Source organism: Bombus pyrosoma, linkage group LG1, assembly GCF_014825855.1.
Source record: "Bombus pyrosoma isolate SC7728 linkage group LG1, ASM1482585v1, whole genome shotgun sequence".
Classification (NCBI taxonomy): domain Eukaryota; kingdom Metazoa; phylum Arthropoda; class Insecta; order Hymenoptera; family Apidae; genus Bombus; species Bombus pyrosoma.
This window is the reverse complement of record NC_057770.1, coordinates 1,752,228-1,874,123: the sequence shown is the minus strand read 5'-3', so window position 1 is coordinate 1,874,123 and position 121,896 is coordinate 1,752,228. Positions and strand designations below refer to the sequence as shown.

Below are 121,896 nucleotides of genomic sequence, written 5' to 3'. Positions count from 1 at the left end.
TTGATTCGAATGGAATGTTTCGTACTTTCTGCCGCCGTGTGCCCGATGAATCGTTCCGTGCATTTCGCAAATTTCGATAGAAATTTCATTTTAATATAACGATTCTATCGTAAGTACACGTGACTGCGATGCATCCCAGGCAAATTAATTGGCAAAGGTGAAACGCGAAAATTTAGAAGAAGAAAATTTAAAAAACGAAACGTCGAATGCGTATAAGAGCAAAGAACGAGATCGGTGTAAGGGCGCAAAGTGGAATAGGTCTTTCGCCCGAAGGCAATTTGTCGCGAAAACCATGATGCGCAATCCGAAAGCAAAACATAAAACGTGTAGGGCAACGTCCAACAAACGGTGCACGTATACGCGCGGTCTTTTTTTGCCGGAACAAAGAATTGGTGTGCGTAGCTCGCTCGTCTGCACCGTGAAAATATTTCACATATTTTTGTTAGGAATTAATCCAACCCGTAATACTCGTTGGCCAGCGTGTTCACCGCTGAAAATTCTCTTGACAAACAACCCTCTCGGCTGCATTCGTAGCCCCGGCTCGCTAAAGGGCGCGTTGCTTTTGTGTTTGTGCGCTTCTCACGCGTGTGTACAGAGAGCATGCGACCGCGCGTACAGAAGCGGTGAAAACGCGGGGAGATCCGACGAAATGGTCAGCGGTAACGTCCACCTCCTCCTCGGCATCCCCGCGACGCGTTTGCAATCCCTTGCACTCGTAGCACCTCTACTCGTACCGTATGGAATTCCTCAAGTTTGCCCAGGGACAGAAATTAGTTGGAGCGACGTAATTGCTCGAATGTATGCGTTCGGCCGTTAACGTTATGGCACCTCTCATTACGGTTCTAACAGCAGCTGACACAAACAGCAGACGGGTTCATCCCACGTGTACGGTTTATGTATTGCGGGGACAAAAATTTAAGCGTTGTCTTGGGAAATCCTGGAAAAATTCAACGATAAATTCGCGACCCTTCGTGGCGACCCTTTTTTACACAAACGTTGTACGTTCCAAGTGGAAGAGAAAGGGTAGACATCGTTAAGAGGATATTCGGCTAATTTTACTGTTGCACGTTTAGGAGAATAATAAGCGAAAACACGGTAATTATTATTTTCTATTGATAATACATCATTTAACAATGGTCCTAATTTCGTTGGCGATCGTTATTCGAGATTGACGCGGCGAGTGAACGCTGACAAATTATTGTCATTCCATTGGGTCATCCCGTTAGTCATGATTAAGCAAATTTCATACCCGAGCTATTAATATTAGAGTGGTTGACCGCGCGATGTCCACAAAATTCCCCTGGCTAGTATAGAATGCATATACTGACCCGGCAACTACCGCCCACTAGCAAACTTCCTGAACTTGATTAAACCGGAAAAGGCTTCAGCTGCTACGCCCGCGTTGAATTGAGAGACGGCTTTGTTTCAGACAATTAAATAATCGTTATTTAATAGAATGTAAGATTCGTTTCCAAATAATTAAATAATTGGAATAATTAGAATGATATAAAAAACCGTGAAACCGTTGCTGTACAAATTTTAAACAACGAAATAACTTCATTTAAATGTTTAATAACTTAATTTTATTAAAAAAAAAAAAAAAGTGAAAAGGTACAATAATAATTTAATATTTCTTTGAATTAAAGTTTGAATTTGATATCACGTGATTACGTGAAAGCTTTTTCAAGCGCGTCATAATAACTCTAAGAGCTATTTGCTTACTTTCCCTCCCTCGCAATATTTAATATAATATATTAATAATGAAAATATACAGTTATAATTATCTGCAACATCGATACATTTTTAAAAATTGATGATCTTTAACCACAGACAAGTGTTTTTACTCTTTGTAAACTGCCTTAAGATATGTCGGATAGCTAGATTTCTAAAACATCGACTGTGTTTAACATATTAGAAAATACGAACACGAGCTCTTTGCATACATCTGCCAGAAAGCTCATGAGTTGTTTAAAGTAATGGCATTTGCGACAAAAGGTGTACGACATTTATACAAGATATACAATGCAAATACAACAATCGTATACTCAGCACTTCGTCTACCGATCGCTCGGATATCAGTTGTCCAAACGGCGCAAAGATATTATTATAACACTGAAGGTAAGTAAATATAAAACCTATAACCTTATAAAGCCGAAACACGCGCTACACGCATGCTGTTTCTTGTGAAATTCTTTAAACGATATATATATCAGCGACAAAAACTTTCATCGATTTTTTTTCCTAATAATACATTACTATTACATAAATAATAAATTTAATTTCATGGTTTTTGGATTTTATAAAATGTACAACAGTATAAATAAATAACTTTCAATTATTTATTTTTACAGCACATAGACCAAAAATAACTGGTAGTTTAACAAATATTCAATCATCCGGGGGAACTGTACAATCTCTAACGCCAGATGGATTAGACAATAAAAAGTTAGATGAAGAAGCAAAGGAGGAAGCAGAGGAAAAAGAAAAACGTGAACAATCGCAAAGAGTGCTTAAATATAGTTTTGCATTCTTAGGAGTATTCACCACTGTTGGACTGTCTTATGTAATATATAATTTAACAAAAACTAAATATGACGAACATGGAAATGTTATTGAAGATGAATTCTCAAATTTACCATTCTATGAAAGAATATATAAAATGCTCAAAAGAGAATTTAATTACTACACTAAGGTATCAAAAGCACAAATGTATAATTTCTGAAATGAATAATTTTTACTTGCTCCGCTTTTAACTCGATCGCGTGCTTTCCAGATGGTGCAAGAACCTAGCAGAAATAAACTTCTTCCAGATCCACTCAAATATCCTTATATTCAACCTCCTTATACTTTGGTACTAGAATTGACAGATGTTCTAGTACACCCTGATTGGACAGTAAGTAGCATATTGTCTTTTCTTCGTTAATTTTAAATTTAATTTATTTCTTATAAATATTTATTTTTATTAATCGATCATCTAGTATGAAACAGGTTGGAGGTTTAAAAAGAGGCCTGGAGTGGACCAATTTCTAGAGGCTATAGCTCCACCACAATTTGAAATTGTAGTGTATACAGCAGAACAAGGGATGGTAAGCAATATTAGTTAATCAAATTATCGTTGAATAATCTTATGTATCATTTTAATATAGTAATAATGATAATAATTGCCTGTCTCGATAGGTACAGAGATTTTTCTTATTTCATACCCTTGCATTCTAAGCATCCTTAAGTCTTTTTGTTTAAGCAGGAGGCTCTTAGTTTTAACATTGTTTGTATAAAATAATATATTGCTTCTATTTGTTCTTCTTTGGGGATTCGCAGTATCTCGGGGTATTCCATTGCAATATGGAGTATTGCAGACATTTGTACAGTATATGTTCTTTGGTTTCAAGTCCATACATATTGTATGTTGTACATTACACCATTTCCCTCATCCCTCATCATGGAATATGTTATTTTTACTACTTTTATTGACTTCTCTTCTGGCTAATCTGAGCTGTGCTATGTTCTCTATTATATGTATATTATTTTAATATATCATATACATAAAATGATGATAAAATATATCATTTATGTAATATATCACCTTTAGACTGTTTTTCCTATCTTGGATATCTTGGATCCTAATGGGTATATCATGTACAGACTAGTAAGAGATACAACACGTTTTGTAGATGGTCACCATGTTAAGGATTTAAATGCTCTTAACCGTGATCTTAGTAAAGTAAGTATTGAATCCACAATTTACATATTACAATTTACAATTACAATTTACAAGCAATTTTTGTCTATTATATTTTATTTTATTTGTTACTATTAGGTTATAGTAGTTGACTGGAACCCAAAGAGTACAAAATTTCATCCTGAAAACACGTTGCAGTTACTGCAATGGACTGGTAATGACGATGATACGACACTATATGATTTAGCTGCATTCCTCAAAGGTGCGTTTCTTTTTACAATCTTGATTAATATATTCTGTAAGTTTAGTTATTTATTTTGTTGGTTATTGCTTTTTAGTTATATTAGCGACAAATGTGGAAGATGTAAGAGAAGTTCTTACTTATTATAGACAGTTTGAAAATCCATTAAAAGTTTTTAGAGAGAATCAACGAAAATTCTTGGTAAGTATTACGTTATATCTGTGTATTAAATCTTGATACTTATAATCTATAAAATTTTTTTACAGATGCAAATGGAAGCAGAGGAAAATAAAGCACAGCAAGAAAGTAGTAAAGTACTCACGTCAAAATGGAAGCCGTCTTTTCACTGGGATCGCTAAATCACTAGAAAATTCAATGTAAAATACAAAACTCTGCAAATTGTCATTAATATATTCGTTCATTTTGTCAATGCATATTATGTAACTATTATTGTATAATTTTTGCTATAAATAAATAAGTAATTCATATGTCGAAATATTTTGATTTATTATAAAAAATAATTTTATATATATATATATTGCAATTACATAAACACATATTTTAAGATATTTTACACTCTTTGTCTTTTTCGTACACTTCCCCTTTTTGTAGTTTTAACTTTTGGTAAAAGATCTTGTAATGCATTACTGTCATCCAAATAACTTATATCTACTTCTTGAGATACACTTATTAATTCTTGTGTATTAATTGGGGTAGATACATTCTCTATTTCTTCTTGTGATAAAATTGGTGCCTTTGTATCTGCAGATTCTAACCAGTGTAGAACTTTTTGATGAGGTGCTGTCGTTAAAGGCAATGGGACTTCTTCACATATTTCCCACACAGCTAAAAGTTCAGGTGCTAATATATCCATATAGGTGTTTAATTTTTCAAGAGATTGCTTCCAACTTGGTTCAAAAGAGTCAACCGAGTCACGCTTATGCTTCAATCGTAACTTTTTATTCGTGAAACCTATCAAGTTAATGTACATATAACAATCAATTTAAATAATTTTATACAACCTTTAACTTTTTTTAAAAATGAATTATCAGTTTACTTACTTTTAAAAGGATAATGCATATTTGACTTGCTAGACATTGTAAGAGGTGCTATAGCATCTGTTTCTATGGATATTGCATTCTGCCAAGCATTCAATATACAGTATGATTTACCATTGATAGGTGAATATTTATCTAACGCAATATCATGTGTTAAGCACTGATAATATATGTCGCCTAAGAAATATATTTAGATTAAAGCTTGCTTTAATTGTCAATATACAATATAAAAAGCAGCAAACTACATACCAATAGAATTTTGAAGAAATAGAAATATATTCTGAGTGTCATTTTTTATCAGAAAAGAACCAGTACTGGATAGTTCAAACCTATCTCTCAAATATGGATTTAAGCACATCCCTTGCATTTGAGATTCATTTAATGTTTCTTTAATGTGAGGAGGAGTATATGGAAAATTATATGATTGTGGAATTTCACTCTCTGTCCAAGTATTTACAATGACTGTAGTTTCACCAGCAATTTGACTGGATAAAACAACAAATTCTTTATCGTCTCTAAAAATGATAAATTAATTAGTTTTATATATATATACATATACATACATACATACAAATCATCTATAGTTACATTTTTATTTCCTTTTACCTAGCTATGACAGAACTTGTAAGTGGTGGACTTTTAAATTGATGAGTCCATTTTTGTTGCACGCACTGCTGCGGAGAACGACTATCACACATTAACATACTATGATAAGTTCCTATATACCTGCAAAAATTATTTCTACTAGCAACATCTATTGAAAGATGTTCACATTTTTCCAAATAAAATTTTGGGCACATTGTTAATGCTGGTTGATCAAATGAAACCTATAATATGGAATGTATATTCATCCTTCTCTTATATAGACAAGAAATTATTCCCACAATATATTAGAAATAATAATATTAAAAACAATTAGTATCAATATTTTTATTCTTACCCGAACATCAAGATAATGAAGACAGCATCTATCTACAAATAAAAGAATATTAGGATCTGTGGATTGAAATTTTATACTGCTCCATGAATCATCTAACACAGTGGCTTGCATTATAGTATTACAATTTATTGGTTTCCTAGAAAATCAAAGGTAAATTTAAATTTCTTATTCATAAATATACTTATAGATATCTTATTCATAAAAATTATTTAAATTATACTCACATTTTAACTATATCCCATAATGTTACACATCTTTCAACATTTACTAAACAATATTGATTTGCATTAATTGGACTTAAATCTGCACCAATATATGGTGTCTTCGATGTTTGCGTATGTATTTCAGTAAGGTTACATTTATTATCATGTTCAGATAATGTATAAAAATTACAATGCCGTTTATATCTACCTAAAACCGTATCTATAAAATATTAAATCAAATATTAATTTTATAATTAATAAAGATTTTAAGTTATCAATACTATATTGTCTTTTATCTCAAATACTAATTTAAGAAAATAGATATGTATGTATACTTACATGCATCAACATTGACATTATGTTTTAATTCATACAATGTACCATTGAGTTCACATTTAGCTGCCTTTTCGAACAGTGGTTTCCATAAAAAATCTTCTATATTATCAACAGGAACACTTACTAAAAATACATTAAAACAATAGATACAATGATTGTAAACCATAATAAAAAAAATGAAAATCATTTTATGTTATGTACCAATACCTAATTCTCCCATAAATGGAAAAAGTAAAATATTTTTATTATATAATTGTACACAGTCTATTGATCCTCCAGTATAATACCAATTATAGACCTAAAAGAAATTTATCTGAATTTGAATTTCTGTTAAAAAACATCTAAAATTTTATGTAGATATCAGTTTATCTTACTCCTTCAAAACAAGGATCTGGATCTTTGTCAATAATTTTTGCTATATCTGCTACATATTTAGGTATCTTAGCAGTAATTGCACCTTTCATATGATTCCATTTTACGTCCTTCTTATGTATTAGTTCTAACTCTATAAAAATATTATCATTAAATATACACACATATATATATATAAATACAAATATAAACTTATTTTATAAAATTAGCACATTTATTATTAGATTTACCTTTCTCATGCTTTAAATAATAGTGCTTCATTCTTTCTATATCACTGTTCATATGATTCTTCAGAGTAACTAATTCTAATGCGGGATCTTCTTCGTTCAACACTGTATAATGTAGAAACATATATACTTATGTTCATTTATATATTGATATTTAATTAACTCGATAGACTTACTATTCCTAGGAACTTTTGCAGGTGGTAGTAAAGGCTTTGGTAAGTCACAATAATAAGGATATTCTTGGTACTGTTCTATAACATTTTCCAACTCAGAATCAGCTGCAGAGAAAATGCTATGTAAATTATATCCAGGTACTAAATAATGAGGGTAATGTTTCAAAAATGCTGGTTTTAATTTATCTTGCAAGTTTGTTTTAGCACGTTGATATGATTTCGATGTTAAAATACTCTGCTTCTCCATTTTAAATATCTTTTATATAGATAGTATGAGCATTTTTCTGATAAAATTTATTTTATTACTGTTCTTTTTCCCACTTTTCACTTTGATGGAAAACAACACAATCAATGGAAATTATTCCACGCAAACGTAAACGAAAAGTTAACCAGAATAAGTTCTACAGTCAACATGTTACGCTATGAAAATACATAATTAGTTTACATTACAATACGTATAGAAAATAAAGCAAGTTTTTAGTTTTTTTTAAATATTTTTTATATATTCTTAATGATTAATGTTTTTAATGTTTAATGATTATTAATTAACCAATATTCATAACGCCGGTAACATTTGTTTACAGGAAAATATAATACACATGCTCAAAACTGTCATAGAATACAAAATTAGATTGAAGCATGTCGTACATTTTAGAAAAATATATTTCAATGCACTCTACATCATAAGAGATGAATTATACACATGGTTTTACACTTCTGGATCAGTAATGATCTATCTAAAAGATATACCGCAAAATTAACTTTGATCTTGAAATTAATGATCTATAACTATGAGACTACTTGTTTTACCATTTGTTTCCATTTACACATTTTCCTTTACACCCGATATATTTTTTATTATAATATTACTATTAGAAAAGTAATGAGTTATTTCAAAGAAGACATTGTGAAAAGAAATATTAGAATGAAAATTGAAAGAATGTTACATAAAGTTACTTGAACGAAGATTAGGAAGAAATATAAAAGTTTCAATTTCGGTTGAATATTTACTAAATATATAATTCGTATAAAATTTTTATTGAGTGTACAATACAGATTATTGTAATAAGTATGAACTTACAAAGAAAATTGGTTTCTTAATGTATTGTCATCTTTCTTTATTTTTTATTCATGTAGAGAACATAGGGTATATTGGTATTCTATTAATACATTTGTCGATATAAATATTTAATTATATCATATCATAAAACCTAACATAATATTGAAAAAAATGAGTATCTGTTGATTTATAAATATATTGGATTAATTAAAAGAATATAAGATAATAAATATGTACTGAGTTGATGGCATTCAAACAGCTATCACAGCATGAACTTTGACGTCACTATATTTTTCCATGTACAAGAAATATCACTTTTATACTTATAGCATGAGTACATTTAAGGTTGTACTATACGGGATGTAAATAATGAGAACCGCTTCATTTAAAACAGAAAATACAATTATACACTAAATAAACTTTACATGTTCCAGTAAAATAGTATTAATTCTGACTTGCAGCATAAAAGATATTCATTCATTATATTCTATATTAATCATCTACTAATATTTAGTGTAAAAAATACTTATGTGAAGGTACATATATGCTGACATTTTAATATATATTTTAATCAGTCTGATTTTTACGTGCCTCGTGTACAAATGATCTGAAAAAAGAAATTATGAGATGTCTCGATGAATTTTGTGATATATTACTCTTATGATCAATACTTACTTAATTATATTAGGTAAGTTTTTATAACGACATATATATTTATGTCCAAAACCATGTGTTGCATCAATCCTTGTCATCTGAACGCGATCTGTGTTGTTTCCATGATAATTTATTGCCGCTTTAAATAACTAAAAAGGATAGTATTAATATTTTAGATATTTATATAAAAAGTTGTATCCATACCTTTTCACCTAAAGCAAATGGAACAATATTATCATCTTCTGCATGCAATATCATAATAGGACATTGGATTTTTTCTATGTGTTTATCAGATTCAAAACGGAGATAATTATTATAAAATGGTTCAACAATTACCCAATGGAACCATGGTAAATGTTTAAATATCTAAAAACAAGTTTTGAGTTTTGAATCTATTGGAAACAACTTTTATAAATAGATATAAAATATTTTTTATATAAGGTACCTGTGATAAAGGATGTTCACTTAATTCATCTGCTATATTATTAAATGGTGATTCCAAGAATAAACCTGCAGGCTGAACTTTTTCTGTTGCTAATAATGACAATACATGAACTGAAACTCTGTAATACAATAATGATCTATAAATTTCAATTTTATTATTAATTTTATCATTTCAGGTAACTGTAAAATTTGTACCCAGTTCCTAATGAATGTCCCCATACAAAAACAGGAGCTGTACCATTTACTATTTTTAATAACCATTCAAGTACATATTTACTATCACTAACTACACCTATTTCAGAAAGTTCTGCTTCTTCACTATCGCCATAACCTATATTACAGAAGATTGAAGTCATAAATATTTAAATAATCATTTATATTATTTTCTACTAAATTATTTTTAGGTTCCTACAACTAACGAAAATTTTTTCTTACCTCTATAATCAAAACATACAACATGATAATCTAAACTCTGGAAAAGCTTATATAATTCTAAACGATGATTGCTTGCTCTATTACCGCTATTACCATGCATATAAAGGAAAATTGGTCGTTTAGCATTTTTTAACATAGTTTCATAATCATCATCAGTTGTAATAATTGAATCATTTAGTAAAGACTGAGGTAATATTTGCCTGAAAGCATATTTCATTTAATTTGAATGAACTGTACGTATATTTACTTAAATATACCAACCATAGTCCTATTTTTACTTGTTGATCAGTTTGTAAATAAAAGTTTCTTGTTCCTTTCATTCCAACTAATTCTGGTTTCGAAAAATCTACATTAAGTGGCCATTGCACTAAAAGTACATGTTTAAACATAAAACTCAATAAATAGTCTATATAAACTTATTTATATTTATTTACTTACCAAAATTTAAAAAAAGAATCTTCTTTTGTATGGTATATGAGTAGTGAAATATAATAGGCAGAAGCCCAAATATAATAAGATATGTTATTATTGATACTTTCATGATCCAAAATAAATATCTGTAATATACAACATGTTTTTTATATCATTATGAATAAATAACCACATTGTGAATAAATATTAATACATCTATTTATTCATTATAATATCTTACTTTACAAGAATTTCTTTTTAATTTAATTTATAAAAATAATATAATAACATTGATAAAACTACATTATTATTACTATTTTCACATATTACTATCATTATACTCATCTACTTTTTATTTTTTATAAATTATGATTGAATAAGCATTTAAAAATAAATTAAGCTAACTACAAATAAAAGTATATGAATAAAAATACTATGACTCTTTTATAACAAATCATCAGTAAAACATAAGAATATAATGTATATATAATTATACCTTATTAATTGTATAGGAGATTGATGCATATATTTACAATTTAAATAATAATTATTGCACATTATTTAATGCTTGTAATTTGAAAATTGATCAAATCAAGTACAACACAGAAGAAATAGTTTATTTGTTTTATAAAACATGTAAAAAATTTATCTTTAAATGTTTATTACAGTTTCCAATATTTTAATTCTTTTATGACATATCTTGAATACTATAATAAAAAAGTTAAGGTAAAAAATATTTATTTATACATTTGAACATTATATAAATTTATACATTCTGTATAAAAACCATAGCCAAAGGGAATATACACAATCATGCATTATGAACTTTAATAATAAAAGAAACAACATAACAATGTTTGAATATTTATTTAATATATTCTAAAGTAGTTTTTAAAATGTATTAGAATAAGTCTACCTATATTCTAATATACAAAACTTTAAGAATATTATTCATACTAAAGAAAACATTATTTTACAGGAGTTTTAAAAAAAAGATTACGTTGTTATTTTACATTTTATAAAAATATATTTAATGAAAATATAATTAAATATCTTCTTCATCTCAGAAATTACACTTTAATTACAGCTTAATAAGAATTTAAAAAAAAGAACAAAGATATATTATGATTATAACAGAGTGACTTACATTCTTGCATACCAAATATCATGAACGGCGAAAGGTAACAGTGCAGCTAATAGTAGATAAGTTGTCTGCATATTTGTTAGTAGCTATCAAACATAAGGTACCTTTTCAAATCCCTCGTTAATGTAATACATTTGTCTGTATATAAGTCATGACAAGCTACTACTACACATTAATAATACAATAATAATTCAATTAACTACCATATTTTATATCCATGAAAATGTCATATTTATAATTACATCAATATGAATTATAGTAAATTCCTCATATTGATTAAAAAGTTTCCCAATATTTCCTAATCTTAAATTTGCCAGAACAGATAAAAATTTCCATGTTATAAATAAGTGTCAGGGAAATTATGAAATATTAATTTATATAATACCATAAGAGATACGCTTTTAAAAATTGTATCATGTACTATATCAATTAATAAAGCTTTATCACTGTATTTAACAATTTTATTATTTGTTAAACTATTTGAAGTATAAAATAAAAATATTGTATTTATAAAATAAATAAATATATATAAATTAATTTAAGAATTACATGTTAAAATTTTTGGATTAAGGTAAAATAATATATATGTGCAAGTCTTTGCAATAATTTTTTAATATAATTATTCATAGATAAAACTAAAATGAAATAGAAAAAAATTCTATAATATTATACATATTATGAGTAAAGTAAAACATATTTATTAAACAAATTACGATTCTAAAAATTTAAATATTTTAAAAATAATGGAAATAATTACACTTACTTTTTAAATACTTCTTACATTAGCATTTCAAAAGGTTAGTACTTATAAATGTAATGCAATTATGCAACAAATCTAAGATTAAAAGATAAAGAATTAGAAACAGGAATGATACCTCTTTTTAAAACGTTTCTTTGGTAGCCAATATACCATTATAATTACAAATTAGTAAAATTTGTAGAGCAACTTGTATCTCTATCTGTAAAGTATAGAAACACCAGTATATATAATTACACTTCAATTATGATTCCTAGTCAAATACATAAACCATTACATTCTACACAAATATGTAAGGAAAGAACAAATTTTTAAAAATTGCCTGCTTCAAATTACATTTGAATAGAACAAATTTTTCAAATCTATTATTTAGTACACTGTCACATTTACTAATAAAGCAATCTCACATTCACAAGAATATATGGTCGTATATAAAACGAATCGAATATCACGTTGATTAGGCAAAATGTGGGCAATATCATAGGAAGAGCCGGAGAAAGCATATGAGCTATAAATCAATTAATATTTCAATCAATTATTTCTCCAAAATTTTTTAAAATATGTCGTTTAAAAATCAAACTATAACAAATGTTATTAAATTCTTACATTGCAAACTATATCCCATAGAATTTTTAGTTTTTGGTCTATAAACTAACAATAAAAAAACTAAACAAAATACTATAATATTACAAAACTATCGACAAATATCAAATTTGAACGTAATTATTGTTTCTATAAATATTGATAATTTCTACCATCCTATTAAAATTGCATATGTTACAAAGCGAAATTGCACAAATAGTAATGATGGTAAAATTTTCTATTGAATATTTTTATACTTATAACAATGTTTTATATTAAATACAATTTCATAAATAGAAAAGAAATTGTATAATTATTATATAATTATAAATTAAATAATATATATTTATGGTTATTATTTGAAACTTGAGTGATTGATTTATTTTCTAATAAATAGAATTATTATAATACATGCATATATGAAATGAATGTAAGATATCAATCTGACATCAAAAAAATGTACCATAATATTTTTACATTTCCTTTATATTTTATTTTTCTACTATGGATAGTGACACTCGAGTTTCATTAGTCGGTAACCAATAGTTGCAGACGCAGCAATCAAATTTTGTTTATGTTTACTGCCTCGTCTAGCTGGATCACATATATATAAACAGTTCTCGATACTTTCTATGGAAAACCGTCCGAAAATTGAGTTGTGTCTAATCGTGGAAAATTAATATGAAAGTTCAACAAAACCTATATTCTTACGAGATAGACAAAGATAAGTAGAGTATCTCTGTCTTTGTCTGAAACATTCTTAGCGTAACACGCATGCGCAAAACGAGAACATTCTAGTCTTCTATGTTGATTTTTTACAAATAGTCGCGACTCAATTTTCGGACGGTTTTCCCTAGTCTTCTGTATATAGGTGTCAACGCCTGTTTATACAAATGATCATGTGTAAAATATTCTAAAAATGCTTAGTTTGACATGGTCATAACATTTGAACCACTGCATATCGCAACTTTAAACTTGCAATTTCAGATTCTACGTATAGAGAGCTACAAAATTGCACATAAAAAAGTCAACAATTTTTGGACCCCTAAAGTAAAGTTTATCTAAATTCTCTTCTGAAAATTTGAAATTTTTAATATTGTAAATTTATAAAATTTCTGTAATAGTAGGAAAGAAATTTCCTTTATTTTCATGGACTAAGGTGACATTACTATGAGAATTTAACATGGAGTATAACAGTGAGGTAAAGTGCATAATATTTATGAAATTCTTTTAGGATTTTACTAAAGTTTGATAAAAATGAAACTACTATTGCATTATGTAGTAATTATAAGTAAGTCTTAAACACACAACAGATGGAATCCTTTATGCAAAATGATAGTGCAAGATGTCGTGAAGAAATCATTTCGCCAGAAGAACAGTCATTACTGCAACTCTTGCAAAAAGGAATGTTAGAAACAAGTGAAGAAAATATAGCTTTCAGGAAGGAGATATCATTATTATTGAATAAATTAAACTTGGAATCACAATCTTTGCCTAACGACATCAAAGAAGGATTACAAAAATTAGCCTTGCTTTTAAGATATGAAAAGCTAAGTGATTTTGATGCTATTACTCTGAATATAGTGAGTGAAAGGAAGAAAATAGAGGAAAAGAAAAGACAGTATGAAGAAAAACAGTTGGCGTTGTTATATGATGATCATTCTAGAAAATATACTATTTTTTCAAGGAAACTTAATTGTTTGCAAGAGGCTGTAAATTCACTTGAAAGCATTATTGAGAATTCTCAGGAAGAGCAAGCGGATATTCGCTGTAACCATGTTTCATTATTTACAAAGTTAAAAGAATACCAACAAACTGCAGAAAAGTTAGAAACTGACTTAGCAGATATGCAAGTAGAAGATCTTTATCCCAAAAAAATATTAAATAAATATCATAGGTATTTAGAAATGTCAGGTGAATTAGCAGAACTTAATCAGTACCTTAGTCAATATAGAGATTTACCACCAAATTTACTACAAGCTAAAGCTCTAGTTGAAGTTAAAAAAAAGGAATATGAAAGCTTAAAGAATGCACTTTTAGAGAAAACATAATGAATGATAGGTGTAACAGTATTGTTAATCAATATCTTACTTTATAACTTTTTCACTTTTATACAATAATAAAAAAAAACGTATGTACAAACATATCTTATACAAGTCTTCTATATTTAAAAATCATATTTTGATTGTGTTTGTTTCCTGGTTAACCTATTTTGTGCCCATTGATTCCTCAATTTCATTTCCATGCCCTTAGTTTGATTTGCTAAGTACGTTATTTGATGTTTTTTTTAAACAAAGAATTTATTCCACCACCTTGCATAGAGTAGGCTTTGTTCATGAATGATCACAACTAGCGACACTAAGAGCCTTACCCCCTCCATGGTAGTCTTCAGATCGTGTATACGACCGCGACAGTAACTTTCAGTTTACCTGCTATTTACATTTCAACGATAGCTCAATTATCTAGTATTGAACGATAAAACTGTAAAATAAAAGCCGTAGCAATAATAACGTGGTATTTCAAGTGTAATTAAAAAAAGAATTCAATAAACATTAAGAATTACATATAACAGTAATAATTTCAAAGTAACTAACTTATTTCCAAAAGATTGATTCTAACCTTAATCTTGCTTTCTTAAGAAAAACATAATTTGCAGATGAGTCGTAAGGAAGCATTATCGCAATTTATTCAACAAATACATGGACGTCCTGTTGTCGTAAAGCTGAATAGTGGTGTAGATTATAGAGGTAACATATATTGTGGTGCATTATAAAACAGTTCATTAATTACGAAATTATCTATTTCCTAGGTGTTTTAGCTTGTCTTGATGGTTACATGAATATAGCTCTTGAACAAACAGAAGAATATGTAAATGGTCAATTAAAAGACAAGTATGGTGATGCTTTTATTCGTGGTAATAATGTCTTATATATCAGTACACAAAAACGTAGAACTTAAGTAAAATAAATATATAATTTATATTAAGTTTTTGTTTATTCTACCTTATACAAATATCTAAATAATGTTTTTATGGAATTTTTAATAACAGATTATTTATTTGACATATTTTTTTTAACTGCTACATTAATATTTTAATATAAAATTTTTTATACTTTTATAAATCGTGTTATAATATTTTTATTCTAAATTTCATGACTTTTATCTGTTTTTTGTGAATTATTTTCAAGCTCATTATTCTCTGCATATGGAGTTTCATTGCTTTCTGGTTCTTCAAGTTTTTTTCTCTTGGCTTCTTCCTGTATTTCTTTAAATCTTGCAAGTCTTCTTTGAACAGCTTGTTGTCTGTTTCTTTCTATACGTGCTTTTACTTCATCACTTAAGTGCGAAGAAGTAGGAGCATTAGTTACAGATTGAGAACTCATGGTATTAGACTGTGATAATAATTTATCAAATACATCATTGTTAGTAGTAGGTACATTAATTGCTGTCTGTTGCATAACTTGTTTTTGTTTTTCTATTTGTTCTGCAATCAATAAGTCAAATTCATCAATGGGTTCATCTTGTATTATATTTTCTTCAGCATCTATGTTATCTTCATTAATAATATCATTATCTTCATTAATCATATCTTGTCTATATTTCCTTATAAACACCTGAAGATCCTTTTTAGTACCCAATTTTTCTAGTCTTTCAAGAAAATCATCAAAGTCCAATTTAGGAAACAGTCTGTGTCCCCAATGTTCTAGTCTTTTCATAACTCGATCCAAATCTAACTTTTCATATCCTTGTCCATGAAACTTAAACCCTTCAAAATATTTTTCAATAGTGTGAATTCCTTTAGGACCCTTTAAACGTTCTGTATTTAATTTAGGTAAAGGATTTCTTACTATATGTTTCTTAGATGATGATGAATCAATTCTTCTTACAGTATTCTCTTCTTTACTTTGATCATTTTCAGAATCTGAATTCTTCTGAACATTACCCTGATCTCCATCTGACTCTTGATTTTCATATTCAGCTATTATGTCGTGCTCATCTTCTTCATCGTAATCGGAAGTATTCGATAATGTCGTCATATTCAACAAGTTGTACCGCCACTTTGTATATGTATGTATGTATGTATGTATGTATGAAATACTAAATTTGCATTTAATGTTCTCAGGTTGTCCTTAAATACAATTAATATTTGAACACAGGAAATTTTTTACTTTGTTTTTTATCAAGTAATATTTATTTCTTAGTAATTGCACAATCGTAACAGTAATCTAACCGGTCAGTGGTATTTAGGTTATATTTCAAAACACACATTTACATTTTACTTAAAATTCATTATCATCTTGAGAATCGTAACTAGTATTTTCCTTGTCCATAAATTTATCGAATTCACCATTTGATTTATTCATTCTTTCTAAGAGAGATACTAATAATTTTTTGTTTAATCTATCGGTTTGTGTTATTTCTCGCACAACAGGCTCACAGTTTACAACCGGAGGGCGTTCCGTTATTTGTAGTTTCTGTAACGTATCGTTTTCTTCCTTCATCGGTGTTCCTGGCATTTTGTATTGTTCGATGAAAATATCACGTTCCACAATTACAAACTTGATTTTGTGAGAAATAAGATTATGTGATCAGTAATAATAACCTTACAGGCAACAAAATTCTTTAACCTATATGTAAGTACATACTACATAGCATCTTCTGCGCATGTAAATAACTTGAAGAATTTTGTGCGCGCCTACATATGTATATACTATCATTTCAAACAGTTTATTTCAATATAATTAACTATTAAATGTTCGTGTTTCTTTAAAATTTAATAAAATGGATATATAATAACAAATACATATGAATTTTAATTTCGTATTTTAATTTGTTCAACAAATCTAAAATCAAATGTATTGCATCTATAAGATAATTAATTGTAAAAATTATAAAATAGTCATACTTAAATATAAAATCTTAATATTTTAATGTATACATGTACAAATATATTTTAATTTTAAAAAAAATCATATAATTTGTTTAATTCAATAAAAGATGTGCCCAAAGAAATAAAATATTTTGTTTGTTACAAATAACCTTAGCACATAGCAAAAGAAAAATCTAAAATATTACCTTATTTTTCCATTGAAGATAGATTATTAAATGAATTTGTATCTTTTCAAAAAGAAAGATTTATCGAATTATTCGTTATTTAGAATATGTTTAAACGTTTCATTCAAACATGTACAAAGTACAAGTAATTATGATTCCATTTCCATATAAAGTTCAAATTCCTATCTCATGGTAAGAAGATTTTATGTAATTGTCGGTTCCAAGTGTAAAATTTTCATATGATACAGATCGTAAGTTGACTGTGGATTAGCGCGACAAACTCAGAGGTTCATCAGTATCGTAAGAACTTTCGTACCGTGCGGAGTTATCTAGTGGAAGTCTCGAGAGATACAAATATATTTTGTATATTCGTCAACTTATAAAATTATCACTCAGAAAGAAACCAGGAACTAAGGTAACCACATCTGCCGACGCGATTTATAGAAAAATTTATTATTCAATCGCAATATTATATTCGAACGGGAACTTAAATCTTCATTTTTATCTTGTAATTTTACAAAGTTTATTGTAAAAATTATTATAAATATTTATATCTTAATATTTGTGAATTTGAATAATTAATTGAATTTACTATATAATGTGTAATAAATAATCAATCAATTTAACGGTCATATTTTATTGAACAAGAGAAATAAGCATTCTGCAGTATAACGAATTCATAAACGATATGTATATGAATGTAATGTTTATTAACTTCGATACACTATATACATATACGTATGTAAATTTTTATATAGCATGATCGACAATTCCGGATTGTCACTTCCCAGTGATTCGTTATGTTCAATCGTTTTATAATTCTTTTTTAGTTGTTTGAACATTACAAGAGGTATTAGGAAGAGGTAAAAAAGTATGCTTTATTGATTCAAAAAGAAACATATCCTTTTGGAATAAACCGTTGATTGGTTAATTTTATGGGATCGTATGTTTATTTAATTGAGGAATCGACCAATCACGAATCTCAACGTTAATAGAAAAAACTTAATGACTGCGTTTATCAAATATTGTCATTTACTCTAAATCGTATACGTCATAGAATAAATAAAAACCGATGAAACATAAACCTCACTGAACATAGTGAAACGTTATACTATATATATGCGTTTATATTCCTTATTTAAATGACTATCTTTACGATTATTTTGTAATATTTTTTATAATAACGTATAATTACTCGTTAAAATAAGAAAGTAAAAGTTCATTATAATTACATTGAGTGAATACTAATTACTCTTAATAACCTTTTTCCATTTCTTTCGTAATTTCGAGCTCATAGACCCACTTTCTTGTTTCGAATGAATCGTATTGTACTAACGATTAACGGTACTATTGCCAGTGCAACACAGGGAAAGAGAGTTGGGATAGAAGGAAACTTCTATCACAAAGATATCAGTAACGTTAACATTATTTCTTTTTACGTTTAGTCATTTATAAATTTCAATAATAGCTTTACACAGTCTCATAAGAGCTTACTGGCGATATTTATGCAAATTGATGTTTAATAACGACGAGACTGTTCTAATAATCTAAATATACACAGTGCTCTCAGTGTAATCATTAAAAAGATTATAGTTTTCTGAAATGAATAAGCTGTTAAACGAAGAATCACTGTGTTAGATTGGCAGTTCAGTCCAAATGCCCCAGTCCCAAACCCAATGCATATCCCATTAATAATTTTTTTGGTCTATTATAAAGCACAAATTGAAAGCAAAACGTATTTTAAGGTTAAGAATTTATTAAAGTGGTCTATTAACCCTTTTTGCGCCGACCGAAAGAATTGTACCTAAATAAAGAATACCAAACCAATTTGATATAATTTGGTAAGGTTCGAGAAAAAAATCATAAAAAATAGTAAGAATGATATTTACAAAATTCAAAACAGAACATACGGAACATTACGAAATAAAGGGAAAATAAATTAATGCCAATTGTATTTCAATATTTGTTGAAAATTATACTAATAATACTTATCCAAAATCAATAGGAAAAATGGAAAAATCAGTTTTCTTTTATAAACAGTATTTGCAAATAAGAAGAATCATTGTTTGGTCATAGTTTCATGTAGAACACGTAGTGTAAAGCATAAATATTGCATTCTCGATTATTTGTAACAAAATTTCTAATATCAAAACACAAAACTAAATGATAATCCCATGATACACAGTAAGTGCCAGAAGGATTACTTGCTCGAAAACAAGTGAGCTGGTATAACATCACTGAAATAACATTCTAATATTATTGTAAACATCTATTGAAAATGTGTAATATTTACTTATTATTACTCACACAGATAATTTATAATTTTACACAGATTACAAATTGTGCATGACCTTCGCACAGGCCCACTAAAAATTTTATTCTTGTCCTATCGATGCAAGATTATTTTGTTAAACATAAGAGGATACTTTATTCTAAACAGTATTATGTACAACCTGTGACTACGGCTTCAAGCAAATCTCCCGTGTCGAATTTTTATCTTACGGCATTAGCATATACACAGTCTCGGTATCAATCATCGCAGAATATAACAAAAAGTTAAACGCATAAACAATTTTTTCGATTTGTTGAACATCTCACACAGGGCTTCTGCAGAAAAATTCAACCATTTATAACGTTTTATAAACTTATTTTGATATATCGTTGTTGACACTTTTCGCAACTGTTGCTAACAACGATATGACGTTGATCGGCACCAAAGGAGTTAAGACCACAGTCGAAAAATATGGGGGTCACTACCTGTATCTGTAATCGATAATTGTATCAAAAATTAATTTTTGTAAAGATATCGTGTGTCGCTAATACACTATTACGGTACACTATTATCGGACAGACTGTACTTGATGCCTATAATTAATGATCTTTTAATTACAACGAATAATTATAATGATTAATATGACGATTAATATGCGTACTTTTTCGTAAAACTCTATTAGAATATTTTATATAAACTTAGAATCAGATTGCAAGTAAAAACAGATTGAAAATTTTTTATTCTAAACTTTGAGTCAGAAATAAATGATATAGGTAAAAAGAATTCTTTAGATTCATAATTTAATTAATTATATATTTCGAAAGAACAACATATAATAAATATCATGTCGGTTTTGAGATATTTTTTAAGTTTCATACACACTAAAAAATTATATTCCGAATAAAATTGTTCATTTCCGAAGTTAATTAAATATTAAAGTTGCAATTTGACTTTAATTACATATTAACAGGGAAATATCATTTGTTGTTACATAATCTAAAATTATCAATGTCATGTCGTTTCTATTTTTCATCTAATAACAGGGATTTCTTCTCGTGTCTTACGTAGTAGTATGCGGTAAATGAAATTGAAATATTGATATGGATACATGTCGCATGAATATTTCATCTTTCAATCTTCTTTTTTACGGCATCTTGTTTTTGCTACTAGACATGAAATTATGCAATATGTTGTAAAGTCCAATTATTTTTTTTTATTCTCCGTTACCTTATTTACGATTTTTATTAATTTTTAGGTATGTATTTAGCGCAACAGTCAATGTAGTTTATAAAAACAGGAAAAAAGATTTAAAAACGATGATAAATCACTTAATTGTTGAATCCTTCGACGTTCTTTGAATTATTTTCTCCTCAATCGTGTTTCTTTCGCGTTGATAAATTCCCGAGGTTTTACGAATATATTAAGAAATAATTTTGTTAATATATAATCTTGTGCTGAAGATTTTTGGAACAGTAAAAATTATTTTGTTGCTTAAAAAATCGGGATTGAGATATAAAAATTCGAGAACAAGATTGAATGTACCGCCGAAAGGCAGTACGATATTCTGTTATTGATTTTCGCTAGTCGAACAATACCTTTGTAGTTTCAGCAGGCCAGTGAACTTCAAATTTCATCTAAAATGGTTATTCTACTTTTTAAAGGTATTTGTTAGAGTTTTACTAATTACAAATGAACTATTGGACACAGAATTTACACAAATTATATGAATATTGCGACTAATTCGATAAATTATCACTAAACTGATAATTTGATAACTTGATGAGAAATTACAGTGTCATGATGTTGTAGCATGATTTAAATTCAACCTACATATACATATACGTAACAAATAAACTTTGCTGGCGTTTAAAAATAATTTATCGCTTACTGTATGCGATATGAGTAACTGTTACTGTTATATTTATCAAGTGTACTTTGTTCACATCATCTCATGTCTAGAGTACACAAGACAGAGGAAAGTTAAAAGAAGTAGGTAGAAATATTACATTTAGTCTAATTAGAACATCGTTATTCTGATGATTGTTAATAAATATATTTTGAAGGCCTATGAGAAACTTCGCATTATTATACAAATGGCTATAAGTAAACAATTCTTAATAATGAAAATTTCATACAAAAATGTCGCGTTCAGGAAAGTTTTCTTTTCTTTTGTTTCTATTCGCACGATGCGGTTTAATTACATAAATTAAACTTCCTTCCGCGTCTACTTTGCTTCTTCTTGAATACTATATTGGTATTACATAAATTATTTATACTTGTTGAATTTAAACTATAAAAAATCTGGTTATTTATTTCTTATTTATGTTGACGATTTTTAATGCTTTGAGATCGTGAGGTCAAAGATTATGACACATCTATAGATTACTCTGTAATTACTTTTTGGTAAAAAGTTTAGTGCAGGTCACGTCGTATAATTTTAAAATAATTTTGCGTCATGTTAAAAATACATTAAGTTCATACCGCATTTCAATATCTTTAATGTATTTGGATAGTTTTGATTTCCGACAGTAACAAATTCGTGAAATGTACCTAGCGTTACAATTTATGATAATACGTAATGTATAGTAATATAGTAACGAGATTGAATCATTCTAATCGTTCGATCGTATATAATTATTATCTTCGATTTAAATTAGTCATTGCATTTGAAAAAATCATAATGCATTCATTCACACAATACATACTATAAAACAAACACATATACACTATTATAACACATACAATATGTCATTTTAGATAACATGAATACGGTACAGCCGCTCCAGACAAATGAAACAATAAAAGAATTTACGATGAACAACAAGGTACGACAGTAAGAAAATGATCAAATAGCAAACTGAAAATATTTAATTTAATTTTTCATTTTTAATACCATTTTTATACAGTGAAACAAGAAGAATGATATATTGATATGAATGGTATTTTCAATATTACAGGATATAGCCAGTGAAGATTCCTATTATCCGAGTAACGAAACTGGTCTAGATGGTGAGTATCTATGTGATTCCTGTATTAAAAAGTTTTAAATATACGAATATAATATATACAGAGTGTCCTAGGTGAAGGAAATTACTTAATTATTTCTGTGTCTTTGTTTTTAATGTCATGAAAAATGTTTGTAGATATAAATGATTTCTAACGGCGAACATCATGGAAGAGAAAGCTTTTGTTTTGTTCGTTTCTTTTTTTTTTCTTGTTTTTTCAAGATTACCATTATCTTTTAACTAAGAAGCAACAAGAAAAGCATTTAAATATATTTGAATTATGATCTTCAGATAACCTTGAACACTAAAAGGATGATGAATTTATAAAACGATATTTGGATGGTATGTAAATTTACGGCTTATGTTATTACATTTTCAAAGAGATATTCATATTCGATAACAATTATTAATTTATATTTATCGACGGATATGAGCAAGATCCGTTCTCTAGATAAATGGGTAGCGATCGTTGATGTATCGACAAAACTTTCAATCTGACCAGTTATTCAATGCATGAAAGAATTGAACAAATTTACATTTATAATGAGGCAAAATGACGCGTAAGAGAAGTTGTGTGATTGTACGTGTAAAGAACGAGTTTCCGATCGCAACAGTTCATTGCGTTTATCGTATGTGCAGATAATTAAAAACCTCAAACAAATCAATAACGTTGAAAATAAAAAGCTATCACTCGGAACATTTAATTTATTTTAACACGTTGACTGCCATGGGGATTACCGGTGACCGGCGACGCAGCAAATATTAAAAGCATATAGCACGATTGTTTGAAAAAAGGACAATCGTAATATGTGTTTACAACGCCCTGGGGGTCACCGGTGGCCCTCGCCACGAAAAATGCTTCAAGCATGATTTTATAACTCATTTTATCTGCTGCAAATAATATTTCAACATAATATGCATCGCGTAATGAAAAGTTCACGTCGGCGCCTTGGGCAAACGATGGAAAATTCGTCTGGCAGTCAACGTGTTAAATTTACTATTCTGACATTGTCTCAAGCTCATCTAAAGGTCATGATTCAGGCATATTCATATGTAATTTCTCGTCTGCTACAAGATATAATAGAAAAAGATATACGTTTTGTACATAAAAAAATGACATTAAGCGAAGAAAAATGTTTCTTCCATGATATTCTGCTTTGGAAATTATTTAATCAATCATCGAATTAAATCGTACTTACAGATGTTTTTTATGGTATTAAAAACAAAGGACATATTTAAGTGGCCTTCTTCAGCTGGTACAGCCTGTATGTTATCATTATTCATTATTTATGTCATTTATTCTATTTTTATAGGACCTGATCAAATTTTGCCCGCTGATAGTTTCACGACTACAAAAATAGACGGACGTGTACGAATACAATTAAATAACGAAGATTTGAATCCCATATCAGTTCCTGGATTACTGTCAAATACAGTTAGAAAATACCCTAATCATATCGCTCTAACAGCAATACCTGATGAAACTGGTCATAGAAAAACATATACTTTTACGTGAGTAATCTATAGGGAAAGTATCAAAACATGTTTCACATGAATTATTCATTTCGTCGCTTTATATGTTTAGCGAGTATGAGAATCAAATAAAAATCGTGGCCAAGGCTTTTCTAAAATTAGGTTTAGAACGATTCCACGGCGTTTGCATTCTAGGATTCAATAGCCCGGAATGGTTGTTCTCAAATCTCGGCGCTATATACGCAGGGTAAATATCTATATCTACGTTTCTGAGGAAGGTCTATAATATTTAATTTCAATATTTCATACATAATTTGCAATTCATTTAGAGGAATTGCTGTCGGAATATATACAACCAATACTCCAGATGCATGTCAACATTGCCTTCAAACTAGCCAGGCGAACATAGTAGTAGTCGAAGATTCAAAACAATTGGAAAAAATATTACAAATAAGACACAATCTTCCTCATTTAAAAACAATTATTCAATACACCGGCACACCGAACGAGAAGGACGTTTTAAGCGTAAATCATCTTATCTGTAATCTATGATATCGAATTCGTTATTATTAAGTGAATAATAATAATAATAATTTCTTTATAGTGGAATAATTTAATAAAAATCGGAGAAGCAGAATCTGATGACAAATTAAACGAGGTTCTGAAAAGAATTGCAACGAATGAATGCTGTACTTTGGTTTTCACGGTATAAAAAATCAATTTTTTATGAGAATATTTTTACGAAGTGCCATAAAAACAAATATGTCTTTTATTTCAGTCAGGTACAGTTGGATATCCGAAGGCTGTAATGTTAAGTCATGACAATCTTATATATGATGTTCGATCTATGAATAGAACTTTTAAATTTAAAACCGCTTATGAACATATAATCTCTTATTTACCTTTATCTCACGTTGCAGCACAGGTAAATTATCTAAATTTTTTCTTCGAAATTTTTTAAATTATATATTATATTGTACAGGCAATCCCGCATAACGTCAAGAGTAAATGATGATTTTACGTGCAAAAATCTACGTGTAAGACGAAAATGTAAAATGAAATTTTTTGTCCAAGACTCCCTTTTAGAGAAAATCGAGATTGAACATTTATCAAGTGTATTTGAACATGGTTAATTCTGGATTAGACAAGAGTAAATGATCGACAGGAAGTTATTCTACATGTGAAAATGAGTTGAAGAAGTGCAATAAAATTTTTTTACAAGATCTTTTGTTTTTAAGAAAAATAAATTTGAAAAATTTATCATACGCGTATGCTAGGCCAATTCTTAACTAAACATGTTCAAACTCTATCTTCTTTAAAACGAAAATTTTAACGGAAAAATTTTATTCTACATATATTTGACTCATGTTTGCATATAGAATAATTTCTTGCTAATTGATTACTTATACTTAATCAATAATTAGCCACGTTCAAGAATGGTTGACAAATTTCCAAACTTGATTTTCTCAACATATTGTTACATATGGAATTACCGCTTAGTTGGTTGACTAAATTATGTGGAACAGTTTGTATATGTTATAATTATATAATTTTTTTGATAATTCTAGGTAATCGATATATATTACTGCATATATACAGTTGCTACGTTACATTTCGCGGACAAGAATGCTCTTAAAGGCAGTTTAATTAATACTTTACTTGAGGTACGACCTACTATATTTGTAGGTGTACCAAGGGTATGGGAGAAAATATACTCTAAACTGCAAAGTGAAATTAATACTGGATTTATTAAAACATGTATTGTTTCTTGGGCAACATCTCAAGGATATCATTACAATGTAAATAGAATGAATGGTAACGATCACAAACATTGGGGCTATATCTTTGCCAAATGGCTAATTTTTAACAAAATAAAAACAGCACTTGGTTTGGATAGATGTCATCATTGCATTACTGCAGCTGCCCCCTTAAGTACACAAATCAAAGAATATCTTTTAAGTTTAGACATCCCTATACTTGAAGTGTATGGAATGTCTGAATGTAGCGGTGGACATATTTTAAGTGCACCTGATCAGTTCAAGTAAATATCTAATTACTTTTGTACACGATATCCTATTTAAATTGATTGCTGTGAATATTTTAGAAACTGAAAATATTGATGCTGAAAAATATTTCAAATAAAAGTCAGATGAGTCTGGGTGATATTTTTTAAATTAATTTCTTTTTAATTTAGATTGTTTGCGTATATAGCAATTTTTTTAAATTTAGGAAACAAGATTGAGCTTCTTCTACATATCTATCTACAAAAGACTAACATTGAGTTATATATCCTCTGAAACTATTCATTCATGTCTGAAATATTTTTTATCATCTTCTGGACACATTCACAATGACCGATTTAAAAAAATATATATCCAATTAAATTTCAATAATTTACTACATTGATTTTTTCTAATCTATTTGATATACAGATTAGGTTCTGTTGGTCGAACTATTCCTGGACTTAAGACAAAATTAGATAATCCAGACAGCAATGGTGAAGGAGAAATTTGTATGTATGGAAGACACATATTTATGGGATATCTAAATGAACCTGAAAAAACAGCGGAAGCATTAGATGGAGAGAAATGGTTACACAGTGGTGATCTAGGGAAAATTGATTCAAATGGATTTTTACATATTACAGGTAAACTTATTTTAAAGTACAAATTCTTTTTAATTTCTCAATGTTAGTCTTAATATATTTTTGTACCGAATGTAGGAAGAATAAAAGAATTAATTATTACTGCTGGTGGAGAAAATATACCACCAATTCATATAGAAGAGCTAATATTAGCTGAATTGCCTGCATTAAGCAATGCTTTATTGATTGGGGACAAACGAAAATATCTTACCATATTACTTACTTTAAAGGTAAGATAAGATTTCTAAGTATTATAATATTTACATTGCTGTTATTTATATAATTTGCATGTATTTCAGACTAAAGTTAATTCTGAAACTAGTGAACCAACAGATGACTTCACTGAAGAAACTTTAAAATGGTTACAATCTATTGGAAGTACATCAAAAACAATTTCTGATGTTTTAAAAACACATGATCCTCTTGTAAGTTTGTATATACCAAAAGTTTTAGTAAATTGAGAATAAATTTTGATATTTATTGAACATTATCTATAAACTTTACATTTTCTTAGGTATATGAGGAAATTGATAAAGCAATTAAAAGAGCCAATACGAAATCTATAAGTAATGCACAAAGAGTACAGAAGTTCCAAATTTTACCAAAGGATTTCTCACATGTCACTGGAGAATTGGGACCAACACTTAAACTTAAAAGGAATGTTGTTTATAAAAAATATGAAAATTTGATAGAAGATATGTATAAGTAAATATTTAAAAAGGTCCTATTTATTACTTAAGAGAAGGAAAAACGAAAAAACATTTCTAAAATAAATACAGAAGTTACAGAAGTTAAAATATGCCTACATAAAGTGCTTTAATACTTAAATTAATTATGAAATTACACAATTTAGAAAATTTTAATGTAATATTCTCACTACTAATTTACATGTTACTTGAATTAATCTTAATTGCTAAATATTTTAAACAAAATTTAATTTTAGAACTTCCATAAGATACTTATTCTCTTATAACAATTATAAAGAAAGTAAACACAAATTATTTTTTTGAAATTTGAATATAAGATACATGTATAATGTATTTAGAAATATTCAGTATATATATATTATAGTATAATTAAGATAAACTTTTATATAAAATGTTTTGATAGAAAAACTTTTGGTATAAAACATTTTGTAATTTATTAAAACTAAATTATTGCTTATCAATATATTTGTCTCTGTGACAATAAAATTTACTCTAATTGTTTTTTGATATTCCATTAAAAAATGGATAGATAAAAGTGCCTATTTCACATTACTGTAAATAATAATTTTTAGATCAAATTATATTCATATCTTTAAATACATATGAGTATAATGGTATATGGGTATTGAATATATCTAAAATAAGTTTAATACTACTACATTAAATATCTATATATATAAAATATAAAGATATAAAAAAAAACAAATTTTATTTGGCAGCTGTAGGATATAACACTTAAATAATATAGTGAAATAGATAAGTAATGTATGTATTAAAAGGTTTTTAAAATTACATAATTGATACTTTTGTTCAATTTATTATATTTAGCTGAAACATTAATGAATAAAAAGAATACAAATTTTTTCCAATGTGCTTATTAATATATGTATCATAAAAATATTTCTTAATATATACCTAAAAGCTATAATTAACTGATGATGTAATAATAAAATTATCTTATATAAGTGCACTTTTTTAAAGTTTTACTATATTAATTAGTTTTAAATATAGAAAAATGTATTACTAAATATATATTTTATTATTTATACAACAAAATAAAATCATTTAGATTTCTGTATGCTTCGACATAAATGTGAAAAATAATTAATGTTAGTCAATGTGTAAAAACCTATTATTTAAATCATTTTTTTACCAAAATAATGGATAGGTAACTAAATAAATATTAGAAAGTTTAAATTACAATATATTACTAATGTAGTTTACAATAACCAAAACAACTATTATATTTAAGTTTCTTTTATGCTACATACAGATTCTTATGATAACTTGACATCTTATAAGAATATAGTCTATTAAGCACATCACAGCAACTTTGGAAATGCAGGTCTGTATAATGTTTCATTCTGAAACTCTATTGCATATACAAGTGATTGCATTTACAGTATCATCTGTTATCATCAATCTCATATTTTGGATTAGTTTCATTGCTTATTTTAATAGCAAATTTTGAAACTCTACATTTATGTATTTGAATCTAAGATACAATGAACATTATTTTAGCCCTCAAAATCAACTTACAAACAACATAAAAATTGCTAAGTATTAACACCTTTAGTACATGAAAAAACAGAATTATAATATTTGATACATGATACATTGTTACAAATTGTTACAATTTTTATTCTTTTAAGTGCCCTATATCATCAAATATAACTTTTAAGAAAAGCTTTCATAGCACACATATATTGTATTAAAAAGCAATGTACTGATAATGAATAAACATTAAAAAAATATTATGAAAACTAATCTTTTAAGATAATACCATCTACAAAACATAAAGATACTGAACCATTTAAAATTTGGATTGTGTAGAATCGCATTATATATCACTGGAGTTACAATACTTTTAAAACATTACAAAAACTTATGATGTACTTGTTGTATTAAATTTTTGTTGGATAATAGATGTCTTTCGTTGTGGTACAGTTTCAGGTGTAGGTATAGCATCACCTGTTGGCAGAACACCAGCTGGCTTTGGCTTAGCTGTATATTTTTGTTTTGCCATTTGATAATCTCCAGAATCAAAATATTTTTGCTGAAATATTTTTCACATATAACTTAGAAAATTTTCTTTATGCCAATTTGCATTATAGATATATTTATTATAATACCACAGTTATTTAGCATTTTAATCAAAAAATTATCCTTTAACTCATAAAAGCTTAAATAATTAATTTATATATATATGTATGTATATATACCCCTTTAGCTAGCCTCTTCTGTAGAAATGCTGAATGTCCACTAATTGGACGACCAGTATTTGGAAATTTTGCTCTTAATTTTGCTTCTTCTATTTTTTCAATATCATTTGAAGATAACTGAAACAAAAATTATTTTATACTTTTTGATAGTTATTATGTATAGATATAACTGTAAAAATCAGTAAAATTACAATATTGATACAACATTAGCTTTAACAACAAGCATTATCTTCAAAATATTGTAACATTTAAATTTTCTGGAACAAACTTGAACATAATTTAAAATAATAAATATCGCATTATAATTTAAACGCAAGACGAATAGAAAACTATTATTTATTTTAATATTATACCTCAACTGTTTCAGACAGTTCATTTGCTTGATCGTCGCTCATCGTTGGTTGCTGTTTCTAACCACTTTTTTGATGATGACGGCTTTTAGGATTACACAAGTATCGGTCAAATATTTATTTCAACACTATCGCATAAAAGCATATGGCGCAGAGTCGCCGATTTTTTACATTAAAACTCGTTCTCGTTCAACAAAATTTGATTATTCACAATTTTAGAAATTTTATCATCTCCGAAAACAAATATCTGTCAATGAAAGTGGACTCAATACAGGCAGCAGCAATACTTCGCATACAGTCATATATTTCTAGATAGCCGTTACCAGAGTTTGATCTAGGTGTAAATTTTCATAACGTACAGACGATAAAAATCAATATTTAAATAAGAATTTATAAATACACACGTCAGCTTATATAAGCGAATTGTCATAAAATGTGGTAATAGTTTGATGCAGATGTGCATTTGCGAAGCGGAAAATGCGGTCGATAAAAATGGTTAACATAAATATTTCATCTCACTAAATCGCTTTTTTTGAAAATGTGTGTTAAATTTGTGAATAATCAATAAATAACAAAAGTGTAACAGCGAGGTAAAAATGCGTTATATTTATGAAATTCTTTTAGAGCCTTATTAAAGTTTGATAAAAATGAAACTACTATCACATCATATAGTAATCATAAATAACTCTTAAAAAACAATAGATGGAATCTTTTACACAAATGATAGCGCAAAATATCACGAAGAACTTATTTAACTAAAAGAACAGTCGTTACTACAACCTCTGTAAAAAGTAATGTTAGAAACACGCGAAGAAACTATAGAACTTTCAGGAAGGAGATATTATTATTATTAAATAAATTAAACTTGGAATCACAATCTTTGCCTAACGACATCAAAGAAGGATTAGAAAAAATAGCCTTGCCTTTAAGATATGAAAAGTTAAGTGATTTTGATGCTATTACTCTGAATATAGTGAGTGAAAGGAAGAAAATAGAGGAAAAGAAAAGACAGTACGAAAAAAAAACAACTGGCGTTATTATATGATGATCATTCTAGAAAATATACTATTTTTTCAAGGAAACTTAATTGTTTGCAAAAAGCTGTAAATTCACTTGAAAGCATTGTTGAGAATTCTCAGAAAGAGCAAACAGATATTCACTGTAACCATGTTTCATTATTTACAAAGTTAAAGAAATATTAGCAAACTGTAGAAAAGTTAGAAACTGTCTTAGCAGATATGCAAGTAGAAGATCCTTATCCCAAAAAAATATTAAATAAATATCATAGATATTTAGAAATGTCAGATGAATTAGCAGAACTTAATCAATAATTTAGTTGATATCGAGATTTACCACCAAATTTACTATAAGCTAAACCTCTAGTTGTAATTTAAAAAAAGGAATATGAAACTTTAAAGAACACATTTTTGGAGAAAACAAAACGAATGATAGGTGTAACAGTATTGTTAATCAATATCTTACTTTATAACTTTTTCACTTTTATACAATAATAAAGAAAAAATGTTGTATGTACAAATATATCTAATACAAGTCTTCTCTATTTAAAAACCATATTTTGATTGTGTTTGTTTTCTGGTTAACCTATTTTGTGCCCATTGATTCTTCAATTCCATTTCCATTGCCTTAGCTTGATGTGCTAAGTATGTTATTTGGTGTTTCTTTTTAGATTGAGAACTTACTCCTCCACCTTGCATAGATATTGGTCTTTGTACAGGCTCTTCTGTTAATGCTTTTACTAACCATTCCCTTTCATCAGGTTTAATATCTTCTCCATTTATTTCTATAATATTTATTTCTTCAATTTCTTTAGATTTTCGTTTCACTCCTCTTTTCCCACAGAGATACTCAATAGCCTTATCATCAAAGGCCACATTACCTTCTGAATCTACATTATATTCTTGTTCAGGCAGTGGTAATTTTGGACCTATTTCTGTTTTATTTTTTAATAATATTTCTTCTCTTGGTAAATTCATGACATTACTCACTAATGTTTTTTGAGATTTATTGATACTCATTTCTGTTACAACTATATCAGAATTACCCATGGAACAATTAGGTAAACTGTTATCTTCTTTGGGATTATTTTTAAATTCTAGATCAAGGTTATTTAATTCTACATTAGCATTCAAGGAATCTGGTAAAGTGAAAGATGAAACAGTATTAGCTGTTGTTAAAGCAAAGAAATCTGTAACACAATTACTATCACTGCCTATGGTTGTGTCATCTTCATCGTCAGAATTTGAGTCATAAGTTATACTTATGGAACTTTTTGTTGTAATAGGTTTTATGAGTTTTCTGCTATTTGAATCTTTTATATGTGTATCTTTGCTAGGTTGAACTGTAATTTGACTAGATTCTTTAACAACTTTATTAATAACACTAGGTACTAAATTATTGGTACTTCTGACTTCAGTTCCTTTAGGTGGTGGCAACAATACTAAAAGTTTACTACCCTTCTGAAATTATACATGAATTTTAATTTCATTCATTACAAATTATTTCTTATACATACATAATACTTACATTTGATGATTCAACTTTATTGGATTTGAATTCATTTTCCTTTGCAACATCTTTAAACTGCAATTAAGACAATGTATCGATTCACAAGAAATAAGAGAATTATATAGAGATAAAATTTTATCTTACTTCAGATAAAGACGGCACTGTTATTTTAACTGGAACTCGATTCCTTTTTATTGGTCTCTCGGATTTAAATTCAATTTCCTTTTTCGGTGGAATATCATCTTCTTCTGTGACATCCTTTGCTTCAGTAATCATACTTTTGGGTTTAGGTAACTTATCAAAGTGTATTTTTTCTAATGATGCGCTTGTCTTAGGTATTTCTATGTTAATACTATTTTCACCGTCTTTTTCTGCAAATATACTGTGTTCTGAAGTAGGTAAATATAACTTGTGATTTGTGTGTAAAACTGTAACCTCTGGAGTAACTCTACTTTCGATTTCGGTATTGCAATTACTTCTTTCATCGTCTGAACTTTCATCGCTACTTCCATATGCAACGAGACTCATTTTCACGTGAAAAGAATTATCGTTCATATAAATAAAACCACTGCTTGATGCAACATATATGTTAGAATTAGAACCTCAGAAAAATATTAATGACTGTATAATTATATACAGTACAAACATATACAATGTATGAGATGGTACGAGATAAATTTATTCAATGTCAGAGATGATCTCTGGTATAGCCTGAAAACTTCTCTATTATTTTTGTTGCTTTCAACGTTATCGATTCAGCTAAGAATAAACAATAAACTTATAACGTTATAACCACTAGTGAGATACAATTCACGATCATATAATTATATAATGTAATCGTTTATGTGATCGTAGTCATAATCTATCCGACAAGCCAAAGCAGTAAACATAAACAAAATGTGATTGCTGCGGCTGCAACTATTGGCTGCCGACTATACTCCATCCAATGAGAGAGTCAGTAAAGATAAACAAAACGTGATTGTTGCGGCTGCTGCTATTGTCTACTGCTAGTTAAACTTGCGTGTATATACATTCTATATACATACATATGATATAAATGGATGCAATCTTCTTTGTTTGTTTGTACCATCGTGTAATTCCGCAGCCACTTCTCGTCTCTGTATTCGCATATCTAAGCAAAAGTCACCTAGTGGTAGAATTCGTTACTGCTGAAAATTATACCATAAAGCAGGTTCGTCTCTGGTTATATACCACGGTTATACAAAAAAACGTTAAAAATTATCTAAAAATTTAGATTTTTAACCTAGTTGTTAAATTGATTCCTTTGTCACTTTAGCTTTACAAATAAATTACATGAATTATTATTGCACGCTGCATTATTATATTGAAAAATCATAAACATGATGTATTAAATTGAAACACGATCATGTGAACCGATTCGTATTTGCCTCTATAGCAAATGATCTTAGCACATATAACTTTCAGACACGAAGACAACGCTTTCTGGCAGGACTTGGGTGTACGAATAGTACCTAATTTGTGCTTATAATAAGTTAAAGTATAAAATTATTTTAAAAATTTTACAATATGATAGGCACTTTATTCTCCAGTGCATGTCAAACATTTCCGTATGATGTTATTCTGTATATTTTACCGAAATAATATGTAAGTAAATAGGTGTGCTTTTCTTAGTTACACTGTTTTACAGGCGGCTTGCATCGTTGAGTCCAATAATAACCACTCCATGGAGTCTTATATTGAGTAGAACTAGAATGAGATATCATTTTCCACGTCCTAATGAACGTCGTCGTATTAAACGACATGGATGGGATACAAGGATGTCAACTTTAAGTGGACGGAAAATTCTTATGAGAAGGATATTGAAAGGCAAATATGTACTTAGTCATTAAATATTGTACTTTGAGTCATTATTAAATAATTATATTGTTTTCTTAAATAAATATATTAAAATACTATATATAAGGTTATATATATATATAAGGTTAAGAAATATGACTTTACAAAATAAAAAAATTCATATTTAAATCATTGTATTTATAATGCTGATTGTGATTTATAAGATATTATTGGCATTAAATATTTAAAATCAAGCTGTTTACATGTCCAATCAAAATGTGGCATTAAAGGAGCTTCAATTGTTAAAGTTTCTCCAAAAAATTGTGGTAGAATTATTGACTTTAAATGAATGTGAGCAGGAATAATTTCTTGTTGATCTTCCCTTACATTTAACAATCGCAGAAGTCTCATATCCAATTTTGGTAGTCCAGGACAACTAAGAAATGGATCAGCTCTTACATAAGTATTCCCTATTTTTTGAATCCGAGATGCATAAATATTATCTCCTAGAACTGGAGAATACAGATATGTAGTAGCAAACAGTCTAATAGCACTTTTAGAATGAGTAGATGATTTTAATTCAATTAAAGAACACAAATTAAGTGTAGAGTTGGATAACACCTTGTATTCTGTTTTTAACAGTTTTATCTTGCGATACTTTTCTTCATTATGAGACCATGATGACAGAAGAATTTTCTGAAATTTTTTTTATGACAATATATAATTTCTTTTCAAACAGTATTTGATAAACTTACCTTTTTGTGTTTAAATTGAGGATTTGAAATTGTTTGCATTCCCAAACGGGCCTGACCTTGCAATTGTCTTGGTGTACCAACTGTAATTATCCAATAAGTATTTACTTGAAAGTGAGAACGAGCATATGCAAGTTCTATAGCATGATAAACACGCTCATCTGCTGCTAATAATGTAATACCACTCATATACCTAATTTCAAGAGTAATTGTGAATGTAAATAAGAAATACATTATTAACAATTATTAATAAACGATTTGTACTTACATTTCAGGACATCTAACTATAGTTAAATTTAAATAATTCAATTGTTTAGCTATATAAGGTAAAGCATCATTTAATGTATAATCTACACCATTGGGTACATAATTTTGTACATGTATTGTGCTTGTGTCAAGAGATCTACGTCTTATTCCGTATGGTTTATTCAATATTACTAATCCATCTATAAAATCAAAATTAAAACTTAAAACCTGAAGACATAAGTTTCTGTTAAGTGTATTACCTTTATTATAAACTATATTGTTTAAAAGATCATCCGAAAATTGTTTAAATGATTTCCATGGATGAATATGTTTATAAGGATGACTTTCCATATAATTTCTTTTCAATACTTTTGTACATGATATAGCTGTGGTATATGCACATTTAAGTGTATAAGATTTAGTTATTAAAGTTAGCATTCTAATTGCATTGATTCAAATACAATCTTTTTTCTGATTTCATACAAAAATATGGTTTTTAATTTAATTTACAATATATTTGAAAACTATCAAGATACAAGATATCTTAAAAAACATAGGTTAAGCCACAGCTGAGTCGGTGTAGTTAGATAATAACTCAGTAAATAAGTTGTGTATGTATACATTGTAACATTTGCAATAAAAGAGGATTCACAATATAAAAGCAGTGAATAATTAATTTAAATCCAGCTTTAATTAGTACTATTGGATATAAAAAAGATATTTCGGATAAAATATTTGTCTTATTAAATTCTGGAATTAATATTTCAAAATAACTATATACACATAGCACAGGCCTTACAGCTTACACAGTGTTCATAGAAACATTGCCTGAGACAGTTAGACAGCAAATTAAGTAAAGATGGCAACCACCGTGGATTCGGTTAGGGAAAAAGCCCTTCAAGATTATCGAAAAAAGCTTATAGAACATAAAGAAGTGGAGTCACGTTTAAAGGAAAGTAAGTTAAATCTATTAGATATATTGATTTTGCTTGTTGTGCTTCTATACAAAATTTGGAATACTTAACCTTAATCTTACATACATGGATTATTATTATTAAAAAACCTATTTGCATCTATGTACATGATTTAATAAAGTTTTACCATATTTTTATCTTTTTAGTGAGAGAGCATCTCAAAGATTTAACAAAACAGTATGATAAATCTGAAAGTGATTTAAAAGCATTACAAAGTGTTGGTCAGGTATGTTATAAATCTTATTTTTAATGATTCTCAGTATTTTCTATTACAAATATAATGTATTTACACCTTAGATCGTCGGAGAAGTATTGAAACAACTTACAGAAGAAAAGTGTAAGTTTAAGTAAAGGGTCTGAGTAAAATAAAAAGGTGTCCTTACATATAATATATATATATATAAACACATAGATTTTTATTTATAGTTATAGTAAAAGCAACAAATGGTCCACGTTATGTTGTTGGATGTAGGCGCCAACTTGATAAAAATAAATTGAAATCTGGAACAAGAGTAGCCCTTGACATGACTACTCTTACTATAATGCGTTATTTGCCCCGTGAGGTAAAATTTATTTTGTCTTAAATCAATGTTACATATTTCAGTAAACTTTAAATGTTTATTTATATATTTAGGTTGACCCATTAGTTTATAATATGTCACATGAAGATCCTGGAGATGTTACATATAGTGCAATTGGTGGTCTAAGTGAACAAATACGTGAACTGAGAGAAGTTATAGAATTACCATTACTAAATCCTGAGTTATTTCAAAGAGTTGGTATCACCCCTCCAAAAGGATGTCTCTTGTATGGCCCACCAGGAACTGGAAAAACATTATTGGCTAGAGCAGTTGCTAGTCAATTAGATGCAAATTTTTTGAAAGTTGTGTCAAGTGCTATTGTTGATAAATATATTGGTGAATCAGCAAGGTTAATTAGAGAAATGTTCAATTATGCACGAGATCATCAACCTTGTATTATATTTATGGATGAGATTGATGCAATTGGTATAAATATTATTATTCGTAAGAAAAAAAGGAAGGAGGAGAGTAAAAAAATAAAATGTCCTTAATTATCTATTCTTATGCAGGTGGACGGAGATTTTCGGAAGGTACAAGTGCCGACCGAGAGATTCAAAGAACTTTGATGGAATTGCTGAATCAAATGGATGGTTTTGATTCTTTAGGTCAAGTTAAAATGATAATGGCTACAAATAGACCAGACACTTTAGATCCAGCTTTGTTACGACCAGGTAGATTAGACAGAAAAATCGAAATTCCACTACCCAATGAACAAGCACGTTTAGAAATTTTAAAAATTCATGCTGGTCCTATATCTAAGCATGGAGAAATTGGTAATTTTTATCTTTACTTCAACAAAATTTCTTTTTTCGTTTTAAAGACACTCCTAATCATTTTAAATTTATTTCAGATTATGAAGCAGTAGTTAAGCTTTCAGATGGATTTAATGGTGCTGACTTAAGAAATGTTTGCACTGAAGCAGGATTATTTGCAATAAGATTAGAAAGGGAATATGTAATACAAGAAGATTTTATGAAAGCAGTAAGGAAAGTCTCAGATAATAAGAAGCTTGAATCCAAATTAGATTACAAGCCTGTTTAATTTATATACATATAATGATTATATGAAATTTCAAATTCAATTCATTTACTAAATACTGTGTGGATTAATAAACTTGTCTTACTTTATTGTAATACTATTTGTATTTTATAATGAAAGTATGTATGAAATTTCTATTAAACATTTTGTTTCAATCTAATGTTATTTTTTATAATTATATTTTTTTCTATATAAAAATCATTCATACCTTCTATAATGTTACATACAATTGATTATGCATCAGTTGAATTTGTAAGACGCGTTTTTTTCCGTTGTAAATATTCTTGGACATTATCATATTTTCTTTTATACAGGATTGAAAATAAATTTTGTTGAGTAAAATCTTTTTTTAGTGTTTTCCAATAATTATTTAAGTTATTTATTTTATAATCTGTTCCGTCAGTAAGTATAAAATTGTTATTTTTAAATTCATATATTTGAAATCCAAGTTCATTTAATATCCATAGATTATTTTTGTACAGATAACATTCTATTGGTTCGCTGTCTGCAATTATAGATTGCACATATTCTACTTCAAAGCTTGATTTTGATGTGCTATTAATCATGTACACTAATAATAACGTATTATTATAAAAGCTCATTATAGCTAAAGATGAAGTTGTATTAAGTGCCAAAAGCTTTAAATGTTTAACAGGCAAAACTTCAACAAACTCTTCTAAGTTACAATTATGAAGTTGTTCATTAAACTTTTCAATATCACTTTTAGATATTTTATTATGAAAATTAATACATAATAATTCTTTTCCAATCTTGTAGTCCCATAATATAAACATTCCATCTCCTCCACAAGATATTAAAACATTTTTGTCATGAGGTAATTCCAAAATGTTTGTCACAAATTTTGTATGTCCTAAACAATAGGATACAATATTATATGAATTTGGGAACATAGACACTCTAATTTTTTCATCTCTATCTGTCGTAACAATGTACTTTCCATCTTCCGTAATTAATACGTCAAGTAACATTGATAAATGTCCTAAAAGTAGGACCCCATTGTCAGACTGCTTATTAGAAAATAGATAAGCATCTCCTGTTTTATCAGCAACAACTATGTCGTTGTTTGGAGTAAATTGCACTTTGCTGGCAGCTCTAGGAAGTATTTTATTTAACACAAGATTCTGACTTTTTCTTTCATACAAACATAGTTGCTTACGATTTGTATAGACAAAGAAATATTTTCCATCGTATGAGAACATAACGTTGGTAATCGTGTGAGGAGTTTCTTTGTTTACGTTGTTATGCACATGAACTTTTTTATCACTTTGCAGTTTAGGTAAAGAAATAGTTGTTTCTGTACCATTTTCAATATTATACATTACAATTTGTTCATTATTACATATAATAATGTCTGACTCGTATATACAAAAACTCATTATTGAAAAATGAAATTTTTATGACCAAAAAATACAATAATTTTAATTAGAACACTATTTTTATGTTTATTATTATATGTTGTTCATATATTCGAAAAGAATAAACTTGTATATATTTTACTAAGTTATAATATAATTCTAATAAATCAAATCCATTTTTCAATTATATATCACATATATTAACTGTTAAAATTGTCAACATTCACTGCACATGAGTAGTTCCGTGTGGATTGCATGTTGAATATGTGATATAAACTATACATATAAACTATATTGTGTCCATCGAGACGTGAGACAAGGTAGTAGATTATACAATAGTAGAATAGTATCAACTGGTACCAACTTTTACAAAAGAAATTATAGATGTATGAAAACCCAGAAACAAAAATTCCTTGAAAAAATTATTTAATATTAAACATTTTTAATCGTTTCTAATATCGCGAAAAAGCTGTGAAGATCTCTTTCGTTAGATCAATATCTTTAAAAGATTTATCTATTAATGTGTATCATCAATTAAGTACATGTATGGATTTCTAACCGTTGCATTCTTAAGCAGCTTAAAGCGTAAGCGTAAATATCATTGTCTTCAACTTTTGACAAACATACAAACATGTATGTGACATAATGTTGATTAATCGCGCGAAAAATACATATATATATATTTGTTAATCATCTTTTGTTTGCAATTTGTCTGCAAATTGCAATAGATATGAGTCATGCTTTGCATATACAATAGAAATCCTCAATGCATATAAAAGTGATACGAAATGACAATATCTGTTATTAAAAGGTATGAGAGACATAGAAAATCCATAAACATTTCTCTTTGATTTTCATATTATTCATAAACTTTAAATAGTTTAGTGACTCATTTCTGTATTATTACAATGATACATTTTTTATACAGATTATAGATTACAAATGTTACATTTATACTTTTTTATATTGATAAAAATCAGGTAAAAATATATATTTCGATATGTGGAAACCGTTTGAAGCTGGTAGTTCACCAATTGATTGGTGTGAACGCAATTATAGTATTTCTTCTAGTATTGCAGAATTTATGAATACGGTTCGTATGTACAATGATATAGACAAAATTCTTTCCCTTTTCTTTTTAAAATTATAGAACTTATAAATTCCTAAAATATTAAACTGAAAATATTTTTATTCACAGCTAAGTAATGTAGTATTTTTGTTACTTCCACCTGTTCTAATGCATCTCTTTAGAGATTATGGTCGATTCGTAAATCCTGGAATTCATATAATTTGGTTCTTACTAATGATAGTAGGTCTTAGTAGTGCATATTTTCATGCTACATTATCCCTTATAGGTAAGTGATATATAAGATGGATAAGTGATATATCATAGATTTATAGAACATAAATAAAATCATAAAAATGACTTGTTATTTTGTCATAGGACAATTGCTAGATGAATTAGCAATTTTATGGGTATATATGGCTGGTTTTTGTATGTTTCTTCCACGAAGGTATTTTCCAAATATTTTACATAATGATAGAAAACTTCTTGCCATATGTGCAACTTTACCAACTCTAATTGCAACTGGCTTGTCATTTATACATCCCGCAATAAATGCATTTGCTTTAATGAGTCTTGGTATACCTGCATTTGGATTTATGATCATTGAATTAAAAAGGTAAAATTCTTAATTAACGTCTATATAAGATTTTATGTTGTAATCTCTAATTATATCATTATGCATGCTTTTCTTAAGGACAAAATCAATGAGGGTTTATAGATTGGGTTTACGATGTGGTGCTGTATGGTTATTAGCAGTTGCTTGTTGGCTGAATGATCGTTTATTTTGTGATACTTGGCTGAACCTGAATTTCCCTTATTTACATGCACTTTGGCATTTATTTATTTTTATTGCGAGTTACACGGCAGCTGTACTTTTTGCATATTTCTCTGTAAAAGAGGAAAAGCCACAGCAATCACCAGTACTAAAGTATTGGCCAAAGAATGATTTTGAACTTGGTATACCATATGTAACTATTAGAAGTTATGTTAAACTTGATATAAATACAAATATATAATTATCAACATCAATATTATGAAGGCTGTTTTGTATTTAAAAAATAATGATTAGTGATTTAAAACGTAATATACTATTTACTTTATTTATTTAAAGAATTTAACTTTGTACCAGTGTTTTTACAAAGAAGAAATATACACATTTTATATTTATCTATCTTAATTCAAAGATAGATTTATTCATTTTTTAAATTTGTGATATTATTCTAGTTATTACTTATTGTACAAATATATGTGATTAATAAATTAGTAAGATCTGTAAAAATGCAATATTAAGATAGTGTACGAGATATTTATTCTCTTGAAGTATGAATTAATATTGTAATATATTTGTGTAAGAAAAGAGAAATAAAGGTAACATCGAGTTAGTGTTCTTCTTTTTATAACCTTGTGTTATTTAAATTAACATATGTTTAGACCAATTTAACATTTTATTTTTGTTCTCCTCTGTAAATAACAATATTTTTGTCAGTTTCGTAGATCTTAACTTCATATAAAAGATCTGAGTTAGGCATAATCCTTTTTAGTTCATTAAATATATATATAGCTACATTTTCAGTAGTAGAAACAGTATTTTTAAAATAAGGTACATCTTTATCCAAATTCTTATGATCCAGTTGATCCATTAACACTTTTTTCATAAATAATTTTAAATCTGATATATTCATGACCATACCTGTTACAGGATCTACAGGTCCACATACAGTCACTTCCACTAAAATAAAATATAATGAGAAGTTGTAAACATTAATATAACAATAATAGTTACCTGTATAATTATGGCCATGTCCCCAATAGTTATTACATTTTCCATATATATTTTTGTTTTCTTCCTCAGTTAAGTTTTCACTGAAATATATTCTTGCTTATCAAATAGAAAAATTTTATGTACAAAAATAATCATATAATACTTGTGTAAACGGTGACAGCTGGATATCACTTCTTTTCTTGTTAAATACGCGATTGGACGTTCCATCATGTAAATGTTTCACTTAAAAGTATGGAATGCGATTTCATAAAGTATTAAATGCAGGAAAAGAATTATTGTGCAAGGAACAGCATGATTATAAAAAAGATTGTTCAAGGATAATGAGAGTTTTTTTGATTACGATAGCGTTTCGTATAAAACATATTATTTTTTGTAAATATTTTGCAATATTATATCATTTAGTTCTTTATTTTTATTTACTTATTATTTAACCAGAATTCAAATATACGAAGAATTTTTGAATAGAAACGTTTTATTTGTTAAAGTAAATGATAGAAATAGATAACAACTTGCTCGGGAATCGGGAAAGATACGATTGAGCCAATCCGAGTAGAATAATTGTATATTCATTAGACTTAAAGAACGACTGCCTTTGCGAGTTTATATCAAAGTGAGTGAGTTTACGATAGTAAAGTTCATGTAAGTTATAAATTTTGATTCTTTAAAACGAAGTAGCAAACATCTGTTGTTTTAATATGACTGTAATCTGATTATAAACTAGGTGATTGTATTGGTCGCTGTTGCTTCCAAATCGTCATGCCGGTAACGCCCTAGATCTTATAACAATTAGTCATCTCGCAGAATATGCAATGTTTAATAAGCTTTAACATAAGAAACATATAGTCCGTTTAAATAATAACATCATATTAAAAAATGGATAGCAAGGGTAGAAAAATTATTGTTTGCGATAACGGAACAGGGGTAAGGTTATAACTTTACTTTTATTTTTTTATTTCAATTTCGTTTATACCTCCTAAATTTGTATTTTGTAAAACTTTCTTTCTGAAAGTACCAAAGTAACATTATACTTTTATAGTTTGTAAAGTGTGGATATGCAGGAGCAAATTTCCCAGCACATATATTTCCATCCATAGTTGGACGTCCTATTATCAGAGCTGTCAATAAAATAGGAGACATTGATGTGAAGGTATATTTTTTGATTCTCCAATTGTAGCAAATCAAGTTTAGACTATTTATTGTATTTTCAATTATTTATTTAAAAAAGAGTTATTAATGTAATTTATGGATAATATTTGTTGTTCTGTATTTAATATATATTCATTGTTATAAAAATATACTACTTATTTTCCCTAAATAAAATAAATCATCTTTCTTTCATATTTTGTAAGGAACATTAGTAATTGAACTGATTATATGATTTTTTCAATTTGGAGTTTGAGATTCTTTTATTTAACCATAGAAACAAAATCATAATCCATCATTTCTATGCAGTTTATTAATAAATTTACTTAATTTTCAGCAAGAATATTGTATTCGTGTAAGTCACTTCATAATATTACACTGTGTGCCCCAGAGTTTAAGTCTGATTGAAAACGCATTTGTCATTTATTAACCTTGTTTACTAACCAAAATTAAAATGGATTGCATATTAAAAGTAAGACAGATATTTTTAAAAGTATTGGAATATATAACATCTTTGTTGAAAACTTAATTAATAACTATGACAATCATAACATTATATTTTTCATTTTGATAATTTATAATAAATGTATCCAATATATTGCTAATTGTTTTTCTATTTATTCGTATTGAATAAATATAAGAAATATAATATAAAATAGAATATTTACAGATGTTATATTTATACTTATATATGTGTGGATTTTTATATATTTTATATTTTTGAGATCTACTTAATGTAAATTTTTGCATTTGTTAACTGATTTGTATCCTTACACTTGCTCTCATAGGATGTGCTTAACATGCCTGTAAGTTCATTGCATTTTTTAATGTTAATATTTACATTTATCAATATTATATCAGTACTTGACAAATTGGACATTTTACAGTAATAGTTTCCATAATTTACCCAACATTGATCTCTGAGTAAGAATCTATTAGTATTCTACTATCTCCTACTTTTTTATATGTTATATTAATTTAAACAATTAGCGTTATAGAATTTTTAAAAACTTGTATTTAATTTTATTCTCGACTTTTTCATAAAAAGATAGAATGTATTAAGTTATTGAAATATTAACAATTTCTATTAACATGTTATATTTCATCTGATAATAATCTACATAGTTACATATTTTCATTATGTTTCACATTAATAGGATTTAATGGTTGGGGATGAAGCAAGCAAACTTCGGTCTATGCTAGAGATTAGTTATCCAATGCAAAATGGAATTGTTAGGTGTGTATATGACCATATATAATTTGTATGTATTATGAGATATTTAATTATTTAAATATCTAATAGAAATTGGGAAGATATGTGTCATGTATGGGACTATACTTTTGGAAAGGAAAAAATGAATATTAATCCTAGAGAATGCAAAATTTTATTAACAGAACCACCAATGAATCCTATCACAAATCGTGAAAAAATGATTGAGGTAATATCAAGTTATCGTTATATATTATATATTAATAATTAATTTAATTATGACACTCTTATTTTCTCAAATTATAATTGAAATATTGCAGGTAATGTTTGAAAAATATGGTTTTGCTGGAACATATATTGCAATTCAAGCAGTACTTACATTGTATGCTCAAGGATTGATTAGTGGTGTTGTAGTAGATTCTGGTGATGGAGTCACTCATATTTGTCCTGTATTTGAAGAGTATGCTTTACCTCATCTTACTCGACGACTGGATATAGCTGGTCGAGATATTACAATGTATTTAATAAAACTTCTTTTATTACGTGGCTATGCATTTAACCATTCAGCTGATTTTGAAACAGTTAGAATGTTAAAGGAAAAATTATGTTATATTGGCTATAATATAGAAACTGAAGAAAAATTAGCTCTTGAAACAACTGTTTTGGTTGAATCATATACTGTAAGTGAATTTTATAATGCAAAACAAAATTTATGACACTGAAATATGTTTTGTACCTATAATCTGTTTTAGCTGCCAGATGGGAGGGTAATAAAAGTAGGTGGAGAGAGATTTGCAGCACCAGAAGCTTTATTCCAGCCTCATCTAATAAATGTTGAGGCTCAAGGAATTGCTGAATTAGTATTTAGTACTATTCAAGCAGCTGATATTGATATAAGAAGTGAATTATATAAACATATTGTTTTAAGTGGTGGCAGTACAATGTATCCTGGGCTTCCATCTAGACTTGAAAGAGAAATTAAGCAACTTTACCTTCAAAGAGTATTAAAAAATGATACTTCGAAATTAAATGTAATTATAAAATATCTTATATTTTTTTCTCAATTTTTTAATGAATATACATTATTATTTCGTTACTCTTTAATATTTTTCAGAAATTTAAGATAAAAATTGAAGATTCCCCGAGACGTAAAGATATGGTTTTTATGGGTGGTGCTGTATTAGCAGAAATTACAAAAGATCGTGAATCAGTATGGATTACAAGAGAAGAATATGAAGAAAAAGGTCTTAGTGTATTAAAAAAATTAGGTTCTTATGAATCATAAGGAAAATAGTTATTGAAATATAGAAAAGAAATATACATTTTTTTATACATTTGAAATCGTTCCAAAGTGCAAAGTATATATATTTTATATTCACGATTGATTTATACCAAATTATTTCAAGTATATACAGGTAACAAGTATAATTAGAGAGGCATATAATGCGGTATCATAAGTTTTAAAAATATTAAGTTTTTAAATTAGAATTAATTTTATTTAAATACATTAACATATGATTGTATTGGAATTAAAATGTTATTAAATTTGATATAAATTGACTTAAATTTTGTAGACTATCCAACTATTTTTGGAGTATTGTATACTCCATATGTGTATATTTGCCATAATTCATATAGCATATTTGTGGATGATACATTGTAAATATATTGTTTATTAGTGCTTCAATCATATTCAATTAAATTGCAATCTTTTTCAATAGAGATACATCATGAATTACAAACAATTGTATGTCTATTCAGTTTACAATTATTTTATAATGTTCGAATTAAATATTGTACCTATAATCACTCAAACTAGCAATTTGTTAATATAATGGCTAAAATTAAATAATTAAACTTGTAAATACAATAGTGAAATTTAATTTCAGTATTTGTTCTGTTATCTCTTATGTATGGAAGTATGTTTTACTATTTTACTGAGCGATAAGAAATTTTTACAGAGTTGCATTTTTTGATATAGAATCTTTTAAATTCAAAATACTTTTTCACGTAATTGTTCGGAATTTTGGCCATTATTGTAAATCATAATAGTTTGTAAGAAACCAGAGAAGCATTTTTATACATCTCTCTATATCCTCTTCTAATATTTTTAAGCTACACTTATTGGAACAAAATTCAAATTTCAATGTTCTGATAGTAGAGCATATGAGGTATATATAAAGGAATTTTATATCTAATATGTATATATATATATGACTTTTTTTTATTTTAGTTGAATAATTTGTAGAAATAAATTTATTTCTTACGAAAATTCTATCACTAATTTTAAAACCTTGTATATATTTAATTGTTAAAACTGTACAGTAAATAAGCGTTTTCTAATTATAAGAATCAAATAAAAATATTTAATTAAAAATGTGATTCTCGTTGATGACATCTCAACAACGATAAGGAATTAAATTAAAGTAACAGATTCGAAGTAATTACGGCAAATCTACAACAGTCTTTATTATGTTTCCCCATTTGACCCTTATACTGTGTATCAATGTGTACACATTTTATGTATAAATAAAAATAACAATATAATTTGTATCATACAGTTTCATGTTTAATTGGATATATAATATAACAATAGATAAATGTGTATATATTCAATTTGTTAAGATTTGTACAAGTGACTTGCGATAGCATTCTGTATAACAATGAAGTAACAAGCTGTTATTTAAAGAAGTAAATATAATTTACAAACAGTGCTTTAGCGCATGCGTCCCAAGTTATAAAGTTATTTTGGAAGTGTATATAATACTTTTTTACGCTTTAATAAATCACTTTCAATGTAACAGTTTGTATCCTGTTTTACTAAGCTATGGATATATACATATATATTATAATATATATATATATATGTATATATGTATATACATCGATCACGTTAAGCAAATAAGAAAAATAGTATATAAAACACTTTCATTACTTGAGAGAATTTTTGCTTCCGAATCTTGTATTTTTCAACTTCTGATTTTTTTCTTTGATATATTAGTACATCAAGGGCATGAAAATGCTTTGATGTAATAAATGAAAAATTGGATGGAAAATATGGAAGTTCTATTAATTATTCTTAAAATATAATTGGTTTATCCTTACACTGGTCAATACAAAAGTTAGTGAAACGTTTAAGGAACTTTGGATACTCCCTTTTATAGACAGCACGTAGAACAGATGCTGGAGCCCATCCACCAGGATTAACTGTATTCAAAAAAAGATAATGTTACAGATATAATAGAATATTAATATATATTAATATACACAGATTAAACATATAAATGATATAGTGTACAAACCAACAGAACAATAAGTTATTTTACAAGTTATATTCTCTCTTTTTATTTCATCTTCATCTTTCGGAGGATCAATAAAAGTCTGACACACAAGGCAAACAGTTAGATAAACCCTTACACATTTTCCAGTGTTTGGCTGTAAATATTTCATGTATATATAAATATTTCATGTTATATATAAGTATATATAATTAAATTATATAAAATCTTACAGGATAATCAGGATGTTCTGTACTATGATTGCAAACTATCCATAAATCATGTGCATCTGGATCTTGATCATCGGAGACTCGGCGCATATGTGACCAAAATAATGCGTCTCTTTGACTTGCTGGCCAAATTCGCTTATGCGTTTGTAGAAATATTAAAGTATCTTTGGAAATATTTTCAACCACAGTCATATCTTCAAGGGTAGCTTCCCATCCTGTCCTATACTCAGGGCTGAAGAATATTTCACAAACCTCATGACCAGTAACTCCTTTCACAACATGACAAGCTTTCAAAGGATCTACCACTAAACCATCCGCTTCTTCTTCGCGTCTGTACATTCGCATATCACCATCTTCAGCAAATAATTGCCATCCACCGGCTCCTACTCCAAGACGCGCATAATGCAACTGTTCCATCGTTATTTTTTGTATCTAAAAATTATTATAATATTGTAATATAGATATGGTATACTTTAAAAATAACTAATTACCTCTGGCCAAAGTCTGTGTTTAACTGCTGACATTATTGGAGTAGTTAAAATTGAAACTGATTTTTGTTTCAAACGATCTCTTAGCTGATTTTCTTCATCAATTTTATCTAATCCAGTCTCTACTGCATCATAGAATTCTTCATCACAAAGAGCACTATGTGGACCTTCCTTAAACATTAAAATTTTTTTTTACTATGTTATGTTTTTTTAAAGATATTTTGTTAATTTATAAAATCGAACCTCATAATCTGGACCTCCATGAATAAGAACTCTAGGTCTAGGAAAGTCACTTTGTTGCATTGTAACTTGTTCTTTCAAAGCTTTGTAAAGTTCTTGCACTTTTCGTTTTCTCTCGATTTCTTTTTCCCATCTACGACGCCATGCATCTTCTCGTTGCACCATTAATTCAACACAATGTTGTAATGTTGCTAGCACACCTTCACTTGTTGCTTTAAATGTTATTGCTTCACCTTTAAAATCCACAGACTGTTCAGCTGGATTAAACATTGTCTCCACTTTATTTTCTGAAACAATTTTTCCATTCAATTAAAAGCAAAGAAAAAAAGGTACTTATTTAAAAAATAAAAGAGGACATAAAACAACTGAATACATAACAAATGAATTTACATAAATGGAAATTATTAATTTATATACCTTTCGTGGAAATATTTTTAGCATTTTCTGCACAATTATCAAAATATTTCTGCAAAGTATCAATTTGTTTGATCAGAATATCTCTGAAAGTTTCAAGTTCTGCTAATTTTTCCTTTAGTCCTCTAACTCCGCGTTTAGTGAAGCTACCTGCACTTGTAATAGATTGTGTATTTGATATAAGTGAAATGGCACTACCGTGTCGCTTCAAACTGTTTTCACTTCCATAACCTGATTCCGACTGTTTAAAGCAAACATGTATATTTTTTAATAGAACAAAGGAACATTTATTAGATTTATCCAATAACTTACTTAATTTATATAATAAAATTTTAGTACCTTATAAGATTTCAAAACATCCACCCAACGCTGCTTTTCTTCTGGATTACTTGCTCTCAAATACCATACTAAGCAATCATTTACAGACACATCGAATCTACATTCATCAAATTCGTGAGCCTAATAATGCAAATAGTATAGAGTAATATCATGAGTTTTTTACCAATTTTATCAGAGAATTAAATCTTATAGGAGACTGATTCCTTTATACCAATTCATACCTTAATATTAGCTTTATACAAGCTTATTGAACCTCGACATCCAAATCCACTGTCCTGCTCAGATTTGTAATAAGATAAAGTACCATCTTTGAGAACAATAAATCTAGTTTGCCAGCCATGTATATAATTTGTCCATTTGGATAATGTACCCTGAAGTTCTGGAACCACAACTCCATCTGAACCTTCTTCATCTACATCATCAGCATCTATCTCTCCTTCCATACATTCAATATCGTCGTTGGCAAGTCGAATCGTTTCTGTTTCATCGGCCATTCTTGCGAGTAAATCTCACTTTCAGAATCAATTACTTTTAAAATAAACTTAACATATCCAAATAATATTTTTAAAGTTACTCTAACGCGGGATAATCTATCGATAGTTATTCTACAGTTACAATAATTTTAAAATTGCAAAGTAATTAACCAGTAATTGTTCACAAAATAAGTTTCAGAACATATTGATCGTTAATAATCATACGTATTGTTATATAAAATGTCTTATCAAATAAATGAGACATCAACAGCTTGTATTTTTCGGCAAATAACAAGACTAAGTGCCAAATAAGAAAATCAACAGTTTTATTTAAGCAGTATTTTCATGAATGTTATATGTATGCTATAATCTTTCTTGATTGGTCATATTCTTGAGGATTAAATATTTTTAACATTCCTTAAACATTAATTATTATCTTTTTAAGCTACATAAACAATATTTTTCTTCAACTAATAATGGATAAGTAAGAAATATTTGAAATCCAATGTGATTCCGTTACTTTTTTAATAATAACAATTAAATTAACACAGTTCGATTAAAAGTAACGAATATCGATTTAGAGCATCGATAATTATCGAAGTATGTATATATTTGATTTAAAAGTTATTTTGTAAAGAATAGATTGCTGTAAATCCATGAATCCATACATGAATGATGTAAACAAATCATGATTAAATTTGTCTCCTTTAGCTATTTATACAAAAATTATGTTGTCAAAATTATATAAAAATATATAGATAATTTATTAGAAGACTAATTATTTGTCATCTTGTTTATGTTAATATTAAATGTGTGTAAATGTATATGTACATGAGAGAGTGCATTTTGTAATATATAATCTAAGTTACATAATTTTATACATAGCAGAATATTAAATGATGTAATGTAACTATAGTTCAAGAATAGGTTGATTATTTTACATATATGTACATGGTTCCTAGTTATGTAATTTACGTACATGTCATACATTTAGTTATTTGATATACATATGTACATAGTCTCAAGTAATAATGTAAAGAAATAGTAACAGGGGTTCGTCATATCCTATTCCATTATACAGTTGAACTGTTTTGCGATATAGATAGAGGGTTTTATGTAATTTTTACACTATTTATTCTCAAAAATAAATATTTACTAATTATAAGACTATATGAATGTAAGATGTAATCTATAAATAATTATTAACGAATAAGCATTTGTATACTTATAATCTAAACTAAGCATAATAATGAAGAACGCGCGAATGTAAATTATTTATAAATAATATTTATTATAAAATTAGATGTACAGAAAGGGGAGACAGTCGAATTTCTTATATTTGTATAGAAAAAAGTCTCTGTTGAATAACTTAGGATAAGTATATGATTAATGTTTTTTCGTAGTTTTAAGTAACTTTTCATATTTGCTTTTACTAGAATACCATAATGCAAAAGGAATAGCTAATGAAGGTAATGTCATCACAGCAAATGCAGCCCAGTCAACCTAAAATGTTACATAAGTATTTTATATTTTATTACAATCAGTACAATGCTTATATTGACTTACATAATATTCAATAGTTACTTACAACATGTGAAGAAAATTGTTTATCATAATCTCTAAATGATACAATTATTGCTTCACCAGGTTCACTACTTGCTGCAAATTGTAAGCTAGGAGCATCTTCTTTGCGTTTATATAAAACTTCAGCTGATGTAAAGTTAAAATATCCAAATTTACGTGGCCTTACAATAACTATATGACTGACATTTGTATAGGGTGGAACACGATCTATCCTTGCATTTAATTCTCCACTGACATGAGTGAAATGATCAGGATGGAAAGAATTATCTGTAATTTCAACTTCTAATGCAGCTGCGCTGCCAACGTTATACACTGTATACTATAAATGATAAATTCTCTATTAAGATAAAAACATTACATACACATAAACCATATTTATTTTTATACTTACTTTAATTACAATGTCCATATTTTCTACAAGGTATTTGTTAAGTAGTTGTTTAGATACCAATAATCTTGCAGCTTCTTCTTCTTCTTCTGCATATGTAGTAAGAAGAAAAGCAGCAAATGCTATGAATATGATATGCCACTTCATGCTGGGATATTAACATTGAAAAGAACATTATTATTACTAAAAATTACATTGTTTATATTGATATAAATTCAATGTGTGTGTATGTGTATGTGTATATGTGTGTCACACTTTTAATTTATATTCTATCAACAGAGATAAAATTTATATATAAAATTATACAAATATATAAATATATGACTTTAATGATAATAATTGATGATTCTTTTGTACAAAATTTATTGTAATTATTAAATTACTTATTATAATTTGTAAAAAGTAGAAAGTTTTATATATTTCATTCATAAAACACCAGTAATTTACATTATTTAAAAGAGTAAAATATTATAGTTATCAATTATTGAAATATTCTAAACAAAAATAGCGAAGTTTTCTATTACATTTACAAAAGTCTCGTGATTATAATGAATACTTCCATAAATTTTATGTATACAATAAAAATTATTACCTTTTTGTACAACAGAACGTCATGTCACTCAAGACAACGAAATAATTATTTCACTCGATCTGGAAGATACATTTGAGAGAAGTGCCAACAGTACACACTTTGATGCCACGTTTCGTCAAGGGAAAACACAGTCTGCTGGCAATTAACTTCCGGTACAGAGTGTTTAATAAAATGGCGGTGAAAATAAATTAATGTCTTGTTGTGTTGTGTTTATTGTATTTATACAAAGATTTTGTTGATGTAGAAAAAAGATTTTATTCATTTATAACATCATATGTAAAATATTAATGTGAATATAGAAATTGTATCAAATATCTGAGGCATATCGTAAAACAGCAAAATATTATTTTCAGATGATTAAATTGATTTAATTTGAGAATTTTGTACAATATTTGTATATACTTACACGTATATAGTATTTAAACTTATTATTAATAAAACAATTTAAATAATGACTGCAAAAGTGTATCAACTAGATCAAGAACTAGAGGCGAAAGTTAAGAAAGGTTATGTTCTGTACATACTACATGTGTATATCTTTGTCATGAATATATTTTGATTATTTCTGACACCTTACTTTTTTAATATTCTAGCAACTGAGCGTATATCTGAAAATATGCATATAGTTGCAAATGAACCATCTCTTGCGTTTTATAGACTTCAGGAACATGTAAGGAAAGTATTACCACCTATAATGGAGAAACGAGTAGAAGTACTTGGTCTTCAACAGCAACTTTTAGGTAGATGTTTTGATGTAGAGTATGCTGTAAGTGCTATTGATGCAATGAATGGTGCTGGAAAGAGTTTTGGAAATACTTTAGAATTCTTCAAGAATGCTATCTTTTTTAAACAACAATTGAACTATGAGGAACAACGAAGGCACAAAAAAGATGGAAATAGAGATTCTGTATACAAAAGATTATCTGCACATATTCCTACATTAGATCATTTACCAGACGAAATATCTGATGTTGTCAGAGAAACTGCTAACAAAGTAGAGTCTATGATGAATCATGCTAAATATTCTACAGAGATTCAAAAAACAAATTAAATTTGAAATGAAAATTAAATGCATTAAAATATAATATTGTTCAGAAATATAAATGTAAATATAAATGTAAATACCGTAAATAATTGATTAGACTACTAACAATTTGTATGCCATAAAATAGGTGGGTTATGTGAAATAAAATTATTGTTGTTATATTCTGAATAGTTGCATATGTTAACATTTTTGCATATTTATAATATTTTAATTTACTTTAATTTGTTAATATTTGACCAATATCGTTTAGAAAATAAATGTATAAACAAAAATTATCAATAGAGATCATTTTAAGTTGTAGACAAAGTCCTATAGATGTCGTTATAATTTGTGTAAGGGAGAATACTGTTCAAAGGTCCAGTATTGGTGTACAGAATGCTAATTAATTTGTGAAATTGTAACAAAAATATTGAATCACAGATACTGGATATGCCAATTATTAAACACTGATATCCACATGAAACATATTTTATCTTCTAACAAGTTTTACGGTATGTTGATCATTTAATGTCCTCTTTTTCTTTTTCTAGGTTATGTTCGTTTGATATACAATTTTATTTTATTTTTGAAAATAATTTTATTGCTTATTAATAGTTTTATTATATGGTTATAGTGATTTTCTCAGAAATTATCTAGAGTATCTTAACGTTTTCATACTAATATGTGATAAAATGTACGATTTCTTGATTAAAATATTTTACCAGATCGACATAAAGTAGGACACTAATGTTGTACGTCCTAATTATTAAATTATCTGTTCACATATCAATGTGAAACAATTTATTACAATAATTGATATGTATGTGCAAGTGATAATAGAATATTAACTATAAAATAAAACAATTTTATGTAATCTTTTAATTAATGTAAAATTATGACATTCTGGTCATATATATAATAGATACTTTTTTAATGAATAAAATTAAAATCTATACTTATGAGTAAATAGTGAAATTAACATATTTATATGATATATTTCTTGATATCAATAATAGTTAGGTAACATCAATCGTTTATATCAATAATTATGTAGTTTAATATTTGAAAATACCTATATCATGCATCTATCACCTAATTCATGCATTAAAATTTGGTATACGTGGTTGTCAATATTAATATTGAGACTTAATTAAGTTAAATATAAATGTTTAATTCTCTGTAGAACTCTTAGTCAATTCATACGGAATTTTCAGACAGATTCTACAGATACGACAAATGAATATGCTATACGCGTTTAGTAAGAGAAATCGTTTAAATACAAATGTACTTCGCGATTATAAGCCAGGTATACCGCATATCTTGTATAGGCTTCACATTATACTTACTAACTTCTGTATGGCCTTCAATTTTTTGCCTTAATAATAAATGTTTATGGATATTTTTCCATATGTTATACAATATGATAATGATTTGTATAATAATATCATTGAGATATTTGACGATTCTTCAATTTTCGAAAACGATAATGACTTCTAAATGAAAGTCAGTTGACTAAATGGAACTTTCGTAGATATTGTCTTTCTCTGCATGAAGTTACGTTTGCTTATTTGTATAAAAACAAATTATATATTTTTAGTATAAATATTCATTTAATTATTTTAAATAATATATACGATACGTACATAAGTACGTATTAATCGATTATAATTGTGATCACGTAATACGATCCGCTAAATTCGGGTAAGATGACGGAGTTCGATTCCGACGAGGACGGCGTCTTTCTTGAAACGGAGCTGGCTACTTTTGTTGTATTTAAAATAGTTCCGGGAAGGAAGGTTTATGTTTAAAACCGCTTATAGATCGGTTCCAACTAAAATGTTATTTACTTTTCATTCAAAGGCGACGTACGAAATTTGTAATCATCCTTCGCGTCGATACTTTCAATATGTACACATAAATGGATTTTCCATGGAAGCCAAGTGTTCTAGTTGTTCTTAATTTAGTGTTATTATAAAATTCTAATATTGGAATCTTAATGTAGACCATTAGATTCTTTATTTACGTTTTTGTATTCGAAAAAAAATATATATATATTTCATATATCTATCGTACGAAATAAACTAAAAAATCTTGCACGAAATATAATCGTATTTTCGCATTTTATGCTCGTACAAAGTTTTGTATATAATAGAATTTTCATAAAACATGAAACTCACATTTTCTAAGAATGGAGAACAACAAATCGCATTAAATTTGTAAATTGTTTCACAAAACCGTAAATTTATACAATGTTGTTAGAAAAGATTCACATTTTACATAAATCTTTGCACAGTTTTGTTTATCATTGTTACATCAATGTAAATTTGAATTTCACAGAATGTGTACTTAAAAATAATTTGACTACTAGTGTAGCAATAACCAAGTGACACATGGATACATCTGTCACATTCAACAAGAGTACGAGCAAGTATGAAAGAAATGAAATGCATGTTGTTGTCCGATTTTCGCAATGATATGTGTAAAAGATGATTAAACACGAAATTCCAGCGCGTTATCCCGATAATTCATTAAAGTTTGATTCGATTGTTACGACGAATGCTGCTTTCATATTACGGAAATACCTAATTTCAAATTACGTGTAAAGACTAGAGTCTTCTCTAAACTATTAAACTACTAAAGACTAGATAATTATTAATAACTAGACTACTAAAGATGCAGTATTATGTATTGAGGAAGAACACACGTGCTTATGAAGGAAAAAAGGAAGGGGTACGAAAATAGTCGAACGCGGTCGAAACTGATTCTGTAAGGTCGATCGGGCCGGTCGAATGGATTCGAGCGTTAGCGCAGGTTTGTTTGCTGGTGAATTTCGTTCCGTTAAGACTTGCTTGACTGTGAACTGCGACTGTGAACTGCGAACTATCGAATAGTCTACCTTTATTTGTGATTTTTAATCGTGATAAGTTCGGTGGAAGTCTTTTCCCGTTCAAGAGGTAGTACTTTCTAAAACAAATTGTTTAATATTTTAATTAACAAATACTTTTCAATTGCATTTTTATAAGTCGAAGGTACGCAGGAGTTTGACATAGTCAAATAGAAAGCCCTGCCGATTGCATGTCATATTTTTGACACTGTTTTATTTGACGTTAAAAGAAAATAGGAAAGAGTTGACAAGCACATACATGTATATATGCGATACTGAACCACGTGCGTAATACGTCGAGAGTTTCATCGAGTTGCTACGTGCACTTTAACAAGGTACGCACGTTCACATTTATTGCTATTGTTTCATTTGTGACAGAAATAATCGAGTTAACGATACACAGTGTCCTGTTAAAACTTCCTCTTCCACCTACACGTCATGTTAGTTGAACAATTACTGCGCAAAAGTTGTTTTGTTATTTAAAGTTTATTTAAAGTTTTACTTTACCTCTACATTATTTTCATAGTTAGTAATATATAACGTATGACTAAAGCTCCTAGTAAGTGGAACTTTAGCTGTTTGCCTTTCTTAACTATCAGATTAAGTAATACACCTCATCCGTATCACTCAATATTTAAAGTTTATATAGATAATTGGTATAGTCCAATTATAGAGTATTAAAAAAGTTTTTTATTATTTATTATCGTTTCAGCACCACGTATATTATGCTTACATGGTAGTCTATATTTAGCAACTCGGAAATATATCCATATTGTATGATATGATTCCATATTGTATTAAGGATTCAGTTCATACTGTAAAAAATAATATCTTTTGCTTTGTACAAGATGCACAGAGGAAACGAATTATTTAACGCAGCTGATAAAGATAGATCCGATGATAGGATAAATCATCGAGATACATAAAAAACATATATATTTAAGAAACTGAATGTCTTCAGCAAATTTCGAGAATACCGGTTTAATATCAAAGAGTTTACTTGAGCAATAATATTAGCAATGATTATAAAATTGAAGAGATTATGGCATACAAATTGACAAGAGTACAGCACTTAAATACTTTTACGAAAAATTATTATGTACCAAGTATACCAAGTCCCCTTGAAAGAAGGTAGTAGCATGGTGATATACTTTCATGTTCGTTATATTGTGCTCGATCATACTTTCTATTTATTTTACGAAGGAGTAATGCTTTCCATGGCTTTCACGTTTTTTCTTATTTTCACTTTTTTGTTTTATAAGATCGTTTGAGAAAATAGAATAATTGCAATTAAATAAAAACTATCGTAAAGTTATTGAAGGATAAATATTTTTGTTCAAGCTTGTTTCGTATTAAACGTTAAATAGAACGAAACCTTATACATCGTAGACTTAGGTTCATCAATATTTGGAAAGTCTAAGGAGTGTATTTTCGCAAATAATGATGATACTTCATTTTATTTATCGTAATCAAATTGATAGTCTGTTTTACTCTGTACAATATCAAGATATTGTTGAGAGATAAGTTGACTAGCGGGACGGTACAAGAGAGATATACAAGTAAATACGTATCTATATTATCGCTCAAAATACCGGGTACTTGCTCATCTTTAACAGAATGTAAACAATGCAATGATTTTATACAGCTACAAGGTGGTTTAAAAATCCTTACAATTTTTCAGGCACTTCTAATAATTGGAAATAAAATGGTTTAAACAAAAATTAATCGACTTTCAATTGACTACAAATTGCAATATTAAGAATTTCACAAAAGATTTTACTTCGATGAAAAATTGAAGTCATCTCCATTTTTCTTAAACGAAACAACACATTTTTTATACATTATTCGATACATTTTTTAATTCTCTAAAAAAAAGCAAAGTGTCAAAAGCAAAAAGTACAAAAGATCAAAAGAACCAAGGTAGTTGGGTCGAAAAATGATTAGTTTAAAAAATATTCTAACTTCAATGTTTTTGTCAAAACTGCTATCAAGGAGAAAGAGACATAAAAACAAAAGAGTACTACACTATCATTCCTTGTTATTAATTTGTGTTATTAACTTGAACGGTAGTATACTCCTCGCACCGTTTAACTACTTTTGATTCTTTCATAGTTACATCAATTTATGCTATGTTAATATGTAGTTAATATAGATATTATAGGCGGTTACCGACAGTGCGATGTGATTTCTAGAATGCTAAAATTATATACAAATATATGTTTTGATGTTGTAATACTTTTAGGACACTTGTCACAATGATAGCACAAATATCGAGGCTTACATAAGATTCATGTTTCATTCGTGACCTCTCATTTATCATTAGGAATACGTAATTGAAAGTATATTAAGATATCGATCAATGTCAAGCACATTCAATAGGATGTTTCCCTATGACGACTAGATACAGGAAATTTATATTAGATGATTATAATTACGTTGTAGAAAATCAGAAATAATAGAGTAAGTGCTTTCAACGATGGTTTAATAAGATCAACAGTCAGTCATGTATAAAGATTAACTGTCATTGTTTTGAACCTGTAGTGAAAATACATATGCATATTTAATTATATATAATGTGTTTAATTGTATAATAATATATATCTATATTTAATTGATATATTGATGTATTATTATTTTAATTTCTGTTTTTGTAATACATATTTATATGCGGGTACGTGGCTACACGCGTATACGTGTATTAAAATATTTATTACGCACACATATACTGCATGTTTTATTATGTACAAAATTTTTAATTCCATGCCAGAATTTCTTCTTATTCTGTTCCTATCCTATGTTCCTATGTTCCTATGTTCAGGATTTATGTTTTCATCCCTTTATTCATTTATAGGTTTATACTTCTTCTTTACGCATTTATATATCTGTACACATTTATGTACAGGTACATACCTAAGAAATTCTATCTTTTCTAGCACCTATTATTACTTGAAGCACTTATTCCATCGTTAGAAACTGCCTGCCATAGATAGGGACTCAGAGATTTTCTCTCCTTTTATCTTCTATATCTGCTTATGTCAATTTTTCATAAATGAATTCCCGTGCAGACCCTTAGGGTGACTCCGTACCCTCGACTTCCGGTGCTCACGGGGTGGCCACTTGCAGAAGAAGTTTTACCAATTATATTGAACTGAGCACTACCCTTGTAAGCTAAAATGTATAAACCATTAATCCGCATGTTTCTACCCTGCCAACAACTCTTGTATGAGGAACTATAGGAGCCTCATCTCGGGTAGTTTAGAGTTAGTGCATCAATAGTTTTTCGCTAGTTCTGCGAGACTTAATCCGTTGTCTTCAGAATTCTTCTCATTTCTCACAATTCTTTATACCTGCAAGTGATACTTGCTATTCTTTACCTTACGAGCTAATTATATCTAGCAGCCCTTATTTTACTGGTAAATTTAACTTGTCAGCTTATCATTCCGGCGGTAAATAATCTTTGCTGCTACATCTCTGGAGTCTAGTGTCTTAAACAATATTCATATTTTAATTCGTATAATTGTTCATAAATAAATGGCTCCTTTTGCACGTGACAATATTTCCAACAGCTGAGGAACATTGCTCAGGCACAGCGGACGTTGCTGGTATCATTCAATCCTTCTTTGTAATTGCGATTTTTTCTAATCTTGCGATTAGTGTATATTTCATCACACGTGTCTTTCACTATTCATAAAGGTCACTATCTCTTAATCCGTTGGCCTATAATCACGAGTCTGATACGTGGTTTGTGGTTTGACAAGAGATTTGTGCCATAAGCAAAAACTACGAGTTTTGCGCCAGTTCGGGCACACGGCTGAACAGATGAATGACACGGCGCGCGACTGAACTTCTTGCTTACTATGGCACGCGCGATCGGCAGATAGCGTGTAAGCCAAGAGATTAATGAGTGGCTTTCTTTATAAAAAAAGTATACTTATTTAATCACAATTTTCAGTGGTATCAAAACATTCAGAAGGGATTCTATCCTTCTTAATTTTGTTACAAGTTATAGCTCTTATGCTATAGTTGTATTTGTGTTAACTCGATTTATTATTATTATTATTATTTTATTTAGTCCGTGCCTCTCGACTTCGGACGAACTTTCAGCTTTCTTTACAGCTCTTTATTGCACTAATCGCCTTCTTATCTCTAATCTAACACTAATGCTTATAATCTATTTCCACTTATGCCTACGATTGTAGGCCAAGTCACTTCCAAGTACTTTGGCCTCTCCTCTTTGGTTATGTTCCTGTAGTACCTGTTGTACTTGGATTCCCCGATTTACTATTAAATTTGATGTACATATATGTATGTATAAGTGGCCCAACAAGTTTGAAAATGTCCAATAACATTGAAGTAAAGTGATTTGATACACGAGTTGCTCTTCTTCTTGTCCTAACGCCTGTTCACTTCTCTAAATGTTAGCGTTTTCTGACACTAATGAGATGGCATTCATTGTACTTTGTGTACCGATGACCACAATTTTTTCAGTAATTTCCTTAGGGAGTTTTTAGCTTGTCAACAAGACTTTGAACTATGCGACGTTTTCCTATCGTACGCAGTAGGTGACGTTTAACCTTTTGTGCCCCATTAAGAAATAATGATATGTGTACTACGTACAAGTGTATTTTTGTAGGATAATAACGTATAGTAATTAATCTTGTAATATTCAAATTTTACATAATCCTAGGTATACATCCAAAGGTGACTTTATAATTCCATCAGATTGTAACATTAAATGCCTCTGGCTTTGAATGCGATCAATGTCTTTTTTGTTTATCTATATCTGAACTGCTTTTTCCACTTTATTTCTTTTATAAGATAAAGTTGCATTAGTTTGTCCAATATTGATGCAAGTCGTCTCACCATTTAAATTATAATAGTTAACTATATACTGTACTTTGTGTTTGGTAATTCTTGAGCTCCAATATTTCATAGGAAGTTATTCCTCCCTTAGCATATATTACAAATGAACTTACCACTATTACGGTTTATATGTCTAAAATGGTCGGTAACAAATTATAGAAGTAACTGTAAGAACTGAAACAATTTATCGTATAATATTGTATAATATTGTAGAATGTTACCGTTCTTGATGCACATTCTTCCAGCTTTTGTTTTTGTGATTAAATTTCTTTTCTTATTTTACATTTATTTCTTTTGCATATATAGGTAATTGCACATAATTAGTTTAATAAACGCATAGCTGTAGAAGTTTATTCCTTACTTTGAAATCGCTTCCATCTCTGAAATACTGATTGTGTTCCTAAGATCGTGGGATGTAATCACACGTTGTAGCGCTATAGAGACAACCCATTTATTTATAATTCTAATTTGAAAAACATTGCCTCTTGGCGTTTTCGTTCCGTTTGCCATTGCTTCGTATTGTTTCATTTTTCTCCCGGCTGCAAGCATTCGAATATCAATGTCAAACCGATACAGACGGAATTTCGGTTTTGTAAAAAAAAATCGAGTTTCATTACACACACGTGGATTGCGTAACGTAATTGAAAGTGTTATGACTATACGGAAGGGATGTCACCGTGTGGTACTTCATTCGCTCAATCCTTCATTTATTTTCGCTGAAGTTGTTCCTTGTCTTTTTTTCGTGTTTGAGCGATCTGTTAGGTATCTTCTTCCTTCAGTTGGAAAGAATAAACGGCTCTATCTGTCGATTTTACCGAATATTTTCTGTAACAATGAATAAAGAACGCTCTCGATAAACAAACACTTTCTTCAAGTTCACCATACGCGCGGTATCGTCTTCTTTATGGTAACTGTATCTATTTTAGTTCCATTTTACAGAAAGAGAGACTTTATAAATTATTTTTACCAAGAGATATAGAAATATCTTAATGTGCTACCTTAAAATTGATCTTTATGGAGAACAAGTTGGAGAAATGTTGAATGTTTAAATAAATTATTCTACTATTTTTTATTTATTTTATTTAGTCCTTGCCTCTCGGCTTTGGACGAACTTTCAGCTTTCTTTACAGCTCTTTATTGCACTAATCGCCTTCTTATCTCTAATCTAACACTAATGCTTATAATCTATCTCCACTTATGTCTACGATTTATTGCAACTTAGCCTACACACTATTGCCACTTTGGTCTTTTTGCCTCCTTGCTGTGCTACCTTCCTGTCCTTCCACCCCTTCTTGTATTGCTTTTACCCTTCTTTTCTCTATTATCACTCTCAAGTCCATTAGTCCTTCCCCAGTCCCATTTAATATTTCTTCCATTTCCTTTGCTCCTCCTGTTATTTCACATTCTTTTAGCACATGTCTCAGGTCCTCTTCTTCCCCTCCGCATAATCTGCACCTTCTTTCTTCCTCCTCTTTCCAATGTTCTTTCGCTTTGGTTTCGTTTCCGCACCTGAATCTGGCTATGATTATTCTGTCCTTCCACTTCATCCTCCCTTCCAAGTACTTTGGCCTCTCCTCTTTGGTTATGTTCCTGTAGTACCTGTTGTACTTGGATTCCCTTATCCTTTTCCTCCTCTCTTCTGTTTCTCTCTTCCTTCTTTCTTCTACTATTTGGTCTGCAGTCCAACTTACTTGCTCCCCTCCTGCTTCCCTTTGTGTCTCTCCGTTTCTCACCTCTTCTAGTTCCTTCTTTCTCTTTCTTGCTCTTTTCCCTTCCTGTCCGTTTCCCCAGTTTCTCTCTCTCTCTCCTTTATACACTCTTTTACCAGCTCCTTTTCCGATTCTAGAGTTCTTTCCTCGTACCTTACTGCTCTTTTTAACGCTCTTACCTTCATTTCCTCTATCTTGCATTCTTCTGTCAGTATGTAGTTTGGTGTTGTCCTGTCTAAACCTAAGATCCATTTTACGTACCCTCGTTTTACCCTATCCAGCGATTCTTCCATGTTCCAACCCCATACCTCTGCTCCAAACAGCGCCACGCTCTCTGCTAGTGCTTAAATTATTCTACTAATACTTTATGTTCTTTTATTATAATCTTATTCGTAATAACATTTTATGTCACTTCAAGTTGTAGGTAGTTATCAAAAACAAAAAACATGCTGACACATCTGTTCGAAATTCACGGCCGATTTTGTGCTGGGCACCCCCTAGAAGTAATTGTGACGACCTTCACACTCACGGCATGCATTCTGAACATGGAGACCGGAAGTGCACATCCTCGAGATAGTGGAACCCTTCCTTTGGCTTTACATTGTCGGCCCGGTAGATGTAATTCGGATGTAAGCAGATTTTGAGTAAATTTTAATTGAATTTTCAAATTTGTGTCGAGAAATGTCTTAATGATGGAAATGATCTTTGTAAGCCTCAAAATTGCTTACACAATATATGTAATATATGATTACTTATTAGGACCTAAATGCAGCTGATATTATAGTCATGACTATAATACGATGTCTAGCTATATTGTTCACCTATCATCAGTTTCGCAATTTACAAAAATTGGGTTCAAAATATATTTTAGGTAAGCGAATATATGAGTTTAATTGATATTTTGAAAAATTGAAGACGCGAAACGCGTGTTTAAAGAAGAATGTATGATAATTATGTATTGGCCGATTATTCATATAACCGGATCTTTCCACGGTACGCGTGAAAGCTTTCAGCGTCAGAGAAAGTTTTATGGAAAGCAATATCGTTTCATTCCGTACGACATGCAATGACAATTAATTATTGAATTCGCATAACATTTAACCGGGAAAAATGCGCGAATTAATTTTAAGTAACGAAATAATAAATAGAATTTATTAGCAGATATTAATGATAATAGTAAGAATACTTGAATGTAATGTTTTGACAGGTATTGCCGGCCTATTTACAGTATTTTCTAGTGTTGTGTTCACGTCCAGCGTAGTGAATTTCGGACGCAGTGATATTTCTGATTTAAAGTAAGTATTATTCAGAATGGATTGCAAAGTCTAGAAATTCCTTTAATTCCTATTGTATAAAGTTATTATTTTTCAGAGATGCATTATTCTTCTTCTTGCTTATTATCGATCTTTCAAAAGCCGCTATATTAGCACAATTGGCTCTAAGTTCCAGAAACAAAGAAGAAGTACGAGCAAATATTGCTCGCGGCATGTCACTTTTAGGACCAACTATTACGTTAGATACTTTAGTAGAAACTCTACTTATTAGCATAGGATCTTTATCCGGTGTCAAAAGATTGGAAATCTTGTGCAGCTTCGCTTGTTTAGGTGTTATTGTAAATTATATCGTTTTTATGACATTTTACCCTGCATGTTTATCACTTATTCTCGAGGTAATTTTTAGATTTCTGTGCTAATTGTTAAAATAGTTTTATGAATTGTACATTATACATTCTATCTTGTATTATTATTATATTTCAGCTTTCTCGTGAAACTAATGCTATGAAACCGTTAAGTGCCGATAAGATTTTTATAATGCATCCATTAAACGAAGAGGATCAAAAGCCGAATCCGGTAGTAGAACGCGTTAAATTGATTATGATTGCTGGCCTATTTGTGGTACACGCTAACAGGTATTGCATTTTTGTCTTATTTTCTGTTTTCCATAATATATACGAGCCGTGTTTCGTTTGAAATGAACTTTATGTTTTATACATCAGATAACAATAGAAAGAAAACTGACAAAATGTTATCACAAATCTGCCCCATACGATATGTATTTTTTTTACTTGAGCATATTTCTTGTTTGACAGTTTCCTTATTCTTAACTTCCACAGGTCAGGTTCAACTTATTACACAGTAGCATAAATATACATTTGATTCATATTCAATGAATTGCAGAGGAGATAGTATCTCTACGAGGTTTCGGTTTCTTTATCTCCTCGTATGTTAAGTTAGGAAACAGTGTAGGAAATACTTCTGTGTCGAGTTAAAGATGATGATAATTATTAATATCTTTATACTAAATTCAAGTTTTATCAAAATAGTACATAAAAATAGCGGCAGGTTAATCTATATACATTATTGTATGCGGGAGGATACAATAAAATTAGATAATTCATAAGCTTAGGAAGTTACATCAATGTAATCGTTGACATAAAATATTTATTTTAGTCGCTGGCCTTTCAAAAGTGACGAAAGCGAATCTACTGTAGAAGGAGAAGTATCTTCCGTGAATTCACATGTCCTAGTGAATTCTTATAACAAGACAGAGAATTCATCAGAAGTGAAGAATTATCTAATGAATTGGTTGTCAGTCAGTGCCGATAATATCGTGATATTGATACTTCTTCTTGCACTCGCAGTTAAATTTATTTTCTTCGAAGATAAAGGAGACATCGCTAAACAATTGCGATCTAAAGTAGAAGACGATACAGAAGAAAAGGTTGAAAATGAATGTGTGAAAGGAAAAGAAAATGAAAGTGAAGATGTGAATATGCTTAGCATCAAGCTGCCATTCAAGCAAAACTTTAATAGAATGCAAAGTATCTCTTTTTCTTCTAAGATACATAATTGGAACGATGACAAGGAAGACCAAATAGACGAAAAACAATGTAATATAGATAAGCGGGATGATAAAAATCTGTCTCCAGAATCGAAAGTTCCTAGGTCCTTAAAAGAATGTCTCGAAATATACAAATCTGATGTAAGTAAAGGTATTATAAGTATATGTATCCCAATTTATCTTTCAAAATACCGTTACTCTATATTTAATTTTTAAATAATATAGCTTGGAGCAAGTGGGCTAACGGACGAGGAAATAATTCAATTAGTGAAGAATAAGCATATACCCGCGTATCAGTTAGAGAAAGCAGTTGGTGACATGGAGCGAGGTGTTGGAATCAGACGTCTTATAATTGGAGAGACGGGAAAATTTCTCGATACTCTCTTCGATTTACCGTACAAAAATTATGATTATAGTAAAGTATTAGGATCTTGTTGTGAGAACGTTATAGGATATGTGCCTGTACCGCTTGGAATTGCTGGCCCATTATTAGTCGATGGTGAATTATATCATATACCAATGGCTACAACAGAGGGATGTTTAGTAGCATCTACAAATCGTGGTAGTAGAGCATTGTCAAAATGCGGTGTAACAAGCCGCGTAGTTGCTGATGGAATGACTAGGGGACCAGTTGTGAGGTTTCCAAATATCGTTAGAGCAAGTGAAGCTATGGCATGGATGCAAGATCCTGAAAATTTCAAAGAAATGAAGGAGAATTTTGATTTAACTAGCAGATTTGCAAGATTGACGAAGATTCACATACGCATTGCTGGCAGGCATTTGTTTATTCGTTTTGTGGCTACTACCGGTGACGCTATGGGTATGAATATGTTGTCTAAAGGTACTGAAAAATCATTGAACGCGGTAAAGGAACATTTCTCTGACATGGAAATATTATCGTTAAGCGGTAATTTTTGCACGGATAAAAAACCAGCAGCAGTAAATTGGATTCAAGGTAGAGGTAAAAGTGTTGTTTGTGAAGCAGTGGTCCCTGCGGATATTGTTACTAATGTGCTGAAAACATCAGTTCACGCATTAGTTGATGTGAACATAAGTAAAAATATGATTGGGTCCGCCATAGCTGGCAGCGTAGGTGGTTTTAATGCACACGCTGCAAATATTGTAACCGCAATTTTTATCGCTACGGGCCAAGATCCTGCACAAAATGTTGGAAGTAGTAATTGTATGACTTTAATGGAACCATGGGGAGCAGATGGTTCAGATCTGTATGTATCTTGTACAATGCCCAGCATAGAAATTGGTACTATTGGAGGTGGAACTGGTCTTCCTGCACAAGGTGCATGTTTGGCTATGTTAGGTGTTCAAGGTGCACATACTGATCAACCTGGTGAAAATGCTAGCAGATTAGCTAGAATAATATGTGCCACAGTACTTGCCGGCGAATTATCATTAATGGCTGCTCTTACAGCTGGTCATTTAGTCAAAAGTCATCTTAGGCACAACAGGTATGTCTATAAATAAAATAATGGAAAGCCCTAAAAGAATAATATAAAATGAATAAATAAAACAATAAAATTTTATTTCAGATCATCTACCGCAGTAACAAATGCAATAAGTATTCCCCAAAATACTACAGGAGTCAAACTGTCTGTGCCAAATATGTTACTGCCTGTACAAAATGTATGTAAGGAGTTCATAGAGAAGTCTTAACATTAATGCTACATAAATGAGTTCATCTTAATCTGTCACTAGAATACTTTGTATTGAACGTCTGGTTATATGTAATATTTTTTTGTGTACATGGAAGAGCATAAACCAAAAAACTAAATGATTAATAATTTGAATAAAAGTGCAATAGAAATTTTAAATCAAATTAAAGAATGGATTAAATATGCTGAAAGCTTGACTTTGTTGGAAGTAGGGTAGTATTTTAAATGTTATGAAATGTGTATACTTAATTTACAATGAAATGTATAATTAACTGTGATTTTGCGTAACTAATATGGCGCAAAGATTATTTTTTTGTATAAATAGTTATATTTTTACATAGTGGAATATTAATATTTAGCTGTAGTGACTTAGCTAGATTATCATAATGTAAGAGTAACAAATATATAATTGAAAACATGTAGAATATTGAGAGTACAATCAAATTGTTTTCCGTAATAAAGAAAAAAAAATATATATATATATCATTACAGTACTATAACACAAATAAAAATTATTAATTATATTTCTTGCTTTTTAACTAGTTAAATGATAGAAACACTAGGAATACATTATGATGTATAAAATTTTGTTAGTACAAAAAATAAATTTCAATTGAAAATTAAACAAGAGAGAGAAAATACATAAATAAAAAAGGGAAGTGATTTTTTTATCCTTTTTTATTGTGTATGCATTTCGCGAGTAGTAAATAAATTTCTTAATATAAGAAACTCATATCTAAAAACACAATCCAATAATTGCTATAAAATTCATTATTATAAAATTTACATTTTTTCATATGTTTCTTCATATCCACAAGTAATGCAAGTGTGTGTATATGTATCATCATGTTCATTATATGTATCTTCTCCAAACTCGTGCATATGAGAAGCTTTTGATGTTTTATCATATAACGAGCTCCTGACTTGCATTCTTAATTGTTTAATCTGTACAATACAAAAATAGTAAGTTGGTAAGATAAAAATATCTATATTGATATTATTTTATATTAAAGTACAAGTACGATATTAGATTTGAAATACGTTTATCATTACCTTTTTGTTAAATTTTTTTATTTTAGCTCCTTCCCTCTTAACATCACGTAATTCTTTTTCTTTTAATAATTTTTCTTCAGAACCCCATACTTGTAAAGCTCTCTGTTCTATTTGTAGTTGCAAATACAATTTCATTTCACCCCAATTTGCATTATGGGGATTTTTTTTAGTAATACATTTTAATGGAGGTTCTCTTTTATCCAAATCACAATCTTTTAATAAATACTCTTGTTTTGCTTCTGTTTTTGTAATCAAAGAGTGCTTGCCCTTAGGATCTCTAATACAAAAAACTAATCATAATAATCTAAAGTTTTATATTAAAATAATTGCTAGTTCAAATAATGCTTGTATACCTGCAGTTATCACATACAGATAAATTAAATGTTTGTAGTAGATATGAGTCTTTAAATTCATTCTTACATTCATCGCAATGAGGAAAATCTATAAGAATAGGTGCAGGTTTTGATATTATTTGTAACTGAAAAGAAGGAAAATATTAGTTATGAAATCCAGTTAATATTTAGTGTAATAACTATTAAAATAATTAAAAATGTTATACCATTTGTTGTTCTAATTCATCACTTTCTTCTATAAGAAAACCTCCTCCACTATCTATAACACGTTGTCCTTGAACTTTATAAGATGTACTCTTTCCTGAATCTTCATTTTCACTTTAAAAAAGTACAAATGTTTTGTTATACAATTTTTTATTTTTCTAACTATTGATATTGACAACGTACCTCCTTATATAAGGATGAGAAACTATTTTAGATTTTCTTAAAAGTAATGCTTTTTGACGATTTCGCTCTGCACGTTCTTTAAAGTGCTGACAATTTTCTATTAATTCTTCATCCTTTGATGGATCATTTACATCTAACGTAATAGACATTTTTGCAACTGTACTTTTAAAACGCAAGATTTGTTTTAAATTCAGAATACTTTAACCTAAAAACAAATAAAATATATTAAAAAATGAGCATTGTGTAATAATATTGTTTATATCATATTCCTAATAACAGCAAGTACAACTTACACATACGTATGTATAATCCGACAGGTTAAGTATAAACTTCACTATATATTGAATATGTAACTAATAAAGTTAAAAGAAATGATCATATTTTATAATTATAATTACAATATAAATTTGTATTCTTATATATAATACCCTTCCTACATTTTATAATATAATTAAACATAAATAGTGCTTTGTAGAAAAATCAGATAAAATACATATAAAGTGTAAGATTTTAATATATATTTAGCATTTAAAAATGTACCAGCAACTATTGTACAATATGTACTTTAGTATGTATTTCACTTTTATATTTTGAACTTCAATTCTTTAGCTTATTTTGAAGTAACTACCGGTGAATAATGGCAATCCGCCATTTTATCTTTTTAAGAATATATATATATATATCTAAACCAATTCTATATTCCGCGAAGTTTAATTTTTTGAATTTAATTAACCAACTCGAACTTTACATAGCGAATTCGAAAAACCGATTAATATTGTGTGTTAATTATAAGAAGTTGATAAAAATGATAGTTCTAAGTTCATTACATGTTATAAGTTATTATTATGAATATAACTGAATATCACGTTTGAATTTTAAATTAAACAGTCATGACTGTGCGCGCATTTATACATTATTCTGTTGACTTGAAATTTTGTTGTAAAAACTGCAAAAAGAAATATTGGATTTTTGTAATAAATGCAAATGTAATAAATGTAAATCAAGTCGAGTTCTACGTCGCAGTTTTTCAAGATATTAATTTATGAAGCAAAATGATTGAACAAGGATAAGACATAGGGATAAGACACCAACTATCAACATCTTTTTTGAATATTTATATTTCAATATACATATTACGCTTATACTTACAAATAACACATTGTACAAAATAAATATTCATAGTATGTACATATTAATTTTAAAGACGTAGATGCAAATCTAGAAGCTATTAGTTACTGTTTTCTTACCTCTTTTAAAAAAGTCTTTTACATTTCACGAGTAAAAATATTAGTTACAAATTTTAAATAAGTCATCTTTTGAACTTTTATGTCGTACAAGTTAAAATCATAGAAAGGAATGAATATATGTATTTATTTCCTCACTAGAAGTTCACAACAAGTACTAAATGTAGATAAAGATGGTGGTATATCTTCCATTAATCTAATTATGCATAAGGCATGCGCTATATGCTTTCCTTTTTTTAATTCTTGTATAAGAATTTCTGCATTTTCCTTTACATCTGTTAGAGATCGATTCACGAAGACATGTTCAATGATTCGATCAAATATTTCGTGATTCGGATCGAAGTATGCCGTCAAATTTTTCAAAAATAACATTTCTAGTATCGGTGCTGACAATGTTAATTCCTAAAACATAAAATAACATTAGTAGAAATGTGTAAAATAAAAGCATGAACTTGTTGATGTACGTGCTTGTGCATACTTTATGTCTTTCCATAAGAATATTTACTGCTTCTTCGTGAAATTCTGAATTATCCATGTCCAACCTAATATAAATTGCGTGCTCAAGAGGAATTTCTTCTGTGTTCAAAAATTCTTTGAGTACCTAATACAAATAATAAAAAAAATAATTAGTTATATTTAATAAATTGGTTATAATCTAATAAGTAGTATTTTAATAAGAAATTTACATTTGTTGAAGATAATGCTTCTATTAATTCTTTATATTCTTCAAAACTTTGTTTGCTATGTTTGTTTTTATCTTTTTCCATAATAAAGGAATTAACTAGTTTCATCATTTTTAAAATTGGATGTTTATTAACTTTTGTATATTGAGAATCTTCAAATTGTGGCCATTGTAATAACAATTTCTTTGCCTCATAAAAATGATCAACATTCCTTATTTTACTAAATATTTTTTCAAAAGCTTCAAAGCGATCTTTTTCTGTTGCACATTCCCCTATATCTTTTATTAGAGAAGAATTATTTTCTATACACAGTTCTTGATTTAAAATATCTTTTTTGTTCCCTATATTTTCTATTATATCTTCATCTGAAAAGTTGCCCCAATTATCAGTCCATTCTATATCATTTTTATCATTAGATTCAGATGAACTCATCTTAATTTTATCTTTCTCGTTACGTTGCGAATTTTCTGTCGGAATTTCTTCCTCTTTTGATTTCCCAATAGACACAACTGGACTTTGTGTTTGAACAATATTAAATTCATCTAATCTTTTATGATCTTCAATTTTACCGTTTTTTTTCGCTTTAATGTCGTGATGTAACTCAAGAAATTCCGTCTTATTTATTCCGCAGCTTTTAAATAAACATGTTTGCCAATATTCAAATGGTTTATAAATGTTAGATTTTTTGCATTTGTGAGCTGTACTCATCGTTTTTAATATCAAACTCAATGGATCAAACGAATATAAATCTGTAAAATAATAATCTTTATATGCGCTTTTGTATAATTCCAAACAATAATAATACATTGAAGTTTGTATGTATAGCATTGTTTGTGGCAGTTCCATTAAAACACTGTGTATTTCTTCTATATACTTCTTATGTACACTAAATAAATATGCCATGCCTAGTAACCAATCCTGTTGTATAGTATACTTTGTACACTCTAAAAATACTAAAATAAAAAAAGAAATTATCATTTATCCAGTATTTAACTTATATACGTATATGTTATATATAACATATATTATACACATGTATTTAACTTATATACATTTCCGTTTAGGTGAATACGTAATACTTACAGTGATTAATATCACTCACTTCCAAACCATAACAAAATGTTTCATTCAACATAGTTATCCTCAAAAGAGCACGACAGCATTTGAGCTGCGTATTTTGCAAATCTGGCATTGAATAATTTACGTATTTCGTGTCGAGTTCACTAAGTTTACAATTTTTATGTAAATCTTCATAAAAACATGGGAAACTTTGTACGTCATCATCTTCCATAGGATTTTCATATCTTGTGTCATTATCCTGATTATTTGATAAATTAAATTTTAATCTAGATTTCCAAAAATTTGTGTCGCTTATATTTTTTATTAAACTAAATGCTGAATCTTTCATAACATTTGCAGAAGATTTTACTATCTCAGTAGAAGCTTCCAAAACTTTTGGGACAAATTCTTTAGTTTCTATTTGCGGCTGTAAATTGACAATAATTTAGTATAGTTCTGTATTTTTCGTTAGAGGTGGTATTGTTTAGTGAATTTCTTACAGTAGTTAATGCATCTATAAATTCATCTTCACTATCTGCGTCTTCACTATCATTGAAATCATCAGATGGTAAAGCAGAAGGTATCCACAATTCTAAATTTTTATGTAACATTTGTATTTCTATTAAATATATTTGATCTAGTGCTTTGCTCAGCATATCGCTAGGTCCATTGTTTATTGCAAACCATAAACATTTTTGCCTAGTTTTCAGATCTCCGTAATCTCCACAAAATCCTAATTCTAAAGCAACTGTCCAGGCAGGAATATAGTTATTTTGCATTAATTGCTGACAGGTAGCAGCACAAACATTAAAGTCCTTTACCTATTATATTATATTATAGATCAATTATCTGCAATTAAATATTAAATACTAGCTTTAAAATAATTCTACCTCAAGTGCTTTTTTTGCAATTAACTCCAAAACCTTTCCTTCCCGCATTCTACTATTATTCTTCTCTATTCGTAAGTAATTCGCTAACGTTAATAATCTCTGACGACTTTTATGAGCATCTACCCTCTTATTTAAACAGTCCTTTATCAACTGTAGTCTGTCTTGCATTAATCGCACTTGAAGTGGCAATATATCAATATAGAATTCATTCAAAATTTGAAGCGAGTTAATGAGATCGTACTCTTCTTTTATCTGTGCATTATCATCTATGATTAGATGAAGGCAAGCTCTGAAATTATATTATTTATAAAAGTTAAAGTAGGAAATCAGTGCAAGAACTAAAAACACTTACCTAGCTAATTCCATATTAGAGTCAGTTAAGGATTTTGAGCTATTAAAATACTCCTTACTAGCATCTAAAATTAAATTCACTGTTTTTTCATAAGACACTTTCAATAAAGACTGTTCATTTTTCTTAGTCTCAATTAAAGCAGCGCAATTTTGTATGTTAGATTTAACTCCTGATACTAAACGTGCTGATACACAGATTTCAAAACAAATTTCTATGTCGAGACATGTAAAAATTAGACCATGAATTTCTAACATTTCATTTAATAATTGAGCCCATTGTTTTTCATCTGGAGGTGGTACTCTTAAATTAAACAGAGAACATTTTGAAATACAAAACATTCTTATAAAAAGAATATTAAAAAATAAAAAATGCCTAGTCACCTTTTGTTTAAACTTCTTGCCATTTGAATCAGTAGTTGTTTTGCAGCATCAGGATTACTCTTATTTTTTCGCAGTACATGTAGTGTAGTTTTAACGCCATATTTATTTAAAATTTTTGTACATTCAAGTTCTTTATCAAGCTCTTCTAGTAGAGTGTTTATGGCATCTATTCTTCTCATTTCACGGTCTTTGGCGATGGAATCTACAATACGTGTTGCTTTTTCATACATATTAGGATCATTGCAAGCGTATATACAATCTAACGCTAAAATCGCAATATTCTCTATCATTTGAAGAATCTCATCATCTTGAGATTGTTTTAAATATTCAAAAAGTTTAACTGGTAACTTCAAGTCTTCTTTACTAATAGACACTAAGTAGTCGCTAAATAAATGTCTCTGTAATTCTCCGCCCAGATACTGACTTCTTCTTTTTATAAATGATAATAGAAAACTTTTTATATCATCAACAAAACTTTCTTCACTAGTCATGCTCATTAACAATTTAATTTTTTCCAGATTAGATAATTTTTGTAATTGATCTAAAGATAGGTCTTCTATATAAATTTTGTAAATGATATCATCTAAAGTTTCCAAATCTAGCAACAAATTGTCTAATCCATTAATATTATGTAATTTGGCAATTTTTATTAATTGCAAAGCATTATCAATCATATAACTATTCCTCTCGATCTGATAAGCTCGCGACTCGTACCATTTTTGTAACAATTCTGGTGTAAGTAATGTGTTTTTGTATATAGTTAACGATGGATCATATTCATAAAGTGATTGTGATTTATCATCGCTTTCTAAGTTAATTATCTCATTGAATTCAGCTTTCTCAGCCCAATCTTTTTGTCGTAATTCACGCTGATCAAACAGAAATAATTGTCCATCAATGTCGCATTCTGGTAGAAGTTTTTTATACTTCAATGGATTTAAAGTCTCTGGAAAGAAACTAATAATAGCTAACCAATGAGGTAACAAACATTCACCATAGTAAGTGAACATAATTTCAACTCCCCGACAATCTCCATCCTTCGCAAATTTAATTGCATTTTCAACAGCTGAAAGCTGCCGAAATTCTTCGTAAAAGTTTTTATCGTACTTTAACGAGGAATTTAAAATAATTTCGTATGTAAGTAACTTATCTAGATGATCTAGAAGCTTCCTTCTATATTTAATTAAATCCTTTTGAGCGTCAGATAAATGTTTAATATCGATCTTTTCCAGCACTTGATTTATTTTCTGTATCTGTCTTAAGCTTATACTAGCTTCATCCATTTCACTCCACTCTTCATCAGTATTATCTATTATAAATTTTCCATTGTCACAAGTTCCAATTGCTACTAAAGTTTCCAGGTTAGCACCTTTTAAACCAAAATTTAATAATTCTCTTGCTGCTTCGATAGTATCTGGAACTCGAGTAATGCATTCATGTAAGACCCAAGACCTTTTTGTAACTTTACTCAAATGTTCTTGAATAGCATTTAATGATAATTCAGATTTTCTCCACTGTGTCTGATATACCAAATCTGTATCCAAATTATATGTATTTGCTAAAGCCAATGCTTCTTCATATTCCTATAATACAATCTTTTGGTTACTTTAGTTTCAGCTATTTTGAATTTCACAAATACTCATACCTCTATATCAATTTTTCTTGAATAAAGTTCTTCAGGTGTAGTACTTTTAAGTCCAAGGATTCTATATGTTCTAAATAATACTCTTGACTTCTTCTTTTTAGGCTGAAATCTTTCAATGTCAGTGATAGAATACAAGGTACTTTGCATTAAATTCGTTGTATAATTTAATATACTAGCTGGTTGTAGTTCATCACTTTCTTCTTCACTTTCTGAAGAGGCTTCTTAAAAATTGAATTAATATGTTATATTATATGTATAGAAAATATGTACTCTCTAATTAAGAACTATAGCACAAACCTGATGTTTGACTTTCTGTATTAGATTCTCTGTTCCGTTTTTTACTTGTTATGTATGTTTCACAATCAAGACATAAAAAACCTCGATCTGAACCAAGTTCATGTATTTGTGGTTGCCCGGCTAAAAATTCGGGGCTTGAACCTAAAAGATTCTTTAAGTCGGTTGTAGAACATACAGAAGTGGATCCAGAACATCTTGTAATTATAATTGCCTTTAAAAATATCAATAAATTAAAATTAACATGACCATGTATTTAAATATATGTGTATGTACATTTAAATAATAAACATTACTTCTTCTGACCACCAGCCAATATCTATTGGGTGGAATTCAGTAACACCTGGTGGAAACTTTTTTGTTTTTGCATGTCCTAAAGGATTAGGTATATTAAAATCTGGTTGCTCTGATAATTTCCATTTTCTTTGCATCAACAAAGTTGGTAATCTCCATAAAGATATTGAACCATCTGTATGTAAACATGTTAAAAATCTATTATTTGGAGAGATTTTTACTTTAAATATGATAGATTCTGGTTGCAAGCTTAGTGTGGGGATAATGTTCCATATGGAAAATCTTGACTTAGTTTTCGATTCATCATCGAAAGTAAATGATAACTTGCAATATGGATATTCATTCAGGGGTCGCCAAGATGTTAATCCACTGTCTGAGGCTGTTGACTGTAATGTTTTATATAGTTCAGGATGTTGTACTTCCTAAATTGATATATATAAAAAATATAAAAAAGTACATTAATTACCATTAATTTCTGTGATATTGTATTTCCAGCAACATAAAATAAGCTGTGTTTTTCATCATAAACAACAGCATTTATTCCATTTTTATAAAAAGTGCCAAAAGAAAATTCATAATTTGCTTCAAATTCATTAGTTGTTGAAATGTGATATGATTTGAGTAAACCGCTGTATGTGATTAACATAAATTCATAAGACCATTTGTCAGGCTGTGTCCTTGGTTTGAGGAATATCATGGAAGCTATTGCATCACCAGCTTCTAAAATATGAGGGTTTTGGGATATTGTTTTTGGACTGATATTAAAAATATTGTTCCCCAGGGCATTGTAAAAGGAAGCATAACCATTGCTAGATGCTAATACTAAAAGTGTCCCATCTGGACTCCAAACTAGTTTACGCCATTGTGGAAAAGCATCCTTTGGTACTAAAACAATAAAACATATATGAATTTTTGAAGCTTAGACAGATTTAAGAAATCATATGAATTTACCGGCAGCTTTCCCAACAACTGAAGAATATTCATCTTTTGCTTTTCGGATTTCTATGACATTTTCTTGTAAAACAGCAAGTAAACGTCCATGATCTCCAATTGCAAATTTCCATGGTAGAGTAAGACTAATTTGTTGTGATATACTTTCTGGTAAAGAATACCTATTGTTAAGATATCTAAGTGCATTTTTTATTGTCCCTGTTGTAGGCAATATTACGGAATCATTTTTGCATTTCTGAAATAGATATTATATTATAAATGCATAAGAATTGTAGATGATGTAGAATGTGTCTCATTTCAGATTTCTTTTGAACAAGTAACAGTGTAAACTTACTATTAATTCTGGCTCTTGCTCGCGAATAAAATATTCTAACAATTCATAGAGTATTGGTTTATTTGACGATTCGTTTGAATTAACCATTTTGTAATCAGAAACATAACCTACTACATTGACGAAAACATAGACCTGAGGTGGGAGTTAGGAGTGAAATCAGTCAGAATCTGATAAGTTACTAGTCAACGTCATATTCTTGAAGAGCAGATAAGTAAATTTAAATGAAAATTATTTGAATATCTTCAAACATGTTAGTGGGAAACTTTAATTACCAAAAGAATTATGCATATGTTTTGTTAAAAATAATTTAGAATAATTGAACAGTATTGGTGTGGTCAGAGCTTGGTATCTCTATAGAAGTTGCATAAAGCACATGTGTAACACAGTGCACACATGTGAATTTCAAAATACAAACTTGGTCGTGCCTGCAGTTGTCAACAGGATTGCGTGAACCTTTTATTTTTACAATTGAAATTTCTTAAATATTTGTAAAATGTCAGACGGTGAAGATGATTTTATGTGTGAGGAAGAAGAAGATTATGGTCTTGTGAGTATTTGTATACTTAAGAAGGAAATGTTGATATGCTAAGAATGATTTTGGTTAAGAAATAGGTTAGAATTTTGATCTTGACGTATATGAAATTTAAAAATAGTTTAGAAGTATCTTGTAATGTTTAAATAATAGCAAATAATGTTGCTTAGATTTTGTTTAATAACAATAAAAACGTTGAAGTTATATCATAATCTAAATTTCCTTAGGTTATGCTGATGCTTTCAAGATGACACTTTCTATGTTTTCTTTGCTTAGTTATGATAACCGATTGTTTTAGAATAAAATCAATTTCAAAATGATATTGTTTTTGTAATAATTTTAGGAATACTCTGAAGACTCAAATTCAGAACCTGATGTTGATTTAGAAAACCAATATTATAATAGTAAAGCTTTAAAAGAGGATGATCCAAAAGCAGCTCTACAAAGTTTTCAAAAAGTTTTGGATTTAGAGGGAGGAGAGAAGGGTGAATGGGGTTTCAAGGCTTTGAAGCAAATGATAAAAATTAATTTTAAATTGGTACGTCATTAGATTAGTGATATATCTATAAGATATACTTATATTTGTTACGATGCTTGTTTCTTTCAGGGTAATTATAAGGAAATGATGGCAAGGTATAAGCAATTATTAACTTACATTAAAAGTGCAGTTACTAGAAATCATTCAGAAAAATCAATAAATTCCATATTAGATTATATTAGTACCTCAAAGAATGTGAGTAATATACTAATGTAAATTATAAACTAATTTAGATTTCAAACATATTTGTTTCTTATTGTATCTTACAGATGGAATTATTACAAGATTTTTATGAAACTACTTTAGATGCGTTAAAGGATGCTAAAAATGATAGGTTATGGTTTAAAACTAATACAAAATTGGGAAAGTTATATTTTGATCGATCAGATTTTAACAAATTAGCAAAGATATTAAAACAACTTCATCAAAGTTGCCAGGTAGAATTTCTCTAATTATATTATTAAATGAGAATTATTAGTACAATACATATGTATCCCATTTTATTAGACTGATGATGGGGAGGATGATCTGAAGAAGGGTACACAGCTTTTGGAAATCTATGCATTAGAGATACAAATGTATACAGCACAAAAGAATAACAAGAAATTAAAGACTTTATATGAACAAAGTTTACATATTAAAAGTGCTATACCACATCCATTAATAATGGGTGTCATTAGAGGTAGTATAGTTCAAATTAAAAATGGGATTACTTAAATATATCTAATAACATAAAATAAAATTTTTTTATTTATTTATAAAAGAATGTGGAGGGAAAATGCATTTAAGAGAAGGTGAATTTGAAAGAGCACACACTGATTTCTTTGAAGCTTTCAAAAATTATGATGAATCCGGATCACCAAGACGTACTACATGTCTGAAATATTTAGTTCTAGCAAATATGTAAGTAAAAAATTAAACAGGTGAAATAACATATTGTAATATTAATATACTCTGCTGTTAATGCTTAAATGTATATAAAAACAGGCTTATGAAATCTGGTATCAATCCATTTGACTCCCAGGAAGCAAAACCATACAAAAATGATCCAGAGATCTTGGCAATGACAAACTTAGTAGTCAGTTACCAAAATAATGATATTAATCAGTTTGAATTAATTTTAAAACAAAACAGAAATAATATAATGGATGATCCTTTCATAAGAGAACATATTGAAGATTTATTACGTAATATACGCACACAGGTATATGCGGTACATGTACTCTATACGTATCAGGAATTTCGAAAATCTAACCATAACATGTATTTACGTAATTTTGCAGGTTTTAATCAAATTAATTAAACCATACACTAGAATTTACATCCCTTTTATAAGCAAAGAATTAAATATCGATGTATCAGAGGTTGAAAGTCTCTTAGTGTCTTGTATTTTGGATAGTACTATCCGTGGTCGTATTGACCAGGTAATGTACAAATTTTATATCATTTAAAAGTTATTTATTTACTTCATCGTATATCAAATTGTACACAGGTGAACCAAGTGCTCGAATTGGATAAAAAATCAGTATGCGCGGCGCGTTATAACGCTCTTGATAAGTGGACAGGACAGTTACACTCTTTGCATTTAACTATAGTAAATAAGATGTCGTAAAGAGCACGATGCGCGTGAATTTAAAATAACATCGATCTTAAAATAATATATTGTATAGTATACCATAAATACCTGTCTCCGATTATATGAAAAATAAAATCTGTTGTGATATAATAAATTTAGGATTTTAATACGATTCGTTTATTATACCTTCTCATTGTGATATTCTTTCTTGTTACTTTTTGCGTTTATCTATTTATAGTATACTATGAATCAAATCAATTCAAGTCAATTCATTTATAACGTTAGTCACATAGGCTATGCTATCTTTCTATAATTATTGATTTTCTGCTAAGTTGGTATCAAGGGTATTGAGTTGTTTCAAAAATATCACAAGATCATGAACGGATGCGATGTTGGGGATAAGCTATAGTTCCTTGTTCGCTTCCGACACGATACTTTGTCAAGTGTCCGATCTCTTGAATTCTGTCCAATTAATCAAATTTAGAGTACGTTATTTTTTTGCATGTCTATTTTTTGATATACGAGTATGAGAACTATATTCAATCGATTTCTCTTCTGCAGTTTTGCATTTCCTTAAAGATCGAGTTGACAATTAACAGAAAGAGAGTTACTTTATTGCGCCTTTTTTTGGTGCATGCTTATTGATTTACATGTATCATTCAACGAGAAGTTGTTACAGTTTCTTGCGTGCAATGACGATAACGAAACGTCAGATATAGTTTACTTATTTGTTGATCGCATTATCGAAAGTAGTTGATCAATTTTTTGAAATTTCGAAATTCGTAAGTTTCAATTAACGAAATTCTATTTATCTGTTCTAATTTCTATGCAAGTTCGATACAACTAAACACCCTGTAGAAGGAAGTGCTTCAACAGAAGGATGACGAACGTGCCGTCTCGGTGGAACTGCACGACTGGTTTTAGCTCCGTTTCAAGCATTGTTATTCAGTCTACGTTCGCGCCTATGTAAATGTTGGTTAACCCCAGGCAGGACGGGCGGCAGGGTCCCTAGGCTCGTCCTACATCCTCACTGCTACGGGATGGTATAATCCTCTCGTCCTCGAACAGGTTCATCCTCATCCTCGCCACGTTTAAGGTGGCAGCTTGCAAAGCCACGGAAACTTACTTTGTGAGAAAATCAATTTAGAAAGTAAAATCAGCAACAAATATAGTGGATTGTTGATTTTCGTTTCCCATTTCGTAAGATGGATATTTTCATTAGGACGGCTTTCCTTATTTCAATTTTTACGATTGATTGTCAGAGAATTATTCCTGTTCTTATGATTTTCCTAATATTTAAAATATCTATGAAAGTTTTGGACGATCGCATTTCGAAGTATAGAGATGTCGTCCATAGAAATATCCCGATGCGTTTCTATGTATTTTCGTATTAAGGTTCCAGGGAGTGGTGGTTAGAGCTGCAGTCGGCGTGATTAGCGGGCATGCGAGTATACGCGTGAAACGACGTCGACGATAACGACTATGTCGACGGAATCCCAACCTTAATTGGCACTTGCAATCAAAGCACAGCTCGAAATATCTACCGGTATTCATGTGGCTTTTCCACAGATTTTGAAATGAAACTTTCCTCGGAACCTTCTTCTCAACGAAGAGATAGATTCATCCTTCGGATTGCAAACGGTATTCCTCGGACGATCGATCGATGATTCAGTATTAAGATTCCTTTGATCAAAGTTGGAAAAAGGAGGAGGAAAGTTTATTAAGTTTATCAACCCTTTCGAGTCTCGATGATGCTTTGATCTGGGAAAAATGATACGAGTTGGAATAGTGAGCGATTATTATAAAGAAGACTCTTTCAGATGAAAATAACATAAAGTCAACAAGAAATCATAGATCCGACTGAACGTTAATGAACCAGTATTTCTCATCTCTTTTTCTCTTTCGCTTCCTTTTTTTCTCTAATTCGAACATCACGTCCGTTGCAGGTCCATGTTGCAACGTACACGAGGGACGTAGCTCGTGCAGCTGTGAGTAGATTCCACCCTTTGAGAAGAGTTAATTTAAGTGAAAACTCCATTTTCAGTGTCTCTTCCGTTGGAGGATGCCCCACGGGTCTACGCTGTACGTTGAGAAAAAAGAAATATTCGAGTTTTATACCTCGTTGCCGCGCGCATAACTACAGGGATAGGATATCTTCCACAATTTTGAGACGTCTTTCAACGAATTTCGGAAGTCCCCAACTTTTTTCCAGATGGATTAATTGCTAGATCTGGTCCAACTTTGTTACATAGCCGGCAAAACAACAACAGGAAAGAATAGATAGAAAGGGGATAGACGATGGCTTGGGTGATTCATTTTCAAGCGACGGTTGAAAGATTTAAGAATTAAGGATAATGGTCAACGGTAACGCGGAATGATGCCGTCTAATTTTCACGTGACGATTTTTTCTCTGCTATTTCGTAACGCGATCCGAATTGTAAATGTTAAATTTCACCAATTTCTCTACGTAATATTACATTGGGAGGCGAACGAACAAAAATTTTATTTTATATCAGCATCAGCACTCAAGAGGAATTCGTCGCGACGAACGATAATCTTTTTGACGATAATCCGGCAAGAAATAAGTTTTAGTAAAAACGATCGTCAACGACAACTCGCAAGGGGATATACATCATAGGAACAAGCAATACAGTGTTTTTCGTCGTCGTGCGGCGTCACGACGGTATATGTCGGCAGTGCAGCATAATTTCTCAAGTATTGTTCGCGCCTCGCGTCGATTTATCCAGCTGCTAAGGTGGGAAAGGTAGGTCGACAATTCCCGTGAAACGTTGGCTGGAATGGTACGACGAAGGGGATTGCAACACATCTGCCAGTTTTTAGCGGCGTCGCCATATATCATAAGTGCGAGTGAAACGTTCAAGGTGGAGAGGGCCACTGGCTGAGCCATCTATCTTATACGGCTTAACTTGCTGTGTATCCGATGTACACGCGTGAGCGCGTGTGCAAACACTTACGGTAAAGCGAGCGAATCGTGTGTTCTTATTCCTACGTGTACGTATACTACATATATGTGTACATATATACATACATACGTACGTACATACATACGCGTAGCACAGGGATGCGTGCGACGTCGTGAGTTTCGATGTCAAGACAACCATAACGCAATAGTCGAGGGTGACGCGAGAACAGTTTTTCTCGGTTACGTCGACAAAGTCGTTTCCTAGGGTCCTAGCAACCGACGTGTAACTTTTGCCGACGAGTATTCAAGTAACATTCCCTGGAATTGGATAAGACGAATTGGAAAATTGAATCGACTACTTGGAAAACTTCCTATGGATGTCCGTTGTAGAGAAGACAATCGGTTCTAGTTTCTGACGTTAAGATAGTTTTGAGCAAACTGTTTAAAGCTGCATCGTTAACGTTCTCGTTCGAAATATTCGTTCGATCAGAGGACTTTTCCATTTACGGCTGCAGCGCCCAGAGTGAAAAGTTTGCCTAATTGGAACGCTCAAAATGGAATGAATAAAATTTGGACGTTTTCGTCCGTTGGATAGATGACCTTTTCGGACTAGTTTTGGCGTGGTAGCGCGCGGAGAACGATTTGATCCCGACGAAAGTTTGTTCGATCGATGGGCTGAGTCGACAGAGTTAAACGTATCCATGGCCGTTGTTCCATGTAAAATATACGAGCATCGAGATCAGAAATTTTAATCTCAGAGGAACAGGCCGCGAAGATGGCAGATGAACGAGCGTGCAACTAATCGGCCCGCGAACGCCCGTAAGCCGGATAAAAGGGCTTTGGCGTATTGGAAAATTGAGAAGTTCTGCTTGGGATCATGGGCATGAATTCGCGACATTTACATTTTATGATATTTGTCGAGTTCTTCGACCCTTGTTGCCCGCGGCGTAGACATTCCTTAAGCCGAGCCATCCTTTCGTTCTCACACAAATATCCCGCCAAGGACATTCTCCCTTTCTCCAGCCTTTTTTTTTATCACGCTGTTGTGTATTATTCGTATGATATATGTGTGTCGCGATAAAGGAAAGAAAAAGATAAAGAGAGAGAGAGAGAGAGAGAGAGAGAAAGGGGAAAGGACGAAAGGACCACTCGTTACCGAAATAAAAGTAGAAAACGTACGTAAGTTTTCGAAATCCGGTTTCGGGACGCTTTAATTTCTTGTTTTTGCTATCTTGTTCAGCCGCGGCAAATTTTATTTACTGCCCCTGCAAGATGGTCCACTTTTTGCCTGGTTTATTTTCCCTTTTCTCTTCGGAGATAGTAAAAAGAAGCGCCTATTATCACGAGACATTTGTTTCTTATTTATAGGCAAGAATCGTTGAAGTTAACCATAGGAGAACTTCCCTAACGAATATCTTTTTTGTTCCGAGGAATGACCCATTGAATTCGTCGAGCAAATGTATGTACGCTCGTGCCATTCAATTACGGCGCTCATCAATGAAAACGAAAAGAAAAAAAAATGAATAGGGAAGAACGTATCATTCGCTTCGACGTTATCGCTTCGGCAAATCAGTTGAACTCATGTTTTCGTATCGATTTTTCTTCTTTTAATTTGCGCGGCAATTAGACCGTTCTCGATAGAAAAGCGAACAAATTTTCTCCTTCCTTCCCCTTCTGCGCGTTGTTCCACGGATATTTTTTTTTCTCTATCATTTTTTCCCGTCGATCCCGGTAACAGTATTTCAGCAATGAGTGCGCATCCCCATTAATTCCAAAATAATTACGCGCACGCGTTTGCGTACGATACCGTGGCGGTCGTTATTGTTCCACTGATATCTGGATCGCATAAATACCGATATCCGTTGCATTCATTCGACCCGTTATCGTTGTAACGGCGAATATTTATTACGCAGCTGACCGAAAGGGCTGGCCGTTTACGTTGTTAATTCCATAATTGTACGGATACGATACTGCCATGATAAAGCAACTGGTTTCCCATGGAAAATCTTGTCCCATCGTTCTTCTTAAGACTGTTCCCGGCGATATGCCGGATAATGAGATTCTGTCGTGTTATTGTCCTTTTGCGGGAAATACAAAATTAACATAGTTACCTGCGTGATTAAAAACGATATATATATATATATATGGCACGTGACATAACAAAAATTCTGGGTTAGTTGGATCAATCGATATTTACATTGGCTCAAAAAGGCTGTTACTCGCTCAATTCGCAATCAACGAAACAAACGACAAGCATCAACGAAATTTTGTACATGTTCCAACAGCGAATGATATTAATAGATTACGGATGTTTATACAGAATAAATTTTGTATAATAAACGTTAGATATATTTTATATGCCTTTGAATATCACGTTGCAGTCTATGTACTTACATTTTTTCACCTATAAATTTCCTATAGAAGCATAAACATCGGCAGTCTAGATATTAGCAACGATGTAACGCAATATCGTCGTAAAAGCTGTGGTTTAAAGATTAAAGGTTCTTGCCTCTTTGGTCGTTGAATGCGAAATTTTCAATAGATTCGAAGTTTAACAAGGGCGACCGACGAGGCAACGTAATTATCTACGTTTTAACAAGCCACGAATTATTTCCTGTCGTTGGTCCAATATTCTCGCGGCCATCCATGCCAGGAATGTCATTTCTTTGGCCGTGATAGGGGAGTGTCTCGTCGCAGATATCTCGCGGTATTCGCGTTGAGCAAACTGCTACCGAACGAGTTTTCCATTTGCCCTGGCCGCAATTGATCCGTGCGGCCGCGCCTCGCGCGATAACTATCCGGTGGACTCATTTAAGATAAACTTAGCCGAGGATCAGCGGATACGTGATTTCCATAGAGTTTCCTTTCCACGGCTTGAAATGTACACGACGGGATTATTACGAAATTATATAGGATCAATGTAACTCCTACGTGCCGTTCACTTCGTGTGTGACGAGTTCGGAAAGCGTTTCGTTATTTCACGTCAGATAATCGGACCCTCCTGATACTCCTGATCGCACGACCTCCTTCTCGTAATTAACTCGATTATTAAAGATCAACCTTTTTGGGAAATGAGTTTTCTAAATCCCTTCCCGATTTGTTCATCGCGTATATACGATCGAAATATCGTTTCAAGCTCTTCTTTTTTTCAAGCCAAGTGGAAATTACTCAGACATAGAGATTCTTCCTCGAATAAGTTTCTGTTTACGATGGTTAATATTGCCGCGAAATTAGGTCGGAAACATCGCGCTGTGTACAGTTCTCCCTATCTCGATCTCGATATTATTCTCTTCCTGTTTCTCTTGGAACGCCGCATCGCGACTTCCGGAATCTACATCGCTTCTACATCTTCCAACATCAATACGTATGCATTATACCTTCCGTCGAAAACAAGCACCTTAACGTAACGCTGTCAGATTAGTTGGAGTTTCGAGCTTGGTAGGTGTTAATTAGGCTAAGCAAAGATTCTCCTGCTTCGTCGTTCATGTTCGCAAGGACGTCATTACGAGGGAAGACCGACTGTTCATCAATTATGTTGATTAGCTATTTGGGGAGTTTGGAAAAAGATCTGCTGACTTCTCCCTTGGAATACTGATTTCCAACGATGGATTAACTATAACGATACGAATCTACATTACGTGCTTCGAAAAGACGAACAAATCGTTTTTGTTATTGACCCGAGAAGAGTCAGTGAACATTTATCTACATCTTTCGTTTGTCTATTTATATATATGTATATTCTCCATTTATTTGTTTATATCTTTGGTTTCTTATTTATCAGTATTCTCCGTTTGTTTATTTAGATATTTAGCTTGTTCAACATCAGACCTGTTAATTGCATTTCGCGTAACGTCAGCTACAAACTGCCATTACAGACCCTTTTCGTTCAGTGGTTTCGAGTGTACGGCCGTCTTACGCTCCTGGCACATAATTAGCTCGGTTAATTAGACTACGTTAACTGTCCCGCTAATGTTTCGCGTACCACCATGGTTCTCCGCTCCGTTTTCTCTGCAATTCGACCACTTCGCGGCTTAACCTTGATTCATAAAACGTCGACGAGAGGCTGACGACATTAATCCGAACGGATGATTCCGCGAAGCTTTTAATTGGATTGTAACGCGCTTAATAGTTCGTTTATTACATCAGCGTGTTGTAACGAGATTTACGTCGAGTTGAACTCCATCGTTCCATCTCCATCTGGACTTTCAAATGTCTCTTTTTAATGTCGTCTATCGCCTTTTGCCACTATTAATTTTATTCTTTTGTTAAATTACAATTTATGCAACGACAGACAGCATTGTGGAAAAAACGCGTGGATCGTTGTCGATAACGACACGGCAAATTTAGTTTAATCTGTTCGTGTACATTTGCTTTTCGTAACTCCTTTGTATTTCATCGATTATTTAGTTTGATGGGTTTTCAGCGATTGGTTCGCTCTTCGTTGCCAATTTCCCACCGCTCCAGACTAATTCTAATCATTTCGATCGCAGAACCAATAATTTTGTACGCTGCTTGTACGTATTATCGTGTTTCATTAGTAGGTGTATCGTGCGCGTAACGAACGATAACGTCGTAATATTCTCGCCTCTTCAGCCCTCTATTTTAGATATACATGTACACGCACATACCTGGAATAACTCGACGATCCGTTAATTTGTCTGTAGCTGGGAAACTGAATTCACTGTAACTGCTTCTCTCTATTTCTTACCTTTAGGCGGGATCAAATTATCGCCTTACACGTGACACAACACGTACCTTCGATGTTACCTCGACGAAACGGTATCTTTCTCCGTTGCGTTGGTCGCTTCAACGACCGAATTAACTGCACAATTAAACTATCACGGGACGAGTATGCAATTAGTTATCGGTACGCATCGTGTATCCGCAATTTTCCACTCAACTACTCGTCATCTCTGTTTGCTCGTTTATCCGCTACGTTATTTATTCGCTGCCTTTAAAAGTTACAACTCACTGCATTTGTATCGCCACTATTAAATATAGAAGGCAACCGAACATTCGCTATACTTTGAATATTTTATTCGTTTCGGCATGTTTTTGCACTTTTTGAACTTTCCATAAATATCTAAAATGTGTTACGAGATATTTAAATGTTCAAAAATGTACACAAAATGTGTCGTAATATGCAAAGATGTACAAGATATTCAAGGTAAATATTTAGATATCATATTTTAATTATAAAATATTATAATATTTAGAGAGCTGTGTTCGTAAAACATGAACTTGCATAAACAGTAGCAGTTTAACTATCGCATTAAATTCATATTATATTTTGTTAGGGTAATCAGACTCGTTCTCGTTATCGAACAGGCAGGTAATTCTGTTATCACCGTGCATAATTCAAAATATTAATTATATAATATGCGAGGAATAACAGGATCAGACACAATGAAGAGCGTGCAGCGACGAGGAAAAAGGTGGACAGGTTGGTGGTTTTTAAAAAAAATTCTTTCCTGGTTTTCCATGGGGATTACGTTACATCGTGCTGATCCCGTGGGTGAGGATTTTTCAAGACGGCGCCGCTGAATGGAACGATTTACAGTAATTTCTGTGGTTCGCGTTTAGCGCCAGCGATAAAATCCTCCATTTAGAGTTTACACGGGCAATAGCAGAAGATACAAACGTGTTATGTTCAATTGAACATTTGCGTTCCTGTATATATCGAGAGAGTAAAACGAAAAGGTAAAAGATCGCGTTAAATATCTCGAACAAATACTCAATCGTTCGTAGTTGCTGTCGTAAAGGCAATGTAAATTTATTACAGATAAAGTAAGCTCGTGTTTGTTACGCGTTGTGTTCGGCACACAATCGAGTAGCCAGATGAATCGTACGTGTGTGTTGTACGTGTTAGGATATGCATACGTGTAACAGATATAAGTCGTACGGGTCGCACATGTCTAGCATACATGTCGTAATTTCATGTTCTCACTCTCTCTGTTTCTCTCGTATACATTCGCGCTGTATCTTCATATATCTGTTCGCTTATACATTTACGAAGGCAGCGTGACTGACACCTAATCACAACACCTCCAGCGATACATTATGCAGTAGAAATACTCATCGTATTAACTGGTTGTTTATGTCAGCGTGATGTATATTCTAGGTATTACTTGGTAAGCGTTAGGCCTACATCAGATTAGATAAAGGGATGTAAATGTATCCACGTTGAAAGGCCATTGAAAAACAAATTGAAAATTCGATCAACGTCTTTACGTTCTATTATTCGACGTGTTTCGTTCTATTGGTTTCGGACACAAAGGATTTGATTCTTTTCATTCGAAAAGAAACCTAACTCGATATCACGTCCTCGATCTCGTTACCCGCGACTCACCTCGCCAAAAGTGCACTGTCAGTTATATATTTATAACCTTACGTTCTTCGAAGGTGTTATGTCTGCGATTCACGCTGGGAGATACTCTCCCGTAACAGATATAAGTCGTGCGGGTCGCACATGTCTGGCATACATGTTGCCCTCGTACGGTCTGAGCCGCCCCTCTTTCACCCCTTTTCGCCGTTACTTTCCGACTCTCTTTTCCGGCTGGGATACCGCTGGGAATTCTACTTAATATTGCAACGTATTACCTTCTTACCTAGGCTGCTGTGGCCCGCGGCTGAAATCATACACCGGGTGTCGAGTTATCGGCGTAAATCTGCGCTATCGAGGCTGGCGTCCGGATCAAGAGGTTGAGCTGATTAGAGACACTAGACTAACCGGTTGGATTCTCTGTCCGTGTGAAACATTGAGATGGCTTTAAGCTTATAGCGTTGAAATAGTTATTTCTATAAAAATCGAAAGTCAAAAGAGAAAGGCAAGCTTTGAGAAGAATCAAATATGTAATAATCCGTAATATTCTCTGGCGGACGGTTACTAGAAAACCATCACGTACCATTCGCACGAATCATTACGTGTAGTTGCATATCCGCATGAAATACTGTTTTACGCAAGATAGAGCCGTAAGGCGGGAAATAAGGAACGGCTGGAAGCCAATATTCCGCTCCCATCTGACCGTTTTCTAGCGAGAAAATTCCACGGGAAAGCGACCCACCGATTAGGCTACTCTATTTCCTGGGTATGGCCCCTCGTCGAAAGTAACGACGAAATCCTCCGGAGACTTTCATCGATCGATGCCGAACGTTGTGCAGCAACGGACAACTCGAGCGTTCGGCCGGCGAGTATTTGCCCGGATAAAAATGGTTACGACCGACTCATGCTACATCGGGCTAAACGTTGACGGTACAATATTGCGACGTGCACGTGCACAATCGATGGGGGGCTATCGATGAAATATCGTCGAGCGTGCAATATCTCGTGCTGCGACGCGCCCTTCGATTATCGGTGACCGAATTTCTTCGCGATTCAGCGAATTCGCCTGTTGTAAATTCGATATCGCGCCTACTTCGTCCTCGTCGCGCCGCGTCGCGTCGGCCTGGTCGGCGGTTGTTGTTAGTGGTGCTTCCATCCGTTAATAAATGATCGCGTTGATAATGTTGCCACGCTGTAAATCCGATAGCATCGAATATCGGTAGCGCTCGTGCTCTTTGTCGTTTGTCGCTTGATTTCCAACGTCAACACGGACGAGTTTATAAATTTTCAGCCGGTTAAAAATTTTCATAGGACGCGCTGCTCGAAATCGCCGATATATTTAAAATTCAAATTGCCGCGGCGTATCACGCGCGCGATCATTATCGGAACTCTCGGATATAACGTGTATCCGGAATGACATATTTTCTCGCTGGAACGGTAGATGCCGATGCTTTCTTGCGACGCGATATTGGACGTTTCTACGTTTCAGAGAGACGGGGCGAGGAGGCGACGTGTATTTGGCAAGATCTTACGGCTCCCTTCTGCGGATATGACGTAAATCCTCACGCTCTGCACCTATTTGCACACCACGTAACGTGTATCCCATCCTAGAATATTCAAAATACAAGCTGAAAGTTCCCAAATCCCGTTTTAAATCCTTGGTTTTCTTCAGGGTCAAAAGCTTCGTACGCTCAAGGACGTTCGAAAATCGTTTCTCAGAGTTGGGAACAGAAATTTTTTCAATTCAATCCACGTGTATGTTTGGAACGATGAAACAGAGGAATAGAAAGGTCGAATGGATAGGGAGGACAGAAAGAGAGAGAGAGAGACAGAGAGAGACCGAGGATCATCTGTAGTTTACGGAAGTGCAGGCGAGCCGTGAACCGTGTTTGTCTTGTCCCGGTGTCGCGCTGCGACGTACAACGTCGAATTATTACTCCATAACCCGTTGCTTTTACAGGCTCGACGAGCTGACTGATACGCGACACACCGCGCAAGCAACAACATATACCTGTCGCGTGATAAACGTCGATTGTCCTATTAATCGCTGTTTCGATTCGAACGCGCATAGAATGGTTCTGTCTGTTGCACCGTGCGTGTGTTTAGGTTTGCTCGAAAAAGGTATAGGAGAAAGATATAGAAAGGTCGTGGATTGTTACCAAAGATCATATTTTCATTGGAATAAGGGGATTCTTCGAGGGTTCATAGGTTTCTCGTCCATAATATCAAGCTGCTTTTGTTCCAGCGTGCCTAGAGTCACGATGAGAATCGAAGACGAGGAAGCAGGTCGTATATAAGCGACACAATAAAAAGGGGACGCCGATGATGCTCGTTCACGAATCCAAATATCTCCGAGCGTCATATTGTCGGCGTACATTTCGGTCGCTCCTTTCGCTCTCTTCGCACGAGCACCCTCGTTAAGCGCCTACGTGTTCGCGATTCTCAATCGACCGGTCCAGCCGTACTAGCGTTACTTTTGATCGCTGGATCCACCGCACGCTCCTTCCTTCGGGCAACGCCTTTAATCTCTTCGCTTTCGGTTCCATCCAGAATTAAGGGCCCTGGTCGAGCACCGCCACTACCTCCGACGCCTCTCGCCGTGCCGTTTCACCGTCGTTGCTTCGTAAACGAAGATTTGTTCCGGATTTTCCGAAGAAATTGAAATAAGCTATATCCCCTTCGTTTCGGAATAGCATGCTCGTATAGACATAACCCAAATCCATCGTGTATCCATCGGATACGCAGGAGAGATGTATCGATACATTGTGCATGCGCGGCCAGTAATACCGGTGTATCTACGGCAAGAGTTTGGACATGGGAGCACGCAAGAAGGGACGAACGAAAGGCGAACGTTCTACCAGCTATGTACGTCACGTCTGGCTTCTGGATTACATTTATACCCCCACGCAAGCTATAGGGAAGAGGGTGAGCCCAGGGGGCCGATGCGCCAATACGTGCCTATAATCTTCTACTTCGTCCTCTTTTGCTCGCTTGCTCGCTCGCTCGCTTGCTCACACGTTACCATTTCGTTTCTGCTTCTCCACGATTGTAGACTTCTCGTCTGCGGACTACTAGCGCCTTTTCTCGAACCTGCATCTACGTATCCCACTTTTGCTAACACGTCGGTCCTTGCATATTCCACGCGAGTATATGTTATTTCTCTTGCCTTATCACTTTTCGCCTTACATTCTGCTTCCTTTTTTCTTCACATCCTTTCACGTATGCCTTTTGTCTTGTTTTTATTTGCCTCTCAAGTCGTTCTTCTCCCTCACCGTCCCTCGTTGTCCGCGCGCTTCCCTTTACACTAACTCAGAATTCCGACTTCGGCCATTCTTTCCGTCATGCCCCGTTTCGTTTTCGGTCTGCAGCTTATTTTCTCCTTTCAATTTCATCGGATCGTTTCATCTTTTCAATCTCCAAACTCCTCTTTTGCGTTCCTGCGCTTTGCTACACTTTTCTATTCTTCGCCTCTTTCTTCGGAGCGTTCTTGTCGCTCCGTTCTTCCAGCCTTTCCGCGTCGCTTCTTTATTCCAGCAGCATTCGTTTACTCGCGAGCAGAGGCAACAACTGTCGTCGACTAGAGTAACTCTCGGCGACGATGATTCTGTGTGGACGATCGTAGATCCTCCAGACCGACTCTATTACTCCTACGGGACGTTTTATTTCTGAACGATGTCTCGGTCATGACTCGAAAGTTTTTATCGGAAGATTTTGCCCCGCATTCTCCAGCGTGCTCCAAAAGCCTTTCGAACAAGTCTCGGTTAAACATTTCTCTAATTATTCCGCCTTCTACTAACCCTTGTTTCAGTTAATTCACAAGTTGCCAATCTGCAATTGTCTTCGGCAATTTTCGAATCAGAGGAGACGAAGTTGGAAGCAAAGTATTTGCAAACATATTTATCGTAGGTAGTTCCACAGACAGAATACGGAGAATAATCCAGTGTGAGATAGTTGTCGTTGAGTACATTTGATGGACGCATCTTCGCGAGAAGTTGGCAGACACCATAGTCAGAATGAAACTTTCATTACCCGCTATAAAGTAACCGCTGCACGTTTCTCTCATCCCCTTCCATTGCGATTCGAAAATAAAGCACTGTTCACAGAAGAATCTCGATTTTGATCATCGCCGGTGCTGAAAAAGTTGATCTGTAAAATTCCAAGCCACAGCTGTCGTGCCAGCCTCGGAATCCGTCCCCTTTCGTGATTTACGAGGAAGGCTTAACACGGACCCTCTGGTTTGTTTTTATCAATAGTTAATTCGCAATTTACATCCGTTTAAATATTCATACCGGCGTGGGCGCCGCCGACGCGAAAACCCGGGGCTTTCGGTCCTCCGCATACTTATTCCAAACTATGCCTGTCTCTCTCTCTCTCTCTCTCTTTGTTATCCAGCGTTCTCCGACACCCTTCCTTTCTCCTTCTATCTCCTTTTCGTCTTTCCCGTAAACGCCCAGTGAAGTTGTGTGTGAGCAGCGATAAAACCCAGCGGGATACGTTCGAATACCTTTGCACCCGAAACCTCTCACGCATTAAATTCTAAAGCCGCTTTCTAGTTTCGGGCTGCATCGTGCATCCTACTTCTCCTTGTCCTTGTCCCTTCTTTCTCTCGCTCTTGCTACCGGTGTTCAACGTTACCTCGTTCTTCGATGGTTGAACAAGAGGCAGACACAGAGACGAAGGGGAAAGGGAGAGTAGAGCTTGTGGCGCGAAACTTTGTCCATGGAAAACGGTGGCTGCTGGTTACCGATGTAACGCTCACCTTCCCGGTGTTTATGGTCGGATAACTGTGCATTAAGGATCACGGATTTTGCCGCGTCGCTCGCTTGATTAATTAGCCATTAATTAATGCGTTAGCGCGCTTGCTACTAATGGAAGGTGAAAATTTTATTATCGTAACGGATGATGACGAATTCGTGCTGTCCTGGTATAGCTACTGGGATCTGATGGAGGGATCGGCGATGTAACGCCGGATTAAAATCACGGTTAATGAAAAGCGAAATTACACGCGGCAACTGTAAGGGTTGAAAGGGGAGGATCGTGCGAAACGAACGTTTTAAACTTATCAACCGATGAGGGCATAAATTAATTAATTAAAAGCGGCTGGTCGCGGTACGATGATGCGTCCGCCCAGAAGAGTGCGTTTATCAAACAATTTTCCGTTTGCCCTGTCGCTGGTCCGCAACACAACGCGATGTAACCACAATTAATTAAATTTAATGACCGAGTGACAGTGGCTTTATTAATTAGTAAAATTAACCGCGTAACGCACCGATACCCATTGAAGAGCACGGAAATGGAGTTTGAAAGTACGTGTAACGCCGATTCTCACTCTCGCTCCGCTTTATTAATATCATTTACTATTTAATTTGATTTTCTCTCTTTACTGCGATTAATTTTTTAATACAAACAAACTTATACGTTTCTTCAAACTTCTGTTTCGATCGATTATCTAAATATTTCCCCAACATCGTCGTCGTTGTTTGCACGAAACATTTCGTATCGTGTAAACAGAAATCGCGTTCATTCGTTTTATAAATGAAATCTCTCGCGGAATCTTGTACACAGATTCGACTGTTTCAGCGTTCGCGAAATCGAACGGATCGTTGTCTCGTCAAATATTTAAGCGTTTTTCCATCGAATTCGGGAATTGGCGAGTCCAATGTCAGCAGTTTCTTCTTATTTCGCGCACGTAAACCCGCTTTACACTCTGGCATGTTCGGCACGGTTACCGCGGCTTGTCAGCTCGTAGGTATATTTCCGTGTTTTATTCATGAAATACGTAGCTGTCTATCATATTCCCAGATAAGATTCAGCGAGTGTAGACGCGGTATATCGCCGCGTGAAACCTGTCGCTCCACAAACGGAAACCGACGTAACAAAAATAACAAATCGCGAGTGCAACCTTGCCATCGATGCTCTTTGTGCCTGTTTTAGATTATTTTTATCCCGTGTCACGATTTACTGACGTGTTTCACGAGAACTGGAACAAATGTTATTATTAGAGTTGTGGTCGTACTCGGCCCTGCCCTAAAACCGACACGATAGGTCAAATCTGAAGCTTGAAAACAAGTTACGTTCTATATTATTCCCTGTTCTTTTTTAGTGAATTTTCTGTCAATATTCCTGTCCATTCTTTCCAAACAGAAATTTCATTTACTTCGATTAATCCAAACAAGGAATACGGACAAATTTTGACTTGCAGAGATTGGCCCTTTCTAAATTTATGTTACGATATTCATGGTATTTTAAAGATGGTTTCGGGCGCGAAAGAATTGCTATTTATAACGATTTTTATCGATATTACGATATAAACGGAAAGTGTATCGTTTTGGGCGTCAATTCGCGGGGATTTTTGGGAAATCGGACCACGAGGCGGCACGCGAATTCGCTCGACCGCAACGGTAGATCGCGAGCACTTCGATTATTACGGTTATCGCGCGCGTCACAATGCCTTCGTGGCTGTGGCTCAGCCCATGCGACACGTGCATTGTAAACATGGGGGTTGGCCGCGTTATATGATCGTCGCAGGTGCAAAGTTAAATGTGCATGGCTCCGTTCAGCCTTGGTTTACGGAATTTGCACTTCAATATCGATGTTCCGGAGCTATTCGCGAGACCGGCGTTCGACCGAAAGTCAGCCAATTCGTACGGCTAGTTGCAGCGGAAGTGCATACAAGAACACGCGAATCCAACCGCATTCACGATCGCGTGAAAGATCAGATATCAGATGCGCTTTATTCTCTGCTGTTCATTTTTTCCTGCGATTTTCCATTTTTCGAATCGTTTGTGAAGCTGTTCCAAAAATACTGCAGCGTAATGAAATAACAAATAATTAATTAATCTCTTTGAGAGTTTCATCTTGGATTCATCGGTGCGGACGTTGCTCGCATAAAAATTCTACATGGTTAAATTTTCGCGTGCATTCAATTTTAATCAAATCAGTTTTTAATTTTATTCGCCGTCGATACTCGTCAAGCATCTCGATCTGCTTCTCAATTACATGTCATTCCAAATGAATTCTCATTCCCACGATATATGATACACTCTGTATCTTGTCTATCGATTCACAAAAATATTATATGTAATATAAAATATTATATCGAGTATCATACAGTTTACTGTAAGCTACGTGGTCGATTGCCGATTCACCGTATTGCTTTATAATTATTCCTTAACGTGCACACCGTGGACTCGCCAGCTAGATGAGGGCCGGACGTGCGCTTTGGAATCTAATTACTCGTTAACCGCTTATAGACGTGGACTACCGACCGGGGACTGGAACGTTATTATTGCCGAAACGACTGAAATCTGGCTGTAATTAAGCATTTATTGCTTTTTGGTCTTCGCAAGTTTAGTGGTTTAAACGTCATTATCGTGTCTCAGGTCTGGCTATAAACTGACTTTTACTACTTACCACTTTGGCATTTCCAGAGTTGTTGCGAACTTGACAGCCTTATTAAAAATACGATAACCTGTTAGAGATACAAACTAATTCTAATAGCCTATCGTAAAGTTATCCCTTCTGAAACTTAGATCTGACAAGTTTCAGATATTCACCGTGTCCATTTTGAAGTTATAGCTTCGCACGAAAGTATTCGCGCGTATCAACGAATGACACGTTGGTAGGAGACGAGAAATATTTTTAAAAGACGATTCGATTCTTGACCCTGGCGTTTGGAAAAACGTTCGGTGAAAATAAGGACGGCCAGCTGAAGCGGATTAAAGCCGAGTTCTCTGTAAAGCAGAGTCCTGTAAAGCGTATCCCAGGAGCTGATATATCTCTAGTTTGTAGTCCGGCTACTAAAAATCCTTTATTTCTAGGCTGCAAACGAAAGGCTGGCGAAAGGAGAGTAAGAGAGGGCTGGTTGCGCACCATCTGCGCCCTTCTCACGCTTTTAGCCAGTAGTGCCAGCTAGACCGACAATAAGCTGATAATTGAGCTTTTGAATAATTCCAGCTATTTAATCCTGGTTTAATAAAGCTTCCCGTTTCAAAACGCTCGTGAATTTCATTAGAGGGACCCTTGACTGGAGAATCGCGGGAGCGACATTAATGCGCGCAATTTAGTCTCTCTTTCTTTTTCCTCCCCCAGTGTTCGCGCTGTCTCTTCTCGTTTTCCCTTTCCTTTGCTTTTTTTCGGTCATCCTGGAAAAGTGGACGTAATTTATATAAAAAAGAGGAAAAAAGGAAAGAGGAAAGAAGGGGAGAGGGAATGAGAGAGGAAAGAAACAGAAAAAGCTTGCAGGTATACGTAGTACAATGCTAGCCGTTACGTCGTACAAATTTGGAGGTCGGTCGCTTTTTATTATCCTGAATCATGCCACTCGTTTAACGCGATTGTCATAAACCGAAAGAAAGGCACTTTCGTTGCGTGCCTCTTTGTTTTAAGAAATAAAAAATTATATCTGGTATCGCGAATTTCACGATTGCAACGACTGCAATGGATGCATTTTTCCTTATCGGCGAAACGACGAAAGTTATTTGCCCTTGATAAATAATTCTTTCATAGGATATTCGTGCACGTTCCTAAACGAATCGCCTCTTTCGTTCATTTGAAATTCCGTTCTCTGGGTAACAATAGACGTCGCAAATCCGACCTTGCTGCAATCAAATTTCCATCGATGCAGTTCGCTGCATTCTCCGCGAATACACCACGGGGATATGGGGTATCAAAAGGCCAACCTCCTACGATACGAGTTTATGCAGTGGAGCGTTTAGTGGCGTAGGTTCTTTCATCGGTAGATTAGTTAATTTCGGTGCAGCTATATCCCAGTCCCTGGATCCCTGATGTAATTAGCTGCACAATAGGAAACAGCTGACCCTCTATCGTATGGACGATGTAACGTCTAAACCAATCTCCGCCAACAGGCAATTATTACACCTGTATTTCATACGTCCACCACACTGTTTTCGAGATTCCCCAAACACGACGAAAGTATTATCGATACTCAAATTCTTTCCACCCTCGTCGTTCTTTTACGATGTCACTCGGATCAATTTCAATATGTAGTGCCGAGTCTAGGTCGATTTCAATACAAAATTTTCCCCTCCGTGGGATTCGAACTTTAGAATTTATATCCGTAAGTACCTTGACATTTGAAAGAATCGATCTTCACGAAGGTAGTGCTCCAACTTTCAAAGACGAAACGATGTATCTTACGTACTACAAACGTTAGCTACGGTATACAGGGTGTTCAGCTACAGGTGTAACTAAATTTAAGGGGCGATCTTTGAATGCGAAATAAGACGAAAATAAAGAATAAAAAAGTAGTTGCTGATAATTAAAAATCGATTGAAAGGACGCGAGCAAACCTTCTTACATGAACGAAAGTAGGGCAGTTCGAACAGCTGGAGTACAGTGATCCCAAAACCGGACATGGAGGGCAGCTTATCTCGAATCGGCTAAGGCTATAAAAAAATACACGGTGTCGTTTAAAAAATTCAACGTCACTTTGATACGAGAAAATATAAGATATAAAAATATAAAATTAGCCTGTATATGTATGTATGTATGCGCTGTACAATCTAAATATTTCTATTAACATGATTCATCGTTGCTACTGTTAAATCTCCCTTTAATTCTTTCCACGATTTCTTCGTCACCCACGTCGTACGTATTGTTATTTTCATTGTCAAACGCGTTAAAATTACCCTAATTTTCGCCTGTTTTCTTCGCTGGACCCTGTGCTCGACGATTCCATGATTTTATAAGAAACGGTACAATAGTAACGAACACATAGGTAGGTGTATTTAAAATATTTGTTCCCCCTTGCTGGTCGACATTATTCCGATCGAGCGGCCGAAAAAGACTTGGAATAATTAACGTCCTATTGTATTTCGTAAACTAAGGCTTGGTAATGGTTATATTATGTACACGCCAAATTATTCATTATCGGGATGTTGACTTTCATAACACAATAATCTGGGTCACTAAAATCGATAGAGTGTAAAATTTTCATTAACGAAACCACGAAATGGAAACTTTTGTCGTTGCGTTGCTGTTATCTCACCGATATGAAGGCGATACCGGTTTTAAAAGGCAAGTCGCTGGCGTTTTATGTAACGGCCCAGGATAAAATATAAACTTTTCCAGCTTTCTGCGAACATTATTTGGTGGTGTTGCTAAAGCAGAATATTTTATAAAGATTAAAATAATGTCAGATATCGATAATCGCGAGGAAAATGAATAAACCTGGTACCAGTAGAGAAGAATATTCTATACGTTGCGTATTAAAGTTTCCTCTAGCCGACAGTAGGAAATCTCAAGTTCCATTTTCGAAAGGCATGTGTCGATAGTTCGAGAAAGACTCGAAAAAGCATTGCATTGCAACTGTATTTGCATTGTTAGAAAGAACGTTGGCGGACAATTTTAGTTTTAGATATAAATACTGTGTTTTTTTAAGTTGAAACTGGTCTTTAAGTTACCTCGGCCTATCTAAACTACCTGGAAAACGTATAGTTTCCGACACCATTTATCTATCGTGTGTTTGTCTTATTACTCTTATAATAGCAATTTTTATCTGCAGATACAGCGGACAAGGTTTAAGGAAAACTCGAAAAAGTATCGTTGGTCGGCACGAGTTGCATTGACATTGTTAAAAAGAACGTTTGCCAAAGAATGTCAATCTCATATATTTATACTATATCTTTCAAGTAAGAACTAGCCTTTAGATTATCCCAACTTACCTAACACAGTCGACAGAACAGGTAACTCGACGTAACTTACCCATTCTATGTTTTATCTCATGTTACTATAGCGACTTTTATTTGTAGATATAACGTGCAAAGTTAAAAATATCCGCACGGTAAGGTTAAATATAATAAAATTCCGGCAATTCCATCGGTTAATTCCACCTTAACGAAAATACACTGATCAACGTTCCTTCGTTAAACGCCTGTTATTTATTGCTACGTGTTATCTTCGTGGAGCACACACTGTCCAAACAAATGCGTGTTTTTAGGCAGAAATTCGCCATATAAAAATCACGAACACGGTGCCTTCACATTAAAAGCAAAAACGCGCTGAAAAGGTGCTAACCGAACGGATATCCTCGACGAAAGTCATCATGCCGCCATACCTCGTAGCTTTCTTACTTGTCGTTGTGGTTCTCGCCGATTGTAAGTATTCTGCGTTGTCTTCAAATCTTATCTGCGTTATTTTGCTTCTGGCTTTTCATAAATGCCTATGCGATACCAGTAGGTTCGACTGCACCCGCATCAGTTTGCTCAACAAACGAAGAATGGATTCGTTGTGGACTGTCGTGCGAACCCAGTTGCGATGATAGACGCCCGAATATCACAAACCCCTGTCCCCGTAGTTCCCGCAGTCCCCGTAGTCTACGTATTGAATTTTTTCCAGGTGGTCCTGGTCCCGTGAGTATTATGAAATTATTAGAGGCGTACGAAAATCTAAGAAAGTGGAGGGCCTCGATGCTCGGGACGGGTGGGAAAGAGACTGGGTGATTATTGATCGAGTAATCGGCAGATAATATCACGATAGATATAATATAATATATCTATCACGTTTCTATCGAGATTCACGACAAAATTGGTAATAAGATACTTTCTTACAATATAGGCCACTCCCATTTGAATTAGCAACAGCGTTTACTCTGCTGTATCGGTCAAATTATGAAGATAAAGGAATAATATTTGTATAATCGGTCAACGAGCGTTTTTCTAACATTCTCACTGTGATAACTCGAAAAATGTGTTCTCTGAATTGCGTCAGTTTTGGCTCAACTGCGCGATATGTTATACGGTTGCGTTAAGGATAGTCGAATGCTTCGCGAGTAAAAATCAACGCGTATGTATTGCCATTTTACAGACCATATCGTGTGTCCGATATTTTACGCACAGCTTTACCGATCGTGTTATTGAAAATTGCTTGATATAGTCGCGTTGATATTTAGACACATCGTTATCTCTGCATTCGTTGCTTTGCATAAGATGGGATGATTTAAATATCGCGTTGTTTGTTCTGCGAAGATACGAACCATTTACCGTAGCTTGAGAGTATGTAAACAATTTCTTGCATCGTTTTACTGTATTCATAGGGTGTCCAACAATTGTACTCACGATCTGTTAAATCTGTATACTCGCGATGCCTTAAAAATGGGCAGCAAAACTATCGATTTGATCGTGAATTTCATTGCTAAATTTTTTTTTTTGTTGAATCATATAGCAGTCTAAATTTCAAGCTTTCACGATGGTAACGTGACCGTAGTACCTCTCTTGAGGAACCTTATTTCTTGTTAAATAATAATAAAAAGCGTTATTGTTGGGTGAAAAATTGTTTATATACTTTCAAACTACAAGAAATGGTTCACATCGTCATAGAATAAGCAACAACGATATTTGTATCATCCTCTGTTATACAAAGAAATAAATACAGAGATGTCCGTGCCCGAATATCAATGTGACTGTATTTTGTCAACATATATTCAGATGCAGATAGATTATTGAAAACAAAACTTCAAAATCTACCATAAAATAGCTGCGTATTTGCGTTCTAACGATATCGATAAATGTTCTTCAGGTATGCGTTTCCGGTCCCAGTTGTCAGTGTGTCGGAGGTACTTTACGAAACGAAGCCACTAACGAATGTGTACTACCGGAAAACTGTCCATAAGTATTTGCACAATTTATAGCCAGTATTTACATACATATTCATATAGACTAGTTATTAGACTAACAAGTTTGTAGAGCATGTTTCAATAGAAATATTTCAGATTGAATATATTTTAATATTTATCAAAAATCGTGACGCGCGATTCGCAAATTTGAGAAATCGTTTCATTGAGATCCATTGAATTTCGAAAATTTCCCGACCGACTGAAGAAGATGCCGAGAAGATCATCGGTAGAATCGAGCACAAAGATATCAAGTCTGGATTAATAAATTGTGCGACTGGAAGAAATATTTTTAGATTTCTATTAATCTCTAAAGAGTTCTAAAATGATTTAACGATATTTAGCGATTTCTATAATTTTTTTACGAGTGTTTTCACGATTCTAACGATGTTTAACGATTTCTGATACCATTTCTGACTTGATTTTACGATAGCTAGCGCTTCTACCGTTTCAACTGATTCTTAAGAGTTTTCTCTAGTTATAAGAGTTGATATTTCTTTCGGAGTACAATGCTACGTGCAAGAGAGTTTATTGTAATACGTCATAGTTAAGCAATTCGTAGTTGAATGCAATATTTAATTGCATGTAATGACTCTATCCTTTAAAACAACTGCATTTTTGTCGTTCACAAATTGTTTACGCATAGATTACCTTGAATTCTATCTTGTAGAACAGTTTTGTAATCATTTTTAGTTACGTAAGCGGAATCGTTTCCGTTTTTACATTGAAACGCGAATGTGGCTGAATCGAAGCGATGAAAATATATACAATTTTAACGCCTTTTTGTACCATTTCTTTGAATCTGTCAACTGGATTCAAAGCACGTTTCACAAATAATTGTACAGTACGTACGGCAGAAGAAATGTTGTGTCATCCACTAGGTTCGCAGCTTGTAATGTTCGCATTATCAAGTACCATTAATATTTTTGAATACGTTTATAAGGAGTCACATAGTGATCCTTCGAAGAAAGTAGTTTTCTGGCTGCAGCTTTATTATACTTATTATCATCGGTATAATGTGCGCTATTATGGAATTCACTTGCAGGATAGCTAACACTCATATGAGGAACTTACATATAAGGAAACTAGGATATTCTTTCAAATGATTCCGGTGGCCGATCGGGACGATATTTGGTGGGTATCGTTCGACAAGATATTTTAAACCTGAAACATAAAATCTTAATTTTGGGAAATTTAGTGTTCGGAAGATATACACGTGCGGTATATTCTGATTTGGCTTGTATCCAATACTATAAAGAGAAAGTTATAACAAGAGTATCACCGTGATACGTCTTTGCGGAAAATAAGAAGCTTCCGGTTAAAGTGCTCATAAAAGATACAGACCCGCTTAAAGATATGGCTTACATCTTGTAAACCCGTTTGTTCATGATTCGGATCTACTTACGTGTAAAAGCATCATTATTCTCGTCGAAGTACGTACGTGTGCTCGAGATTTTCTAATGAAATTAGAACCTGTTCGCAGTACATGATACGGTACATTCCACTGATCCCATTTCCATTTTTATTCGTCTCACGATTCATTCTACTTATCAGCGGTGGCGTTTATCTTCCTCGTTTAATGTTACTCGATCCAGAGTCCGAGAAGTATTGGACGTATCGGAAGCATTTCATTAGCAACGTTTCACATTCCTTGAAACCTCACTGGGGTTTATCGGAGTCTGCTAAACGGATAATCGGTAATTGATTCGCACAGAGACCGGCCGATTCTCGCCAGTACTTCCCAGCGTGGGTCGTGCGCGAAATTAAGCGTGCCACTCGCGTCGCGATACGATACTAATTAATCGACCGGCTCACGGTTATCCGCGTTGCACTTCTACGGGCGTTGCATCGTCCCGAATTCCGCTTACTTTAACCTGGAACGATCAATTTGCGGTCCGATAATTGGCCGATTCTCTCGAACCGTTAAGAAAACGAAATCGACTATTCTTCGCTTCCACCGTACGTCCATGCATTTCTTCGCGTCTTTCGATCCTTTTCGATGAGAAGGAAACGCGTCCTTCCACTGGAAGAAACTCTCCGCGTGTTTTCCTTTATCGTTGTCGCTCCACGGAAGCTCGTTCCGTTCAATTAACACAGCAGTTAGTACACGCTGATATCAATTTCCGCGACGTTGCTTCACGGTCGAGCGTTTACTACTTAAGTGGACACATCCAAGCATTGTACGCGAGCAATTCAAACTACTCGCGGAGTAGTTAGCGGTCAGTTTATGCGCAGTTCATGAGCTCCTGGAAGAGCACGGACGAACACACCGACGTAACTAGGGTTGAAAGTACACCGGTTTGGATTTCTAATACGTGTATACGATGTACACGACAATGTAGACTGCCCCCTGACGTATCCGGTGAAGCAATCGGTTAACAGGACGGGGGCCTATTACGTATACGGGTCATCAAAGGGAATTCCAAGTCTGTGACATATTTGATGGTCGTTGCAGACTCGCTGACTGTTGGCATAGTTAAAATGTCATTGCATTCGGTTGATCTGTTGTTCGCGTTTGATCGCCGCCCCCGCCCCCCTCCTTTCTTCTATATAAACTTCTCTGCCACGAACGATACCGTCTGTAATGGAATATCAGGTGAGAAAAATGAGATAGGAGAAGGAAAATAAAACGAAGAACGTAAAATTGGCGAAAAGGACGAATTGAAAATTAAAATTGAATTTATTCCTCGAATCGTAACTACGATTTATTTATTCTTCGAATGGAATTGCTTCTGATCGTTTCTCTCTTCTCTTCTATAGAAACCCCGCCGACATCGGCTGGATACTTTCTGCGATTGAATATCGAGCGAAAAAAACATAAAATTAAAAATGCGAAAGAAGACGAGGATTTAATCGACGATTACGGAATGCCGTTTTAAATTCATACTACTTGAGAAACATAATGGAGACAGATAGCGACGCAGGTTTTTCCTTCGTCGAAACCATTGTATCGAACCCTTGCCGGCTTAGCGGAGAAAAGAATTTCTGGCTTGTGCCACTTGGTGGATTTCACCGGACGGCGTCTTGTTGGGATGGAACATTCATGAGAGGTTCCCCCGTTCGGCAATGCAACTTTTATAGGGGCAAGACTCGGGATGGGTCATCGCATTTATACTTACATTCTCTCTTTCGAACTCACGTATCCCGTAATCGCGTGTTCCGCCGCGAATAATTGATGCGCGCGGGTGCCTTCCCCAGACTCACAGTGTGTGACGTACCGTTCGATAGAAGATTGAACTCACCGACGAATTACGATCTTTCGTGGCTAAAATTGAATTCTTTCTGATTTATTGGGTCAAGTCACGAGAATCCAAAATTATTTCGCCATCGAATATTAAATAAAAAAAGAAAGAAAATCAACTATATATATATACACACAAGGCGAGTGTCATAACACGACGACTTAAAATAACTCGTAAGTTATTCGTTGTACGAAAAAATGTTTGCAATAAAAGTTGCACGGTATCTAGGGGGGCATACAGCGCTTTAATCTGTTTTTTATTACCTTACTTTTATAGCGAGATATTAGGGTCACCTTAAATATAACGACCAATATTTTTTCTCAAATTTGGATAAAGCGTCAAATTTGTACTTTTTAATAAAAAGTGTTAAAACGAATATTTTAAAACAGGTTTTATTTCAAGCGGTGTTCGAAGTGCCGTTCATTACACGTTGATGCATTTGCGTAATCGAATTATCAGTGAACGAAGAATATTTTCGATTTGTGGTTATGGCAGCGCATGCACTAATAATACGTTCTCGCATATTTTCCACTGTCGTTGATGGCTCGCGATAAATTTCATTTTTTAGTGTTCCCCGATGGAAATAATCGAGCCAAGATAACAAAGACTAAGGTTTACAAACACGACCTACGGCAAACAAATCCGCGTTAAGAATCACGTTGACCTAACGTACTTCCTAATAGAAGATTATTAATTTGAAAATACCTCGGTAATTATTCATTTCAAGTTTCATTTCGCGTAATACCTTTTTACGCAAAATTTGACGATTTATTCGAATCTGAGAAGAAATATCAGACACGTCGTTAAAAGAACTGAAGGTGATCCATATCTCGTTAAAAAAGTAAGCTAATTAAAAACAGATTATACAACCATGTGTCCTCCTAGATACCATGCAACGTTTGTTTGACAACTTTTTTTCGTACAACGAATAACTTACGAATTATTTTAGGTCGTCGCGTTAGGAGACTCATCCTGCATGTATATTCCTCATTTTGTCTAAACGTTGACCTTTCACTGAGAAAAAGATGACCAGCAAGAAATAGAATTGACCTCGAGTTCCGCGGATACGCGTGTGCTTGTGTAATTACTTTTTGGCATGGTTTCTGCTATAGGTTCGTCGATGCGGAAAATAGTAAGTTCTTCTTGTTCTGGTAATTCTCAGCAACCTCTGCCACGCCACCCTCTCACTTCCACCTCTCTTTGGCTATATCCCGAGGGTTTACAGAATGTGAATAACTTAACCTCGTGAAACTTCGTGCCAACCGCGAAGCATTAAGCCTGGTTTATATTACGGTTCCGTGTATATTGGTGTGTATTACTTAGTTAGCATACGTCTGCATCGCGCGCACGCGTGTAAGCGTGCGGTGCAGGCGCATATGTCACGTAGTTGCGCGAAAGTCATACATTCGGATATCAGAGTCGGAATTTCAATGTTCCTATTTGATTAATCAGAAACGTTCGCTTCCCCACCCGAAGTGTTCAGGGTTTGAAGCGGGAAACGCGACGGCAATCGCCGGAAATACTAGACGGATGATTATCAATTTCATAAAATATTACCGACGTCGCGTCGGGTCGGTGCAGTGCTTAATGCTGTTCTACCGGGAGTTAGAGCCGATTAGTCTCGAATTTGAATCGATAATGCTCGATAATTTGCCGGGCAAGTATCGTGGCCAGTCATTTCGACCAACGTGTTGGGCCAAGTTGCGTTGTCCGTTATCGTCGGAGGGCATTTAGCGATAAGTGAAACGATACGATATTTCAAAATTTCCATCGAGACAACGATTTTCTTTTCGATAGAACGATTTCGGTAGAAGGAGATGTATCTAAACACTTGTTTGAACGCGCGCGCCAGTGGCAACGAGTCATCAGCTTTTCTTGATAATCCCTTTCGTTGTATACCTTTAATTCGATCAATTTAATCGCAAATATATACGTTTGGGGTGAAGGGGAGAGTATGAAGTTCAAAGAGTATTAAAATACGAGCGCCGAAATTCAATAAAACGTACCTACGCTTTATCGAAATCATTGAAAAAAAGAATGGTTGCGCATCAAAGTTTGCACAACAATATATATTTTCTAGGCAGATACACGCGCGCTGTTTGTATTTCCAAGCGCGGATAAATTAAAAGTTTCGCATCGGCATGTTTGCTCGGTAGTAATTTCGCGTTTAAATCATGACGAGTGGTACACGCTAAAGATGAACACAACGAGATACTGTCGTTATTCTGTGAAAATTTGAAAGATCGGGACGCGCGTGGCGGGTTTACAAATGGCGGGTAGCAAGTCATCTCCCTTAATCCCTTCTTTAAAGAACGCTACATTAAATATAAATGCACGCTACGGTGTAGAAAGTGGATTGAGACCCGAAGCTAACCCGAAGAGGATCTATAGGAGGTTTCGTTATGAATATCTTATCGAGATACCTTTTAACGGGTTTCTCGCCGCTACTGCTCACGGAAGTAACAAATTTTTTATCAATGTTTATTCGATCGGTTCGAAAGTCGAGGGATTATCCAAGAACGAAACAAGAAACACGCGTTCCACTCCGATCACGTATCGTCGTAGATTTAATGTACCATGGATCTCGCAACATTTTCCCTTCGTTGTATCCATTTCGATGTTACCTTTTTTCCTCTCTTTTTCCTTTTTAATCTAGTTATTACCAGCGAATAAATTTTTCCCGTGGTTTCGTACGCTCTTTTACATTTTTGTCCGTGTTCGTAAACGAACCACAAATGGGAACTTTATGCGAAAGATTTCCACGCGCACGAACGCAAAGAAAACAGCGCGACCATTGAACGAAGCCTAATTATATTCTAATTAAACCACGTTGAGGATTCATGGAAACTGAAATTCATTCGCGATTCAAATGTGTTTTGCAATTAAATCGACCGGAACCGGACATCAGTTTACCGGCCGGATGAAAATTAAATTTCACGCCGAATTTTCCAGAGACCGAAAGTTAATATACCGAGTAGTCAGGCGCGACTATAGCGGTGGAATGTACTCTTTCACCATGAGCGGAAGGGAGTCACTTTTCACGTGTAGCTCAGCGACGTGACGAAGAAGAAATCAAGTACTCGCGGTATGAGTAATACGAACGCAGGACTTGCTTCGCTGCCATTTACAAATACCGACACTTTACGAGGCAAACCGACCACAACTCAGACACATATATTAGTTCTACGAAAGTACCGCGAGCTGCGGTCGTAGCAACGTGTTTAGCGGCAGGGAATCCAAACCATTGCATCTGACACTCTCGTTCTAGATTCGAGATTTTCACGTGACCCTCGAACAGTATATTTATCGTTTCTTCCTCGTTGTCATATCGACCAGCACACCACTCTTTATCCGATTCTGTACGATTCTGATTCGAACTGCCTAAATTAAGCTCGGTCATTGCTCCTTGCACGATATTCTTAACTTTATAGATGTATATTTAACTAATTCTTAATAAAGAATTCTTATCATGAACTTTTAACCGACAAGTTTCGGTCTAAAGAATTGGAATTACAGTTAGAGTAATCGAGAAACTCTGTCATAAATACAATCTGCTTTTGTCGAATCGTAACCGATATCCATAGCAGATGGACTTGTGACTTGACACTGTAAGACAATTAGATCAAGCGATCATCGTAAACGCACCAACTCGCATCTTCTCTCACTCGGACACTTACTCTAGCCTCTATATACATATAAAACACGTTGAAAATCGATTGATGGAAATTCGTACAGGTTCGACGTGTCGGTGCCGGGAAATAGTGTGTCACGTTACAGGGGTGTTGGTGTCGCGAGTCAAACGCATTCGTACGCCGACACAAAATGCGGTCCGGCCGGTGTGTTTAGCGGCGGTAAAACTAGAGCCATGCAGTTGACACGCACGGGTCACGGGATTTCGGGATTTTCTTTTCCGAGCTTTGATTTCACCAACGATAGGGAACAGAGGCGAGGGATAAAGGGGTGCAGGATTCGGAGAGAGAGAGAGAGAGAGAGAGAAAGAGAGAAAGGGACGCAGAGAACAGTCGCCCCTCTGGAAAATTACCTATGGCCAGCTAGCGCTGAGGTTTTGCGGTATCGCGATACACGCGCGGACACGGACACTGGCGCGGGGAGCACGTGTGCGTGTTCGGTCCAATTTTACATGCAATTTCGCGGTGGAAGGCGCTCCCCGCAGGATGGCGGGGTTTTTAATTATATCTAGCTGCTGCCGGCCTGGTAGAATATTAACCGGAAATAATTCCGGCTATGGAAACTCTGCTATCGACATTGTACGCTGCTGGAAGGCGGTCGATGCGTCGACCGGGACGAAACAAAAATGGAACTTCCTGCTTCTCGCGCGACTCGCCTCCTCCCGTGTCCTCGATCTCTTCCCCTTTCTCCCTTATCTGATACATCGAATGCATCTTCCGACGGAAATGCAGCGAGAATAATAGCCTCTGCGAAAGTACCGGTTACGTATGCAAACTCGCGATTGGTATCGACGCCGAGGAGAATATCAATCTGTTGATTTCACCTGTCTACCTGTCCGTTCATTGTCATTCATCGTACTCAGGATCTTCGATAGTCGCAGAGAAATTTTGTGTTTCGTCTCTATCGGTTCGATTCGACAGTTTTATAAATTACACTTTCGTTCGGTCTATTTCGTTTTTCCACGAATTCCGCTATTTCTAGTTATAGACCGTACGAAATTTCACGTAAAAGCTATCAGATAATTAATGGAACACGGTAATTCGCAAGCGTGCTTCTTGTTTTATTATTTTTCCGTTCAAATTATCCTAGTGTTTGTAATTTGAAACCGTTCTTTTTTTTTTGTTTCGAGGCGAGAGAGTGTTTCTTCGTTGTTTTACCGCATTGTAATTGTACGCCGGTTTCGTTGTTTACAGGGGAAGCGAACGGCGGAAAAACACCGAAAACTTACGATCGACGCGTGCAATATTTTCGTAGACTCGAATTTTCGGATAGTCGAGTCGTGCAACTGTTTCTCTGTTAATTCTACTTGAACATCGATCATGTGTACCGATACTTTAACCGGGAATATTCACCGTTTACTCGGTCTTCGGCTAAACTCGTTGGCATATTTGCGCGACTGGCCAGTTGGGGAATGTTTTTAACCGAACTTTCGATTTGATTTCGGGCTGGTGGTGTGGATAATTCAACGGCACTCGAATTAAACTAATAATCTACCGGTAAATTCAACTAACAAACCGATAAATCCGGTATCAACGAAATTGGTTTGCTCGTGTTTATCCCGTGTAACGAAATAATTAATCCGTTCGATGAATCGCGATATTGTTATAGGGGTGGCGTACCGGTCGATCGAAGAAACGTTCTGTTTACGAATTTTGCGACTAACTTTTCGCTTTGATCGTCGAATTAACGCGTAAACGCGCGAATTGCCAGCAAACCGCCACCGTCGGAATACGAAGCGTGGACACGCAACCCCTATGTATATAAAAACGAACGACTAGGGAACTGAAAAAAAAAGAGAGTAGAAAATTTAAAAATTCAAAGGCCTTCCGGTCCCAAGCGAGAGATACATTCGGCGTATGGCGATAGGTGCATCAGATACAGATGACCTCTTTGCATCCATGTTTTCCTCGGTGTTGATTTATCGTCGCATCCGTCGAGAGCATATCTACTGCCGCGAAGGTGATTACGCGAACGATACCGAGGGAGAACCGAGTTCGGCCGTCGTTTTTTCCCGTGCGCGATGTTTCCATTAGACGCGACACTAGATCGTGCCGGTGACACGCGGAAAAAATCTCGGCATAAAAGCTGGCAACGAGTCTTACTTTATTTTTACCATTTTTCCTGACTCGATCGAATTCCGATCTCGAGTCTCACGAGTGCCGAAACTTTTTGCCGATGGTCTTCTGCCTGTGGTCATCCCTAAATATCAGGCAAAGTCGATAATGAAAAATCGATGGGGAGGTTCGGCTTTACGATTAAATTTGCAAGTCGCATTCTCATAGGTAGTCGGTCTCAGCGACGTGACCTATCTACATCGAGTACCCATAGGACTGAAAGATTAATCTTTCGTAAATTGGCGAAATTACTTTTCCATTTATACGTATTGACGTATGGGCGATAAATATTTCCACGACGGAGCGATATATCGTCCTTTTCCATCATGAATTTCAAACGAGCTTCGATCCCGAATACGGATAACTTGTAGAAACTGCGCACGCTCGGTTTCCACTACAAAGCAGATTAAAGCAAGTTGATCGAAACGATACGCCAAAGATGTATTCCGCGCGATCCTGCACACACGTGTTCCGCTAAAACTAAGCAGGCGCAGTTACAACTAAGTTTGCAGTCGCTTTGGCTTAGGCAGAACTTTAAATGCGGTTTATCTCTGTTCCTGTAGGAGGAAGTGCAAGAAATTTTGCCATGTTGCATCATAGTATAGCAGTCTCGTAGCGGAACGTTCGCACGTTTCTGACGCGATGTTCGCCAATAAGAAATAAACGCGACTCGCAACGCGAATCGGAGGTTTCCGTTTTTACGGGCCTTCGCTCGTGTCGATGAAGGATGGCAAAGTAATTGACGAAGAAAAAAGCGACGCTTCTCTTAAGCTTTTCCATTATACTCGTCACGGTTTGTCGTCATTATGCTCGACGTTCCCGGAGAAGTATGTAAATACACGGAACAGAGTGAAAACCGTGCACTCAAGCTGTCACGGCTCGATTTAGCTCGGCTTCAGAGATCCCGACGGTGTCGCGAGGTATGGCTCGCTTCTTGAAACCCTCCTCTCTCGAATATGGCTGTTATCGACAGACCGTGGTGCGCGAAGAAAAAATATTTTTCCCCGGCATCTCGTTCGCGCGCGCGGCAATCCGCCCCAATCCGCGAGCAGAACTCGGTTCCCTCAGTTTCTCGCGGCCGTGTTGCGCGTATACTGAAAAACTTGCACACATTTACGTGGCTCTGACACATCAAACGCAGACCCTTCGTACGCTCCTGTGCGCGAGGAACGAGTGTACTCCTGAATGTGATTTGTTGTCGCATTCCGCGGGGGCCGTGCCGCATTTCCCCCGAGCGACGAAGGAAACCGACGGTCGTTAAAGTCGAGTGTATCGTTTCGTCGCGGAAAAAGCCTGGCGCCCGTTAATGCGTAATTTATGTCGATTCTTTCGGCGTCCTCGTATTCGAGACGAGATCGTGTTGGTTGCGGGGAAAAATCCGTTCGAACCCGTCGTCGTTCGAGAGTCGATGGAAAAACGAAAAGAAGAAAAAGGACAGAAAAGAATAACAGAAAAAAGAGAAGGTAGAAATTGAAAGCTCGAGGCTTGGGATGGGAATAGCGAAAAAGCAGGTTTCTTTCGGAAAAAGAAAGAAGAACGCGATGTGTTTCTATCGGTTGGAATTCTTCGGAAGTTTAAAAGCCTCGTTAGAAATGCTCCGGTGGATCGGTACGAAAAGTTAGCGCACGAAACGAAGGAAATACCGTTCGTTTCAATTACAGGGGAACGTTGTAATTGTTTCGTGCCACGAAGTACAGACGAACAGACAAGGGGCTGATTTCGTTTCTACGAATGTACTCGATACGACGCGTGCAACGTATGGCTTACGTACATTTTCAATCTGTAACCGAGGAATCTCGACGAGACTGCTACTCATTTTCGTTAAATCTGCTCCATAGCATGATCGCCTCACGGGAATCGTCCGTTCGTTTTCTGTGAATATGCACCGAATTAAGTTACTCTATCGTCAAGTGGCTGGATGCAGTCGATGTCGTCGCGCAGCCATGCCACGTCCACCAAAATTTAGCTAAATTACCAACTTTGGTTAAACACGTGAAGGGACTGAGAAATGGACAGGGTGCTAGAGAATCGATGTGTCGGATGGGTGGGTGGGAGGGAAGATGGGAATAAGCACGAGATTCCTGGCGAGTCCTTTACATATTCTCCTAGTAATTGGGTTTAACACGAGAATTCTGAAAATTCGAAACATTCTATCCTACCATCGTCTTATTATACGCTGAGATTTTTCTCGTACGTTGTCAGATGTCTCGAGCTGAGACGTCTATTCACATCATGGACTGATCGAAATAGAGATTATCGATATTTGGTACGAGAAGATGCCTGGTACCAACTTGATCTTTAACACGGTGCAACGCAGAATGTTGCAGAGTGTTCGTTCTATTTCCATCCTGTGAACCGGAGGAAAGAAGGTCAAAGGGAAGTCGAGCTTACCGACAATATCAGAGATATTGAGACGGAGAGGGGCGAGGACTTGGCCCCGGTATATTTTTAAATGTATTTTTCATGCGACCAATTTTGGCCCTCGGTCGAAATTTGTAATTCCTTTGAGCTCGTCCTACTAGTAGCCGGAGACGGAAGGAGCTACCGGGAACATTATCATTTATATGAAATCCTTTGCGCGTCCTTATGCATAGTCATTATTCAGTCGCTTTTTCCTGGCAGTAGAGAAGGTAACACGGCCAGTTCAATACAAGCTTCCGTGTGGACGAAGGTGACAATCTTAATTAAGGAGATCCTCCTTCCCTCCTGCCGTCTCTGCTTCCTTTTCCCCTCTTCAACTACATTCAGTGGTGACTCTGCTGGATTTCATTTACGCTCCACTTCGCGAAGCACTCGTTGAAGTATGGCTGTTACGGAGCGCAAGAATTTAATGAAAATTCTCGCGTAATCGGAGGAGAAATCGTGTCGATCAATGGACAGACAGTAGGTCGGTCTAGTTCGCGATGATACTCTTCTTCTTCTTTCTTTTTTTTTTTTGTTCAGGGTGTACTTGAAACAATCGAGAAATGTCGTATCGCGTGTAGAATCGTGGCCTTACGTTTCATTTAATTTCAAACCATTCAACTCTGGTAAAACCCAATATTTCATCCCGGCTTATATAAGCGCCATTACGCTGACCGTACCTTTACCCAGCGGAGATTGTGGTCTCCAAAACTCAGTCATAGATCAGATACGCGAGATGTAGAATAACTTTAATCTGTATTACGGTAGCATTTTTTGCACGAGTATCGTACGAATACGACGACCAATGTTTCTACCATTTATTATAGAATTATACGAAAGACGATCAGATCAGAGGCACGACAAATTTATCTTAGTGTCTCTCTAAAGGCGTCCTATTTCATTTTTTTTCATCCCCTTTCCTTCTTCATATTCTTCCTTATCTTTCTCCTTTCTTGGTAAACCTAAGCTGGCTGCACGTAGAAACCTGTCTGCGGGTTTTAAAGTCAAAAGCGTAGTCTTTCTCGCGCCATTATAACATTTTTGGGTCGTCCGTAATAATTGGATTTAAATGAAATCAATTGGCAATGCTCGTGCAAGGAAATCTTTGAGAGAATACGCGCGAGAAACTGGAGCGCGGCTAGCGGCCGGGACGAGAAAAGACAGAGGTAGAGAGGGAATTATTCAAATCCTCGATAGAAGGGTCCTTCGGGGATATCGCGTGCCACTTTGAAACCGGCGCGGCGGTTCCTTTAAGTCTTCCATCTCTTGTCTTCTTCGAGTACCTGCGAAGTCAAAGGTGTGCCCGCATCGAAAATACGAAATTGCAGGAAATATAGAGCGAGTATGGCGTAGAAGGTCTACGAAGGGATAGACTCGTGGACAACCTATCAGTACTCGACATCGATGCCGGAATAAATATCAAATCACCTACTCTCTACGAGAGTTCGTAAATTTGTTGACAATGCGTGTTCACGTATAGTAATAATTATAAGGCGAAGATCATCATCGGATATAGTTTAGTAACAACGTTCGTCGATATATCTTATCGACGATAACCTCAGGAAAGTACGATTTATCGTCTACGTTCTATAAAAATGGAAGGTCTGCTGAAAATAAGGGTGTTATTTTATAAAGGACAAATTTATCTTGGAGTTGGTACGGGGAGAGGGGAGCACAAGAGAAAACGTTTGAAATAAAATCACCCTTTCTATTAACCTTCTTGCAAGCGACGTTCTGAAATAAGCTGCTTCGGTCCTTTTATAACGCGTTGTAAAATAAAGTCGCTCTTATCCCTAGACGTACTGGATTGTCGAATAAAGTGGCCGTTAACCACGTTAGGAGGGGGCCAGCTTTCTTCTCTTCGTTCGACGTAGCTCGATTTTAAAAGCCAACGGCCAGATGCGATGCCTCGGCATATCGTCTGGTCCTCGTTTTAAACAAACTGCTACCTTTTGCCTTTTTCGGTTTACGCAGTGGTTCTCGGCCAGGCAATATCCGACTTGATCGATCAACTTTATAGGAAATAACGCTGCATGAGAGCTTTTAACGAACCCAGGTCCCTTCCGCCTATATAAGCAGAAATCCTCGAATCCGCTAGGACAGAGCTGAAAGACGGAAGTCGCGATGTTTTACATCGATCACATGATCTGATATGCTTCCTCGCGCGGAAGGAGCTTAAGGGCAAGAACGATGATACTTTGACGAAGTCGATTCATCCGCGTGGCTGTCACCGATGCTTTTACGTCTCTCGAGAATACTTCGTATCCAATTTCCTTTCTTTCTCTTCCCGATTCGTCGTTTTATCCCTCGTTCTATAAACATTCGTAATCGAATTTACGGTTAATACACACGTGTCTTAATTTTGAGAGGAAAATTCGTCGAAAAATTCTACCATTGGAATTGTTTTTTCACTTTGAAAGGTGCTGTGCGAGCGCAATGGCGAAAGACATCGTTGTGCAGCGATGAAATTCTCTGTTTCGCGACCATGTTATTCGGAACTCAATTTCGGGAAACAGTGCGGCGTGTCGTAAAGCGTGCGCGTGTTCAATACTTTATATTTTTAGTCAGCACTAAATTGTCGACGAATTTGCATAGTGTATCGACAGTAATTGCACCGAATGTGAATGGCGCGACAGTAAATTTCTGCAATTCAATGAGGTATAGTTTGTACGTTATTTCCCCGAATATACCTATCATAATGTACACGAAACCAATAATTTTCAGTGGCTTTTAAACGTACTAATCCGATTTCTCTTTCGAATGTACACGATTACATGCGACTCGCAGTTACGTAGAATTACGTTACGTAATAACAAATCAGATGTTTGCTGGAATTTTTATTCCCTCTGTACGAAGGATGTGACACGTTCGCTCGACAATGCGCGAAATGCGGGTTAATTTAATGCAATAAGAGTTGGAAATATTCTCGTTGCCTTAAAAGTTTCGCTGCTCCTTTATAGCCCTGTAACAGAAATAATATATTACCGAGGCTTTGGAAACGGAAGCTTAGTAAATTCACTTCGTTTCATCTCTTAATCCCAAGTATCGTAGGTTCACACGTGAATATTATGCTTATGTATTTCATATAAATGAAATATAACCCAAGCATGGACGCGCTTTGCACAGTTTTGTAGGCGGATCAGCGTTGCCATTGGGCCTGATTACAACTGTTTGTTAATTAGATTCAATTCGAATACACTATCATTTTACAACTCTGTATTTATACTACCGCAACTTTCCTATACATAAATTACGATAACGAAGTGGTCATACAAATTCTGATTAAACATTTTGAAATTCAGTTAACTCGATCGGAAACGTTCTCGATTCCGCCTCGTTCTGTAGCAAGGTAGTTCAGGAATAAAGAGCAACGTGTTAGTTTGGTTTCTGTATCCTTTTATTCGTACAGTCCTAGATAAATTTATCACAATAAGGGAATTATGAAAAATGTACAATAATACGGACAGAAAACATATTCCCATGGAAAACCGAAAGGAAGGACCAGCCATCGGTAACAATATCTCGCTGGGCTCTTTTCTCTTATTCTTCTTTTTTTTTTTTTTATACACTTTTAATTGACATAACGTCCCGCTTGAAGTGACGAAATAAAAAAATCCGCCGATTCTTTCTCTTTCTTTACACAGGTCAAAACACAATCTATACTTACATATTAAATGTAGCAACATTTAGAGTAACACTACGCAGCGAGTTTATGTGCACATTAAAAGCGATTTTCGGTGCTTTTCTTTATTTTTGCTCGTTTTCTTCTCATCGTTGGCGTTCAGGTGTATCCTCCTCTCTAGAGATTCTCTTTGGAAGATCTACGGTCGTTGGGTTTTCTTTCGTTTCTCTCTTTCTTACGCTTTTCTACGAACTTTCTCTCAATCGTGCAACGATCTTGTACGGATAGACTCGTCTAATTCGTTCCGAAATCTCTTTCTTTCCTTATATAAAGCGTAAAAAAACATTTTTAAGAAATTTCGCTAGGGAGAATATTCAGGAATGACTTTTCCTTCCCGGAACGAATATCTCGAATCTTGAAAATTTTCTAATAATTGCCGCGATCCGCTCTTCGTATCGTGAGCTCTTCGTTCGTGGAATTCGTTTCCAATTTATTTGACACCGACAGACGTTAAATATATTATTTTCCTTCAACGTCCCTGCGACGAATCGATTAATAAAATACTTTCTCGCGTCGACATCCGGTGCGTTTCATAAAAAAAGGGAGGATCGTACGAAATTGGAGAAAGCAATCGTTAGAATTTGTTTTCGCGTTCGCAGGAACAAGAATGAGGGTGAAAGATGGAGAAATATAGATAGAGACAGTGGGAGGAGAGAAGAAGAAAAACGTCGTGGCAATTTTGCCGATCTCGCGTTTCGTTTCCATCCTCTCGACGCGACGATTCTTTATAATTATTTACGCCGTTAGTTAATCTAAGCAGGTTACACCTTCGTTTATGTATATTTATTTACAGGAACACAGTAAACGTTGCCAACCACAAAATCAACCTTATCGTCGGTTTTAAAGTTCTACTAGTCTCTTTGCATCGTCTCTTTGGTTTCGGTTCAACAGTAATAATCAACAACAAGAATCGCTTTTGCGTAAACGAGATTGGTTTTGTGGTATTCGGCAGTATTTGCCTATGAGATACGAGACTTACGACGACATAATTAGTTATTGTTAATCTCCTTATGGCTAGTTTTCTTTCTTTCGCTTTCTTTCCCACACCTGTACGTTCCTCGTTGAATTTTAACAATCGTTCGCCCTCTTAGTCGCTACAGCCAACGGCGCAATTGGCAAATAAATAAAGAAACACACTGACACGTCTAGCTCGTCCGTTGATAATTATTACGTTTGGCAGTAAACTAGTTTATTGGATTTTTCCTTCGACTACGACCTTCTCGAACTTCCAAAGGAAGTAGGAAGGAACATAGCGTTCTTACCTTATGCTGCGTCCACAGTGACGTTCGCCAACAGTTCACGAACACATTGTAAATCACGTTTGTCGACAATGCAGCGATTTTCGCGAGGGAACGTGTGAGCGAGCTCGTAAGCGAATAGCGAATACTGTTTATCCAGGAGACAAGACGCTGAAAGATCCGTCCACGACATTAACGGTTCGCGAACTGTTCACGAACAATTCTGATCAACGTAGACGCGGCATTTATCGTTTCTTTCGCTTCCGCTCTAATTATACTCCAAGAAAAACAATTTACGTGCTTAACCAAGTTATTTTAACGCTAGAACCACCGACGATTAAAATATGACGCTCGCAACGAAGGATGAAATTGAAGAAAGAAAAGGAGGAAATACGACAAAGAGCAACGTTTTATCCGTATAATTCGCCAAAAAGCTATATATACAAATCTCCTGAAACTTACCATTTAAAATATAACGATTAATATGAAAAATCATGGGTCGATCTATTTTGACCGCGCTGGTGATTCTAGCGTTAGCAGGCAACTTTTCAAATATAATCGTACGAAATAGAAACAATCGTATGGAGACGGCTGTAAGTATCGCGAGAGACGTATTCGCGAATCCTTCTGTGGTCGACTACAGGGTCATGGGAACCAGCAGGCCATTCATTATTCAAATAGCCGGCTAACGTAGCCGGATATCCGCTATTCTATCACGTTCCTCCCTCTCTTCCCGAACTTTCGGTATCGACTGGGTTATCCGCCCGGCTCGTTTGTTATTGCAGGAAACGAGCGCGATTCTCGATTCGTATGCAGCGTAAGTGCATGTATTTACGTGTTATGCGCATGTATGTATGCATGTATGTATGTATAATACGTATACTTGTATGTATATATGTATGTATGTATGTATGACTCACGTATTTGGCACTTCTTATGTGATCGATTATTTACAGAGATTTCGCGCGTCGAACTCGTACCGAGAACGTTTCTCGACAAGACCGGGAATCGATACGAACGGTTCACGCGAATTCACGCTCCTCCCTTTCTTTTATTTATAATGTTTATACAATGAATCTGGAACTGAAATTTATACACTGAGCTATTTACAATTCACCTTACATCTTACGTCCCGTGAACGATCAAAACGGTGGCCATTTCAAGCATCCCGTCGAATATTTTCGTTCGATTCGATCGTTTTGTTCGTCCACGAGGTACTTTTGCCTCGGGGACTTTCGGTCGTCTAACAATATAATTTATAAACCTTCGTTCGTCTCCCGTTGAGCACCGAAAGTGTTACTTACCTCGAGTCGCGGTCCTTACGTAAAACATTCGATATAATATAACGATACATTAAAGTATAAGCAATAATACTTTCAACTTGTTTCACAATTTGCCTATCGATGGATCGGTGCAATTGTATTTGCAATTTGCGCGCCAACCTTTGCGAGGAGAGCCGCGTCGCGATCGTCTCGCGAAAGAACGAGATTCCTTCGTCGTTTTGAAAATGGTTCAGGAGAAAACGAGGAATTTCCCCTAATGATCTTAAAAATCAACAACAATCGTGCAATTTTCTTCTCTCGTGTGCCTGTGAAATCTTCAACTTTCATACGTCTTGTTGTCAGATAGAACGGCAATAGTATACGAAATAGCGAGCGATATTTTTGGGTCGAATTAGCAAAAATCACGATAACCTTGCTTTTATATTAAATTGTAGAAACAACGCACTTTTTGGTCCAAGTTTTTTACACAGCGCCGTGCGTAACCTCTTCCTTCTTCACGGTTGCAAAAAGTCTTTCCTGTTGTTTCATAGATTTCGTAAAGAAAAAAACAAAAGAAAAAAAAGGAAAAACGGTAACAAAGAAAAGCAGATTTCGAGACAATTGTTGGGCCAGTGAGAGGCAGCTTTTATCCAGGAATTGATAAAACGGATAGTTCCGGAATTCTCTTAGCTTTACTGCGAAACGTGAACGACGTTAAGGGATTTCGACGCTTTAACGACCGAACGATTGCTCTGTGTCTCGGCCTGCTCGTTGAACAGAAGTTCGGTCCCGGTGTAGAGAAACACCGGAAACTCGAAACATTCCCGCGGAAGTCGGTCGATGTGAATCTGAAAGCTCCTCGAAAGCTCCGAGGGATCAGCGTGTCTGATACGGCCGTGAAATAAATTCGCCAAGTTCGTGGAAAACTTGGCCCGTGTAGATGAAGTTCAGCTCGTAACTCCCCGATCTTCCGAGTACGCTGCGTGCTATCCTTAAATCGACAGGAAGACAAAGCGGCCACCTTTCGTCTTTAAATCAAACTTTCCGATTAGACGAGACGAGAGTCGTCTCTTCGACCCGTTCCCCGAGGAACTTAAACGTCATACATTTCGCAGCATTTCTATTATCGCGATACAACGAGACTTTGATAAACGTCCGCGACGTGCATCTCGTTTCAACCTCTGGATTTTTGCCTCGACGATAAACAAAGAGGTAGGAAGCTTACTATGCCTTTACGGTGTCGGTGAACATTTTTATCGCGAGAGGCTCGTACGTAACTCGATAGGCTGAATTCAGTGGCTGTTTATAATTTTGCCATAGTTGCAGACACATGTTAATGGAAACTTATATTTTTATCGAATAGAGAGACGAAATTTATACGGAGACTCGATTAATTTCCTAAATGTTATAACGCGCACTTCGCATCGGGCGTTTCGTATATTTTCGCGTACTAATGTATATTCTGCATATTTAAATTTCCTGCAAATGCATAAATATCCTCAGGCTGGATATAAATCTTCGCAACTAACCACGTTTACGTTGATATATTTCTACGAGATTGAATCTCCTGATACAAAAGTATTTATTTTACGTGTTAGAAGTAAAGACGATTCGGTGGTGCAGCTTCGCCTTGAACCGCGAGGGACCGAAGCGTAACCGCCAGAGTAATCGTTCCGTTTATTTCGCATTACATCGTGACAGAAAAATCGATTTAAATTAGAAAAAAATACGCAAGTAAAAAAAGTCACGGAAATCGACCTGTGCGTGTTGCAATTAATGACTATCTGCCGATGTAATTCTTACCCGGTTACGATATTTAATATAAACGACAGACTGCATTGTGTCGGCGT

The 121,896-nt window shown here is 33.1% G+C and overlaps 25 protein-coding genes and 1 pseudogene across 62 annotated transcripts in view; 13 read left to right on the top strand and 13 right to left on the bottom strand.

Annotated features, from left to right (window-relative positions):
- Positions 1-1,904: 1,904 nt before the first annotated feature.
- On the top strand, positions 1,905-4,416 carry LOC122567252 (mitochondrial import inner membrane translocase subunit TIM50-C-like). The gene is made up of 8 exons (XM_043725634.1): positions 1,905-2,118; positions 2,352-2,692; positions 2,774-2,893; positions 2,979-3,086; positions 3,590-3,721; positions 3,818-3,941; positions 4,018-4,121; positions 4,187-4,416. Exons 1-8 carry the CDS (start codon positions 1,977-1,979, stop codon positions 4,277-4,279), a joined length of 1,164 nt encoding a protein of 387 aa, XP_043581569.1. The 5' UTR covers positions 1,905-1,976; the 3' UTR covers positions 4,280-4,416.
- Positions 4,411-8,111, bottom strand: LOC122567177. 4 transcript variants are annotated; one of them, XM_043725486.1, is made up of 12 exons: positions 8,040-8,111; positions 7,233-7,334; positions 7,060-7,161; positions 6,832-6,962; positions 6,665-6,755; positions 6,461-6,580; positions 6,143-6,341; positions 5,919-6,054; positions 5,585-5,805; positions 5,228-5,493; positions 4,982-5,155; positions 4,411-4,892 (listed from the first exon to the last, which is right to left on the bottom strand). In XM_043725486.1, exons 1-12 carry the CDS (start codon positions 8,050-8,052, stop codon positions 4,492-4,494), a joined length of 1,956 nt encoding a protein of 651 aa, XP_043581421.1. In that variant the 5' UTR covers positions 8,053-8,111; the 3' UTR covers positions 4,411-4,491. The 4 variants fall into 4 exon arrangements, with proteins under 4 accessions (XP_043581421.1, XP_043581440.1, XP_043581429.1 ...); XM_043725505.1 differs by lacking the exon at positions 8,040-8,111 and adding an exon at positions 7,878-7,951; XM_043725494.1 differs by lacking the exon at positions 8,040-8,111 and adding an exon at positions 7,780-7,790.
- A 135-nt stretch (positions 8,112-8,246) lies between these two features.
- Positions 8,247-13,316, bottom strand: LOC122567276 (lysophosphatidylserine lipase ABHD12). Of its 8 annotated transcripts, XM_043725659.1 has the most exons (11): positions 12,471-12,705; positions 12,253-12,336; positions 11,381-11,463; positions 10,261-10,379; positions 10,084-10,189; positions 9,823-10,022; positions 9,583-9,718; positions 9,389-9,506; positions 9,148-9,309; positions 8,965-9,092; positions 8,247-8,896 (listed from the first exon to the last, which is right to left on the bottom strand). In XM_043725659.1, exons 3-11 carry the CDS (start codon positions 11,449-11,451, stop codon positions 8,857-8,859), a joined length of 1,080 nt encoding a protein of 359 aa, XP_043581594.1. In that variant the 5' UTR covers positions 11,452-11,463; positions 12,253-12,336; positions 12,471-12,705; the 3' UTR covers positions 8,247-8,856. The 8 variants fall into 8 exon arrangements, with proteins under 8 accessions (XP_043581594.1, XP_043581623.1, XP_043581584.1 ...); XM_043725688.1 differs by lacking the exons at positions 11,381-11,463; positions 12,471-12,705 and adding an exon at positions 13,180-13,316; XM_043725649.1 differs by having other exon boundaries at positions 12,253-12,705.
- A 217-nt stretch (positions 13,317-13,533) lies between these two features.
- LOC122567361 lies at positions 13,534-14,862 on the top strand. Of its 5 annotated transcripts, XM_043725784.1 has the most exons (4): positions 13,534-13,587; positions 13,704-13,766; positions 13,844-13,917; positions 14,030-14,862. In XM_043725784.1, the coding sequence occupies exons 3-4, from the start codon at positions 13,900-13,902 to the stop codon at positions 14,765-14,767; spliced, it is 756 nt and encodes a 251-aa protein (XP_043581719.1). In that variant the 5' UTR covers positions 13,534-13,587; positions 13,704-13,766; positions 13,844-13,899; the 3' UTR covers positions 14,768-14,862. The 5 variants fall into 5 exon arrangements, with proteins under 5 accessions (XP_043581719.1, XP_043581737.1, XP_043581703.1 ...); XM_043725768.1 differs by lacking the exon at positions 13,534-13,587 and having other exon boundaries at positions 13,630-13,766; positions 13,841-13,917; XM_043725791.1 differs by lacking the exon at positions 13,534-13,587 and having other exon boundaries at positions 13,631-13,766; positions 13,844-13,875; positions 13,951-14,862.
- A 156-nt stretch (positions 14,863-15,018) lies between these two features.
- On the top strand, positions 15,019-15,697 carry LOC122567425 (U6 snRNA-associated Sm-like protein LSm6). 2 transcript variants are annotated; one of them, XM_043725915.1, is made up of 3 exons: positions 15,019-15,287; positions 15,373-15,463; positions 15,526-15,697. In XM_043725915.1, the coding sequence occupies exons 2-3, from the start codon at positions 15,373-15,375 to the stop codon at positions 15,672-15,674; spliced, it is 240 nt and encodes a 79-aa protein (XP_043581850.1). In that variant the 5' UTR covers positions 15,019-15,287; the 3' UTR covers positions 15,675-15,697. The 2 variants fall into 2 exon arrangements, with proteins under 2 accessions (XP_043581850.1, XP_043581843.1); XM_043725908.1 differs by having other exon boundaries at positions 15,019-15,301.
- Positions 15,689-16,793, bottom strand: LOC122567330 (protein TIPIN homolog). The gene has a single exon (XM_043725712.1). It carries the CDS (start codon positions 16,751-16,753, stop codon positions 15,860-15,862), a length of 894 nt encoding a protein of 297 aa, XP_043581647.1. The 5' UTR covers positions 16,754-16,793; the 3' UTR covers positions 15,689-15,859.
- Positions 16,794-16,877: 84 nt separating this feature from the next.
- Positions 16,878-17,454, bottom strand: LOC122567433. The gene has a single exon (XM_043725929.1). The coding sequence runs from the start codon at positions 17,231-17,233 to the stop codon at positions 16,997-16,999; it is 237 nt and encodes a 78-aa protein (XP_043581864.1). The 5' UTR covers positions 17,234-17,454; the 3' UTR covers positions 16,878-16,996.
- A 578-nt stretch (positions 17,455-18,032) lies between these two features.
- On the top strand, positions 18,033-28,741 carry LOC122567196 (very long-chain-fatty-acid--CoA ligase bubblegum-like). Of its 2 annotated transcripts, none has more exons than XM_043725524.1 (13): positions 18,033-18,186; positions 22,801-22,868; positions 23,001-23,052; positions 24,362-24,560; positions 24,634-24,768; positions 24,851-25,046; positions 25,126-25,227; positions 25,300-25,446; positions 26,090-26,562; positions 26,954-27,168; positions 27,244-27,395; positions 27,465-27,590; positions 27,680-28,741. In XM_043725524.1, the coding sequence occupies exons 2-13, from the start codon at positions 22,806-22,808 to the stop codon at positions 27,872-27,874; spliced, it is 2,055 nt and encodes a 684-aa protein (XP_043581459.1). In that variant the 5' UTR covers positions 18,033-18,186; positions 22,801-22,805; the 3' UTR covers positions 27,875-28,741. The 2 variants fall into 2 exon arrangements, with proteins under 2 accessions (XP_043581459.1, XP_043581450.1); XM_043725515.1 differs by lacking the exon at positions 18,033-18,186 and adding an exon at positions 21,668-21,704.
- Positions 28,742-29,059: 318 nt separating this feature from the next.
- Positions 29,060-31,284, bottom strand: LOC122567413 (alpha-endosulfine). The gene is made up of 3 exons (XM_043725880.1): positions 30,448-31,284; positions 30,095-30,211; positions 29,060-29,928 (listed from the first exon to the last, which is right to left on the bottom strand). Exons 1-3 carry the CDS (start codon positions 30,487-30,489, stop codon positions 29,758-29,760), a joined length of 330 nt encoding a protein of 109 aa, XP_043581815.1. The 5' UTR covers positions 30,490-31,284; the 3' UTR covers positions 29,060-29,757.
- LOC122567973 lies at positions 30,900-31,955 on the top strand (annotated as a pseudogene).
- Positions 31,891-33,998, bottom strand: LOC122567214 (proline-rich protein PRCC). The gene is made up of 3 exons (XM_043725560.1): positions 33,115-33,998; positions 32,989-33,045; positions 31,891-32,921 (listed from the first exon to the last, which is right to left on the bottom strand). The coding sequence occupies exons 1-3, from the start codon at positions 33,523-33,525 to the stop codon at positions 32,007-32,009; spliced, it is 1,383 nt and encodes a 460-aa protein (XP_043581495.1). The 5' UTR covers positions 33,526-33,998; the 3' UTR covers positions 31,891-32,006.
- A 39-nt stretch (positions 33,999-34,037) lies between these two features.
- LOC122567419 (39S ribosomal protein L34, mitochondrial) lies at positions 34,038-34,907 on the top strand. The gene is made up of 3 exons (XM_043725894.1): positions 34,038-34,162; positions 34,417-34,559; positions 34,640-34,907. Exons 2-3 carry the CDS (start codon positions 34,519-34,521, stop codon positions 34,839-34,841), a joined length of 243 nt encoding a protein of 80 aa, XP_043581829.1. The 5' UTR covers positions 34,038-34,162; positions 34,417-34,518; the 3' UTR covers positions 34,842-34,907.
- A 58-nt stretch (positions 34,908-34,965) lies between these two features.
- LOC122567324 (mitochondrial RNA pseudouridine synthase rpusd4-like) lies at positions 34,966-36,238 on the bottom strand. The gene is made up of 4 exons (XM_043725698.1): positions 36,047-36,238; positions 35,809-35,986; positions 35,544-35,733; positions 34,966-35,484 (listed from the first exon to the last, which is right to left on the bottom strand). The coding sequence occupies exons 1-4, from the start codon at positions 36,222-36,224 to the stop codon at positions 34,987-34,989; spliced, it is 1,044 nt and encodes a 347-aa protein (XP_043581633.1). The 5' UTR covers positions 36,225-36,238; the 3' UTR covers positions 34,966-34,986.
- A 257-nt stretch (positions 36,239-36,495) lies between these two features.
- Positions 36,496-38,540, top strand: LOC122567246 (26S proteasome regulatory subunit 10B). Its single transcript, XM_043725620.1, has 7 exons — positions 36,496-36,742; positions 36,907-36,986; positions 37,058-37,097; positions 37,187-37,323; positions 37,395-37,767; positions 37,851-38,114; positions 38,192-38,540. Exons 1-7 carry the CDS (start codon positions 36,646-36,648, stop codon positions 38,380-38,382), a joined length of 1,182 nt encoding a protein of 393 aa, XP_043581555.1. The 5' UTR covers positions 36,496-36,645; the 3' UTR covers positions 38,383-38,540.
- On the bottom strand, positions 37,359-40,028 carry LOC122567260 (tRNA (guanine-N(7)-)-methyltransferase non-catalytic subunit wdr4). The gene is made up of 2 exons (XM_043725642.1): positions 38,588-40,028; positions 37,359-37,584 (listed from the first exon to the last, which is right to left on the bottom strand). The coding sequence occupies exon 1, from the start codon at positions 39,774-39,776 to the stop codon at positions 38,613-38,615; it is 1,164 nt and encodes a 387-aa protein (XP_043581577.1). The 5' UTR covers positions 39,777-40,028; the 3' UTR covers positions 37,359-37,584; positions 38,588-38,612.
- A 122-nt stretch (positions 40,029-40,150) lies between these two features.
- LOC122567339 (alkaline ceramidase) lies at positions 40,151-42,221 on the top strand. 3 transcript variants are annotated; one of them, XM_043725725.1, is made up of 5 exons: positions 40,151-40,340; positions 40,736-40,848; positions 40,954-41,110; positions 41,200-41,437; positions 41,516-42,221. In XM_043725725.1, the coding sequence occupies exons 1-5, from the start codon at positions 40,298-40,300 to the stop codon at positions 41,835-41,837; spliced, it is 873 nt and encodes a 290-aa protein (XP_043581660.1). In that variant the 5' UTR covers positions 40,151-40,297; the 3' UTR covers positions 41,838-42,221. The 3 variants fall into 3 exon arrangements, with proteins under 3 accessions (XP_043581660.1, XP_043581676.1, XP_043581669.1); XM_043725741.1 differs by having other exon boundaries at positions 40,232-40,566; XM_043725734.1 differs by having other exon boundaries at positions 40,232-40,566; positions 40,684-40,848.
- Positions 42,210-42,888, bottom strand: LOC122567400 (6-pyruvoyl tetrahydrobiopterin synthase). Of its 3 annotated transcripts, XM_043725867.1 has the most exons (4): positions 42,747-42,888; positions 42,605-42,684; positions 42,512-42,550; positions 42,210-42,282 (listed from the first exon to the last, which is right to left on the bottom strand). In XM_043725867.1, the coding sequence occupies exons 1-4, from the start codon at positions 42,812-42,814 to the stop codon at positions 42,233-42,235; spliced, it is 237 nt and encodes a 78-aa protein (XP_043581802.1). In that variant the 5' UTR covers positions 42,815-42,888; the 3' UTR covers positions 42,210-42,232. The 3 variants fall into 3 exon arrangements, with proteins under 3 accessions (XP_043581802.1, XP_043581793.1, XP_043581785.1); XM_043725858.1 differs by having other exon boundaries at positions 42,210-42,550; XM_043725850.1 differs by having other exon boundaries at positions 42,210-42,550; positions 42,605-42,696; positions 42,747-42,880.
- Positions 42,889-43,102: 214 nt separating this feature from the next.
- LOC122567227 (actin-related protein 2) lies at positions 43,103-46,523 on the top strand. 4 transcript variants are annotated; one of them, XM_043725584.1, is made up of 10 exons: positions 43,103-43,243; positions 43,326-43,525; positions 43,641-43,751; positions 44,085-44,102; positions 44,536-44,553; positions 44,905-44,984; positions 45,051-45,186; positions 45,278-45,637; positions 45,710-45,988; positions 46,072-46,523. In XM_043725584.1, exons 2-10 carry the CDS (start codon positions 43,478-43,480, stop codon positions 46,240-46,242), a joined length of 1,221 nt encoding a protein of 406 aa, XP_043581519.1. In that variant the 5' UTR covers positions 43,103-43,243; positions 43,326-43,477; the 3' UTR covers positions 46,243-46,523. The 4 variants fall into 4 exon arrangements, with proteins under 4 accessions (XP_043581519.1, XP_043581528.1, XP_043581537.1 ...); XM_043725593.1 differs by lacking the exon at positions 44,085-44,102; XM_043725602.1 differs by lacking the exon at positions 44,536-44,553.
- Positions 46,524-47,504: 981 nt separating this feature from the next.
- On the bottom strand, positions 47,505-50,847 carry LOC122567204 (ceramide transfer protein). Of its 2 annotated transcripts, XM_043725547.1 has the most exons (9): positions 50,317-50,847; positions 50,168-50,221; positions 49,947-50,066; positions 49,611-49,848; positions 49,197-49,480; positions 48,957-49,124; positions 48,469-48,897; positions 48,260-48,392; positions 47,505-48,164 (listed from the first exon to the last, which is right to left on the bottom strand). In XM_043725547.1, exons 1-9 carry the CDS (start codon positions 50,356-50,358, stop codon positions 48,037-48,039), a joined length of 1,596 nt encoding a protein of 531 aa, XP_043581482.1. In that variant the 5' UTR covers positions 50,359-50,847; the 3' UTR covers positions 47,505-48,036. The 2 variants fall into 2 exon arrangements, with proteins under 2 accessions (XP_043581482.1, XP_043581474.1); XM_043725539.1 differs by having other exon boundaries at positions 50,168-50,846.
- Positions 50,848-51,686: 839 nt separating this feature from the next.
- LOC122567381 (translocon-associated protein subunit beta) lies at positions 51,687-53,130 on the bottom strand. The gene is made up of 4 exons (XM_043725815.1): positions 52,984-53,130; positions 52,395-52,539; positions 52,008-52,322; positions 51,687-51,922 (listed from the first exon to the last, which is right to left on the bottom strand). The coding sequence occupies exons 1-4, from the start codon at positions 53,004-53,006 to the stop codon at positions 51,806-51,808; spliced, it is 600 nt and encodes a 199-aa protein (XP_043581750.1). The 5' UTR covers positions 53,007-53,130; the 3' UTR covers positions 51,687-51,805.
- LOC122567390 (BLOC-1-related complex subunit 8 homolog) lies at positions 53,120-54,196 on the top strand. Of its 2 annotated transcripts, none has more exons than XM_043725827.1 (3): positions 53,120-53,259; positions 53,337-53,489; positions 53,577-54,196. In XM_043725827.1, the coding sequence occupies exons 2-3, from the start codon at positions 53,435-53,437 to the stop codon at positions 54,032-54,034; spliced, it is 513 nt and encodes a 170-aa protein (XP_043581762.1). In that variant the 5' UTR covers positions 53,120-53,259; positions 53,337-53,434; the 3' UTR covers positions 54,035-54,196. The 2 variants fall into 2 exon arrangements, with proteins under 2 accessions (XP_043581762.1, XP_043581773.1); XM_043725838.1 differs by having other exon boundaries at positions 53,143-53,272.
- A 150-nt stretch (positions 54,197-54,346) lies between these two features.
- LOC122567149 (3-hydroxy-3-methylglutaryl-coenzyme A reductase) lies at positions 54,347-68,138 on the top strand. 7 transcript variants are annotated; one of them, XM_043725429.1, is made up of 10 exons: positions 56,823-56,961; positions 57,031-57,226; positions 63,882-64,092; positions 64,223-64,334; positions 64,671-64,758; positions 64,835-65,132; positions 65,221-65,372; positions 65,914-66,445; positions 66,530-67,770; positions 67,852-68,138. In XM_043725429.1, the coding sequence occupies exons 3-10, from the start codon at positions 63,910-63,912 to the stop codon at positions 67,973-67,975; spliced, it is 2,730 nt and encodes a 909-aa protein (XP_043581364.1). In that variant the 5' UTR covers positions 56,823-56,961; positions 57,031-57,226; positions 63,882-63,909; the 3' UTR covers positions 67,976-68,138. The 7 variants fall into 7 exon arrangements, with proteins under 7 accessions (XP_043581391.1, XP_043581361.1, XP_043581364.1 ...); XM_043725456.1 differs by lacking the exons at positions 56,823-56,961; positions 57,031-57,226 and adding an exon at positions 54,347-54,519 and having other exon boundaries at positions 63,888-64,092; XM_043725426.1 differs by lacking the exons at positions 56,823-56,961; positions 57,031-57,226 and adding an exon at positions 54,347-54,519.
- A 496-nt stretch (positions 68,139-68,634) lies between these two features.
- On the bottom strand, positions 68,635-70,442 carry LOC122567355 (DNA repair protein complementing XP-A cells homolog). The gene is made up of 6 exons (XM_043725754.1): positions 70,061-70,442; positions 69,768-69,972; positions 69,587-69,698; positions 69,381-69,505; positions 69,028-69,304; positions 68,635-68,919 (listed from the first exon to the last, which is right to left on the bottom strand). Exons 2-6 carry the CDS (start codon positions 69,914-69,916, stop codon positions 68,758-68,760), a joined length of 825 nt encoding a protein of 274 aa, XP_043581689.1. The 5' UTR covers positions 69,917-69,972; positions 70,061-70,442; the 3' UTR covers positions 68,635-68,757.
- Positions 70,443-70,867: 425 nt separating this feature from the next.
- Positions 70,868-78,029, bottom strand: LOC122567140 (neuroblastoma-amplified sequence-like). 2 transcript variants are annotated; one of them, XM_043725394.1, is made up of 14 exons: positions 77,894-78,029; positions 77,560-77,794; positions 77,075-77,493; positions 76,611-76,994; positions 76,318-76,528; positions 76,021-76,241; positions 74,376-75,958; positions 73,996-74,295; positions 73,644-73,932; positions 73,254-73,574; positions 72,778-73,180; positions 71,698-72,647; positions 71,490-71,612; positions 70,868-71,413 (listed from the first exon to the last, which is right to left on the bottom strand). In XM_043725394.1, the coding sequence occupies exons 1-14, from the start codon at positions 77,978-77,980 to the stop codon at positions 71,138-71,140; spliced, it is 5,802 nt and encodes a 1,933-aa protein (XP_043581329.1). In that variant the 5' UTR covers positions 77,981-78,029; the 3' UTR covers positions 70,868-71,137. The 2 variants fall into 2 exon arrangements, with proteins under 2 accessions (XP_043581329.1, XP_043581339.1); XM_043725404.1 differs by having other exon boundaries at positions 76,021-76,238.
- Positions 78,030-78,299: 270 nt separating this feature from the next.
- On the top strand, positions 78,300-80,706 carry LOC122567218 (COP9 signalosome complex subunit 2). The gene is made up of 9 exons (XM_043725570.1): positions 78,300-78,440; positions 78,769-78,963; positions 79,033-79,158; positions 79,233-79,400; positions 79,471-79,645; positions 79,728-79,866; positions 79,951-80,167; positions 80,247-80,387; positions 80,456-80,706. Exons 1-9 carry the CDS (start codon positions 78,387-78,389, stop codon positions 80,573-80,575), a joined length of 1,335 nt encoding a protein of 444 aa, XP_043581505.1. The 5' UTR covers positions 78,300-78,386; the 3' UTR covers positions 80,576-80,706.
- A 19,294-nt stretch (positions 80,707-100,000) lies between these two features.
- Positions 100,001-121,896, top strand: part of LOC122570527 (alpha-(1,3)-fucosyltransferase C-like) — a 118,506-nt gene continuing 96,610 nt past the window's right edge. For 2 of the 6 annotated variants that reach the window (XM_043733023.1, XM_043733003.1), the window contains exons 1-4: positions 100,343-100,490; positions 100,557-100,901; positions 100,981-101,156; positions 102,322-102,414. In XM_043733023.1, coding sequence (XP_043588958.1) covers positions 100,850-100,901; positions 100,981-101,156; positions 102,322-102,414 — 321 coding nt within the window. In that variant the 5' untranslated portion in view covers positions 100,343-100,490; positions 100,557-100,849. Of the gene's footprint in view, positions 100,237-100,309; positions 100,491-100,556; positions 100,902-100,980; positions 101,157-102,321; positions 102,521-103,460; positions 105,894-121,896 lie in introns of those variants that run through there. The other 4 variants (XM_043733034.1, XM_043733014.1, XM_043732993.1 and 1 more) reach the window with 4 other exon arrangements.

Excerpts from the sequence above, each read along its gene's own strand:
- LOC122567252 (XM_043725634.1), top strand. The coding sequence starts at position 1,977 with ATGGCATTTGCGACAAAAGGTGTACGACATTTATACAAGATATACAAT. Across the intron at positions 2,693-2,773 it reads AATTTAATTACTACACTAAG|ATGGTGCAAGAACCTAGCAG; the intron begins GTATCAAAAGCA and ends CGTGCTTTCCAG. Across the intron at positions 3,087-3,589 it reads ATACAGCAGAACAAGGGATG|ACTGTTTTTCCTATCTTGGA; the intron begins GTAAGCAATATT and ends TATCACCTTTAG.
- LOC122567177 (XM_043725479.1), bottom strand. The coding sequence starts at position 7,476 with ATGGAGAAGCAGAGTATTTTAACATCGAAATCATATCAACGTGCTAAA. Across the intron at positions 7,162-7,232 it reads TGCAAAAGTTCCTAGGAATA|TGTTGAACGAAGAAGATCCC; the intron begins GTAAGTCTATCG and ends TACATTATACAG. Across the intron at positions 6,055-6,142 it reads TTATGGGATATAGTTAAAAT|GAAACCAATAAATTGTAATA; the intron begins GTGAGTATAATT and ends TTGATTTTCTAG.
- LOC122567276 (XM_043725643.1), bottom strand. Across the intron at positions 10,190-10,260 it reads GATTCTTTTTTTAAATTTTG|TGCAATGGCCACTTAATGTA; the intron begins GTAAGTAAATAA and ends ATGTACTTTTAG. Across the intron at positions 9,719-9,822 it reads TGTATGTTTTGATTATAGAG|GTTATGGCGATAGTGAAGAA; the intron begins GTAAGAAAAAAT and ends TCTGTAATATAG.
- LOC122567425 (XM_043725915.1), top strand. The coding sequence starts at position 15,373 with ATGAGTCGTAAGGAAGCATTATCGCAATTTATTCAACAAATACATGGA. Across the intron at positions 15,464-15,525 it reads TAGTGGTGTAGATTATAGAG|GTGTTTTAGCTTGTCTTGAT; the intron begins GTAACATATATT and ends TCTATTTCCTAG.
- LOC122567330 (XM_043725712.1), bottom strand. The coding sequence starts at position 16,753 with ATGACGACATTATCGAATACTTCCGATTACGATGAAGAAGATGAGCAC.
- LOC122567433 (XM_043725929.1), bottom strand. The coding sequence starts at position 17,233 with ATGCCAGGAACACCGATGAAGGAAGAAAACGATACGTTACAGAAACTA.
- LOC122567196 (XM_043725515.1), top strand. The coding sequence starts at position 21,683 with ATGGTTATTCTACTTTTTAAAG. Across the intron at positions 27,396-27,464 it reads CCATATTACTTACTTTAAAG|ACTAAAGTTAATTCTGAAAC; the intron begins GTAAGATAAGAT and ends CATGTATTTCAG. Across the intron at positions 27,591-27,679 it reads TAAAAACACATGATCCTCTT|GTATATGAGGAAATTGATAA; the intron begins GTAAGTTTGTAT and ends ACATTTTCTTAG.
- LOC122567413 (XM_043725880.1), bottom strand. The coding sequence starts at position 30,489 with ATGAGCGACGATCAAGCAAATGAACTGTCTGAAACAGTTGAG. Across the intron at positions 30,212-30,447 it reads AACTGTCTGAAACAGTTGAG|TTATCTTCAAATGATATTGA; the intron begins GTATAATATTAA and ends TTTTTGTTTCAG. Across the intron at positions 29,929-30,094 it reads AGAAGAGGCTAGCTAAAGGG|CAAAAATATTTTGATTCTGG; the intron begins GTATATATACAT and ends AAAATATTTCAG.
- LOC122567214 (XM_043725560.1), bottom strand. The coding sequence starts at position 33,525 with ATGAACGATAATTCTTTTCACGTGAAAATGAGTCTCGTTGCATATGGA. Across the intron at positions 33,046-33,114 it reads CAGTGCCGTCTTTATCTGAA|TTTAAAGATGTTGCAAAGGA; the intron begins GTAAGATAAAAT and ends TCTTAATTGCAG. Across the intron at positions 32,922-32,988 it reads ATAAAGTTGAATCATCAAAT|AAGGGTAGTAAACTTTTAGT; the intron begins GTAAGTATTATG and ends GTATAATTTCAG.
- LOC122567419 (XM_043725894.1), top strand. The coding sequence starts at position 34,519 with ATGATAGGCACTTTATTCTCCAGTGCATGTCAAACATTTCC. Across the intron at positions 34,560-34,639 it reads AGTGCATGTCAAACATTTCC|GCGGCTTGCATCGTTGAGTC; the intron begins GTATGATGTTAT and ends ACTGTTTTACAG.
- LOC122567324 (XM_043725698.1), bottom strand. The coding sequence starts at position 36,224 with ATGCTAACTTTAATAACTAAATCTTATACACTTAAATGTGCATATACC. Across the intron at positions 35,987-36,046 it reads CAATATAGTTTATAATAAAG|ATGGATTAGTAATATTGAAT; the intron begins GTAATACACTTA and ends TTGATTTTATAG. Across the intron at positions 35,734-35,808 it reads ATAGTTAGATGTCCTGAAAT|GTATATGAGTGGTATTACAT; the intron begins GTAAGTACAAAT and ends TCTTGAAATTAG.
- LOC122567246 (XM_043725620.1), top strand. The coding sequence starts at position 36,646 with ATGGCAACCACCGTGGATTCGGTTAGGGAAAAAGCCCTTCAAGATTAT. Across the intron at positions 36,743-36,906 it reads GGAGTCACGTTTAAAGGAAA|TGAGAGAGCATCTCAAAGAT; the intron begins GTAAGTTAAATC and ends TTATCTTTTTAG. Across the intron at positions 38,115-38,191 it reads ATCTAAGCATGGAGAAATTG|ATTATGAAGCAGTAGTTAAG; the intron begins GTAATTTTTATC and ends AATTTATTTCAG.
- LOC122567260 (XM_043725642.1), bottom strand. The coding sequence starts at position 39,776 with ATGAGTTTTTGTATATACGAGTCAGACATTATTATATGTAATAATGAA.
- LOC122567339 (XM_043725725.1), top strand. The coding sequence starts at position 40,298 with ATGTATGGATTTCTAACCGTTGCATTCTTAAGCAGCTTAAAGC. Across the intron at positions 40,849-40,953 it reads TTGCAGAATTTATGAATACG|CTAAGTAATGTAGTATTTTT; the intron begins GTTCGTATGTAC and ends TTTTATTCACAG. Across the intron at positions 41,111-41,199 it reads TGCTACATTATCCCTTATAG|GACAATTGCTAGATGAATTA; the intron begins GTAAGTGATATA and ends ATTTTGTCATAG.
- LOC122567400 (XM_043725850.1), bottom strand. The coding sequence starts at position 42,814 with ATGATGGAACGTCCAATCGCGTATTTAACAAGAAAAGAAGTGATATCC. Across the intron at positions 42,697-42,746 it reads AGCTGTCACCGTTTACACAA|AATATATTTCAGTGAAAACT; the intron begins GTATTATATGAT and ends TTGATAAGCAAG. Across the intron at positions 42,551-42,604 it reads ACATGGCCATAATTATACAG|TGGAAGTGACTGTATGTGGA; the intron begins GTAACTATTATT and ends ATTTTATTTTAG.
- LOC122567227 (XM_043725584.1), top strand. The coding sequence starts at position 43,478 with ATGGATAGCAAGGGTAGAAAAATTATTGTTTGCGATAACGGAACAGGG. Across the intron at positions 45,187-45,277 it reads ATCGTGAAAAAATGATTGAG|GTAATGTTTGAAAAATATGG; the intron begins GTAATATCAAGT and ends GAAATATTGCAG. Across the intron at positions 45,638-45,709 it reads TTTTGGTTGAATCATATACT|CTGCCAGATGGGAGGGTAAT; the intron begins GTAAGTGAATTT and ends AATCTGTTTTAG.
- LOC122567204 (XM_043725539.1), bottom strand. The coding sequence starts at position 50,440 with ATGGCCGATGAAACAGAAACGATTCGACTTGCCAACGACGATATTGAA. Across the intron at positions 48,898-48,956 it reads AACACAGACTTTGGCCAGAG|ATACAAAAAATAACGATGGA; the intron begins GTAATTAGTTAT and ends AATAATTTTTAG. Across the intron at positions 48,393-48,468 it reads CAGAACATCCTGATTATCCT|CCAAACACTGGAAAATGTGT; the intron begins GTAAGATTTTAT and ends AAATATTTACAG.
- LOC122567381 (XM_043725815.1), bottom strand. The coding sequence starts at position 53,006 with ATGACGTTCTGTTGTACAAAAAG. Across the intron at positions 52,540-52,983 it reads ACGTTCTGTTGTACAAAAAG|CATGAAGTGGCATATCATAT; the intron begins GTAATAATTTTT and ends TTAATATCCCAG. Across the intron at positions 52,323-52,394 it reads ATATGGACATTGTAATTAAA|TATACAGTGTATAACGTTGG; the intron begins GTAAGTATAAAA and ends TATCATTTATAG.
- LOC122567390 (XM_043725827.1), top strand. The coding sequence starts at position 53,435 with ATGACTGCAAAAGTGTATCAACTAGATCAAGAACTAGAGGCGAAAGTT. Across the intron at positions 53,490-53,576 it reads AGAGGCGAAAGTTAAGAAAG|CAACTGAGCGTATATCTGAA; the intron begins GTTATGTTCTGT and ends TTAATATTCTAG.
- LOC122567149 (XM_043725456.1), top strand. The coding sequence starts at position 63,910 with ATGCTGACACATCTGTTCGAAATTCACGGCCGATTTTGTGCTGGGCAC. Across the intron at positions 64,335-64,670 it reads GGGTTCAAAATATATTTTAG|GTATTGCCGGCCTATTTACA; the intron begins GTAAGCGAATAT and ends ATGTTTTGACAG. Across the intron at positions 65,373-65,913 it reads TTTGTGGTACACGCTAACAG|TCGCTGGCCTTTCAAAAGTG; the intron begins GTATTGCATTTT and ends TATTTATTTTAG.
- LOC122567355 (XM_043725754.1), bottom strand. The coding sequence starts at position 69,916 with ATGTCTATTACGTTAGATGTAAATGATCCATCAAAGGATGAAGAATTA. Across the intron at positions 69,506-69,586 it reads ATGAATTAGAACAACAAATG|TTACAAATAATATCAAAACC; the intron begins GTATAACATTTT and ends CCTTCTTTTCAG. Across the intron at positions 69,305-69,380 it reads TCTGTATGTGATAACTGCAG|AGATCCTAAGGGCAAGCACT; the intron begins GTATACAAGCAT and ends TTTTTGTATTAG.
- LOC122567140 (XM_043725394.1), bottom strand. The coding sequence starts at position 77,980 with ATGGTTAATTCAAACGAATCGTCAAATAAACCAATACTCTATGAATTG. Across the intron at positions 77,795-77,893 it reads AGCAAGAGCCAGAATTAATA|AAATGCAAAAATGATTCCGT; the intron begins GTAAGTTTACAC and ends TATCTATTTCAG. Across the intron at positions 77,494-77,559 it reads AGTTGTTGGGAAAGCTGCCG|TACCAAAGGATGCTTTTCCA; the intron begins GTAAATTCATAT and ends TTATTGTTTTAG.
- LOC122567218 (XM_043725570.1), top strand. The coding sequence starts at position 78,387 with ATGTCAGACGGTGAAGATGATTTTATGTGTGAGGAAGAAGAAGATTAT. Across the intron at positions 78,441-78,768 it reads AAGAAGAAGATTATGGTCTT|GAATACTCTGAAGACTCAAA; the intron begins GTGAGTATTTGT and ends TAATAATTTTAG. Across the intron at positions 79,867-79,950 it reads TATTTAGTTCTAGCAAATAT|GCTTATGAAATCTGGTATCA; the intron begins GTAAGTAAAAAA and ends ATATAAAAACAG.